At 38.4% G+C, this 118,563-nt stretch overlaps 4 protein-coding genes across 14 annotated transcripts; 3 read left to right on the forward strand and 1 right to left on the reverse strand.

Moving 5' to 3' along the window:
• The first annotated feature begins 469 nt into the window (after positions 1 to 469).
• On the forward strand, positions 470 to 18,760 carry atg10 (ATG10 autophagy related 10 homolog (S. cerevisiae)). Of its 6 annotated transcripts, none has more exons than XM_046860573.1 (8): positions 493 to 573; positions 666 to 692; positions 4,439 to 4,567; positions 4,685 to 4,795; positions 5,542 to 5,665; positions 5,765 to 5,862; positions 9,327 to 9,424; positions 15,784 to 18,760. In XM_046860573.1, the coding sequence occupies exons 1-8, from the start codon at positions 508 to 510 to the stop codon at positions 15,881 to 15,883; spliced, it is 753 nt and encodes a 250-aa protein (XP_046716529.1). In that variant the 5' UTR covers positions 493 to 507; the 3' UTR covers positions 15,884 to 18,760. The 6 variants fall into 6 exon arrangements, with proteins under 6 accessions (XP_046716528.1, XP_046716530.1, XP_046716529.1 ...); XM_046860578.1 differs by having other exon boundaries at positions 547 to 573; positions 666 to 699; XM_046860572.1 differs by lacking the exon at positions 666 to 692 and having other exon boundaries at positions 470 to 573; positions 4,420 to 4,567.
• Positions 18,761 to 18,965: 205 nt separating this feature from the next.
• On the reverse strand, positions 18,966 to 25,570 carry tmem167a (transmembrane protein 167A). Of its 4 annotated transcripts, XM_046860579.1 has the most exons (6): positions 24,850 to 25,570; positions 22,187 to 22,213; positions 20,105 to 20,173; positions 19,467 to 19,576; positions 19,284 to 19,318; positions 18,966 to 19,189 (listed from the first exon to the last, which is right to left on the reverse strand). In XM_046860579.1, exons 1-6 carry the CDS (start codon positions 24,907 to 24,909, stop codon positions 19,119 to 19,121), a joined length of 372 nt encoding a protein of 123 aa, XP_046716535.1. In that variant the 5' UTR covers positions 24,910 to 25,570; the 3' UTR covers positions 18,966 to 19,118. The 4 variants fall into 4 exon arrangements, with proteins under 4 accessions (XP_046716535.1, XP_046716537.1, XP_046716536.1 ...); XM_046860581.1 differs by lacking the exons at positions 22,187 to 22,213; positions 24,850 to 25,570 and adding an exon at positions 20,951 to 21,230; XM_046860580.1 differs by lacking the exons at positions 22,187 to 22,213; positions 24,850 to 25,570 and adding an exon at positions 20,694 to 20,882.
• Positions 20,181 to 33,595, forward strand: xrcc4 (X-ray repair complementing defective repair in Chinese hamster cells 4). 2 transcript variants are annotated; one of them, XM_046860571.1, is made up of 8 exons: positions 20,181 to 20,313; positions 23,113 to 23,272; positions 23,365 to 23,555; positions 24,211 to 24,377; positions 25,636 to 25,785; positions 28,742 to 28,878; positions 29,928 to 30,066; positions 33,326 to 33,595. In XM_046860571.1, exons 2-8 carry the CDS (start codon positions 23,134 to 23,136, stop codon positions 33,426 to 33,428), a joined length of 1,026 nt encoding a protein of 341 aa, XP_046716527.1. In that variant the 5' UTR covers positions 20,181 to 20,313; positions 23,113 to 23,133; the 3' UTR covers positions 33,429 to 33,595. The 2 variants fall into 2 exon arrangements, with proteins under 2 accessions (XP_046716527.1, XP_046716526.1); XM_046860570.1 differs by lacking the exon at positions 20,181 to 20,313 and adding an exon at positions 20,505 to 20,648.
• Positions 33,596 to 68,357: 34,762 nt separating this feature from the next.
• Positions 68,358 to 110,898, forward strand: hapln1b (hyaluronan and proteoglycan link protein 1b). Of its 2 annotated transcripts, none has more exons than XM_046860388.1 (5): positions 68,358 to 68,480; positions 94,212 to 94,333; positions 103,792 to 104,154; positions 105,239 to 105,541; positions 109,823 to 110,898. In XM_046860388.1, the coding sequence occupies exons 2-5, from the start codon at positions 94,234 to 94,236 to the stop codon at positions 110,110 to 110,112; spliced, it is 1,056 nt and encodes a 351-aa protein (XP_046716344.1). In that variant the 5' UTR covers positions 68,358 to 68,480; positions 94,212 to 94,233; the 3' UTR covers positions 110,113 to 110,898. The 2 variants fall into 2 exon arrangements, with proteins under 2 accessions (XP_046716344.1, XP_046716343.1); XM_046860387.1 differs by lacking the exon at positions 68,358 to 68,480 and adding an exon at positions 93,438 to 93,656.
• Positions 110,899 to 118,563: the final 7,665 nt, after the last annotated feature.

Below are 118,563 nucleotides of genomic sequence, written 5' to 3' on the forward strand. Positions count from 1 at the left end.
TGACAATGTCCATTGCTAAAAGTGCTATAAAAATAAAACTAAATAAAAAAAAAAAAAGAATTAAAAGTGCTCCTAATGCCAGTGTCTTCTTCCAGCAAAATAATACCTCCGGTCACACTTCTAGAATTGCAACTTTTAAGTTGATTTGTTTGTGAAAAGATGCTTAAAATTGTGGTGAATAATAAGAGCTTTAAGTGCTGCTGAAATTCTGCCAGCCTCTCAAGTCATCCTCTTTTCTGCTCGCACACTGCAGGGTTCAACAATTTGATCATGGAAGGCTAAACTTTGAAACAACAGACAATAAAAAATAAAAAAGAAGGAGATCCAACAATTAGTAAGGCTTTTTGGATCTTCAATATTTAAGGACTTAGAGTATTATTTAAATGTATTACAGACAATAATAACAATAATATAAAAAGTGGTGTGTTTCGCTTTAAAAAAAAATTGTAAAGTTGATCTAGTAGGGTCAGGGTTCAGCATCGTCATGGGCTATAGGCACTTCCGTTCATGCGCACAAACCTGCAAAATATTGGCAGAAAACACTTGTACATTGACCGAATTCTCCATTGCAAGGTGTCACTGTTTTTTGTTACTTATTTATTTATTTATTATTATTATTTTTTTTAATCTTGACGGTATCGCATTTTTATTTTTCCCAAAAAAAGTATTTTTCGCGAGTTCTGATTAAACAGGTTAGTGGTAAGTAAGTTTCGTGTTTGTCACACATTCATACATAAAGCCTGGGTTAGTTAAATAAAACAAACAAAAACTAAAAAAAGAAACTAAAAATTTGCTCAAAAGAAACAAAGACTAACTTGTTATTTTATTATAATGTGCGAAGCTTGAAGTATTTGTATCACGAAAGTATTTGTACGCTAGAGTACGTTTCAAAATAAAAGTTTTCCATACCACACTGCTCCGTATGATAAACAAAATCTTTGCCATGATTCATCCGCAATGCAAGAAACATGACACAGTGATCCTTAGATATATGACCGAGTGTCAGAATATTGATATAGAATATAAATACTTTTTTTTTTTTTTTTTATAATTACAGATTTTTTTAAATAGATAGTTCAATGTGAGTATTGATCCTTTTAGTACAACACATCTTTAGCTACGGTTAACCATCAAAACCCTATGCTCTGCAAAAGTAAACAATCTGCGTATAATTTCAAATGAACAATTTCATCCACCTTACCATAAACAAAATTTGTTCACGTATGGGAACACTTTGGTGAGGCTCAGTGAACAAGTGTGTGCTCTGGCTTTTCTTTCTTATTTTAACGTTTCATTTTTAATTTAATCACATTTGTTTTGACACTACTATTGCATACTTGCATGGAAATGAAATACAAACTGCTCTATTTCATTAGCCTCTGAGAACAGATATGGGGAAAGTGGAGAAGGTGTATATAGAAAGTGTTTATTTTTGCACAAAAAAATCTCGTGTAAGTGGTATGATATTGTAAATAAATAATAATAATAAAAAAACACCACAGTCCTATTATTTATTTTTTATTTCACTCTTCCATATACCCTTTTATCACAAATCACTCCTGTCACTTTTCTCCCCCCACTCCACTCTGCCTGCACTCTTTTCTTCACTTCCCTAACACACTCTCCATTACTTTGCACTGTTGACACCAGGTACCTAAACTTATCCACCTTAACCACCTCTTCTCCCTGCAACCGCACCACTACACTGCCCTCCCTCTCATTCACACACACATGTACTCTGTCTCACTCCTACTGACTTTCATTCCCTTCTCTCCAACGCGTACCTTCACCTCTCCAGGCTCTTCTCCACCTGCTCCCTACTCTCACCACAAATCACAATATCATTCGCAAACATCATAGTCCATGGAGACTCCTGTCTGACCTCATCCGTCAACCTGTCCATCACTACTGCAAACAGAAAAGGGCTCAGAGCTGATTCTTGATGCAGTCCAACCTCCACCTTGAACCAGTCTGTCATTCCTACTGCACACTTTACTGCTGTTAGACTGTCCTCATACATGTCCTGCACCACCCTCACAAACAATACCACAACTCCTCTCTCAGCACCCTGTTGTATGCTTTCTCGAAATACACAAACACACAGTGCAACTCCCTCTGACCTTCTCTATACTTCTCCATCAACATTTTCAATGCTAATTTGCATATGTAGTTCTCTTCCTCGTTATGAAACCATACTGTTGCTCACATATGGTCACCTCTTCTCTCAGCCTGGCTTGCTGACTGATCAACTTTATTCCTGTGTAGTTACTGCAGGTCTGCACATCTCCCTTATTCTTAAAAAACGGTTCCAGCACACTCCTTCTCCATTCATCAGTCACCCTCTCAGCTTCCAAAAATTTGTTAAACAATCTGGTCAGAAACGCCACTGCCATCTCTCCTAAACATCTCCATGATTCTACCGGTATGTCATCTGGTCCAACTGACTTTTCACTCTTCATCATCTTAATAGCTGCTCTCACTTCATCCTTACTAATCCTATCCTGCTTCACCATCTCCACATCTTCCAACATTCTCTCTCTCATTTTCCTCGTTCATCAGCTGCTCAAAATACTCCCTTTAACTTCTTAATACACTCTCCCCACTAATCAACACATTTCCATCTCCATCATTTTTTTCTTCAACTTGCAGCACATCCCTCCCAACTCGGATCCTCTGTCTGGCCAATCATTATAAATCCTTTTCTCCTTTCTTAGTGTCCAACTTCTTATACAGCTCATCATATGACTTTTCTTTTGCTTTTGCTACATCATTCCTCACCTGCTGCAGCATCTCCTTGTACTCCTGTCTCTGAAATTCCCAATTATGTTTCGCCAACCTCTTTCTCCTTATGCTTTCCTGCACTTTCTCATTCCACCACCAAGTCTCTTTGTCTTTCTTTCTCTTTCCAGATGTCATGCTAAGTACCTTTCTAGCAATTTCTTTTATCACTTCTGCATAGTTGCCCAATCATCCACCACCGAGCCCCTGTCTTACACTACAGCAAGATTGCCCAAACTTTTTTCCTGAGGGCCACATACAGATATATAAAGGACTGGGCCACATACAAATATATAAAGGACTGGGCCACTCACTAGACGTGAGGTATACTGCCTTGATTTTAATGCACTAATATTGGTAAAATTAATCAATGCAGTTATTTGATGTTTGATAATTGAACGTTTGAATCTCTATTAGTAGACTTTTATTTAATTTTTTTTACAAAAAGGTTGGCAGGTCATTCTCTCGGTGACAGCCTCAGATTGGTTCTTAGGATGGAATGTCTCTTTGGTTCCGCCATTTCTGATGACCCTGAGCAAATTTTTTCTTTGATTGCTTGCTTCTCGGAGACGCTGCCTTGTTCAAGACAGTAGCCCCTATGGTACCTTAGTGAATTCATCTAGATATTGTCACTTTATAAACGTAATAGTGTACAGTATTTGACCAAATTCACACACAAAATAAATATCAAACTCATTTAATTAGCAATAATAATAAATTAACAGTATTCTGCACTGTAATTAATAAAAAATATACTGTAGCAGTAAGTAGTTGATAGTGTATTGTACTGTATGCTGTGCAATATGATGAGGATGAAGGTTTCTTTTGTATTGCACAGCAGAGAATGTGTTCCTGACGTTCCTGAACATTCGGTCCAGCTGCGGATTCCTGCAAATTTTAAGATAATCCAAAACTTGCTGTTACTTAGGTTCCAAATGAGAACCGACAAATTTTCAGAGCCATGAGTCATGAACCACAAATTATCAGGGGTAGACTGTATATTTTTAGACTTTGATACAAGCCAAATAAAAATAGATGGTGGGTACTGCACTACAGTCTTCCTACTTCAGTTTCCACCATCTTATTTTTTCCCCAGTCCTCACTGTCCTCCTCTTCTTCACCTTCAAAGCCATCCTACAGACCATCATCCAATGCCGTTTAGCTATACTATCTCCTGTCAACACCCTACAGATTCTGATCTCTTTTAGGTTGCATCTCCTGCAGAGAATATAGTCCACTTGTGTGAACCTTGCTCCACTTTTATGTCACCCTATGATCTTCCTTCTTCTTAAAATAAGTATTTACCACTGCCATTTCTCTCCTTTTAGCAAAATATACTACCATCTGCCCTTCCACATTCCTCTTTTTGAGGCCATACCTACCCATCACCTCCTCATCATCCCCTGTTCCCTTCACCAACATGTCCAATGAAGTCTGCCCCAATCACTAATCTTTCATTACTAGGTACACTCTCCACCTCTTGATCCAAATCACTTCCAGAATATTTTTTTCTCCTCCACCTCCACAACCCACTTGCAGCACCTAACCTAACAATCCAAAAAGCTGCTATAACTTATTGTCTGAATGGTCATTTGTGCAATATGGGGGTGTAGTGCAGTTTTGTATATGATTAAATTCTAGCAAATCATTTTTCTTTCAGATGTCAAGTGGAGAAGTGTCAAACATTTCTAGCTACTGCTTAGATGAGAAGAGTTTCCATCTTTGCTGCAAGCTTTTCCTACAGCACTCGGGTGTAATTAGAGATGGATGGAGTTGGGCAGATGTGAAGGTGTGATAAAATATTTTATTTTGGTAATTTCTGAAAAAGTTTACTTTTTCAATACATTCAAAATGTAAGATACTGTCCAATTTGAATGAACAGCTAAAATCCCTTTCTCTGGCTTAGGGTAGTGAAGAAGGTTACGTGAAAAAGACTGCTATAATACCTGCAAAATTAGGTTCTTTGCTTAATCACAAAGCTGATGATGGGATGAATGCTGTGACGGGAGTAGATGAGGTACACATCTGCAGTGCATTTCTGTGTTATTGTAGCTTTCTGATATTATAGTACATTAATACATTATATAAATGTAAATACATTTTCATCTCAAACCTGACCTGGAATTCACATAGTCAACAGAGCATTCAGAATATTGTCCTGATTGACAGTAAATAATAATAATAATAATAATAATAATATTTTTGAGTTGAGGTACCAGTAAACTTCCAGTAATTACAATAAAAAACAATTGATAATACTCAATATAAATAAAAAGATTACAAGCATTGAAAAAACATCAAATAGCAGTCTAATCACTCACCGACAACTTATGTTCACCAACATATAGTAAGTGCTGTGACAAAGCCATCAACAAAGCTACCCAGACAGGTTAAAAATTATAAAGAATTATTTCTTTAGAAATGTCACTTGGGTAAAAAGGTAAAATTCTCTACAAGCATTCAAGTAGAGAATGCTAAAACATATATTTTTTGTTTTATTGTTTTTTATGTTATTAAATTAACTATTTTTTCACTTATTCATTTGAAATTCATACTATTTTATATGCAGTGGCCTTATTAAGAGGGCAAGGCTGATCATAGGTGCACAATGCCCTGGAGAAATATTTTAAATGTACATATTTAATAAATATAGAATTCATGTATTAAAACCTACAAAGGAAATTGACACTGCCATCCATACTTGCATTTTAATAGCATATAAAAAGAATAAAGATTTTTTTCTATTTCTCTTATTCTGTCTAGTGTGATGATGAGGCAGTTGGGGATTATATAGTACAAAGTCAAGTTTTAGTGCACTATGAATACCATATTTTATACTCCATTGGTCATCAGGTGCCTATTCTCTACTTCAGAGCATCTACATTAGGTATGACACATTTCTTCATGCAGATTTTTATATCTTTTGGAAATTTTGTTTTTAGATGTTTGAAAGCTTGTATTTGCTTTTCCCTCCCTTTCTTAACAGATGGACAGCCCTTGTCCCTTGATGAAGTTTGGAGCAATATTCACCCAAACTACAGACAAAGGCTACTTCAAGGACCTTGGGATACACTGACTCAACAGGTAACATTCATCAGTACACCCACACCATTGTATTAACAGTGTTAAGAACTGGTTCTGCTAGGAATGTGAGTTCATTTTAATCTCTTTATGAAAGTCTAAGCACATAGGAAGTAATCTGTTAGTCAAACACTAATAAAAGCTGGGCACAACACTAAGTTATACATTTTGCTATTTAATTTTTGTGTGTTAACCTGATGTGACGTTACATGACATCATCAAGCCGATCATTTTGATGTATGAAATGGTTGGAATAGTTAGATAATTACAAGGGTTACTACTAATTTCCTAATACTGTAAGTGTGCTTGGGGAAAATTTTCTATGAACTTTTACACTTGACTAGACGCATTGGAATGCTGAGAAAAGTAATCACACTCACTGACAATTTCAAGTTGTTTTTTGTTCCGCGTCTGTCAGTCAAGTGCAGGGTTATGTAGGTGTCAAAAGTATGTCCAATGGAGATAGAAAATTTGAACAGTGTCTCTGCCTGTGTGCTCCTCTAGACAATTTTATATTAGTGTGTATGGCAAATACTCATGAAAAATTCCACACATCTTTAACGTCATTAATTTCTGGGTTTGTGTGCGAGTCCTTGAGGGTCCTAATGTTCATATTATTTTCTATGGGCTGAAATAACAATGCTAATTGGACATATACAGTAAATATTATTATGCCCAGTCTACTATATAATAGCATGTCAGCAGCAACATCTGAGTTGAGGCAACCATGTTTCTTTCCCCATTCGTTCTATATATTACTTTATTTATTTTTTTAAACATACATATGTTTTTATATTTTGTGTTTCTAATAAAATGTTTATGGACCCTAGGGAGTACCCATGTTTCTTACAGTATGCTAAGACACATTGTTCTGTTGCTTTATACCAGGCATAACTTTATGGCCACCAATCAAGCATAACATTATGGCCACCTATCTAATATTGTGTTGGTCCCCCTTTTGCTCCCAAAACAGCCCTGACCCAACAGCATTAACAGCATTAACTTTTTCAACACTTTTTCAGCAGTCTGTTTGATCGGACCATGTGAGCAAGCTTTTGCTTCCCACATGCATCACTGAGGCGTGGCTGCCTCATTGACCTCATGACCCTGTTGCCGGTTCATCACTGTTTATTTTTTAGACGACTTTTAATAAATCCCCTGCAGACCGGGAACACCCCACAAGAGCTGCAGTTTTGAGGAAGCTCTGAACCAGTCGTTTGTCATCACTTTTTACCCCTTGTCAGTCTCACTCAAATCCTTACTCTTGCCCATTTTCCTGCTTCTCACACATATATATATATATATATATATATATATATATATATATATATATATATATATATATATATATATATATATTTATATTAGGGATGCCCCGAAATGAAAATTCTTGGCCGAAACAGAAAACCGAAAACCGAAACAAGGCCGCAAACCGAAACACCGAAAGAAATTATGCCAATTATTATTACGATTGCATTTATGGCTATGATTGTGTACTAACCTTACTAAAATCAAGGCATTTTAATTGCATAAATTAATATCAAAGTTTCAAAATATAAATCAATTACAAATTATGAAAATATTTATTGATAGCACATTGCAACAATGCACAGGATAAAATAAATTAAAATTCAAACTTAAATGTTTAACTTAAATGCACTCATGTGTACATTAAATAATAATGTACAGGCCCTCTGGCCTGCTGAAAGGTTGTACAATTAAATATGTTCTTTCATAAAAACAAAGTGCATTCAGAAAAACTGCTTAAAGATACAACAATATAACACTATCACTGGGAAACTTCCTGCCTTTTAAAAACGTCCGCCACAGACGGAGTGCGCATGCTCGGAGGGGTTTTGCTTTTCCTCTCATATTTAGCATAGCGATCGGGATCTTTGGATTTCAGGTGATAAACCCGACGTGGAGAAAGTCTTTGCAGACGAAATTTCGGCATTACATGTTTTGCAAATCGCTATCCGTGGTTCTTTCTCAGATATACTGAAATACGTCCACACAGCAGACATGATGTTGTAGCACGTGCAGACCGCGGTTTCTGTTTGCGTCATCACAAACGGGCTACGGGGAAATTGCCAAGCAGCTTGGTGAAAAAAGGTCCACTGTTGGAGCAATCATTAGAAAATGGAAGAAGCTAAACATGACTGTCAATCTCCCTCGGACTGAGGCTCCATGCAAGATCTTACCTAGTGGGGTCTCAATGATCCTAAGGAAGGTGAGAAATCAGCCCAGAACTACACGGGAGGAGCTGGTCAATGACCTGAAAAGAGCTGGGACCAACGTTTCCAAGGTTACTGTTGGTAATACACTAAGACGTCATGGTTTGCAATCATGCATGGCACTGAAGGTTCCCCTGCTTAAACCAGCACATGTCCAGGCACGTCTTAAGTTTGCCAGTAAACTATTTGGATGATCCAGAGGAGTCATGGAAAAAGGTCATGTGGTCAGATGAGACCAAAATAGAACTTTTGGGTCATAATTCCACTAAACGTGTTTGGAGGAAGAAGAATGATGAGTACCATCCCAAGAACACAATTTTCTGCACATGGGACAGGGCGACTGCACTGTATTAAGGAGAGGATGACCGGGGCCATGTATTGCGAGATTTTGGGGAACAACCTCATTTTCTCAGTTATAGCATTGAAGCTGGGTCGAGGCTGGGTCTTCCAACATGACAATGACCCGAAGCACACAGCCAGGATAACCAAGGAGTGGCTCTGTGAGAAGCATATCAAGGTTCTGGCATGGCCTAGCCAGTCTCCAGACCTAAACCCATGACTGATCTAGAGAAGATCTGTGTGGAGGAGTGGGCCAAAATCCCTCCTGCAGTTTATGCAAACCTGGTGAAAAAGCTACAGGAGACGTTTGACCTCTGTAATTGCAAACAAATATTAACATTGACATTATACATTGTGATTTCTGGATTTTTTTTTTTAGATTCTGTCTCTCACAGTGGACATGCACCTACGATGACAATTTCAGACCCCTCCATGATTTCTAAGTGGGAGAACTTGCAAAAGAGCAGGGTGTTCAAATACTTATTTTCCTCACTGTATATGCATTCCACATTTACTCCCAATTTGCTGTTATAATTCCCTCCAGTCTTCTGGGAAGATGTTTCACTAGATTTTAGAGTATGCTTATGGAAGTTTGAGTTCATCAACCACAAATTGTTAGCAATCTCAGATACTGTTGTAGGCTAAGGAGGCCTGGGGTGCAGTCAGTGTTCCAATTTATCCCAAAGGTGTTCAATGGGGTTATCACACTCTATAGCAGGCCACTCAAGAGCTTCCTCTCCAAACCATGTAAACCATATCTTCATGGAGCTCATTTTGTGAAATTTTCAGCATCCAGACATCCTATACAAATGTGTGCCTCTAGCTTTGTGGTAACAGTTTGGAGAAGAACCACATATGTATAAACATATTATTAACAATTATGTGTGCTTGCAGGAACACCCTTTTCTAGGTCAGCCTTTCTTTATGCTCCATCCTTGTCACACTGAAGAGTTTATGAAACCACTTTTACAAATGGCAGATGACAAAAAAAGGTAATATTTCACTTCTTAGCAGCACTTCAGTTCTGCCTCTGTGATTATAGGTTAAAGGAAGTTCACTTTTCTGTTGGTCTGCAATGCTGTACATGCAAACTATACACACAACCACATGCACATGCGTGCACACACGTACACTCTATTTTTTTCCAATTGTGGTAGACATTTTGCTTGAAACAGTCTCTGTACACAAACTGTTCAGGTACTGGCTGTTTTAGAGATTCAACTTTCCAGGGTAGGGAAAAGTTATGAAACCATCAAAATAATTACTGTTAAAGTTTGTAATATTATTTCACTTTGTACTTTTTTGACTCTTTAATGCAGGTTTATGCATAAATCATATATCAGTTGCACATTTAGCCTGATAGATTATTTGCTTATTTAGGTGCGGAAAATCAATCAACTCTTATTTTTCCACAGAATAATTCTATACTGCAGAACATTTGTGGAATGACATCACAGGAGATTCACACTATTTTGCATTAGATCTGGGGAATTAGATACAATGAGACCTAGGGAATTTAGAGTCCAAGTTAAACTTATGCTTGCAGTGAATGATATTAATTGGTCTTCATGATGTTTTGGAGCAAACTCAACATTTCATCTCTTCTTCTACTTTTGGCTGCATCCGTCTCCATACCACTCTGTCCTCTACACCTACCTCTTTCAAACCAACTACCTGCATGTTTTCCTTTACCACATCCATTAACCTCCTCCTTGATCTTCCTTTTTTTCCTTCCTGGCAGCTCCATCCTTTAGAATTATTCTATCTATCGATGGTTTGTCCCTCCTCTGCACATGTCCAAACCATCTCAATCTCGCCTCCATTACTTTGTCTCCAAAACGTTCTGCCCATGCACCCTCTAATAAACTAATTTATAATCCTGTCCTTACCTTCGAAAATTGTGTTGAACAATATAGTTAAAAACTCCAATGCCATCATTCATGCTTTTACTGGTTTGTCATCTGGTCTAACCAATTTCACTCTTTATCCACTTAATATCTGCTCTCACTTTATCCTTACTAATCCTATTCACTTCCTGCTTCACTTTTTCCACATCATCCAATCTTCTTTCTCTCCCATTTTCTTCATTTATCAGCTGCTCGAAATACTTCCTCCATCTTCTCAACACACTCTCCTCACTAGTCAACACATTTCCATCTCCATCCTTTATTACCCTAACCTGCAGCACATCCTTCCCAGCTCGGACCCTCTGCCTGGCCAATTGATTCAAATCCTTTTCTCCTTCCTTAGTGTCCAACTTCTCATACAGCTCCTAATATGTCTTTTCCTGTGCATTTGCCACATCCCTCTTCACCTGTTGCCGCATCTTCTTGCACCCCTGTCTTTTTTTTTCTTTCTTTCGGCTTCTCCCATTAGGGGTCGCCACAGCAGACCATCCGCATGTTAGATTTGGCACGTTTTTACGCTGGATGCCCTTCCTAACGCAACCCTCCCCATTTATCCAGGCTTGGGACCGGCACTAAGGCTTGTGCAACCCTAATGTCTGGGGTTGGTTCCCTGACCGGGGATCGAACCCGGACCGCAGCGATGAGAGTGCCGCATCCTAACCTCTGCCGATCCCAATTCTGTTTTGCCAAAGTCTTTTTCCTTATGCTTTCCTGCACTTCCTCATTCCACCACCATGTCTCTTTGTCTTCCTTTCTCTTTCCAGTACCTTAAAGTGCCTTTCTAGCTGTCACTCTTATCACTTCAGCAGTAGTTTATCCACCACCAAACCCCTGTCTGACCTCTTTGTTGAATCTTACACTACAGTCTTCCTCCTTCAGTTTCCACATTCTTATTATTTTTCCAGTCCTCACTCTCCTCCTCTTCTTCTTCACCTACATAGACATCCTACAGACCACCATCCGATGCTGTCTAGCTACACTGTCCCCTGCCAACACCTTACAGTCCCCAATCTCTTTCAGGTTACATCTCCTCCATAAAATGTAGTTAACCTGTGTGCAACTTCCTCCACTCTTATACATCACCCTACAATCCTCCTTCTTAAAATACGTATTCACCACCACCATTTCCATCATTTTCTGCCCTTCCACATTCCTCTCCTTAAGACCATTAGCTATTACCCACTAGCCATTGCCTCGACATTAACTCTGTTCTCTTCACCAACATGTCCATTGAAGTCTGCCAAAATCACCAATCTTCCATTACTAGGTATTCCTAGGTATACTTTAGGTGCACTCCCATTCCTAGGTACCGCTTCATCTAACTCACTTCAAAATATTTCTTCCTCCTCCATCTCACATCCACTTGCGGAGCCTAGGCACTGATGACATTTCCCAACACCCCTTCAATTTCCAGCTTCACGTAAATAACCCTATCAGAAACTCTTTTTCTTCTTCTTCTTCTTCTTCTTTCGGCTGCTCCCATTAGGGGTCGCCACAGCGGATCACCCGTCTCCATACCACCCTGTCCTCTACATCTGCCTCTTTCACACCAACTACCCGCATGTCTTCCCTCACCACAACCATGAACCTCCTTGGCCTTCCCCTTTTTCTCCTACCTGGTGGCTCCATCCTCAGCATTCTTCTACCAATATAATTCATGTCCCACCCATCTCAATCTCGCCTCCCTCACCTTGTCACCAAAACATCCTACATGCGCTGTCTCTCTAATAAACTAATTTCTAATCTTGTCCATCCTCGTCACTTCCAACGAAAACCTTAACATCTTCAGCTCTGCCACCTCCAGCTTCGCCTCCTGTCTTTTACTCAATGCCACTGTCTCTAATCCATACAACATCGCAGGTCTCACCACAGTCCTATAAACTTTCCCTTTCATTCTTGCAGATACCCTACTATCACAAATCACTCCTGTCACTCTTCTCCACCCACTCCACCCTGCCTGCACTCTTTTCTTTACTTCACTAACACACTCTCCATTACTTTGCACTGTTGACCCTAGGTACCTGAACTCCTCCACCTTTTCCAGCTCTTCTCCCTGCAACCGCATCACTCCACTGCCCTCCCTCTCATTCACACACGTACTCGGTCTTACTCCTACTGACTCTCATTCCCCTTCTCTCCAGCGCATATCTCCACCTCTCCAGGCTCTTCTCAACCTGCTCTCTACTCTCACCACAAATCACAATATCATCTGCAAACATCATAGTCCAGGGAGACTCCTGTCTGACCTCATCCAAAACTCCACTGCCATCTCTCCTAAACATCTCTACGCTTCTACCGGTATATCATCTGGTCCAACTGACTTTCCACTCTTCATCCTTTCAATCGCTGCTCTCACTTCCTCCTTACTAATCCTATCTACATCCTGCTTCACCAACTCCACATCATCCAACCTTCTCTCTCTGATTTTCCTCATTCATCAGCTGCTCAAAATACTCCTCCACCTTCTCAACACACTCTCCTCACTAGTCAACACATTTCCTCTCCATCCTTTACTGCTCCAACTTGCAGTACATCCTTCCCAGCTCGGTCCCTCTGCCTGGCCAATCGGTATAAATCCTTTTCTTCTTCCTTAGTGTCCAACCTCTCATACAGCTCCTCATATGCCTTTTCCTTGGCTTTCGCCACATCCCTTTTACCTGCTGCCGCATCTCCTTGTACTCCTGCCTACTTTTCTCATCACTCTGTCTATCCCACTTCTGTTTTGCCAACCTCTTTCTCCTTATGCTCTCCTGCACTTCCTCATTCCACCACCACATCTCCTTGTCTTGCTTTCTATTTCCAGATGTCACACCAAGTACTTTTCTAGCTGCCTCCTCATCACTCCTGCAGTAGTTGCCCAATCATCCAACACCTCTTCACCACCACCGAGCCCCTGTCTGACCTCTTCCCTGAACCTCACACTACACTCTTCCTCCTTAAGTTTCTATCATCTTATTCTTCTTTCAGTCTTCACTCTCATCCTCTTCTTCTTCACCTCCAAAACCATCCTACAGACCACCATCCGATGCTGTCTAGCTACACTGTCCCCTGCCAACACCTTACAGTCTCCAATCTCCTTCAGGTTGCATCTCCTGAATAGCACATAGTTCACCTGTGTGCACCTTCCTCCACTCTTATACGTCACCCTATGATCCTCCTTCTTTTTAAATTAAGTGTTCACCACTGCCATTTCCATCCTTTTAGCAAAATCTACCACCATCTGCTCTTCCACATTCCTCTCCTTAAAACCATACCTACCCATTACCTCCTCATCACCTCTGTTCCCTTCACCTACATGCTCATTAAAGTCTGCCCCAATCACCAATCGTTCTTTCCTAGGTACACCATCCACCACTTCATCTAATTCACTCCAGAATTTTTCTGATGACATTTATCATCATCCCTTCAACTTCCAGCTTCACGATCATCACCCTATCAGAAACTCTCTTCACCTCCACTACACTCTTACTATACTCTTCCTTCAGAATCACCACTACAACATTTCTCTTTCCATCCACACCATGATAAAACAGTTTAAATCCACCTCCAATGTTCCTGGCCTTACTTCCTTTTCACTTGGTCTCCTGAACACACAGCATATCTACCTTTCTCCTCTCCATCATATCAGCTACCTCTCTCCTTTTACCCGTCATAGTACCAACATTTAAAGTACCTACCCGAACCTCCACTCTCCTACACTGCTCCTTTCCCTGCCATCTCTGTAGACATCTTCCTCCTCTCCTTTTTCTCCTTCGGCCAACGGTAGCCCAATTTCCACCGGTACCCTGTCGGCTAACGATACCTGTGGCGGTCGTTGTTAACCCGGGCCTCGACCGATCCGGTATGAAATTCTCCTTTGTGATCCGCATATTTGATTTGGCACATGTTTTTACACTGGATGCCCTTTCTAACGCAACCCTCCCCATTTACCCGGGCTTGGGACCGGCACTAAGAGTGCACTGGCTTGTGCATCCATAATGGCTGGGTTATCAGAAACTCTCTTTACCTACATTATACCCTTACTGTATTCTTCCTTCAGGATTACCCCAATGCTCTTTCTCTTTCCATCCACACCATGATAGAACAGTTTAAACCCACCTCCAATATTCCTGGGATTACTTCCTTTCCACTTGCTCTCCTGAACACCCAACATGTCTACCTTTCTCCACTCCATCATATCAGCTTACATTTAAAGTACTCACCCTAACCGCCACTCTCCTACACTTCCCCTTTCCCTGCTGTCTCTGTAGACGTCTTCCCCCTCTCCTTCTCCTTTGGCCAACAGTAGCCCAATTTCCACTGGTACCCTGTTGGATAACAATACCTTTGTTGGCCGTTGGTAACCGAGGCCTCGACCTATCTGGTACGAAATTTAGGTTTGTGATCCACATATTTGATTTGGCACGTTTTACACTGGATGCTAGGGCTGCACGATTAATCGAAAAATGAATCACGATCTCGATTCATACATACATTCGATCTTCTTTTTAAATGATGGCGATTCACGTGCATATATAGTATTTCCCTGTATTCATATGCTGCATTCACGTGTTCACGTATTTACTTACAACAATCTAAGATGCTAAATCAGTCAAATTTATTCACCAATCAGACCCGATCGTTTCTCTTCTCCCTCGTCCTTATTTGCGGCGTTCTGCTGTCACTCACGTGACGTGTATCAAAGCGGCAGACCCGAATACATTGGTGGATTTAGAGCGGGCTTTGAACCAGGACTAAAGCCCTATTCCGATGGGACTAGGTTTCCAAACGACGCTTGAGTTAGAATTTTTTTCAGACAACGTGTCTGTCATTTCATGTATAGATTTGGACGGGACTAACATCTCTGTGTTTATTACGGAGGTAGGAGTGTCTGTGTTTTACATGTGGGCGTTGCACAAGACCACATGTCCAGGATGTGTGGATTGCGTATGGTCATATGACAAAGCAGAAACTTGAATACCGGCACGCTAAGATTGGTACGGTATGTCACGTTGACCAAAACACACAAGATAACACGTTTTGGAAAAAACATTTTCGGCAATCACAGACATTCGCATGCGGACGGGATTAGATTTCTCAGAGGACCGCCGAGTTTGCTGTTTGAAATGACAGACGTCGGCTGAAAAAAATTCTAACTCAAACGTCGTTTGGAAAACTAGTCCCGTCCGAATAGGGCTTGTGAGAACTGACAGTTCACTTTCTGTCTAATATATTTCACCCTTGACTGGTGCCACTGTAATAAGACAATTTATCTTCATTTTATGTGTCCTTTCAACAATAAAAGCATATGTTCCTATTCTGTGATTGTAGCCATTCCTAAATGGTAGACATGTGCTTTCTTATATCAACTTTATAGTGTTTTTAGAACCCCAAATGTTGCTACATATTATCTTTTTAGTGTATATAGTGTATATTTTTCCATTCCATGTTTTGTATTGTTTCAGAAAAATAAACTACATCACAACATGGCTGAGCGTGGTAGGGCCTGTGGTGGGATTGGACGTGCCTCTTAGTTATCACACAGAATTGCCTGCTCCTGACTGATAACGTCTTACTTGTCTGGTTGAGTTTAAGGATCACTATGCTCCATCTAACCTCGCCATGTCTCACATCATCTATACATTTGGTGAAGAAGCCACCATTTGTTGGTGAAAATACTCATCACCACTGTTTTTTTGTTTTGTTTTTGTTTTTGTATCTATATTTTTACATTTTCTTTTTCTCTTTAACAAGACATTTTGAGAAATTGACACTACACATTCTAGTTTATAATAACTTTTTGAACCTATGAACCGCTCGGTCTGTTATTTTGCCTAAAAAATACCTGGTTTAAACATATCTACTGTAGCTATTTATGAGTCCTGAATGCTTAACTGGAAGTCGATTTCTTTTGGGGCTTTAAAGGAAGAAGCTTTGTCCCTTGTCTTCATTATTATAGGTACTTGTAAGTAAGCCACTCTTTTGACAGAAATAAATATTACAGATTATGTAAGAGAGTTCTTTCCAGATTAAAGTTGGGGGGGCTGTTATCTGTCATCCAGATAACATCACAGTATTAAGAATCAAGCATATGTAAAAACTGTGGATAATTTGTGTAAATTCAGTTATGTCTTGTGGACTATATGCAGACTATGTGAAATAGCTTATTCAAGGCAGCACTAATTAAACAACAAATACAAATAAAAGGTTTTCTGAATACAGTATGTAAATGTAGCTGTACTAATTATTAACATTTTACAGATTCTGCAAGGTGTATATAAATGTGTTATTTCATGAAATGAAAGATGAAATTATTGTGTTCTTTCATTTCACTGTATATGGTTGGAATTACAATAAAAGCCTACTTGACTTGAATATAGAATAAATGTAGGGTTACATTTTTTTATATGAAAATTCTTTTATCATACAAAGAGCTAAGCATAATGATATCACATGAATTAACTTAACATTGTTTACCCAATAAAAAAGTTTTAACTTCTACAGGAAGGTAGAAAAGATGCATGACAATGATTTACCATGTATTGATGTTTTCTTATTACACGCTTTTCATTACTAACTTAATATTTGTGACATGACTGAATTTCAGAACAAACATAGGACAAACAAAATTCAAAGTCTTGGATTTACAGTACATCTGGAAAGTATTCACATCGCTTCACTTTTTTTCCACACTTTAGCTGTTATCCAAAATAAATTAAATTCATTATTTTCCTAAAGATTCTACAAACAGTACCTCAATGTGAAAGAAGTTAGTTTAAAATCTTTGCAAATTTATTAAAAATAAAATATGAAGTAAATCAAAAAGTCTGAATCAAAATTGAGCTCTGGTGCATCCCGTTTCCACTGATCCTGATCCATACAACTTGACTGAAGGCCACCTGTGGTAAATTCAGTTGATTGGACATGCTTTGGAAAGGGCACACACCTGTCTATGTAAGGTCCCACAGATAATAGTGGCAAGCCATAAAGTCCAAGGAATTGTCTGTAGACCTGAAGTCACACCTCAGTAAAAGGCACATGACAGCCCACCAGGTGTTTGCCAAAAGGAACCTGAAGGACTCTCAGATCATGAGAAAGATTGAAATCTTTGAATGCCAAGCATGTCTGGAGTAAACCAGGCACTACTCATTATCTGGACAACACCCATCCCTACAGTGAAGCATAGTGGTTGCAGAATCTTGCTGTGGGGATGTTTTTCAGTGGTAGGAACTGGAAGACTAGTCAGGATTGAGGGAAAGATGAATGCAGGATGAGTTATCTTTAATTAAAACCTGCTACAGAGCACTCTGGACCTCGGATAGAGGCGACAATTAATATTCCAACACAACAACTCTAAGCACACAGCCAAGATAACAAAGGAGTGGCTACGTGACAACTCTGTGACTGTCCTTGTGTGGCCCAGCCAGAGCCCAGACTTAAAACCGATTGAATATCTCTGGAAAGATCTGAAAATGGTTGTGCACCAACGCTCCGCATTCAACCTTATGGAGCTTCAGAAGTTCTGCAAAGAAGAATGGGAACATAATTGGTGTGCCAAGCTTGTAGCATACTCTAAATGACTTGAGGCTGTGATTGGTGCAAAGGTAATTCAACAAAAAGAAGATTGTCATTGTCACACTGTCATTATGGGGTATTGTTTGTAGAATTCTTAGGAAAATAACGAATTTTATCTTTTTTGGAATAAGGCTGTAACATAAAATGTGGAAAAGTTGAAGCTGTGAATACGTTCCAGATGCACTGTATTAGGTCAGACAGCATCCACAGCTTTTTTTGTTTAACAGCAATGTTTAATTCAATTCACTTTCATTTGTATAGCACTTTTACAATGTACATAGTCTCAATGCTGCTTTACACAGATAATGTGGTTATAAACTTGTATAAAAGAATTTGCAAGTTTAATGCCTAAGTTTTTTCTTTGTAAATGTCAGCATTTCAACAACAGTGAGGATTTTTACAAACGGCACACTAGAAATGGAATTTGGAAAACAAACAGTTGAGGGTTCTAAGCAGTTCAGTTTGGGTAAACCTATGCTCATAGTAGACAAGAGGTATTGCTGCTTTTTTTCTGCCAGATTAAATATTTCGAGTTGACGATTTAGGCATATGAAACTAATTTGTCCAATTTCTGCTGAATTTTTTTTTTTTAATCAATAAGGCATTTCTTTGTCACTCAATGTTTGTTTTTTTTTCACACTATTCTTTGTCATTTGCAGACACTGTTGTGTACATATCAGCAACTTTTGAATTACATCTCTAATTGTTGTTGATTTATTTTGCCATGTTCTGTTGTTTTTCATTACTTGTGTGTTAACTACTCCAGTTGGTCGAATTAATTTTGTGCCTCAACCCATTTATCAAAATTGCCATGTTCACCATATTTTAGATGACAGAAAAAATCATAAGTAAAAAAAAAGTAATTACTGTCTTGCTCCATATGCAACTCACTTCATTTGTCAGTGCTTTTACTACTGTGGCTGGGAAGTATATAATGTACAGCCATCCATACTTGCATCAAAAATACACGATTGTGTAGATGAGGTTTAGGTTATAATTGGGTTAGTATGTGATTGATAGTAATTGTATTTCAACAACCACAGTTAACAGGAATACTGCAAAGGGAGAGAGCTCAGTTTCTTCCTAAAATTCCACACATTTTATTAGCAACCATGAACATACATTAATTAATGTTTACTAAAAAGGCCAGCAAAGCAAAAAACAAATGAAATTACATATGTGCAAGTGTGGAGGCTTCTGTTCAAAAGTTTTATTTAGACTGCAGCTACTCTGAAAATAAAATGCTGAAAGCCATGATGATACAGCAACAGGCCACATAAGGACTTTTTCGTTCACCTAAAATATAATAGAAGACAAAATAAAAAAGTTAAATCACAATTTTTAATTATCATAGGAAATGCTTTATATAATACATAAAAATTAATCATACCTATTCTTGCACATTTCCAGAATATCCCAAGAAATCTGTAAAAAAAAAAAAAAAAAGTGATTTTTTTTTTTAGTTATTTAATATATTTAACCAAAAGATGCTGTTTCGTGCTGTTACATTTTCTAATGCTAAAAAATTACATGATTTTTAAATAATACATATATTTTTACTTTAAATACATACCCTGTTTTGTTCTTATCGAGCAGACTTGGTGCTAGGGCTCTTATGTATGCACAGGTGCAAATTAGCAGCAAGATTACAGTGAGTAAACTCTGGAAATTGAATATGGCAGACTGTAAAGAAATTAGAGATGTCATTATACAGCAATAGCATGCTGAACAGAAACAAAAGGCAGGCATCATCCCTACTAGTTTCTACAAATGTGTTAATTTAGCCAAGTTATCTAGTATTTTCTATCATAAGATAACCATCTAAGATTATTAAACCTATTTATAAACATTTTGATTAAAAGTTTTTTTTTATTCAGTTAGCAGATAATTCGGCTTCTTTCTATTATTAAAAAAATAAAAAATAATAAAAACTGGCTAATGAGTGCGCTTTGTTGCAGTGAGCAGCCGCAAGCCACAGGAGAGAGCCAACCCTGAAGAGCCTCTACACCGTCGTATCATACTTTTATTCTAGTTAGCTACATTGGGCTAATTAAATAATTCTTAACAGCTTCAAATGAACCTTAACAAGCACTGTTTTGCCATCAACTACTCTGGTGTGAACGATGGGATAATGTAGCATTTAAAATCGTAAAAGTGCAGTTATTCTCCTGATTAAAACATTAGACAGGGAAAATAAAACGAATGCCTTACCATTTCGATAGCGTCAATCGGCCACCTCACACTTCCTGTGTAGGGAGGAAATGGCGAAACTACAGGTGCCTGTCGGGCGGATGGAAAATTCGCAAAATATGCGAAGAGTAACCAGTTAACTTACAAACATACATTTGCCCTCTACATAATCCAGTTACAATTCTATGATGAGGTAAATTAATTTCACTTGCCAACAAGCCATTTGTCAGGTACGTACTACTTAATTTACAAATCTAAACTTTTATCTAACATTCATATAGGCGAAAATGTAACACGATTCGTTCAGCCCAGCGGAATAATTCCTGATTCAGAAGTAGCGAAGAGTGTTTATTATGTCCGCATTTCCTGAGGATTATACTTTAATTCAACTGCGTCCCAATATGTACTATATATCTATAGCACTACTTGAACATTTGTATCATATGTCAGATACGTGTTAATATGCTGCGTTTGATTCGAGGTCGCAACTTGTAGTTCCCAACCAGGAAAAGCCAAGAAATTGCCTCCTTGACCTGGAATTCCTATTCGCCAATAGGAATTCATGGTAACTATAAGTACCGTTTACGAAATTAAATCTAATTAACAATACCGTGCATACTGCAAGCAACATGAAGTCCATCTCGTCTCAATTTACATGCGTTTATAACAACATTCGTTGTATAAATCGTTATTTCGGCTTGATGCCAAGCTACCCGCTAATGTCCGCTGGCTAGCATGTTATTAAGTAACTGTACGCTGTTTTGCTGTGCTAAAATTTCTGTCCAGACTTTTGCATTAATGTTTGAAGTTCCAATTAATCAAACATGCCCAATGGGCATTCAAGGCTGGAATTGTGCCTTTAAATACCTTTTCATGAGCTTGCTGTTCTTTGACAGAAACAAAAGACAGGCTTTGATAAAAGCTTCCGTGCTATTTCCGCGTTGCAGAGGCAAATTACCTCTGAAGGGAAGAAATTGTATTTTAAAGCTGTTTTACAGGCAAACAAAGCGTTATATAAATCATTAAAAATTATGAAATCAAGAAAGTTAAATCCAAACTTCTTATTGTCGTATTAGCCACTAAAAACATTTTTGGCTTAGACAGAGAGAAACCCAGCCGCACAAGTTGGGGTCTAACCGTCATGGTGACCACAGTGACCCAGAAGCAGAGGTGGCAAAAGTACACACATCCTTCACTCAAGTAGAAGTACAGATACTTATGATTTAAAAGACCCTGGTAAAAGTTGAAGTACTGACTACATTTTTTCCACTCAAGTTAAAGTAAAGAAGTCTGGGCTCTGACATGTACTGAAGTACACAGTAGCCATTGCTACTATCCGTTTTAATGTCACTGGTAACTGGACCTCACATCTTATTAATACAAAATAATTTAAAATTTTTCCAATTATCTAATTAAGGTTTCCAGGCTGAACAACCATATAGAGCACAAGCAAAGAAAAGATGATCACTTGAGCAGGAATATCTCTGTTCAAAATCATGTTACATCATTGACTACCTCTGTCTCATCCACTTTAGCAATTCTTGTTGCCTTCTGCCTTGTTCTTTGTTAGCTTCATAGGCTAGCCTATGTCTGTGGAGCCTGATATCCAGTAAATGATACACTAGTGGTATGACAAGTTGATGGGCTGAAAATGGCACGCAATGAGAAGAAAAAATATTGACCATGTCACCAAATAGATTAAAACTAAAGTAGCGAGCCAGGTTTGAAAATTTAAGTAGAAAGTACAGAGATTTGTGTTAAAAAATGTAAAGTTGTCTGAAAATTAAATACTGAATTGAAGTTTCGATACTAGAAAAATCTCTTAAGTATCTCGGCCCAGGAGATTATGGATGTGTCCAACTGCATGCTTTTCTTCTTCTGTCATGGCACAGTCTCTGTGTACTCTTCCTGTAGATTTGCCATTTAATTATTCTTAACCATTTAAAATGCTATATTATGGCTAACTTTGAGCATAGATTCAGTCTCTTGGAGCTGAATTAGTCCAAACTCACACCAGCAAGACCCACAAATACTGTAATCAAGTTATCAGCTTAGTGGGGAAGAGAGCTGGACTTGCTAGGTTAAATATATGTGCAAACTCACCAGATCTTCTCCAAATGAATGTCCGATCTATTAAAAAAAAAAAATTACATTGATTACATTACAGTGTAGTTTAGAAGCTGCACAGGCCAGGATTGTAAAAATTCTTCAGTGTGTGGTTAAAGCAGCCCCAGGACAGCTATTTCATACTCAATCAGGAAGAGGCTAAAGGGATACAATTTAGGGTTTTGTTATTTCCCCTCTCAGTCTGGAGTTGGAAGGAAGAAACAAAGAAATGAATGAGAAAAGAAACCACCTAAGTTTTAGGGACCCATTGCAACACCCTCTTCCTTTCATTTTGTGGCAGCTGTTTTGCAGTGAGCTGGGCTTTTTTCAACAGCAAAGGAATTGGGCCGATACATAAGATTTACTGTGAAGACTTGGGCTACAGGAGCAGGCTGGCTAGATCAGCGACAGAGGTGTAGGCATGGTTAGTTGCAGTAGCATCTGGAGCATATGTTGGTTCTTGTCCTGCTCCTTGGCTACTGCTCTTGTTTTACAGCACAGCTTGAGAAGAGCTTGATTATAGGTCTGTTGGAGAATGGCAAGGGGCTTAATGACTGATAAGCGGAGAAGGTTCTATGACTTAAATCTCACAAAATTCAAATTAATCAATTTTGGTCTCAAATCCAAATATCATTAATGTATAGCAAAATTGGTGTCGCTATTGCAATACCTTTAGATGGGCACCGTATATTAAATGCCTGACAACACTGCTAATTTAAGAAAGAAAAACCTTTACATAACAACTAATTACTGTAAAATCCAAAGTGTCATGAATTTCAAGTTTCACAGTTATTGAACACTAAATACAAAGACAGCCAGACACCGTAAAAAGAAGCAAAGTAGAAGTGTTATAGTCTGCATGCATTTATGCTTATTACTATTTTGCCTTAAAGTCTGATGGCAAAAAAAAAATTATGTTTTAGATTCAAGCAACTTCATTAGTCATGAAGGTCACTGTACGTGAAATATCCATAGCGTCTACACCTGAGACCACATTCTACCTCAAATTAGAATGGACCAAAAACCTTGGAGCTGGTTTTGTTGTTCTGCTTTGTGATGGTGTGTCTGCCTGGAGTGGTGAAGGTATTTATTTTACATCAGTTATCCGTTGCCTTAATATCATTTATCTCTATATATCAAGCACATGCATCCATAATCTTGTGTGGTGTCATTAGTTTCAGAGGAGGATGTCAGCAGGGAGGCCCAGGAGATGGAGATGCCGAAAGAGAAATATGTTAATGATCTGCACCTGATTTTGACTGGAGAGGGACAGCCAGATCAGCGCTACAGTTTTAATTTGACACCCAGGCATTCTGGAAACTCTACGTTGCAGCTATCTTACGAGAAAGTTCAGAGCGACATGTCAGTGAGTGGGATGCTTTGGTTTGCTTGTATCATGTTCCTTTATCTTTCTTGGGATAGAATTAGTACATTTTAAGTAAAGATGATTGTTTTCTATTTTGTTGTACGGTTTGTTGCTCGGTTTGTTGCATTGACCAATGTAAGGGAGCTTCCCTTTAAACTTATAGGGACTTAAAATTATTTTAAACATAAAGGTCTTGGAGAATAAGGGTGGATGATTTACTGTCTAAATAGTTTTTGTGTTTCACAGGGTCCCTACAAGTTTGTTTTGTCTCCTGTATATGTAATTTCATATTCATGTCAAAGTATTTAAAATAAATCCTGCTAAGGGCCATATGATTATTGCGCCAATGTACATAAAATCATTCATGCAATAATCATCTGACCCTTAGCAGGACTTATTTTTATAAATTATTTTTAGCGGGCCTTGAAATTATCTATTTAAAAAAGATAAATGCATGTGTGAAACCTAGGACAGACTGCTTTCATAGTAATAAAGAGGGTAAGTAGCAGCTACTGCATGTTCAGGTTTGCAGGGTTGCACCTGGAAAAAAAACAAGACTTCTGGATCAATGTCATTTGTACAGATTAATACTGATTTTAATATGCTGCCAACAAATTGTAATGTTTGTTGTAATAATTGTGTTTTTTGTTTTCAGTTTAAGTTTGGCATGGTGGAACTGTTACCTGTGCCAGAGCCCACTAAAGTCATAAAGGAACTCATAAGTTATGGCTTAGATTGCAGTGCTCGCCTGCAAATCAAGATACAAGATGTGCACAAGGAGAACCAGAGACTAAGAAATGAGCAGGAAAATATAACTACAGAGTAAATCATAACTAGTATAATTTTCCTTTTGATATTTGCCTTTATCCTAAAGATATGTTTTGTCAAATGGAAATCTATTATGCTTCTCATGCATATAGTCCCCTATTTTCAAGTGGTCAGTATTGGAACAAATTCCTGTTAGGTGTTTCTTGTTATGTAGCTAGTTTAACCTATCTATGTAATATCTCTGAATATTTACTCTTGGATTGAGCTCTGGAATTTAACTAAGATAACTATTTGTTGTTCCAAAGAATAAACCAAAAATAAAAAACAGTTAGTTGTCTACTGGCGAACAGAAGTCTGTTTTGATACTGATAAAAGAGGGACTATATTGTCTATAATGCATATTGATGAAAGTCAATTCAAAGAAGACATCAAAAGTATAAATAATACATGAGCAATTAGCATTAGCAACTCATAGGGCAATAAGATTCAGAATATGAGAATTTATGAAACAAAGATTAACATTTACCGAAGTGATTATAAGGCTAGTGTATGGAGAAAGAAAGGCTCTGTTCATAATCCAAAACATGCAAACTTATTGGTGGAAGTCATCTCATGGCTTGGACTTGAATGGCTGCTTCTGCAATAGGCACAATAATTAAAAGAAGAAGCAGAATAAATTCAGAAGTCTTAAACATTCTGTTTGTCGATTAACAGAGACTTGCATCCAATCTTATTGGGAAGAAATTCTTAATGCAGCAAGACATTGGCACAAAGCACAAGGCTAACACAGTGAAGGACTTAATATAAAATATAGTGGATAAATTGAAAAAAAAGTATTACAAATGTAGAAAACAACCATTTGGTCATGACACTGATTTAATGCAGTTATTGCAAGCAAGGGCTATGTGATCAAATATAAAGTTTGATGTACTATAAAAACATCTGTTCCTATACTTTTGTGCACCAAAAATTGGGTAGTCAGCCACCAAATGGCTGAACTTCTGATCAATAATCTTTTATACTGATTTTTATTGATTTTTTACTTTAAACCAAATGTCTTCAGTGTATAGAAAAATAAATATATAATTGGCTTTGATGTTTCAATATTTTTTGTTGTATTTAGAAGTAAATGTAAAACATCTTGCTGCCTGCTATAGTTCCACTTGTGACAAATCTTAATTAGGAAATGGTTTCTTTACAGCCTATTAATTACCAACTTTTTATTGACATTTTATTTAGATTTTAATGATATTTAAAAATATATATATATTAATGCATTCTAAACTTGAGTGTCTTTGATATCATTCCGTAGAATGGAGAGATATATCGAAGAAAAAGAGACGATGGAGAGAGAGCTGTACAACCGCTTTGTGGTAATTCTTAATGGGAAAAAGGCTAAGATACGCACTTTACATGAGATGATTAAACAGCTGCAGAATAATATAAAAGACAAAAACCACAGGTAAGAAATCCTAATGGATGACATACTCTATCCTTGAAGAACAATTTCACAGAATTAATTTTGAATTAATTCTGAATTCTTAGTACTTAATTTTGAATAAAAGAGCTACTGAAATATAATCATAGAATAACACGATTATATAATTATTGGCAGTCAAAATATTGTATAAAACGAATGATATGCACATGTAATATACAGTGGTGTGAAAGTGTTTGCCCCCCTTCCTGATTTCTTATTTTTTTGCATGTTTGCCACACTTTAATGTTTCAGATTATCAAACTGATTGCAGAATTGTTCTAATTCAGCCACAATGGAGGGTTTTCGAGCATGAACTGCCCTTTTTAGGTCATGCCACAGCATCTCAAAAGGGTTCAGCTCTGGACTTTGACTAGGCAACTCCACAGTCTTCATTTTGGTTTTCTTCAGCTATCCAGAGGTGGACTTGCTGGTGTGTTTTGGATCATAGTCTCTTTCTTATGGTGGAGTCATGAACATTGACCTTAACTCAGGCAAGTGAGGCTTGCAGTTCTTTGGATGTTGTTGTGGGGTCTTTTGTGAGCTCTTGGATGAGTGGTCGCTGTGCTCTTGCGGTAATTTTGTCAGCCGGCCACTCCTGGAAAGGTTCTCCACTGGTCCATGTTTTTGCCTTTTGTGAATAATGGCTCTCACTGTGGTTTACTGGAGACCCAATGCTTTCGAAATCACTTTTTAACCTTTTCCAGACTGATAGATCTCATTTACTATCTTTCACATTAGTTTCTGAATTTGTTTAGGTCTCGGCATGATGTCTAGCTTTTGAGGATCTTTTGGTCTACTTCACTTTGTCAGGCAGGTCCTATTTGAGATTTTTTAAAACGTGAACAGATGTGGCATTTATCAGCCCTGGGTGTGGCTAGAGAAATTGAACTCAGGTGTGATAAAGTACAGTTTTAACAGGGGGCAAACACTTTTTCACACAGGGCCATGTAGTTTTGGATTTTGTTATCCCTCAAAAATAAAAACCTTAATTTAAAAACTGTCATTTGTGTAATCCTTTACTAATATTTAAATTAGTTTGATGATCTGAAAATTAAAGTGTGACAAACATAAAAAAAAAAAAAAAAAAGAAATCAGTAGAGGGGGACTGTAAGCCGCTACTTTTTTCCCACGTTTTGAACCCTGCTAATTAAACAATGAAGCGGCTAATATATGGATTTTTCCTGGGTTTTTCCCGGTTTCACAAACTTCAAGCCAAAAAACTGAGCAACTTAACATTAGACCAATGAAATTTACGACCTGAAATGAAAAGACGCACTTCACCTGTGTTCTGAGTTGCACGGCATCGGGAGAAAAACTTCCACCGGTGGCGTACGTCTAAGACAAAAAATAAACTCCCCAGAGAAATACAGTGGTACCTTGACCTACGAGTTCAATTTGTTCAGTGGACGAGCTCGTATCTCAATTTGCTCGCACATCAAATCAGTTTTCCATATTGAAAAAACTTAAAATGGCATTAATCCGTTCCAACCCTCAAAATGACACCCTGTTTTTATGCTTAATGTTATTAAATTGGAAAATACATTTCTAAATAACAAATCTTGTATAAAAACATAATAGAAAGTGTATGTAAAGATATTATAAGTTTTTATTCAGTGTATTTTCCTTGGAGATGAGACGACTTGAGCTAACGAAAACGCCGGTGGGGTGTGTGTGGAGGGGGGTAGAGGTGATAAGCGGAGGCAGAGGCGGAGGGAAAACTTGTTTTTTACTATCTCCTGTACACTATGTATCCCTAAACTTTAACATTTTTACTTTTTCTTTTTTGCTTATCTTAATTTTCGTCACAATCTTCGCTTTCTGGCCATCTAGCAGCGCCGTCTTGAGGTCGTACCTTAATTTTTTGCTCGCATAACAAAGCAAAAAAATCGACCGAGTGACCGCTCGTACCTATCGTACATTAATGCACTCGTAGGTCAAAGTACCACTGTACTTGTAAAAAGAAGGAGGAAGACCGTGAACAATGACTTGGTCGGCTACTGTTTAGATACAAGCCGTTGTAGCGCGTGGAGTTTGGGTAAAGGGATAGCTCGGTAACTCCAGTTGCAACAGAAATCATATAAGCACAGACAGGTTTCCAAAACTCGTGCTTTTTTATTTTTCTTGGCAACAGCGTTATGGGTTAGTCAAAGAAACTTAGAAATGAGCATCAGAAAATAATAAGGACATAATTCTCGGTCTCCACACACACAGTAATACCGGAAGAATGCAGTGCCTGGCTATTTTCAAAATACCGCTATGCTCCTAATAGAAGCACAACATATTTAATTTAGTGTCTTCCGTTAAAGCCTGTGTAAAGTTCATTAGTTTCAGTGTAGACACTTAGAGGCTTATATAAGGGTGCGCTTTATAGTCCGGAAATTACGGTACTTGAGAACCTGTTGGAAAATATATTTTCACTAACACATTTTAGCAACACTATATAACATTTTTAAGTTAAAGTATCTACGTGATGTACACTGCTAAGGTATATTTAAAGTGGATGCGAAAAAAGTTTTTTGGTTTGACCAGGTTTTTTTGCCTTCAACTTATAAAGCACACCGATCGATGCTTACCTGCATATAAAATTTATAAAACATTCATAAATCTAATAGGATTGCTTAATGTGGAGCAAAAATACTGATTATTTGTTTTGATAAACCATTTCACATACAATTGTAATATCCATCATGGTGCATGAAAATAGTGTACTTCTAGAACTCGCAGTATAATTTACCATGGTAGAATTCTTTTTAACTTTTTGTTAATGGTTGAAGTTAAAAGTTAATTAAGCCAGAGGTACAGCCACCAGTAGAGGCTGAGCCCGAAACATCAGTGGATAATGGCGGTGGGTATTCTCAAGGACCCGTAACAATCACAACCACAATGTTTGATATATTTACTTTTCCTACTTTTTGTGCTTTTGTGTCCCCCCCCCCAGATGTAAGAAAGATGAAGTCTGTCATGGAGTAAATGAGCATGCAGATGAGAAATCTGAAGAGAGTTACTATGGATACACCACAGATGAGGAAGAGGATGGGAATACAAAAACTAATAACCAGATATCTATCAATCAAGGTTGAGTAGAATTACATTTACATTTTAGAGTTTATTGACCTCAGTACATATAAGAATATCTTGTGAGTACAAATCTATTCATGGCTTACTGCATATTTATATATTTTATGGTTTAAAAGATATTATGCCTGACTTCCACTGGAACTTAAAGAGACACTTTTACACTAGAACCTACCACTGCTCAACAGCATTTTGCAAGTTTCCCTTAACTTTTCTATTGATTACACAAATTTGGCCATATGACCATCACACCCCTTATTCAGTCTTCCACAAACTGTTGCCACAAAGTTAAAAGCACATTTGTATAGATGTCTGTATTTTAGTTATTTATTTTGTTAATGTGTATATGTTCAAGCATGTTCTATCTTGTAGAGTTTTTAACACATTAACACCTTATCAATGGGTGTTATTTATCTGTCAAACTTTCATTGAAATTTCAGGTCAATAGATGTTTGAATTGTTTTCACAGATATTCAGATATCACTTTTTTTCTACTTTTGTAATTGTATTCAATTTATTTAACTGAATCATAATTGTCTTACTACATTTAGCCTTGAAGGTACCTATGTTTTACATAATGTTTTGTAAAAAAGAAATAATAATAATTACATAAATAACAAAGGTTACTTTGCCCATTGACACAGCCCACAGGATTACAGGTTATATAGCAGCACAGTGGAAAAAGAAAAATACAAAAAAGATAAATAGAATTAGAAAAGGAAACTGACTTCCGGGTGTAGACCCCTGACAAAAACAATCAGCAATACTATTCTAATGTGTTATAAAAATAATTAACATATGGTTGCTTCATATTTGGATGTACTACTTGACCTACATGAACCCAGCCATTAGGGTTGCACAAGCCAGTGCGCTGTTAGTGCCGGTCCCAAGCCCGGATAAATTTGGAGGGTTGCGTTAGGAAAGGCATCCAGCATAAATGTGCCAAATCAAATATGAGGATCACGAACTTGGTCTAAAATAACTTTAATTGTGTAACTTTTAATGGTGTGCACAGTAATAAATAATTGTTATAAATTGATTTTTGGAAGAACTGACAAGCAACCCAATTGATGACAGCCTAAATGACATTGCGGATGTGGCACCAAGCCGCAAACGGCGTCAGCGTGCAGTTACACCCTTGGGATCCCAGACAAAAAGACCAGCGCTTGAGCAGAGACAGCCCTTACGGTAAGACCTTCAGAATTTAGGATTAGTGTAAAATACTGTGTGTGTGTATGTATGTATGTGTGTGTGTGTGTGTGTGTGTGTGTATATATATATATATATATATATATATATATATATATATATATATATGTAATGTACGTATATATCAGTTTTCCTTCCTTCCTGTATGTATGTATGTGTGTGTGTGTGTATATATATATATATATATATATATATATATATATATATATATATATATATATGTATGTATGTGTATATATATATATATATATATATATATATATATATATATATATATATATATATATATATATATATAATATATGTAATGTACGTATATATCAGTTTTCCTTCCTGATTTCTTTTTTTTTTTTTTTTGTCACTCTTTAATGTTTCAGATCATCAAACTAATTTAAATATTAGTAAAGGATAACACAAGTGAACACAACATGCAGTTTTTAAATATAAATCCAAAACTGCATAGCCCTATGTGAAAGTGTTTGCCCCCCTGTTAAAACTGTGCTTTATCACACCCGAGTTCAATTTCTCTCGCCACACCCAGGCCTGATTACTGCCACACCTGTTCGCAATCAAGAAATCTCTTAAATAGGACCTGCCTGATAAAGTGAAGTAGACCAAAAAATCCTCAAAAGCTAGAGATCATGCCGAGAGCCAAAGAAATTCAGAAACAAATGAGAAAGAAAGTAATTGAGATCTATCAGTCTGGAAAAGGTTATAAATCCATTTCTAAAGCTTTGGGGCTCCCGCAAACCACAGTGAGAGCCATTATTCACAAATGGCAAAAACATGGAACAGAGAAGAACCTTCCCAAGAGTGGCTGGCCGACCAAAATTACTATTATCTATCAAAATTATTATCTGAGAAGTCATAAAAAAAAAAACCCACAACAACATCCAAAGAACTGCAGGTTTTACTTGCCTCAGTTAAGGTCTGTGTTCATGACTCCACCATAAGAAAGAGACTGGGCAAAAAATTATCTGCATGGCAGAGTTTTGAGCAAAAGGAACATAAAGGCTTGTTTTAGTTTTGCCAGGAAACACCTTTATGATCCCCAAGACTTAGGAAAATACTTTGGACTGATGAGACAAAAGTTGTACTTTTTGGAAGGTGTGCCCCATTACATCTGACCAAAAAAGTAACACCACATTTCAGAAAAAGATCATCATACCAACAGTAAAATATGGTGGTGGTAGTGTGATGGGGCTGTTTTGCTGCTTCAGGACCTGGAAGATTTGCTGTGATAAATAGAACCATGAATTCTGCTGTTTACCAAAAAATCCTGAAGGACAATGTCTGGCCATCTGTTTGTGACCTCAAGCTAAAGTGAACTTGGGTTCTGCAGCAGGACAATGATCCAAAACACACCAGCAAGTCACCTCTGACTGGCTGAAGAAAACCAAAATGAAGACTTTGGGGTGGCCTAGTCAAAGTCCCACAGCGCTATAACAAACTCATTGCAAGTTATCGCAAATGCTTGATTGCAGTTGTTGCTGCTAAGGGTGGCCCAACCAGTTATTAGGTTTAGGGGCAAACACTTTTTCACACAGGGCCATGTAGTTTTGGATTTGGATTTTGTTTGAGTTTTGTTTTGCCATGTAGTTGTTGGATTTTGTTTTGTTTATACAGTGGAACCCGGTTATCTTGCCCTCGGTTACCTCGACAAGCCTATTAAGTCGACGTTTTTGAAGTGGAACCGCCAAATTCTCGCTTTTTCTAAGCATTTTTTATCGGTTATGTCGACTTTTTTATGTCGCCGAACCCTAATATCTCGAGCACAAGGGGGGAAAAATTTGCCATTTAACGTCGGTTATCTCGATGCAGCCGCAGAAGAACTCGCGAAAGTGTCGGAAAAATCAAGCCTTACAGCTGCTACAGGTGTTGTATTGTATACTGGTGAATCTCTGCTGTTAGTTAGTGCACATATGCCTTTTGTTGTTAAATGTTATGCGATGAACGGAGGCGGCCGCTGGCGGCGCGGGCGTGGGATGACCAGCAAAATCATAGAATGAACACCGGCAGGATCGGGGGGAATCCGCGGTGCGCTTTGGGAAGAAAAGCGCAGCCGTTGAGAGAGTGCTGGTGGAAAGGCACGTACCGGGATACACATGAGCGATAACAACGACCGCCGTGAACCAACATATACCAACAATAACGGACAGTGAGAGTGTGGAAGTTTAAATAGGAGCTGGTGATTTTTTTTTTGTTTTTACTTTTAAGTATTTAGTTAAAAAAGTGCACACATTAAAAGTGAATATATGTACTGGAACAAATTTAGTAAATGTTAAGACATTGTACAGTACATGGTACATAGTGTAGGTAGGGACTCCAGCAAGACTAGCTATGGCAGTAAAACTAAAAGAGAGAGCAAAAGGGAGGGATCCCTGAAATATGCCCACCACACCATTGTCAACAAACCTGAGTTCATGTGTGAGAGTGGGGGGCCTCGATAGTTCGCAACTTTTCATTTGGAACCGAGAGAGTACCTCGCGAAAAATCTGATTGAAAAATCTGAAAGTTCGGAGTAACGTTTCAAAACAGAGTTTGCACTAATAAATTACATAAAAAAGGTTTGAAAAACTATTTTATTATTGTATTATTCATTTAAAGTAGTAAATAAAACAATTATGACAAGTAATTAACAATTTTGTTAATACAATTCCCCTTGAAAAAGGAACCATCAAAAGGAGAGTCAAAACCTTGTGATCTTTGTTACTCATGAGGGGTCATAGAGCGTAACCCCAGCGAATATCGAGGTTGCACTGTAGCTCTTTAATAATAATTAAGAAATCTGATTATTTAACAGTCTCTAAAATGTAATTTTTTTATTGTAGCATTAATTACAATCATTAATTCAATTCAATTCAATTCATTTTTATTTGTATAGCGCTTTTAACAATGAACATTGTCTCAAAGCAGCTTTACACAGATAATGTGGTGATTAAACATAAATATGTTCTTTAGTTCAAATATAATTTCATTGCACTTTAGACTGACTTCATCTAAATTTATTAGTTCCCTTTATGTAAACCATGCTAACAATAACAGTAGTTAACAACAATTAGTTAACAATAATTGAAAACATAAAATAGATTTTTAAACCCTTCCAATACTTAATAAAATACAGTATTTGACCTGATTGGTAAATTTTTTTTAAACAGCTTCTTAATAATGCATGTTTCCATGTTTTCATATTAATTATCTTACTAGTATTCTAACTAGTATTGTAATGTAATTATAGGAATGATCTGCTTGAAGAAGCCAAATCAGAAGTGAGTAAAGTTCCATTTCAGCAGCCTATACAAGCCAGTCCAGACCCTGATGACCTATTTGAAGACATCTAAATGCCTGTCATGTTTTTGACACATTTTTCATTTAACTGTAGTAAATATGGTAATTAATGTGTGCTTTAAAGATTGTCTTTACATTTTTAGCCTAAATGCTGTACACTCCCTAGACATTTGTGTTTGTATTTGTCTACAAAAAAACAAAATAAAATTGCTCTTATTTTTGTGTTTTATGTTTATTGAATTCTCAAAACTCCCTTTTGTGTGCTTTCTAAATATTGACTATACATCTTATCTTAATCTCAATATTTAGTATTGTTTAATTACTTTTTAAATATATGACTCGGTCTATGTGATTTATAACTTAAAATGGTGCACCTACATTTATATAGTTCTAAGTATATTGTGCATAAATTCAATGCAAAATATATTTTATCAACTATTTTGTAATTATAACTTTTTTTTTATAATACCTCCATTTTAATAGACTCAAAAGCAAGGGGACTAAATAACAATTCTAAAGATTAAAAGATTAATTCTAAAGATTAAAATAATAATTATGAATATAAGGATGCAGATAATTTGCAATTAAGTTATCTTCCTTGAGATGCTTTGGCTATGCCTTTGCCAAAGCCATCTCCAGTTACTGCTTGCCTTTCTTGCTTCTGTTTTATCTTCAGTAAATAAAGACATGTTCATTTGGATTGAGGTCTCCTCACTGGCCATTCAAAAATATTTACTTGTTTTTAGAAACTTTGGCATCAATAATGATGAGTGGCAGGATAACGCACTTTTCCACAGTTCAGGAATTGATGCAATTTTGTTCAGGAATGTATATTTATTGCCCCTGGAGTTTACATTAGTTGGAAATGATGAGAATTACCCTGACTTGACCAACACTTCGATAGTAAGGTTTTCTGTATACAGTCAACCCCCGATAATTCATGGTTTGGAAATGTGCAGTTTCTCATTTGGAACCGAACTAAAAGCAAGTTGTGGATTATCTCAAAATTCGTGGGAATCTGCAGTTGGACCGAATGTTTAGGTATGTTAGGATAGCATTTTAAATTGCTCAGACAGAGCCCCCAACATGATGGCCAGGTCCCATCCAGGCCTCAGCCTCCAGGTGCGACAAAAAAAATGGATCATGAAAGACAGCCCCGCTACGGCAGCGTGATACACCAAAATGGCTGCATAGACTTTCAGGGTGGACGGAGCCAACCCTTTGGCGAACTGTCTTTGGAGGAATTCCAACATTGAACCAACTGGGCAGTGAACTGGATCTAGAGAGGCCAGAACCTTGGAGTTGGGCCACAGCTCCAGGCGGGGGTGTACTATGGCACCCCTGACCCAGGAGAGGTGATCCTTCCTCTGAGGAATCTTTCAGGGGGGGTGCTTGAGGGAAAAGAGGAACACACAGCCAGAAAGTGTGCCTTACTTTGCTTGCTTTTATTTATTGCATTAGGAAGGGCATCCAGCATAAAACATGCCAAATCAAATATGCGGATCACAAACCAGAATTTCATACCGAATTGTTTGAGGCCCAGGTTACCAACGACTGTCACGGGTATTGTTAGCCAACAGGGTACCGGCGGAAATTGGGCTACTGTTGGCCGAAGGAGGAGAATGAGAGGGGGAAGACATCTACTGAGGAAAAGGAGAAGTGGAAGTTAGTGTTTATACATTAAATGTTGGTACCATAACTGGTAAAGGGAGAGAGTTAGCTGAAGTTATCGAGAGGAGAAATGTAGATATGTTGTGTGTGTGGGAGATCAAGTGTGAAGGGAGTAAGGCCAGGAACTTCGGAGGTGGGTATGAACTGTTCTACCTTGGAGTGGATGGAAAGAGAAATGGTGGAAGAGAAAAAGCACAGTAAGAGTGTAGTGGAGGTGGAGTTTTTCTGATAGGGTGATGAACATAAAGCTGCAAGTTGAATGGGTGATGATAAATGTCCTCAGTGGAGTAAGTTAGATGAATTGGTTGTGAGTGTCCCTAGAAAAATGAAGATTGATATCTGGAAAGAAAAAGGAAGTCAAAGAGAGACGTGGTGGTGGAAGTTCAGTAAAACATAAGGAGAAAGAGCTTTATGAAACAGAATTGGGATCGGCAGAGAGATGAGAAAAGGAGGCAGGAGTAAAAGGAGATGTCGAAGCAGGTAAAGAGGGATGTGGCAAAAGCAAATGAAAAGGAGCTGCATGAGAAGCTGGACACTAAGGAAGAAGAAAAGGATTTGTACCAATTGGCCAGGCAGAGGGACCGAGCTGGGAAGGATGTGCTGAAAGTTAGAGCAATAAAGGATGTAGATAGAAATGTGTTGACTAGTGAGGAGAGTGTGTTGAGTAGCTGGAAGGAGTATTTTGAGCAGCAGATGAATGAGAAAAATAAGATTGAGAAGGTTGGATGATGTGGAGATGGTGAAGCAGGAAATGGATAGGATTAGTAAGAAGGAAGTTAGAGCAGCAATGAAGAGTGGAAAGTCAGTTGGGCCAGATGACATACGAGTAGAAGCATGGAGATGCTTAGGAGAGATGGCAGTGGAGTTTTTAATCAGATTGTTCAACAAAGAGTAGTGGAAGCGAGTCTGAGAGGAGAGCTGACCATCTGTGAGCAACAGTCTGTTTTCATGTCGAGGAAGAGCACTACAGATGCAATTTTTGGTTTGAGAATGTTGATGCATAAGTAAAAAGGTCAGAAGGAGTTGCATTGTGTGTTTGTAGATCTACAGAAAGGATACGACAGGGTGCCAAGAGAAGAGTTGTGGTATTGTATAAGGAAGTCTGGTGTGCCAGAGAAGTATGTGAAGGTGGTGCAGGACATGTAATTGGACAGTGTAACAGCAGTGAAGTGTGTAGTAGGAAAGACAGACTGGTTCAAGGTGGAGGTGGGATTGCATCAAGGATCATCTCTGAGCCCTTTCCTGTTTGCAGTGGTGATGGACAGGTTGATGGATGAGGTCAGACAGGAGGCTCCATGGACTATGATGTGTGCGGATGAGAGTAGGAAGCAGGTTAAGAAGAGCCTGGAGAGGTGGAGGTGGGCAATAGAGAGAAAGGGGATTGAAAGTCAGTAGAAGTAAGACAGAGTATGTGTGTGAATGAGAGGAAAGGCAGTGGAAGGGTGTGGCTGCAGGGAGAAGAGGTGGTGAAGGTGGATGAGTTTAGGTACCTAGGGTCAACTGTGCAAAGTAATGGAGAGTCTGTTAGAGAAGTAAAGAGAAGAGTGCAGGCAGGGTGGAGTGGGTGGAGAAGAATGGCAGGAGTAATTTGTGATAAAGGGGATACTGGCTCTGCAAGAGTAAAGGGGAATGTTTATAGGACTGTGGTGAGACCTGCTATGTTGTATTGGTTTAGAGGCAGTAGCATTGGCAAAAAGGATATTCTATTCTATTCTATTCTAAGACAGGTAGTGGAGCTGGAGGTGGCAGAGCTGAAGATGCTAAGATTTTCATTGGGCGTGACAAAGATGGGCAGGATTAGAAATTTGTTTATTAGAGGGACAAAACATGTAGGACATTTTGGAGACAAAGTGAGAGAGTCTAGATTCAGATGGTTTGAGGTGGGAAGTACAAACACTTTGTTACTGTACTTAACCCATTTAATGCCAAATTTTTCTCAGAGATGACATTTATGAATTTGTGTTGTATTTGTAAGTATATTAAACAATCATTGTCAATAATGTAAAAAAATATTTGAAAAGACCATGAAAAAATGTGTTTTATCTCTGGTCACAATTGTGACCGGTGGTAGAACACAGGGAGTCTAAGTCTATGGTGTATGTAAATACATAAAAAAAACTCCAGAAATTCGTTTAAAGACTGGATTAAATTGTTGAAGTGTTTTATTTGATTGACAAATAGGTAAACATTGTCTGGCTCAGTTTCAAAAATTGGCCACCACCACTTTTTTGATCTTATTGTGCTGTGGTAACGGGACACCTGAAGATCATCTACTCCTCCCATTTGCTGGTTGTATTTGTGTTTTATTTCAGGTTGCTGGAGGTAGTCATATGCCTTTCTTTCCTTATTCCATCTCCTAACTGGTAACTCTGTGTAGACATTTTCCACATTGCTTGCAACAGTGACCACACTGTTATCCCTCCACCTCACCAGTAGCTTTTCTCCTTCAGACAGAACTTCTGTGAAGCCCCTCTGTAACTTTTGGAATTCCTTCATTGGTTTAAATGCCACATCACACAACTGGTTTTGCCACATGGTCCTAGTGCACACATATCCTCGCTTTTCATCTCATGAATCAGGGATAATGTGGTGAAAAGGTTGTCATGCGTGAAGTTGTATCCTTCTGGAACACCAGCTTGATCAGCCAAACCCAACACTACACTGGGCCCATGACCTAACCCAGTCTCTGGAAGAAGAGTATGCACTCCAGCATAAGGCTCCATGTGGTAGAGGTAACTCCCTGAGGACACCAGGCTCCAAACCTTATAGCCGTAGCGGATTGGTTTTCTCTTTATGAACTGCTTGTACCAGTGTCGCCCATAGTAGGGAATCATACTTTCATCAACTGACAGCCATTTACTGAATGGCAGAATTTTGTATGAGTTATTGAGCTCCTGGAAGATTGGCCTCACCTTAAAGAAGGGGTCACTGTTGCACTTTGTGTTGTCCACAACATGGATAGAAGCCATAATTTCATCAAATCTGTTTCGTCTCATAGCATTGGAGATGCTGCTGTTGTGGACATTCCCATTTAGTGACCAGAGCAAATGCCGTCGTGGAACAGTACAATATCCATAGGTGAGGAGCACACCATAGAATACAAGTACCGTATTTATACCTTATTATTTTCTGATGCTCATTTCTAAGTTTCTTTGACTAACCCATAACGCTGTTGCCAATAAAAATAAAAATAATCATGAGTTTTGGAAACCTGTCTGTGCTTATATGATTTCTGTTGCAACTGGAGTTTTTTAGTGAGCTATCCCTTGACCGAGACTCAACGCGTTACAACGGCTTGTATCTAAACAGTAGCCTACCAAGTAAGTCATTGTTCACTGTCTTCCTCGCTCAGTTTTTTGGCTTGAAGTTTGTGAAACTGGGAAAAACCCAGGAAAAATCCATATATTAGCCGCTTCGTTGTAAGCCGCGAGGTTCAAAACGTGGGAAAAAAGTAGCTTATATTAAGAGGTTTGTATATGTTCTGAACAGAGTAGAAATTTCTATAGACATTTCTATAGTAAGATCTTTCAGAGATGGGGGGTACAATGCTAAAAACACATCAAATGGATTCGGATTTGTTGCTTTTAGTCAGGCAAATTGCTTTTTGATGTTTTTTTAAAACTTTCTGAAAGACCTACTCTTGTTGTTCCTTTTAATCAGCTGAGCAGGGGTGCTTTTTGCCAAGGGCACTGGTATGGTGGTAGTAGTAGCATCTAAAGAAGGCAATACAGATAATGAAGCAGCTTCAAGTTATTTTGTATGATTTCTTGTTCGGCTTTTGAGTTTTGGTTGGTCACTGCAGGCAGGTTCAGGGATGTTTTCTGCCAAGGGCGGTATGGTGGCAGTAGTAGCATCTGTAGAGGGCAATACAGATGATGAAGCAGCTTCAAGGTTTTTGTAAGAGTCTTCTTGTTTGAATTGTGAGTTTAGGTTGGTCCTCGCATTCAGGTTAAATTTCCTCAAAATTATCAGATACAAACAGTTCTGCAGTAGAATTAAAAATTCTTGATGGTATGTGAGCTGAGTCACCAGTAAAATCCATGTCAGATGTATCGCAATCACACTCGCTTTCTATTGCATCTAGATAACCCTTTCATGATGATATGTGGAAAAAAAAAAGAGCTATTAAAAAAAAAAACTTAGTATTCTTACCTGTCTTCTCTGAGCTTTGGCGTCATCCTTCCGTTCAGATGGCAGCACCAGGAAATAAATGTGTGTGGTCACATGACCAAACTAACCAATCATGTTAGACCTGCCATAAACTCATAAAGACATCTTACATTTTCATTATATATGAACATATGCTTCATAATATGAGTTAATTTTTTAATTTTACACTAAAATATGCAAGGAAAAATTGTGGTCACAATTGTGACCAGTAGGATTAAATGGTTTATTTTTCTGCTATCATTACTTCACTAATAATTTTACGGACAACTGTTTACAAATATTTGTACTTTCTACTTCTTACAACTTCAAAACAGTCTTGTTACTTTAGTTTTAATCTATGTGGTGAAATGTCAAAGAATTTTCTTCTCACTGCATCGTTTTCAGCACACTCAACCGATTTCCAGTCATTGTGCAGCTTTTTCAATCCACTGGTGTATCATTTCCTGGCTCTCACACACCACATACGTGGACTAGTTTACAAAACAAACAATAAGCAGGCAGTAGGGAACAAGAAGTATGGGGTTAATGTGGATGAGACAGAGGAAGTCAGTGATGTAAACATGACTGAGAACAGAGACATTCCTGATCACCTGATTATCATCTTTTTTTTTCTGCTTGTGTTATGGTGCTAAATGGTGGATGTTCAGCCTGGATATATTCATTAGGTAACAATTATTTTTATTCGTTTTGTATTATTTTATATATATATATATATATATATATATATATATATATATATATATATATATATATGTCCTTTATTTACTCGGATATAAAATAAATAATTAAACTCTACTGAGAAAAATTTTAAACACATTTGTTTTACTGATGCGGCAATTGTTCAAATCGGCACCAAAATCCGCCAAGTTGCACACATTGGGCAATGAACCCTCTTAATTAAGAGTTTTGTGGGATTTATCCTTACTTATCCTAACTTAAGGATAAGTTCCGAAAGGAACTTAAATTAATCAGTCTTTTTTGATCGTACAGATAAGAGCAATACATCATTCAAATCTGTAAAGGATCTAATTTTATTTTTTTACACTCATAAAAATAATAATTTTCCTCATAGACAAAATAAATATATGAATAGAAAGCTCAAAAAGTCTGATTTTAAATAAACCATCGAATATTCTCTGATACTGTAATCTGTATGGAAGATATAAGAGGTACAGTTACTCCGGTATCACCTATTAACCGTCCATGTGGAAACATAGCAAAAGTTCTTTTTGGTGTCCTAATGATTTATGTAGTTTAAAACACCATAATTACTTTTACACTTTTTCCATTTACAAGAATATTTTGTCTTATGCTCTATGTTAAGTTTGGTTTCACTAATAATAATCATACATTTGCATAAAGCATCCATATTTCTCCATGCCCATGTTGATAAGAGTATTAAAAATGTAAAGTATTTATTTATGGTACATTTAGAACAGATTAAAAATGTGCGATTAAGTTGCGATTAAATATTTTAATTGACAGCCCTAATATTATTACATGTAGAAGTAATAGCTACTTTTTACTTAAGTACGTATGTATTGGGTATGTCAGAGCCCAAACTTCTTTACTTTATACTTTTTTACTTAAGTTAGTCAGTACTTCAACTTTTACCTGACTATTTTAAAACATGAGTATCTGTACTTTTAATCAAGTGAAGGATGTGTGTACTTTTTCCACCTCTGGTTTGGACATGTGCAGAGGAGGAACATGGGGTATATCGGTTAGAAGAATGCTGGATGTTTATGGATGTGCTGATGGAAGACATGCGAGTAGTTGGTTTGAAATATGCAGATGTAGAGGACAGGGTGGTATGGAGACGGATGCTCATGGTGACCCCTAATTGGAGAAACTGAAAGAAGAAGAAGAAGAAGAAGATGACTTAAAATTTCTGAGTCTGACATGGAAAGCTGCATGGGCTAGCCTCCCTCTTGTCTTGCTGGATGCATAATCCTAATCAGGATGGCTATTTTTTTCCCCATGTTTTTGTACTTCTTTCAACATTTTCTGATTTACCTGATTCTATTATTATTATTATTATTAATATTATTATTATTATTATTTATATAGATCTGGAAAAACATCTATTTTATATACCAGCTCAAAGTAGGAAAACATTTTTATTATTTGGTTTGCAATATACAGAAAGTTTTTTGGATACATAGATTGAATTCAGAATTTCTTGCTGGAATTACCTGGAACAGTTCTCAGCATCACTCGGTTTGCACTTGGTTATAACTAATGTCACCCACCAACATTAGTTCAAAATGATTAATATCTCTCACTCTGTTAGAAAAAGGACTCAATTTAGAAAGCACACTGGTCTGCATTCATATAAAAAAAAAAAAAAAAAAAATTCACACTGTCCATTATGGATGAGGAATTTTGAATATGGTTTTATAGGGGCATAAAGACCGTTCGTGATATCTGAAAAAAAGGAGAGTACTAATGCTGAAATTGCTAAAATATACTTCCTGTAGTCAAGACCTTTCAGTACCTGAAAACAATTATGCATTATCAGATCAGATATGAATGGCACAACATTCCCCTGCATAAACTCCAGCAACTGGTTCCCGGATGTATACAGACTTTTGTGAAAACAAGAGGGAAGGCTAATGAAACATACGCTGTTCCAACATTTCAAATCCTCTTTTTTCCTTAAAATGGCACATTTCCTCAATTTAAACATTTGGTATGTTTATATGAGATTAAAATATGGATTTATGAGATTTGCTAATCATTGGACTCTAATTTTATTTGGATTTTACCCAGCACCTTTTTGGAATTGGAGTTGTACCACATGTTACAATGTCTTTATAAAAACGATTGTTTTTCACCTGTTTGAATAGTTTATTAATTATGTATTATTTTGTAAAGCAGCCACTGTACAAGATTCTTTGAATTAGTTACTTATACATTTAACAATGTAATTGAGTTCATTAATATATAGTATGTCGGGTCCCAGGTGGTCTAGTGGTTAGGATGCGGCGCTCTCAATGCTGCGGCCCGTGTTTGATCCCCGGCCATGGAACCAACCCCAGCCATTAGGGTTGCACAAGCCTTAGTGCCGGTCCCAAGCCCGGATAAATGAGGAGGGTTGCGTTAGGAAGGGCATCCAGTGTAAAAAACATGTGCCAAATCAAACATGCGGATGGTCTGCTGTGGCGACCCCTAATGGGAGAAGCCGAAAGAAAGTTTAATATATAGTACAGTGGAACCCGGTTATCTCGCCCTTGGTTATCTCGACAACCCTATAAAGTCGACGTTTTTGAAGTGGAACCGCCAAATCTCTCGCTTTTTCGAAGCATTTTTTATCGGTTATGTCAACTTCAAGTGTTCAAAGTGTTCCCCAATCAAAAGCCATGGATGAACCAGGACCAGGTCCATCTCCTGCTCAAAGCACGCAATACTGCCTTCAGGTCTGAAGACCGGGGGGCCTACAGCGCCGATCTGAGGAGGGGAATCTGCAAGGCCAAACATGCTTACAAACAGCAGATTGAGGGGCACTTCAATCTGCAGATTGAGGGGCACTTCAATCTTTAACTCTGCTGACCCCCAACGCATGTGGCAAGGAATACAGGCTATCACTGACCGCAGACCACCCAACGCAACACCTGCAACCAGTTCTGCTTCACTCCCCAACAAGCTCAACCTCTTCTGCGCTCGCTTTGAAAAGGGGAACATGGAGCCCTTCCTCAAGACAGAGCCATTACCAGGTAAGCAGTCACTTACACTCTCCACCTCTGAAGTGTGCGCCGCCCTGGGAAGAGTGAATGCAAGGAAAGGCGCTGGCCCTGATGGCATCCCTGGTCGTGTACTCAGAGCATGCGCGGAGCAACTGGCCGAGGTCTTCACAGACATTTTTTTAAACTGTCCTTGACCCAGGCAATCGTCCCCACCTGCTTCAAGTCTGCTACCATCGTGCCGGTGCCAAAGCACTCCACTGCAACAGAACTGGCTGACTTTTGTCCTGTCGCACTCACACCTGTCATTGCTAAGTGCTTTGAAAGACTGGTCCTCACCCACCTTAAAGTCTGTCTGCCACCCAGCCTGGACCCTTACCAATTTGCCTATCCCCCAAACTGAGGACACCATTTCCACTGTACTTCATTCTGCCCTGACTCACTTGGATACCCCTGACACCTATGTCAGGATGCTGTTTGTCGATTTCAGCTCAGCTTTTAATACATTTAGCCCTTCCAAGCTAACCCTGAAGCTGGAACAACTTGGCATCAGCACACAACTCTGCAAATGGACTCTGGACTTCCGTACAAACAGATCACAGTCTGTTCGTCTGAACACTGTCACCTCCTCCAGTCTTACCATCAGCTCTTGTGTTCCTCAGGGATGTGTATTGTCTCCACTGCTATACTCCCTTTTCACCCATGACTGCATACCTGTCCATACCTCAAACAGCATTATAAAGTTTGCAGACGACACCACAGTGGTAGGCCTGATTGAAGGTAAGGACGAGACGGCTTATATACCAATATATGCAAAGTACATATATTGCAAACATGTTCATGTTTGGATTTCAGAGATATAGAAATATATGTCAGATACTTGTACATATATGCAATATATATTTTAAAAATATTACAAACATGGCAATTTTCATATATGTATCATATATTTTCTCAAATATAACCCAGCCATTAGGGACGCACAAGCCAGTGCACTCTTAGTGCTGGTCCCAAGCCCGAATAAATGGGGAGGGTTGCATTAGAAAGGGCATCCAGCGTAAAACTTGTGCCAAATCGAAAATGCGGATCACGAATAAGAATTTAATACCGGATCGGTCGAAGCCTGGGTTACCAACAATCGCCACAGGTATTGTTGGCCAACAGAGTACCAGTGGAAATTGGGCTAATGTTGGCCAAAGGAGGAAAAGGAGAGGAGGAAGACATTTACAGAGACAGCAGGAAAAGAAGTGTAGGAGAGTTGAGGTTTGGGTTGGTAATATAATGTGTTCTGTGTTAAACTGTTCTATAATGGTGTGGATGGAAAGAGAAATGGTATGGGGTGATTCCTAAGGAAGAGTTTAGTAAGAATGTAGTGGAGGTAAAAAGAGTTTCTGATAGGGAGTTGAATGTGAAGCTGGAAGTTGAAGGGGTGATGATAAATGTTATCAGTGCCTATGCTCCACAAGTCGGCTGTGAGATGGAGGAGCAGAAAAAATTCTGGAGTGAATTAGATGAAGTGATAGAAGGTGTACCTTGAAATGAACGATTGGTGATTGGGGCAGACTTTAATGGGCTTGTAGGTGAAGGGAACAGAGGTGATGAGGAGGTGATGGGTGGATGTGAATGTGGAGGGGCAGATGGTTGTGGATTTTGCTGAAAGGATGGAAATGGCAGTGGTGAATACATATTTTAAGAAGAAGGAGGATCACAGGGTGATGTAAAAGAGTGGAGGGAGGTGCACACAGGTGGACTATGTTCTATATAGGAGATGCAACCTGAAGGAGATTGGAGACTAAGCTGTTGTCAGGGGACAGTGTAGCTAGACAGCACTGGATGGTGGTCTGTAGGATGGTTTTGGAGGTGAAGAAGAAGAAGAGGAGGAGAAAGAGGACTAAAAGAAGAATAAGATGGTGGGAACTGAAGGAGGAAGACTGTAGTGTGAGATTCAGGGAAGAGGTCAGGCAGGGGCTCGGTGGCTGTGAAAAGGTGCTGAATGATTGGGCAATTACTTGGTACTTGGTGTGACATCTGAAAATAGAAATGAAGACAAAGAGACATGATGTTGGAATGATGAAGTGCAGAAAGGCATAAGGAGAAAGAGGTTGGCAAAACAGAATTGGGATTGACAGAGTGATAAGAAAAGTAGACAGAAGTACAAGGAGATGAGGCAGCAGGATAAGAGGGACGTGGCAAAAGCGAAGAAAAATGCATATGAGGAGCTGTATGAGAACTTAGACACTAAGGAAAGAGAAAAGGATTTATACAGATTGGCCAGGCAGAGGGACCAAGCTGGCAAGGATCTGCTGCAAGTTAAAGCAATAAAAGATGGAGATGGAAATATGTTGACTAATAAGGAGAATGTGTTTTTAACCATAGTGTGGTTTCTTTAAGAATAAGGGAGATGTGAAACCTGCAGTAACTACGGGGAAATTAAGTTGATCAGTCATGATCGTTTCCCATGAAGTTATGGGAAAGAGTAGTGGAAGCCAGGCTGAGAGAAGAGGTGACCATGTGTGAGCAACAGTATGGTTTCATGCCGAGGAACAGACACCTTATTTGCTTTGAGAATGTTAATGGAGAAGTAAAGAGAAGGTCAGAAGGAGTTGCATTGTGTATTTATGGATTTAGAGAAAGTGGACGACAGAGTGCCGAGAGAGGAGTTGTGGTATTGTATGAGGAAGTCAGGTGTATCAGAAAAGTATGTGAGGGTGGTGCAGGACATGTATGAGGACAGTGTGACAGCAGTGAAGTGTGCAGTAGGAACGACAGACTGGTTCTAGGTGAAGGTTGGACTGCATCAAGGATCGGCTCTGAGCCCTTTCCCGTTTGCAGTGGTAATGGACAGGTTGACAGACGAGGTCAGACAGGAGTCTCCTTGAACTATGATGTTTGCGGATGTTGCAGAGAGAAGAGGTAAAGAAGGTGGAGGAGTTCAGGTACCTGGGGTCAACAGTGCAAAGTAATGGAGAGTGTGGTAGAGAAGTGAAGAAAAGTGTGCAGGCAGGGTAGAGTGGGTGGAGAAGAGTGACAGGAGTGATTTGTGATAAAAGGGTATCTGTAAGATTGAATGAGAAAGTTTATAGGACTGTGGTGAGACCTGCGATGTTGTATGGATTAGAGACAGTGGCATTGAGTAAAAGACACGAGGCGGAGCTGGAGGTAGCAGAGCTGAAGATGTTAAGGTTTTCGTTGAGAGTGATTCAATTTAATTCAGTTCATTTCATTATCATTTGTTTAGCGCTTTTAACAACGAGCATTGTCTCAAAGCAGCTTTACACAGATAATACAAATGAATATTTTCTTTATAAGTGTAAGTTTATCCCTAATGCATGAGCCGGTGCTACTGTGGCAAAAAAAAACCTCCCCGAGATGGCATAAGGAAGAAACCTTGAGAGGAACCAGACTCAAGAGGGAACCCGTCCTCATCTGGGTGGCACCGAATGTCCATTTATTCCAGCTAAATGATGTTGAAGTGTGCAGTGATGGTGATCAGAAGCAAACTGTGGTCCTGTGTCAGTGTAGCAGACTGTTGACATTAAGTACAGTCCAAATCCATCCAGGCATCTATACTAAGCATTAACAGAATATCAAATATACAAAAAAGAAAGTCTGGATGTGGATGGGCTGTCCTCTAGAGGCAAGATAAAGCTTTGTAATTTGTCCTCAAAGCTACTGCACAACTTTACTAACCTAATATTTCTACGAAAACTACAGCCTATAAAAATAAATGTAAAACAGAAAACACCTAAACTATAGATTATATTGAGATATAACTGCTAAAATCAACCAGAAAAAAAGCCCCCAAATTTGACAGGCATATAGATTAGGCTGTATATAACCAAAGAACTGTAGTATTTTGACTGGTACCATTTTAAAGTACCTTACACCATGTTCCTGGCACCTTCAGTCAGTCAGTCAGTGTTAAAAACGAATACCAGTAAATGTGCCCTGATAAACACAAGATTTCCTATTTAATGCTGAACCTGATTATAATGTTTAACTGTATACTGTTAGTATAGTATATATTCATTATACTGCTAGTATACACAGTACAAGATGCAAATGACGCAATTCACTTTGCTATGATTCATCAATGTTAATTGTAACTTACAAAAACCCTTCTGTCTATTTAAAAACATACGTTCAGCAGTTACTTTAGTAGGGGGGCCTCATTTTGCACTTAGCAATGCTCACTAGACATGTAATTAAAACACTGGTCATTTTTAATAGGTTTGTACATGTTAAATTATACTGCTTTTCCACCAGCTCATCAGTTGTAAGCTGGTAGACTAGTTTTTACATTTTGACAGTTGTCAAAATGTAAGAAATAAAACATTTTCTCAAGGCTAAACAGCTGTTGTGCATGTGGAAATGCTCTGAGTGTTCCACTGTTGTTTGTTTAATCTTTTAAGCAAACATTTGATGATCTCCAATCACGATCTTTTAAGATTTTGTTCTGACCACATTTCGTCCTTAAAGATGATGTCTCACCACTACCCTTCTAGATTTGAATAATGCGTTGTTTTTCAGTTGTGAACACATAGGCAAAAAATAAACCGATAATCTTTCTTAAAAGATCATATATAAATATATATATATATATATATATATATATATATATATATATATATATATATATATATATATATATACTGTGGAACCCACTTATCTCGACCTCGGTTAACTCGACAACCCTAGTAAGTCGACGGTTTTGAAGTGGAACCGCCAAATTCTCGCTCTAAGCATTTTTTAGCGGTTATGTCGACTTTTTTATGTCGCCGAACACTGATATCTCGAGCACAAGGGGAGAAAAATTTGCCATTTAACGTCGGTTATCTTGGTGCAGCCGCAGAAGAACTCGCGAAAATGCCGGAAAAATCAAGCCTTACAGATGCTACAGGTGTGGTATTGTATACTGGTGAATCTCTGCTGTTAGTTAGTGCACATATGCCTTTTGTTGTTAAATGTTATGTGATGAACGGGAGGCGAAAGTAGAAGCGAGGCGCTGAACAGCACACGGAAGAACGTGGGATGACCAGCAAAAGCATAGAATTAACACCGGCAGGATCGGGGGAATCCGCGATGCACTTTGGGAAGAAAAGCGCAGCCGTTGAGAGAGTGCCGGTGGGAAGGCACGTACAGGGATACACATGCGCGATAACAACGACCGCCGTGAACCAACATATACCAACAATAACGGAAGGTGAGAGTGTGGAAGTTTAAATAGGAGCTGGTGATGATGATAAACGAGCACCATATGTGCGTGATTGAAGCCGGGAGCTTCAGAGAAAGCGGCCGAGAAAACACCTGCCACACCGAAGGGGGCGTGGCAGGTGGATTCCTGACAGATAAACATGTACTGTATGTATTTTTATAGCATGCCTTCATCAAACAAATCGTGGCAACTCTGTTGTGTAATAAACCCTCCAAAAACACGTGCATGCAAATTCTCATTTATTAACGCACATCATGTACATAAAGAAATTTCAAGCACGTTAATATATTGCCGCCATTTTGATTTTCGTTTATCTCGATCATCGGTTATCTCGATGCTTTTTGGCAACCCCCTAGGACATCGACATAACCACTGTTCCACAGTTCCACTGTGTATATATATATATATATATATATATATATATATATATATATATATATATATATATATATACAGTGAGGAAAATAAGTATTTGAACACCCTGCTATTTTGCAAATTCTCCCACTTAGAAATCATGGAGGGGTCTGAAATTGTCATCGTAGGTGCATGTCAAGTCAAGTCAAGTCAAGTTTATTTGTATAATGCTTTTCACAACAGACATTGTCTCAAAGCAGCTCTTTACAGAAATCAACAGTCAAGGTGAATGGTGTGCATTTATCCCTGATGAGCAAGCCATGGCGACTGTGGCAAGGAAAAACTCCCTTAGATGTAATGAGGAAGAAACCTTGAGAGGAACCAGACTCAAAAGGGGAACCCATCCTCATTTGGGTGACATCAAGAGTTTGATCATAAATATTTCAACAATACAGAACACTGGAGAGTGAGAACTAACATGAGCACTGTTGTTCTTTTAACAGTCTTTGGTATAAAAGTAGGAGCTACTTAGCTCAACATTTGTGATCATCACAGATCCAGCATCAGCTTCTCCATGCCAGAGCCTTTAAACACTTCAGGAGGTCCAATGTCAAACTCCACACATGTAGTGGGATCCAATTGGCACTGGTACGTCTCTAGATGGTTCAGGATGTTGCGAGTTTGGCATCTACTTCTTTAAAGTCTATAATCTTCATTAGGTGGGACGTGACTGGAGCTGGCCAAACCTCAGGAAGCCTCGGGATGGGGAGAGAAAGATATTAACAGCACAAGTTGATAATGTGCATGTGATCAGATGTTCTTGAGCACAAGGTTATGATGTGATGTGTGTTATGTGTAGGCTTTGCTAAAAAGATATGTTTTTAATCTACACTTAAACTGGGTGAGTGTGTCTGAGCCCCGAACACTGTCAGGAAGACTATTCCACAGTTTAGGAGATAAATGTGAAAATGCTCTACCACCTTTAGTGGACTTTGCTATTCTATGAACTACTAGAAGCCCAGAGTTTTGAGATCTCAGGGAGCGTGACGGATTGTAGCGTGTTAAAAGACTGGAGAGCCAATCCATTTAGTGCTTTATAAGTGAGTAGAAGTAGTTTGTAGTCTATTCTTAACCGGAAGCCAATGTAGGGACGATAAGATTGGGGTTATGTGGTCATATTTTCTTGACCTAGTAAGAACTCTTGCTGCCGCATTCTGAACTAGCTGAAGCTTGTTTATTAATGACGCAGGACATCCACCTAGTAACGCATTACGGTAGTCTATTCTGGAGGTCATAAATGCATGGACGAGCTTCTCTGAATCGGATATAGACAACATATTTCTTAGCTTAGAAATATTTCTAAGGTGAAAGAAGGCTGTTTTTGTAACTTGGTTGATATGATATTTAAAAGATAAGCTGATGTCTAAAATAACTCCCAGGTCTTTTACTGCTGAACTAGTGGTTACAGAACATCCGTCTAAATGCAGGTTGACATGCTGGTGCTTCTGTATACTAGTTTTTGGGCCGATGAGCAAAATCTCTGTCTTATCAGAATTTAAAAGTAGAAAGTTATGGGTCATCCAATCTCTTATTTCCTCAACAAACTCAGTTATCCGGGTTAATTGAGCTATATCGCCTGGTTTAGATGAGGTATATAGTTGGGTATCATCAGCATAACAATGGAAGCTAATTCCATGCCTTCTAATAATATTTCCTAAATATTTCCACATCCACTGTGAGAGACATAATCTAAAAAAAAAGAAATTACAATGTATGATTTTTTAACTATTTATTAGTATGATACAGCTGCAAATAAGTATTTGAACACCTGAGAAAGTCAATGTTAATATTTGGTACAGTAGCCTTTGTTTGCAATTACAGAGGTCAAACGTTTCCTGTAGATTTTCACCAGGTTTGCACACACTGCAGGAGGGATTTTGACCCACTCCTCCACACAAATCTTCTCTAGAGCAGTCAGGTTTCTGGCCTGTCGCTGAGAAACACGGAGTTTGAGCTCCCTCCAAAGATTCTCTATTGGGTTTAGGTCTGGAGACTGGCTAGGCCATGCCAGAACCTTGATATGCTTCTTACAGAGCCACTTCTTGGTTATCCTGTCTGTGTGCTTCGGGTCATTGTCATGTTGAAAACCATGACGTCTTAGTGTATTATCTACAGTTACCTTGGAAACGGTGGTCCCAGCTCTTTTCAGGTCATTGACCACCTCCTCCCGTGTAGTTCTGGGCTGATTTCTCACCTTTCTTAGGATTATTGAGACCCCACAAGGTGAGATCTCGCATGGAGCCCCAGTCCGAGGGAGATTGAGTCATGTTTAGCTTTTTCCATTTTCTAATGATTGCTCCAACAGTGGACCTTTTTTCACCAAGCTGCTTGGCAATTTCCCCGTAGCCCTTTCCAGCCTTGTGGAGGTGTACAATTTTGTCTCTAGTGTCTTTGGACAGCTCTTTGATCTTGGCAATGTTAGTAATTGGATTCTTACTGATTGTATGGGGTGGACAGGTGTCTTTATGCAGCTAACAACCTCAAACAGGTGCATCTAATTTAGGATAATAAATGTAGTGGAGGTGGACATTTTAAAGGCAGACTAACAGGTCTTTGAGGGTCAGAATTCTAGCTGATCAAAAGGCCAAGGAGGAGGTTCATGAATGTGGTGAGGGAAGACATGCATCTAGTTGCTGTGAAAGAGGCAGATGTAGAGGACGGGGGGTATGGATACGGATGATCTGCTGTGGTGACCCCTAATGGGAGAAGCCGAAAGAAAAATATATTTTCTAAAATACACATATAAATCACACATATTTCATATATACTGTATGGCAAATAATAACAAAATAAAGTTAATGTTTATATTTTTTTAATTTAATCTTTATTGCACAACAGAATAAATATCAAATTAACATTTTTATTTAGAATGTATTTAATACTATAAAACCAAGTGGCAATCAAGCAAAAAATTTATAAAAACCCGAAGGAGTTTTATTTTGCAAAGCAAGCACAAAGAAGAGCCTTTTGACCTCATGGTTCTCATTTGCTCTGACATGCATTGTGATCTGTAAGGTCATATATAGACAGGTGTGTGGCTTTCCTAATCAAGTCCAATCAGTATAATCAAACACAGCTGGACTCAAATGAAGGTGAAGAACCATCACAAGGATGATCAGAAGAAATGGATAGCACCTGAGTTAAATATATGAGTGTCACAGCAAAGCGTCTGAATACTTAGAACCATGTGATATTTCAGTTTTTCTTTTTTAATAAATCTGCAACAATGTAAAAAAAATTCTGTGTTTCTCCGTCAATACGAAAACCGTAAATGATTTTAGCAAATGGCTGCAATATAACAAAGACTAAAAATTTAAGGGGGTCTTAATACTTTCCATACCCACTGTGTGTGTGTGTGTATGTATGCATATATACCGTATATATATATATATATATATATATATATATATATATATATATATATATATATATATATATATAAAATATACAGTGGAACCCGGTTATGTCGACGTCCTAGGGAGTTGCCAAAAAGCATCGAGATAACCGATGATCGAGATAAACGAAAATCAAAATGGCGGCAATATATTAACGTGCTTGAAATTTCTTTATGTACATGATGTGCGTTAATAGATGAGAATGTGCATGCACGTGTTTTTGGAGGGTTTTTTACACAACAGCGTTGCCGCGATTTTTGTTTGATGAAGGCATGCTATAAAAATACATACAGTACATGTTTATCTGTCAGGAATCCACCTGCCACGCCCCCTTAGGCGTAGCAGGTGCTTTCCTCGGCCGCTTTCTCTGAAGCTCCCGGCTTCAATCGCGGAGCTTCAATATGGTGCTCGTTTATCATCGCTTCAATATGGTGCTCGTTTATCATCATCACCAGCTCCTATTTAAACTTCCACACTCTCACCGTCCGTTATTGTTGGTATATGTTGGTTCACAGCGGTCGTTGTTATCGCTCATGTTTATCCCGGTACGTGCCTTCCCACCGGCACTCTCTCAACGGCTGCGCTTTTCTTCCCAAAGTGCATCGCGGATTCCCCCCCGATCCTGCCGGTGTTAATTCTATGTTTTTGCTGCTCATCCCACGTTCTCCCGTGTGCTATTCAGCGCCTCGCTTCTACTTTCACCTCCCGTTCATCGCATAACATTTAACAACAAAAGGCATATGTGCACTAACTAACAGCAGAGATTCACCAGTATACAATACAACACCTGTAGCATCTGTAAGGCTTGATTTTTCCGCCACTTTTGTGAGTTCTTCTGCGGCTGCACCGAGATAACCGACGTTAAATGGCAAATTCCCCCCCTGTATATATATATATATATATATACAGTTGTGTTCAAAATTATTCAACCCCCACTGAAATTGATTGTTTTGGTCGGTTTGACATTGATTCTGATCATTCAGTCATCCTGCTTACAATTAAATCAAAGAGGCACGTGTAGGTCAGACAAATATAACATAACATTTATAATGAAATAACCACAAATGTCTTTTCTGAGCTCACATCATTATCAGTTTTATTCAACCCCCAAGTGACATTCAATCTTAGTACTTAGTACAACATCCTTTTACAGTTATAACAGCTTTTAAACGTGAAGCATAGCTTGACACAAGTGTCTTGCAGCGATCTACGGGTATCTTCGCCCATTCATCATGGGCAAAAGCCTCCAGTTCAGTCACATTCTTAGGCTTGCGCACTGCAACTGCTTTCTTTAAGTCCCACCAGAGGTTCTCAATCGGATTTAAGTCTGGTGACTGTGATGGCCACTTCAAAATGTTCCAGCCTTTAATCTGCAACCATGCTCTAGTGGACTTGGAGGTATGCTTGGGATCATTGTCCTGTTGAAAGGTCCAACGTCTTCCAAGCCTCAGGTTTGTGACGGACTGCATCACATTGATTTGTGTAAAGCTGCTTTGAGACAATGTCTGTTGTGAAAAGCGCTATACAAATAAACTTGACTTGACTTGACTTGATTGTCATCCAATATCTCCTGGTACTGAAGAGAATTCATGGTACCTTGCACACGCTGAAGCTTCCCAGTACCTGCAGAAGCAAAACAGCCCCAAAGCATGATTGACCCCCCGCCATGCTTCACAGTAGGCAAGGTGTTCTTTTCTTCATAGGCCTTGTTCTTCCTCCTCCAAACATAGCGTTGATCCATGGGCCCAAACAGTTCTAATTTTGTTTCATCAGTCCACAGAACACTATCCCAAAACTTCTGTGGTTTGTCCACATGACTTTTGGCATACTGCAGTCGACTCTTCTTATTCTTTGGGGACAGCAAGGGGGTGCGCCTGGGAGTTCTGGCATGAAGGCCTTCATTACGCAGGGTGCGCCGTATTGTCTGAGCAGAAACTTCAGTACCTGACAAATCTTTTCTCAGTTCCTCAGCAGTCACACGGGGACTTTTCTCCACTCTACGCTTCAGGTAGCGCACAGCAGTCGAAGTCAGCATCTTCTTTCTGCCACGACCAGGTAGCGTTTCAACAGTGCCCTTTTCCTTGAATTTGCGAATGATGCTTCCTATGGTGTCTCTTGGTATGTTTAACATCTTTGCAATCTTCTTATAGCCATTGCCCTTCCTGTGAAGAGTAAAAAAATCTTAGATATTTAAATTCAGCTTATGAGAAATGGGGCAAAAACAAAAATGATAATTTTGTTCAGTGTATATATAGTTGAGGAGCTGTAGGTTGTGGAGCTTTGTGCTCATTCTGTCACAATTTAGAGGGTTAGTAAAAAGTATGTGTATGTGAGGAGCACTGAGGTACTCCAGGCCACTCAAGATCTTCCACTTCCATGCTTGCTTTGGTCATATTGGAACAGGTTTTTGGAAGAAAACAATACTGTATATGGCTGGAGAAGTCATGTATACTTATTTATATAGAAGTCTTACATTTCACAACTTGTTTCTTTGTCTGAAGTTTGTCTTCCATAGTTGTTGTTTTTCATGGTCCTTGGCTTCTTTTTCGGGTTATGATTTGCATGTTCATGATTTGTTTTTATTTGGTGTTTTGAAGGGATGCACCGAAAATTCGGCCACCAAACATTTTCGCCCGAAAATGGCCCAAAACAGACGCAAACAGAAACCTCGGTCTGCACGTGCTAAAACAACATGTCTGCTGTGTGAACATATTTCAGTATATCTGAGAAAGACCCACGGATAGCGATTTGCAAAACATGTAATGCCGAAATTTCGTCTGCAAAGACACGTCGGGTTTAATTTATCACCTGAAATCCAAACATCCCGATCGCTATGCTGAATATGAGAGGAAAAGCAAAACCCCTCCGAGCATGCGCACTACCTCTGTGGCGGATGTTTTTAAAAGGCAGGAAGTTTCCCAGTGATAGTGTTGTATTGTTGTATCTTTAAGCAGTTGCAATTTTTCTGAATGCACTTTGTTTTTATGAAAGAACATATTTAATTGTACAACCTTTCAGCAGGCCAGAGGGCCTGTACATTATTATTTAATGTACACATGAGTGCATTTAAGTTAAACATTTAAGTTTTAATTTTAATTTATTTTATCCTGTGCATTTTTGCAATGTGCTATCAATAAATATTTTCATAATTTGTAATTGATTTATTCTTTGAAACTTTGATATTAATTTATGCAATTGAAATGCCTTGATTTTAGTAAGGTTAGTACACAGTCATAGCCATAAATGCAATCGTAATAATAATTGGCATAATTTCTTTCGGTGTTTCGGTTTTCGGCCTTGTGTTCCTCTTTTTCAGTTTTCAGTTAAGAATTTTGCATCCCTAGTGTTTTGGTTTTGTTTGTATTATCTATTTTATGTTAGTAAAATAAAAACCCTAAAAAAAATAAATAAAAAATATGTACCCTACTTCTAGATTACATACAACTAACAAATATCTTCCAACTACTTCATTTGACACCAATTTATGACTCCAGCACATATTTTCTACATTTCTACAACCTATACTGAACATGGAAATCAAATACCCCATTCATTCTGTCCATACATGCTGAGCCATACTGTTGGTTTTCAAGGTGTGTGCTAATTTTGCTAACTCAAAGCAGCTTCTTTCTTTAGTAAAAGAAGTGGCTATGGAAAACAACATATTTTCATTCTTTAAGGTTGAATAAGCTGAATAAACAGCAGATGCAGCAAAACCCTGAGTTTCTATTAAAATTCCACAAAACAAAAGTTCAACTTTCTTGACAGTAGTCATCTTGTTACTGTGACTACTGACCTACACAGGCTTTAAAACATCCACACTATGCAACATTGACACAATGAGCACAGATACAACATATACAACACCAATTTCAGTTTTTCCAATTTCTCATATTTTCAGGGAAGGGTGGCAAGCTATTTGATCTTTCAAAATGAATGACATGGTGGATCAGGTCATTTAAGTTCAAGTTTACAATAAATATAAAATTTCTCGAGCAATTTTTGAAGGGGACACAAATAATAAAGTCAAGTTGTACTTATAAAGATATGGTTTATGTGCACTGAAAAATTATCTTATGTCCATTTTCCTTTTCTTCATCAATGTATCTAGTCTATGACACTGCAAGGCAAGTTTATTTATACTGTAGCACTTTTTATACACAATGGTAATTCAAAGTGCTTTACATAAAGAAAGTAAAACTATCATAAAAAAATAAGCACAACTATAAAAACAAGGTTTAAAAAGGTTTAAAATGTTATTTAAAATTAATTAAGACACTTAAGAACAGAATAGAAATTGATTATACAAAAAAATACAGTGGGGTCAGTTCGGATGTAGCACAGTGCTCATTTAGTAAATGCACAGCTAAACAATATGCTAATTGTGGCCGTTAATGTTAACATTGACATTATGCCAAGTCATTCCAAATAAAACAATGCATAGGAACGGCTTTGGCGTGTTAGTTGCAGTGCACTATGCAACAAGCTATTGTAAACAAGCTAACGTTAACTAGATAAGTAATATTTTAATTGCTAATAAAGCAGATTCATGGAAAATTACAACTGCTGTTAAGCCAGCCGCATCTTGAAAATACACAGTTAAACCAGCCGCACTTTGTTTAGTGTTGCGCGTCTAATCGTGCACTTGCGGTATGGGTGGTGGGAGCGGTCAAAACACATGTAAAGACGATTCAGAAAAGTGTTTCCGTTATAAAAAGACAAAAAACAAAAAGACATAAAAAAATTTACAAATCTCAGTGCATTTTCAATCATTCAAACACTCATTAAACATTTTTCTTTACAGGTTTGCTCAATCTTTCAAATAATTCCTATTTAGAGAGTGTCCCTGTCTATTATAGTCTTAAATTTCAAGTAATTTTACAGTGGAGTTTTTGAGAAAAGTAAAGGCAATTTCACTCTAAACCTCCGTGCATTTTTATCATGTTCCATATTCAAACACTCATAAAAAAAATGTCTTTATAGGTTTACTTAATCTTCCAAATTATTTTTATTTACAGTGTCCCTGTCTATTACTCTGTTAAATTTCAACTCATTTTACTGTACAGATTTTTAAAAAAGTAAAGGTAAAATCAGTCCGAACCTCAGTGCATTTTCAACCATGTTCCACATTCACTCTTAAGACAGAGACAGACAGAGACAGAGACAATCTAAATAAGAATTATGTGAAAGATTGAGCAAACCTATAAAGAAACCTTTAAAGGAAAATGTTTTATGAGTGTTTGAATGTGGAACAAGATTGAAAATCCACTGAGGTCTGGACTGATTTTGCCTTCACTTTTTTTAAAATCTCCACAGTAAAATGAGTTGAAATTTAATAGAGTAATAGACAGGGACACTCTAAATAAAAATAATTTGAAAGATTGTGCAAACCTATAAAGTATAATGTTTTATGAGTGCTTGAATATGGAACAAGATTGAAAATGCACTGAGGTTTGGACTGATTTTGCCTTCACTTTTTTTTTTCAAACCTCCACAGTAAAATGAGTTGAAATTTAACAGAATAATACACATTGACACTCTTAATAAGAATAATCTAGAAAAATTAGGAAACCTATAAAGGAAGATTTTTATGTGTGTTTGAATATGATAAAAAAAAATGCAGTTATGCTTGGAGTGACTTTGCTTTTACTTTTCTTAAAAACTGTACAGTAAAATGAGTTGAAAATGAACAGAGTAATAGACAGGGACACTGTAAATAATAATAATTTAAAAGATTGAGCAAACCTGTAAAGAAAAATGTTTTATGAGTGTTTGAATATGTAAAATGATTGAAAATGCAGTGAGGCTTGGAGTGATTTTGCCTTTACTTTTCTCAAAAACTCCACAGTAAAATGTGTTGACAGAGAGAGTAATAGACAGGGACACTGTAAATAAGACGTATTTGAAAGATTAAGCAAACTTATAAAGAAAAATGTTTTATTAATGTTTGAATGTGGAACATGATAAGAATCCACTGAGTCTTTTTATAACGCGCATTGCATTCACAAAAAAATAAAAAAATTCACAGCCAGGATCTCATAATTATGACTTAGTATCTCATAATTATGACTTAATATCTCATAATTATGAGATAAGTTGGGGCAGTCTGTGGCAGGGGAGCGTTTTAGCGCATAACACCGGATCTGACGTTACTGCATTTTTTGGTCGGAAGCACCTCATTGCGCAACAATGGAGACGTAGAAGCTATTATATGGTTTAGCTTGATGACTGTATATGTTAGTGTTAAGATGGTTCTCACACTGATTCTCTAAACACAGTCCTATTATCTGTTCAGTGTCTATAGGATCTATATGATGTGAGTATGTGAGGTATACAGGAAGTCTTTATCTGGGCTCACACATCTCCGGTTATTATTGTCTTCTAACCCAAACAGGAACAGTTTTAGCTCAAGTATTTTAGTGTGTGTGTATATACTTGTCTGTTATCTGCAATAAATTAAAGAAAAACATATGCGCCATTCTGTGTGCTGTGTGATTCTTCCCTGATCAGAAAAGGCACCACAGGCATCATCGCATGGAAAACCTCTCCAAGAATGAAGTTTTTTTTGGTTAAATATCTAACATTATATTAGTTTAATTAGCTACTGGACATTTGCTCACTGTCCTGCCCCTCCTGCTAATGAATTTAGTTACGGTAAGTCTTGCTTTAGTTAACAGATACGGGGCAATAACTATTATTATTATTATTATTATTATTATTATTTGTTTATTTATTTATTTATTTAACATTGACTACTAATATATGTTACACGTTCTGACTGTCCACTTGATAAAAGTTTGTTTTATGTGTAACGTGTAACATATATTAGTAGTCAATGTTAAAATATAATAATAATAATAATAATAATAATAATAATAATATAATAGCTTCTACGTCTCCATTGTTGCGCAATGAGGCGCTTCCGAACAAAAAATGCAGTAACGTCAGATCTGGTGTTATGCGCTAAAACGCTCCCCTGCCACAGACTGCCCCAACTTATCTCATAATTATGAGATACTAAGTCATAATTATGAGATCCTGGCTGTGAATTTTTTTTGTGAATGCAATGCGCTTCCGTACGGAAACGCCTTTCCGAAGCGTCTTTACATGTATTTTGACCGCTCCCACCACCCATACCGTTAGTGTACGATTAGACGCGCAACACTAAACAAAGTGCGGCTGGCTTAACCGTGTATTTTCAAGATGCGGCAGGTTTAACCGCAGTAAAACTACATCGGTAATCAGCATTTTTGCCGCAACCAATTTATGAATGAGTCTGCATCAACTACATTAAAGAGAATCGCTTTATTTAAAGTGAATAAAATACCCTAGTTAATGGAGTTTAACATTAATTGAGCCGCAGCCACACACCTGACTCGTGTGTGTAGAGAAGGTGAGATGAACTAGGAAACAGGCAGTGGGTCCAAACCACTGTGAGGAAGGGGAGGGGGGAACTCAACATTTTTTTTTTCCTGCTTACACAATTACTTAGGTATACATACATATATTTTTCACAATAGAGAGTGCGATATTTTTTAAATATATTTTTGTGGTGGACAAATAAGTGAAGATGCCGACCCCATAACATCACAAGTTCCAGAGCACTTTATATGAAGTGGAATCTAAAGGGCTCTGGAACCATCTCTTGATGGTTTGTGATGTTTGTTGGGTCGGCATCTTCACCTTGAAGGGCAATAGTATTCATGAAGTGGAGCTGGTGCAACCTCAGGGTGCCTCGGGATGGGTAGAGAAACAGAAGCAGTGGAGACGAACTGGCGTAGCAGCTGTTCATAATATTAACACGTTAATATTAAATTAACATTTAGGGTGTTTTCACACCTAGTTCGTTTGAGCTCTCCAAACACTCTCGGAGCGGTTCAGTGTATATATGTGAACAAACCAAGTGACCTCAGACCCCTGAAAAGGACCCAGTACGGTTCGTTTGTGGTTCGATTTGTTTGTGACATGTGAAAGCAATGAGGTCCCGGTCCGCTTTGCGTTTCGTTCGCCAAATGTCCCTGGAGGCTTGCCAAAAGTATTTCTTCTGTTTACTCAAAAACTGAAGGAAAGGGGCTACAACAGAACAGCACTACAATGTCGCGTAAAAGTGAAAAAACTACGACAGAAGTACATGAGCACACGTGATAAAATGAGTCTGCTGAAATCACGGAGTCCTGTCCGTTCTACGGCGATTTGAATGAAATTTTGGGTGCAAGCCCTTGTACTTGTCCAGCAGATGTTGTCGAAGGTGGAAGTGTGGACTGAATGAAGAGGAAGAAGGTAAGGATCATTTTGGTATTCGTGTAAATGCTTATAATTAATAAACATTATGAGGTTATTGAACAGACAATATTCGTGGAACATATGATTGCACCTATAATTAGTTAGCTACACTAATGGTACTGTATACTTATGTATGCTAAATAATGGGCATAATATTACCATTACCAAATCTTGGTGAATGTTTGGTCAACATTTAACAAATTACATGATGTACTAAGAAGTTCTATCGTTTTTTTGCAAAAAAACAAAAAACAAAAATATATTTGAAAACTGTTAATTCATTACATTTAAAATAATAACCAGTAGTTAAAACCATAAAGTGTTATTACTTCCTGAGCTAATAAAAGTGTACAGTAGACATGAACATTATGGTATTACATTAGGTTGGCCAGGTAAGCCAATAGTGCGATGCGTTACACTTCTGATCAGTGTGATCACTGTTTATTGTTTTATGTCTTTTAGATTTTGACAGAGGTAGCAGTGTTACTGAGAGCAGCAGTGCCAGTGAAAACAACCATCACAGCGATGACATGACTGCAGCAGACACTCCAACACATACACGTCTGCCATTGGTTGAAAACCGACAAACCCGACGATCCAGCATTAAGGACACTGTCACAGCGGTGTTAAGTAGCATGATTGACCAACAAAACAGTACTTTGAGTTTTTTGCCACTGGAGAGGAGGAACGTCACCTCAGAGAGCTTGAACTAGAGCGGGAACGCTTTAGACTGCAAATAGAGTTGGAAGACAGAGGTCGACAGACCCAGATGGAGCATGACCAAGCTATGCTACGTATGATTGCCCAAGTGATTAGTGCATCTACACATGCTGCACCTAGTCAAACACCTTTCCCTGCTTCAATCTACACACCAGAACATTCAACCAAACTTCACAAACTCACACCTGCAAACCACTCAAATCAAGCATTAGCAGTGTATAACCAAGAAGATTCAACTGATGCTGCTGCCGAAGTGCCACTTTCATCAGTTTTACATGAGATCAACAAATTCAACTGAAGAATCACTGGGTGGTTGTTGTTCATTATGCAGAGCATGTTAGTTTTTCAAAACGTTTTTAAATAATATATGTTATTGTTGCGGCTGCTCCATTTACACATAAACTAGTACATTTTTTAAAGAGGGGAGTAGCACAGTGATGTTGAGCATATTGTTTTTGCATTAATGTTATTGTTGCTGCTGAAACATAGTGTGTGTGTGTGTGTATATATACACACACATTACAAATGTTGTATCATTTGCACTTCTCAAACTAGTAAATTATTTGTTAGAGGGCATATTGTTATGTTACTTCTTACAAGCATACTATCTGAATTCTTTTGAAAAAACAATAATCACTAAAACGGAATAATGAAATGTTATGATCAAAGAAACATTTCACATCTTATCTGACAAAAGAGAAATTTTAACTGGCTGTATCTATCATATTACCAAATTCAAAATTTGACTGAAATGAGCTGTTAAAGCTCGGCAAATGTCTTGACCAGTGGCATGATCAAGGATTGGCAGCTCCTCCTCACATATTTCCCTGTCCACTTCATCTTTCCCTGTCCACAATGCATATAGGGACAGAAACACCTTGAAATTCTTCAGTCCATGGTGGAAAAAATCTGCCTGATTGGCCTTTTTGGAAGATGGAGGAATTTCCAAAGACCCTTGCATAATGCACCTTTCCAGGCCACCCAACATTTATGTCCCAAAACATCAATTTGTGTTCCACAACACCTTGCAGAATTATTGAGTTGTAGCATTTTTGGTTGTAGTAGTCAGACTTGTTAACATGTATGATAGGCACATGTGGCTCCACCCATCTATAGCCCCACATGTTGGGGAAAGCCCCACCTGTCTCTGAAGCCATTTACTACATTTCTCAGGTTGTTTCCTGTAGGAACTTTGATAAAATTTGGTTTCAGGATTAAGACAATGGCTGAAACTACTTGCTGTGTCACAACACATGCCGTTGAGAGGCCGATACCAAACAAGTGTGCGATATTCAACATTTGTAGCAAGCCTCTAAATTGTAATTGCAACTCTTTGTTCCACAGTGAGAGGAACTCTGTAGCACCTTCGCTGGTATGGCCTAAGTACTAGAGATGAGCCGGATACTCGGCTGAAACGAGTATCCGGTACGGATAAAGCCGAGTGCTGAGTACGAGTATTATACGAGTAATACGAGTGAATATTTGTGCTCGGATTGATCATCACTGGGTATCTGATTGTGTCAGCGTCACTGTGCTACTTTATGTTGGTCCATACAAAACCTATATATATATATATATATATATATATATATATATATATATATATATATATATACACACACACACTATGTTTCAGCAGCAACAATAACATAATGCAAAAACAATATGCTCAACATCACTGTGCTACTCCCCTCTTTAAAAAATGTACTAGTTTATGTGTAAATGGAGCAGCCGCAACAATAACATATTATTCAAAAACGTTTTGAAAAATTAACATGCTCTGCATAATGAACAACAACCACCCAGTGATTCTTCAGTTGAATTTGTTGATCTCATTTAAAACTGATGAAAGTGGCACTTCGGCAGCAGCATCAGTTGAATCTTCTTGGTTATACACTGCTAATGCTTGATTTGTGTGGTTTGCAGGTGTGAGTTGGTGAAGTTTAGTTGAATGTTCAGCGTCACTGTCACAGCGCCCCTCCCCTACACACATACAGATCCCGCCCTGCTCACTCACAGTCACACACACAACAGCTCTCTGTCTCTCCCTCAGTCACTCGGGTTCGCGGCTCTTTTCCGTTAACGTTTAGCTTTATACTTCGGGTTGTAACGTTAATAATACGTACTTACTAACCAGTAGAGTTCTGGTAACGTGGGTTCGTTCAGACGTGGTGCTTGCTTGGTAGAATGCGACTCGCATTTCATCTCTGCCTGTCGGAGATTTTTTTCTTTTTTAAACCTTCAGCTGTCTCTAACCAGTAACCAGACACTAAGTGTCTGACACGTTTTTGCTGTATTTCATAAAAAATAAAAGTAGTAAGCTAGTGTTATAAATATTACAAATTAATTAAGCTACATACACACTAGGGATGAGCGAGTACAGCATTATCTGTATCACTTAACCATATGAAGTATCTGTATCGTGATCAAAACCATTGATCTGAAGCTCAATCCTAATGCTGTCCTGTAAATATTTTTCAAATGGGTTTGGTTCTTTTAAAACCAACTATATATGAAAACACCCTTAGATTATGTCTCTTTTTGGTCCTCTTTAGTATTGAAGTGATCTCAGACCCTTTCGTGTTTACACCTCAACCTCATAAGAACTCAGAACCCAGAATTCTGTGCAGCAATGGATTTTGGGTATTCAAAATGGCACAATGGCTTGCACCCAAAATTTCATTCAAATCGTCGCAGAACGGACAGGAATCCTTGATTTCAGCAGACTCCCCACTTCGACGCATTTTATCACGTGTGCTCATGTACTTCTGTTGTAGTTTTTTCACTTTTACGCGACATTGTAGTGCTGTTCTGTTTTAGCCCCTTTCCTTCAGTTTTTGAGAAAACAGAAGAAATACTTTTATGTTTTTATGTGTTGAGAATAGTTGGCGTTTAATGCCATCCTCTTTCCAAATATCAATAAGTGCACAGCTATCTTCATAAGACCACACGACTCCGCGACCTGCCATGTCGAAAAGTTTTGTGTTTCAGCAGTGACAGAACATGGCTGCAGGTATGGCAAGCCTCCAGGGACATTTGGTGAAACTAAATGCAAAGAGGACTGGAACCTCATTTCTTTCACATGTCACAAACAAATCGAACCACAAACGGACCAACAAACGAACAGTATTTAGACCACCTCCGGAGGTGGTCTGAGTACTGTTCGCTTCTGGGTCCTTTTAAGGGTTCTGAGATCACTTGGTTTGTTCACATATACACACTGAACCGCTCTGAGAGCGTATGGAGGGCTCAAACGAACTAGGTGTGAAAACACCCTAAGTAGCCAGATTGTTTGTTTTGCCTCTTTATCAAGCAAAAACAGCATCTTAAACCGTAAAACTGTAGTTGGGTGAAAGTGGGTTGTGTGGTCAATCACTGGGCCAAACTAGTTTTGTCTATGTGGGTCTATTCGTCCTCCACTCATGAACCACTGCCACAAAAAATTTTTTTTGTAAAAATTCAAAGATCTCATTTGGATTCACCCAGACAACAAATAGCTTATTTTCCAACATGAAAGCTTAAGAGAGGCCTCTTAACAGCCAAATGACCCATCTTATTTAATATATGATGCAATTACAGCCATGTTTAACTTTAGCCTTAAGCATCTAACAGCCTCTGCAATTTGGCATTTATTGATGACGGCTCTAAACAAGTTGAGTAAAAAAAAAAAAATTGAGTGCTTTCTTTTAAAGCAACAATGGTCATGGCAGTATTCACGATACCACACTGCAATGATTTTATTCAATACAATTAAATTTTGCTTTTATGGGTAACAGGATTAACTGGCTACAGTGAAAGATGTAGTACACTGAGGTTGACCTCAATGCCTCTATTGTATGCATGGATTGTATAATCAAGCTCTGCATTAAAATTTGCAGAGCATGCAGCTGAATATTCATTACATGTCAGTATCCTATATAAAGCATATTTTGCTATTGTGAATTTTGGTTAATGGCCATAGTTTTAAGTGTCTGTGGGGTAAATACCACTTTAAAAAGGCTGTGAAAAAGACTTTATTAATTTTCTTGCATATTTGTCACAGATAACCCAAGTAAATAAAAAATGCTGAATAAAAGATGATTACATTTATTATTGGAAAAAAGTTGTCTAAGCTTACCTGGCTCTATGTAAAATAAAAGTGAGTCCCCCCTAAATGCTAAATTATGAATGAGCTGAATTAACCCACATTTTTTTGGAAAGCTGAGTTACCATTCCCTTGTCACACTCAAGACCTGTAAAAATTAACTTTAAACATCAGAATTCTCTCATTACTATTTTAGTAGGCAGTGAATGCAAGTTGCAAACTCAAGATGCCACACAATAAAATTCATAGCATATGTTTTCTCAAATTAACAAACCTTGCAGCCAACATACAGTGCCTCCTTTTCTAGTATTGGTACTTGTCCATCCTGTGCTTCTAAGAAAAACAACCACAGAAGAACTCATTCAGTCTGCCATGAAGCCCACCCCCACCCCTTTTCTATGATTACTCCAGCAGTGCTGCTTGCTCAGATCCTTAAAAAGGACTCTTTGTGCTGCCTTATTGTAAACAGTAGTGGTACACACACACACACACACACACACACACACACACACACACACACACACAGCACATGCTGAGTTTAAACTAGACCAGAGTTGGTGAAAGAACATGAATATACAAATTTAAAATAAATATAGGTGTAGGTGTTTTTCAGAGTGCAAAGCGACTTTAATAGGGAAAAAAATCTTTAAAAACTCAGTATATAGACTTTATAGGAGAATTTACTCCCACCTAATATAAAGTGAATTCATGAATTTTGTATAATATAATATTTAGTAAAATAAAAAAATGTACAGCATTCTTTCACAGGGTACTGTGCAAACTTAAGTATTTGTGGACAAATGCTATAAAGTGAGAATGCTTTCCCACTTCAGGGAGATTTTAGTCATTGGACTTCGAGGATAAACATCCTCTTAATCAACACTCAAAAAACATTATACATATACAATGATTATTGCACAGGTGTGCCTTAGGCTGGCCACAATAAAAGGCCAATCTAAAATTTTATCAAACAGCACAATGTCACAGATGTCACAAGTTTTGAGGGAGGGGGCATTGGCATGCTGACTGCAGGAATGTTCACCAGAGCTGTTGCCCATGAATTGAATGTTCTATACCATAAGCTGTTTCCAAAGGCGTTTCAGAGAATTTGGGAGTACATGCAACTGGCCTCACAACCACAGAATACATGTAACCACACCAGCCCAGGACCTCCATATCCAGCATCTTCACCTACAAGATTGTCTGAGACCAGCCACCTGGACAGCTGCTGCAACAATCGGTTTGGATAACCAAAGAATTTCTGCTTAAACTGTCAGGGAAGCTCATCTGCATGCTCGTCCTCCTCTTCGAGGTCTTGTGTTGCACCTCCACTTGCAGATGGATTCTAAACTTACTCACCAACAGACCTCAATCTGTTAGGTTGGGCAAACAGGTATCCGCAACCCTCATTGTGAACACTGGCATCACACAGGGTTGTGTTTTGAGCCCACTACTCTACTCCCTGTTCACCCACGACTGTGCTCCTCTGCATAACTCCAACATCTTCATCAAGTATGCAGATGACACCACTATGGTCGGCCAGATCAGCAACAATGACGAATCGGACAAATATAGGGAAGAGATCCGAAGCCTGACAGCATGGTGTGCCACCAACAACCTGACCCTCAATGCCACGAAGACTAAAGAGCTCATCGTGGACTTTCGGTAATCTAAAAGCAGGAGACATTTCCCCGTCAACATCAATGAAACCGATGTAGTGCGAGTCTCCAACTTTAAGTTCTTGGGAGTTCACATCTCTGAACATCTGTCCTGGCACCAGAACACTTTAGCTCTGGTTAGGAAGGCACAACAACGCCTGTACTTCTTGAGGAGTCTCAAGAATGCTCATCTGTCCCCAGGGATTTTAACGAGTTTCTACCGCTGCATCCTGACCAACTCCATCACTGATTGGTACGGAGGCTACACTGTGTGTGAACGTAAAGCCCTGCAAAGGGTAATCAAAATCACTTGACGCATCACTGTCACCCAACTATCTGCCATAGAGCACCTCCATCACTGCAGATGTCTGCGCAGAGCTCATCAAGGACTCTTCACATCACAATCACAAACTGTTTAATCTCCTTCCATCAAGAAGAAGATACAGGAACAAATGCACCAGAACCAGCAGGTTCAGGGACAGCTTTTTTCCATCCACCATTACACTATTGAACTCTACACTTCACCATTATATCAGTGTATAAACACACACACACACACACACACATATATATATATATATATATATATATATATATATATATATATATATATATATATATATTGGATTTGTTTATTCAGCTTGCACATTTTTTTAAATGCCATAACCTTTAACCCTTCTACTTCTGCACATATTTTATGTGCTTAGAACCAATAATCTTCTTAACAATGTCCACACATCTCTGCACTGCTATAGCCTTTATATTTATTCACTGTACATACGTTCTATCTATCTATCTATCTATCTATCTATCTATCTATCTATCTATCTATCTATCTATCTATCTATCTATCTATCTATCGATCTATCGATCGATCGATCGATCTATAAAAAAAGAGAATCTCATTTATTATTGATAAATTTCCTGATATATTTCACCACAACAAAGGCAGACCCTAACTCTATGCTTGTTCCACCTCCCTGTTCTACAAATTACACAGGTGGGTAAATTGTGGATTCCGGGTTTCCCACTAAATACCAAACAACATATTGTAATGTGTAGAGTCAGCTTTACCCTTAACACTAAACAGAAACTAAATGCATAGGAAATTGTATTACATTAACATGTCTATCACTATCAATACAAACTTATTTATTTGCAGATCCCATAGAATTAGGAAATATCATGACGCATTAACTGATTATATTATATGAGTTAAGCATTTTTGAACCGTTAAATATGCTCTCAATCGTGTGATTTCAAGATTTATACAATTATCCTTTACTCAGGCATTTAATGAAGTTGGTGTGATATGTCACACGGCCAGTGTAAAATGAGTTGAAGCAGTCCTGGATGATAAAACATCTTAAAATTAGTTAAAGTGCTATAAAATTGTGTACCACTCACATTTTTTTTTTTCAAGAAGTCTCATAATAGGCTAAATGATATTTTAAACACGCTAGCAAAGAAAGGACATACAGGCACACACAGACACTTTATGACAACTTCAAACATTGATACTTTATACACTTTAAACTTTTTTAAACCACCAAACACTGTACACCATAGTGGCTTGTCCTGACAGACGAGCATTTTCGACGTCATGAAGCTGTCATCAGTCTGTCCCTGGAGGTAATCGTAAAAAAAAAAAAAAAAAAAAAAAAAAAAAAGGATGAATGGACTGTCTATTAAAAGCAGTCAAGCAACGACGTGTGCTTCTTTCAGTCGTTACCTAGCATGACGTAGGCGCGAGTAAAAGGAAAACGCTCCAGAAATTATACGGCAGCAGACTCAATTTCTCCTCTTCACGAGGTAAGACATACATGGCTTCTAACTTTCATTCTCTTGTTTATTCACACAGAAGAAACGGATTTGGCTCACTATTAAAGGTAGTAGTGAACTTAATTTCGATAATGATGCATAAGGAATACAAGTGCACTATTTGCTTCGCTGTAAAGAAAAAATGTAAAACTTTTAATGACTACCGTTGCCACAGTCCAAACGAAATAATTCACCAGAGCAATTAAATTAGATCTAGTTATTTATGGAAACTATTACCTGGTCGTTCTTAGATCCTAATAAGACTGTAAAAAACATCTTTATTTAAATTCATTGGAGGCTAAATGTGTTAAGACTTTGGACATAACACTCAGAGAGTGTCATACAATAAGATGATTGACCCCTTTTTAAACTTTCTACGACAATGCGTTTGTGTTTTTATTTTTAACATTTAATATTCAATGTGTGTAGTCATACATACATACATACATACATACATACGTATATATACATATAATATATATGTAATAGTTTAACAGTTTGTCTTTGCCAGGACTTTCTCTTACTATTTAAAATAAAAAACACATGTAATGTTCAATAGAAACATTGAAAAAAAGACTCCCACTGAATTCTTTTTGGAAAAAAAAATTGCCATACAACAAAAATACCATAGCAAGTGACTTTTATAAGGAAATCTAAATGTATATTTAAAAAAAAAAAAATTAATTACATTTAATTAAATTTTTTTTTACTGAAAGATGTATTGATCTGGAAGTCTGTATGCACACAGCATTGAAACAAGTAATTTCTTGCTGGGTGCAGTATTCAGCTATACTGAGAGGTCATTGTGTGAGCCAAGGTGGTACGAGGGTGACGTTGTGGACTTCTAACTGTCTTCCAGGATGGGTGGACTGTGAAATGAACCTACCCCATTTACCACAGAAATAGATTGGAGGTCCCTTTCTTAACAGAACTCTTTGTTTTTTGTAATATTAATTATAAAAAAGATATAAAATAGATTTTTTATTGAAATAACCATACAGTGGTGAACAAAGTACACAAACCATATACTTGAGTTAAAGTAGAGATACAGTAGCTCCAGTTATAATAACAGTGCTCCCTTTAAACTTTCACTTAACTAAACAAATTTGCCTTTAAATGTACATAAGTATCAAAAGTTTTATGATTTATTATGGCTACAATGTCTTATCATTTTTGTCATAAGACTCTTGCTTAATTATTTCAGTTTATGTGAAAAGACTCTTGTTACTTTTAGCACACCAATATATGAATAGACTGATATATATTAGTCATACACTGATTGATATCTATTAAAAATGATCATGACCCCAAAACCTTCTTTTCAGCTACATAAAATAAAATTAAGGATACAGGTGCAAGCTAGATTCAGGAGTTTCTTTCATAATTTATTACTCTGAAAATGTTATGCTTGCTTTTGAAGTATATACCACAAAGTAGCAATCGAAACAAGTTCAAACCAGAGCACGCACTCTATCCTGATTGGTGGCTTGCTATGTGCTTGATCAGTTAAGTTTTTATTCACGCAAAATAAAAAGGAACAACTGATTTTGCAAAAGATAGTTGAGTAAAAATTAAGATATTTGACTTTGAAATGTAGTTATGTAAATGTAGTTTGGGACACAAAAATCTTTTTAAAATGTAAATAGAATATGTATTTATAATATTTGCAAATCATTGCATTCTCTTTTTTTATGAACAATTTGAATTAAAATTAAATGTTTAATATGAAAATATTTACCATATAAAAAAATATAAGGTCATTTTGAATTTGATAGCTGCAACAGGTCTCAAAAAAGATCTGACAGGGCCATGGTAACCACTGTGTGGCATCATGTCTTCTGTCCATATACATGTAGGAACTGAGAAGACCATTTGCTGAAGTTTTGGGAGAGGGATGTTGTCCCATGTGTGTCTAATACAGGATTATAGCTGCTCAACAGTTTTGGGTGACCTTTGTTGTATTTTTTGTTTCATGATTTTTTCAAATGGTGAAAGGTCTAAACTGCTAGCAGGCCAGTTCAGCACCTTCTACTACGAAGTCATGCCATTTTAATAGGTTTAATATGCAGTTAACATTGTCTTGCTCAAATATACAAAACCTTCTCTGAAAAAGACATATGCTGAATGGAAGCATTTTTGCTCTAAAACCTGTATCTAGAATTCAGCTTCGATGGAGCCTTTCCAAATGTGCAAGCTGCCCATTTCACAGGCAGTTTTATACCATCAGAGATTCAGCTTTTTTGAGTGTTGAAAACAAGCCAGGTGGTCCCTCTCCTCTTTAGTCCAAATGACATGGTGCACATGGTTTCCAAAAAGAAATTATTCGCCTGACCGCAGAACAGTTTTTCACTTTGCCTCAGTAGATTTAAAACGAACTTTGGCCCAGTAAGGATGGCACCATTTCTGGATCATGTTCATGCTTGCCTTCTTCTTAGCATGATATAGATTTTAAATGCAGTGGTTTGCAAAATCCTTCAGTGGTTTTCTTTATTTTTATTATTTTCTACATTGTAAATTATTACAGAAATTATTACAGAATACAGACTGTAAGAACTGCAACAATGAGAGAACATGTATGTAATATATTTTTTATTCTTTGAAGTAGCCAACTTTTTCTTAGATGACAGCTTTGCCCACTCTTGGCATTCCCTCAGTCTGCCTTATAAAGTAGTAATTTTTTGAAGTTTCCAGAGGTCTTGAATACTTGTTGGCTGCTTTTGTTCATTGTCAGCTTATCCCAAAACATCTCAACTGGATTTAAATCAGGTGATTGTGAAGGCCAGGTCATCTGATACAGTACTCTATCACACTCCCTTTTAAACAAATAGCCCTAACATTACCTAGAGGTGTGTTTGGGGTCTTTGTCCAGTTGGACATTAAATGATGTTCCCACTAAGTGCAAACCAGATGGGATAGCAAGTTGTTGATTAAATCAACAGTTTCACCAGCAAAGCATCCCACACCATCACACCGCCGCCACTATGCTTTGCAGTGAGAATGTTGGAGCAAAAAAGATTGCAAAGACAAAAGCTGGGTCCTCTGGTACCAATAATGTCTAAAAAATAATCCATCTCAAAAAAGACTTTAACCAGAAACATGGATGAGAAAATGCAGAATAGTTTTTTGGAGTAAAACCACAATTAACCAGAGAGCATACTCATGTCATGACACATGATTCTGCATATGTGCTTAAATTAGTGCTAAAGAATAATATGTTTCAGCCAGGCGAATCCATGTACAGCGTAACCTGGCACAAGGGCACATGTACTTAATTAAAATACGGTATCCCTAGTTTCTGCTCACGTATGTGTCTGCTGAATATGCACTGTTTCTTGATACTCTGCTGTATTTTACATCTTCACCTGACCCACGAAGGTGGCCACCATACCGACTGGTTCCTGTCCCTTAAGTCTCTGACACTTCTACCCAAACAGACATATGGCTCCCTGATACCAACTTATTTTTGAATATTGTTAATGACAGTATTGTATCCCGAAAAGTGAGATATGTGCAGGGAAAAAAGGTCTGATGATGCAGAGAGTGGGCCAGTTTTTTAGAACCAGGAAACACCCAGGATGTATATTTTTTATTTTCACTGCGTGCCTATTTCAGCCGAACAACCGATTTCCTGTTATTGCGCGTCTTTTTCAATCCGCTGGTGTATAAATTCCTGACTCTTACTCTTTACGAAGCTAAGAAGCAGCCGGCAGAAGGCAGTAAGAAGTTTGGGGTTAATGTGGATGAGACAGAGGGAGTCACATTCCTGATCATCATCATCTTTTCTCTGCTTGTGTTCTATATGTGGATGTTCAGCCTGGATACATTCATTAGGTAACAACATTTTTAATTAGTTTTGTTTAAATAAATAAATAAATAAATATATATATATATATATATATATATATATATATATATATATATATATACACAGTGGAACCCGCTTATCTCGACCTCGGTTAACTCGACAACCCTATTAAGTTGACGTTTTTGAAGTGGAAACGCCAAATTCTCGCTTTGTCTTAGCATTTTCTTAGCATAATCGGTTACGTCGATTCTTTTATGTCGCCGAACCCTGATATCTCGAGCACAAGGGGGGGAAAATTTGCCATTTAATGTCGGTTATCTCGATGCAGCCGCAGAAGAACTCGAGGAAGTGTACAGCTGCTACAGGTGTTGTATTGTATACTGGTGAATCTCTGCTGTTAGTTAGTGCACATATGCCTTTTGTTGTTAAATGTTATGCGATGAACGGGAGGCGAAAGCCGCGCTTGGCGGCACGGAACGTGAGATGAGCAGCAAAAGCATAGAATGAACACCGGCAGGATCGGGGGGAATCTGCGATGCGCTTTGGGAAGAAAAGAGCAGCTGTTGAGAGAGTGCTGGTGGGAAGGCACGTACCGGGATACACATGAGCGATAACAACGACCGCCGTGAACCAACATATACCAACAATAATGGACAGTGTGAGTGTGAAAGTTTAAATAGGAGCTGGTGATTATGCTAAACGAGCACCATATGTGCGCGATTGAAGCCGGGAAAGTTTGGCGGCAAACTCCTGTCAGGCGGCACGTTAATATATTGCCGCCATTTTGATTTTCGTTTATCTCGATCATCGGTTATCTCGATGCTTTTTGGCGACCCCCTAGGACATCGACATAACCGGGTTCCACTGTGTGTATATATATATATATATATATATATATATATATATATATATATATATATATATATATATATATGAGCGACGTTCGTATCCCGATATATTGTTCGTAACCAGGGGCAAAAATTTTGATAAACTGCGATTCGTAACCTGTATTATACGTATGCCGGGGCGTTCGTAACCCGAGGTTCCACTGTAGTTTAAAAATCATATATAGTGATTTCTGGATTTTTTTTTTTTTAGATTATGTCTCTTACAGTGGACATGCACTATATATATATCTTTATATCCTCTAATATTCTTATTTGGATATAGTTTTTATTCTTTATTTATTTGCCTTCTTTTTTTTTGTTTTCATTTTTTATTTTTATTCTCCTTTTTCACCCCATTTTATTCCCTAATGCCGGACCGTCGTAAAAAGCATTTCACTGCATGTCGTACCCTGTATGTATGTGTATGTGACAAATGAAATTTGATTTGATTTGATTTGATTTGTTCTAGTCCCAGTGTTGATTCATGGGACTATGGGTCATGATTACAGGCCACCTCACCTGTATGTGAGGATCTTACTGGTCAGGCCAGTGGAGATTCAGCTGGGAATTTTTTCTGAGTTGTATTATGTTTATTCCTTCTGCACGTTCCCCTTAAGTAATTACTTGGTTCTGATGGACCACGCTGGCCAAGAACAATTCATTCTTTTACTATGACCGGGTCAACATGACCTGGTCAAAATAAACTTCCAGAACAATGTACCCATAGTTGCTGTGTTCTGTGTTTTGCCTCTTAAATTTAGAGTGTGCAGTCTGTTTATTATATAACGTTTCAGCATTAACTTAACAAATTATTTTACATTCACCCCTTTAAGGCTTTACAAGCTCACACATGAACTTTCAACAAGGCCCACACATCAGTACAAACGTTAAAATCAGGTTGATGCCACTTCAAAAAGTGCACATCAGGGTACAAAGAAACCGAGAAATTCTTGAAAGCACATGCAAATGTGAAAAATCAACACTTTTGTTTTTGCCCCCATTTTTCATAAGCTGAACTCAAAGATCTAAGACTTTTTCTATTTACACAAAAGGCCTATTTCTCTTAAATATTGTTCACAAATCTGTCTATATCACTGTTAGTGAGAACTACTCCTTTGCCGAGATAATCCATCCACCTCACAGGTGTGACAAATTAAGATGCTGATTAGACATCATGATTATTGCACAGGTGTGCCTGAGGCTGGCTACAATAAAAGACCACTCTAAAATTAGCATGTCCATCAATTTCTGCTTTCTCATGTGGCTGCTGACTTTTCACTGTTTCTGGAGACTTTGGTGTCAAATACACCTGCTCCTGATCCACGAATGTGTCCATCATACCATCTCGTGCGTATCCCTCAAGTTTCCAATGCTTCTACTCAAACAGATATTTGTCACCCCCGTTCTACCTCTCCCTGGAACTGTGATGTTGTCAACCATGATAGTGACAACCTTGCTTCATGTGTTTGTGTGTGGACATGACTATGGGCCTACATCACCTGTTGATGATCAGTAGAAGATTTTCTCTGTTTGTGTCAAGTTGTTTTGTGTAAGTTAATAAACTTTCCAGAACCTTGTGTCATGAGTTGTGCATTATTTTCTTGCACTTTTACTGGGTCATACTGGTACTTTCCATTCTGTTCTTTTTACTGCTACTGGGGGTTTGTCTTTGGGACTTTTTCTAATCCAATCAATTCTGTGTACTTCACCTGGGGCTTTGGGTTTTTTCTCATCAGTGCTCTAATAATTTATCCTACTGGCTTAAAAGCCTCAACATCAACTCCACCAGTTTGTCCTAGAGCTTCCCTACATTCACCAGGAAGAGCTCAATTAAGGGGGTAGGAGTGGATAAAGGCAAATGAAGGAGCGAACTGGTACAGGGTGGTTTCAAGTATGCGGAGGTCAAGGAAATGGGGATCCATAAGATCCGAGCCACTATGCACGTGGACTATACAAGACTGGGGATGAGGCTTTAGTAAGTGAAGGATTGCGTCAGGATACACAGAGCAGACTAGGCTTCTCTGCTGGAGTTGTGGGGATGCATAGGCATAGAGGGGTGGCGGCTGCACTTTATCCTGGTGGGGAAATATATATACATAGGATGTCATTGGCAACGCAGCAGGAAGCGGGGTAAATAAGAACAAATAAAAAACGAGAGGGAGGTTTCCTTTTCTCAAATAGGTTGGCAATACCTAATGGGAGAATATCAACCACAACCTTGTAATGGGGAAATGAGGAAGTAAGCGGAAACTCGATGTTGATGATGTCATGCAGACACACGTGCGACCATGCAGAGCATCTGGACAGAGGCCGGAGCAATCTAAAGATGTTTTCAGATTTTCCAAAGCAGAATAATTGATTGATAATAGAACCGGGTGGTCTGAGACCTACCCCATACATTTCAACAAACAAAGTGGACTGTGGCATGTTTTTTTTTTTTTTTTTGAAGAGTACACAGCAGAGTGCTTAAGACCGCGTGTGGATGGTCCCATGAAAGTGATGGCAACCACTTCCACAGTCCAGTGTCAATGGAGGTCCATAGTAAAATAAACAAACCCTCAAATGTCAGAGCCAGAAAAAATCTGGATTACATCCTCAGTCAACAGAAACGAATGTGGGGGTAAGGGGTAGGTTCCGCAAGGAGCAGGGAGTATCAATAACCAAATGTGGAGACAACTAGGCGAAGCTGGTATTGGCATGGTAGACGTGTTTGTGAATGGAGTGCAGCAAGGTGTCCTTTGATCCCAGAATAGAAGCATGACGAAGCAAGGCACGTGTGGGGCGACTATCCTCACACTGGATGGTCCAGGACTGAAGTTCACGGTATACTTGATCTCCAGGTTGACGGCTAGTCGGGTGTGCCCATAGTAGGAATCTTGTGGAGGACGGCAAAGCAGACCGGACACAGGAAGTTGTTGAACACATCAGCTGGACCTCGGTGACTAAAACGGGCATATACTGCCAGAGAGCACCCTTTGGGTCAGCTTTGGAAGAGTCGAGCCTCCATATCTGCACACAAAACTCCACATCTGCACGCAAAGTTTCGTATTCACTGGAGACATCAGTGTCATTCACAGGGGCAGAGTCAGGCAAAAGTAAGGAGTGCTTAGTCTCTATATTGTCCCCTAGTCCCTGAGATCAGAGAAGTTATGAAGTTGTGAAGTAGAGAAAGGCAGCAGCAAAGAAGCAAAAACTTGCGTGGTATCGCAACACTAGTACTAGTAGTAGTATTAATGCCAAGACGTGTTAAGAATGCCAATTTGTGGAGAAGAATCAAGACCACCACTCAGTGGGTGATCTACCCGTGTTATAGACTTGTTTCTTTTTCAGCTTTTTCATTTTATTCAAAATATCTGTTAAGGCACCACGATCGCCAGTATGAAGTGGAACCAACTTACAACATTCCCAAAAAATGTATTTAAAAAAGCCATCATGCGGGGCCATTATGGAGTGGAGTATAAATCTATTTTGGACCGCAATTAAAGTTGTGGTGTGTTGTTGCTATTTGATCAAGTCTATGACTGACTGTGACTGTATAGTAAATAAAACGTTGCTGATTGTGCCATATTTAGTTTATCCAGTGGGAGTTGCGCCTTATCTGAGCCCATGGGAGCAGTGCAGTTGCTTCAGAGGTGTCCACACAACGATTGTGTACGATTATGATTACGATTGTCTACACAATCGTACATACTTCACACATCCATGTCTTCAGCACCAGTCATATTACATCACTTTATTACTTTTTACATGCCGTTTTTGCACATCTTTTTTTTGGATTGCTGATATTGCTCTTTTGCACAATATTTTTACATTTTTTTACTTACAACATACACTTTACGTCTTTAACACACTGCAGTGAGCAAATTTACAACAGGTTTACTGGTGGTGCTATTTTGTGTTTTGTGTATTTGTCTTACACTGTCTTGTGTTGTCTTGCACTGTCCTGTATTGTATTGCAGTGTTTGTGTTGTCTTTGCACTGTTTGCACCAGGTTGCACATGATGCACTTTATGTGGTGAGTCCTTAGCCCTGTGTTTTCTGTGATTGTTGTTGTATGTAGCACCAGGGTTCAGGAGGAAAGTTTTTTAATTTCACTGTGTAATGCATCAGCTATATAAGGTCTTGACTTGACTCTTGCAGGTAATATTATCACAGAGGATGTAGAGGGTACAGTTGTCGCAGTTCTGTTGAGGAAAAAGAAAAACGAGATACTTATGGCATTATGTGTCATGTCACATTGAGTGAATGTTACCAAGGAAGTTGTTACCGGTGGGCAAAGACAATAGGGAAAATGCTGCTCCTTAGGCACCTTGACCAGGGGATTGCTCTCTAATATAGTAGGGATAAAATTGTGTGTGAGCTAAAGAAGCTGGAAGTGATATTGAAGTGTAGCTCTTTAACGTACGTGTGGGTCATGGCACCAAACAGACAAATAGCAGGACAATAGCACTCAGTAAAGTTTGTTGTACATGGGGAAGATTACTATTTCTGTCATGACACACTATACATGGATTGCTTCGTGCACTGTAGTGCAACCATTTATGGTACAGGTTACCCATGTAGTGTGGGCCACTAGGATCTTCTGATTCTAACCTGGGAACCATGAATTTATCCAAAGGGGATTTTAGCATGTTTTCCCTCGTCCCAACTTGTAGGCTGTGGCCAATGCTTTAATTTCTGCTACCTGAACAGAGCAAGGCTGAGGCAGTGATACAGCGGAAACAGTATATCAACAAATAGAATGAGATCTGCATTAGGCAAAGGTTGATTTTTTCACATTTGCATGTGCTTTCAAGAATTTCTCGGTTTCTTTGGTACAATTGTGGGGAGTTCTGTCAAAATGTGGTCACCATTCTTTCAGCAGGATTGACAGTTTTGCAACGCTCTATCATCAGTTTGGGTACTAACAAGATTACATCATATCCTGTTCGCCACGAATTGTTAATAACAAAGGGTTGGCTAGTTAGTAATGCACGTAGACCATGTGTGGTATACAGCGTAACTGGATGCCCCATGGTAATTACAGATGTTTTTTGGTAGGGTTGCTTTCCCATTTCATATTGTTGTGTTAACACAACGTGAATCCTGCTGGTGCTGCTCTTTCGTTGGACTACGAAACCGAGACACTACAAGACATATGGCACTGCACTGTCCATTTGGTAACAGTTTTAAACTTTTTCTGGTAGTTGTGCAAAAGCTGCTACTCCTTGTGCCCCGATAACTATTTCTGTAGTTTTCATATCATACTTGTGTCCTTCCATTTGTTCTTCCCATAAGAGGGTGTATACTTCATCAGATCCTTACGGATCATACTTGATAGTGCAGTGCAAAAGTCCCTCAGTTTCTTTGCAGTCTGGGTGCATGTGTGCAAGCCATGGTTTCCATTGGGTGTATGTGTTCCATAACTCTGATGCATGGGCTTGAGCATACTCTAGCCAATACATTTTGTCAAGCATTCTATACTTCACATCCTTTTCATTAATCACCATGCACCTCCTTGCATTGTGGGCTGTCTACCTTGGGTTTGTGACTGGGGTATGGGGTGTTTCACGTGGGTATCCTTTTGCTTCTATTTGTCCTCTTGCCATTTCTCCCAGTTGGGCCTTATACAATTCTTTTACTAAGGCTTTACTTGCCTCTTTGTTTTGCTTTTTCTTTTTCCACTACTGGTTCACAAAATGGATTACCCCTTCCAGTTGTCATTGTACTTAATCAGGAAGTGTCTTTTTTAGCACCATTTGGAACCATCTTTTACTTGTGGCAGACTCATCCCAGGGTGCACCCGTTTCATCTCTCTAATGCATCTTGCAAGATCTGGATGAACTAAGCCACATTTTTATTTTTTCCTAGTTACATAGGTTCTAGTTTTTCTGGATCCAGCTTTGTGGGGTATTGTTTTCTTAGTGTGCTCCAGATGTCAGTTTGAAATGGGCCATCTGGGGTCCTCTGCGGCCTGTAATTTTTGCTTCTTTGATTGATATAATTTGATAAATTTGTTTTTGCTTTGCCCATGGTTTGGGCTAGAATAGCCTTTATGTCTCCATGTGCCAGCTGGTGTCCCATCGTCTTTTCTTAAAACTGTGTAATGAATCTTTGTGGTCCTTTACACATATCTGGCGCCTATTCATCAGCCCTATTACATCCATAAATGACCAAGGTATGTATTGCACCTCTTTTCCTTTTACTGTTGAGGAAGCTGTTGTATAATCTGTTGCTGTGTGTGCCTTTTTTCTGTGCTCCATGTCTTCCTTTTTATTATTTTGTTCATCACTACTTTATTCACTTCAGATACTTGGATTTGTTTGGTTGCCACCACTCTTCTATCCCTCTTTCAAGAGTTGTAGCACAACTATAATGTGTCGGGGTCCTTAATGTACTTTTGTCCCTTAATACTCATTCCTCCAGTGATGTTATTCTTACTTTTCTTTCCATTTTTACTAGTTTGCTGTTTACTTCTCCTTGGCTATATGCTCTTTCACTCTCTTGCAGACGTGACTCTGGTCTTGACTCATTCCTTGATTCTGCTCTTTCTCTTATCTTCTTCTTGTCTGTCTTCGAACAGTTTAAGCCCTGTTGGTTCCTCCCCATTCGGATATGGTTTTGTTTACTTTTTACTAGTTCTTGGGGCGTGCTGGTCTAAGGGTAATGCTCGGAGTGTGTTCTTGGTCTTCTGCTTGTTTTGTTTGGAGCAATGGTCCGGGACACAAATCCCTTCGCATTCTTGATGGTTCGGCTCTTTTGTTCATCATCATCAAGCCTGTAACATCCATTTAGAACTCCATGCACTTTTATTTCTCCCGTAGTCCAGTTATTACCATCAATCTCAAGTTCTGGGTAGAGTCCTGCTGTTTTTGGAAGGCATGCTTCATTGTAAGACGGTGGCCAATTGTCCCCATCATACAGCCCTGAGCGTGGCGCTGTTCCTTCCTCTTTCTGTTTTTCTGCATGCTGTCTTTTTCCTTCATTTTTCCCTTTAACACCTTCTACATTTTTTGTCTTCTTCTTTTCTTCCCAGTCATCTAACTTTTTCTTCATTGTCCCACAAAGTACAACATTAAATTTTCCATCTTTTGGCCAAATGCCTTGCTTTCGGTCTCCTCCGATTCAAAAAGGGGAAACAAAAAAACAAAAAAACAAGGGCATTAATACATTGGTTATACATTCTTTCATTGAAAAACTGTGATCTAAAATCGATGCTTAAGGCTTAGACCTTCAGAATGATTTATAGTTAATAATGGTTACACTTGTCCCTTTTTATTTAATCTATTGTTAAACATTAACACAGCTGAACATTGGGGTATCACCTAGTTGGGCACGGTGCTGAAGACTAAAAGGTAGCTAGTAGTACTGGTCTCTCTGCCACCTGTGAGATACTGCAGCCTGTGGTGGAGGAGTAGTTTCACCAGCTTCGCCAGAAGCCCACTTCTGACAACCATATGTCAGAAATTATTTCATTTACCCAACATCAGCTGGGACTTCCAGAATCAATGCTGTAAAATATCCTTTCAAAACATTTGTTAGATTTTTATCATGCCCAAACAAAACCTAATTCTTGGAGAGGTTTTCCATGCGATCTACGATGCCCGTGGTGCCTTTTCTGATCAGGGAAGAATCACACAGAATGGCGCAAATGCTCTACATTGGCTGGCTCATCAGCAGAGAGTCCCACCGTCCAGTAAGTTGAATAAGCGCTTTCTGACACCAGTGTCGCAAACTCCAGATCGGGGTCTCCACTTTTTTCCTGACCTGCACATTGAGGTGTCCATGTCCTGGGCGAAGCCTCAGTGTTCACACTGTAACCTAGCAACAGTGACCTGTATGGCATCACACACCACTGTCAGGTCAGCTCTCGGGGGAATGTAAGCATCAATTAAAATGGCAGATGAGAATTCCTTCTGTAAATTATATGAGCGCATACTCACAGCTAAAAGTTCAATATCCGGGATTACACCATCTCTTATTCACATACACAGTATTCCCACCACTTTTCTTAGTACGACTGTATGTGGTAAACCTATCTGCCTGGATAAGTTTAAAGCCGCGTATGAAGGCGCTATGAACCCAAAGTCCGTATGAAATCACGTCTTTGTAAAGCACATTAATCTGCTCTCCTGGTATTTCTTCTGGGTTTGAATCAGGACCCACAGTTAAAAATATAAATGTAATGTCTAAAAACTCTATTCTGCTCTCTGTTGTTCTGGTTCTGTGTTCCTTCGTATGGATACAGCACTGTTTACATGCTGTGTGGTATCGGTGCATACCAATTCATGATTCATAATGTTTCAGATCATCAAATTAATTTAAATATTAGTAAAAGGTAACACAAGTGAACACAACATGCAGTTTTTAAATAAAAGGTCTTTATTATTAAGGGAAAAGAAAATCTAAAACTACATGGCCCTGTGTGAAAAAGTGTTTGCCCCCTAAAGCTAATAACTGGTTGGGCCACCCTTAGCAGCAACAACTGCAATCAAGCGTTTGCAATAACTTGCAATGAGTCTGTTACAGAACTGTGGAGGAATTTTGGATCTATGCAGAAGTGTTAATTCCACCTCATTGGAGGGTTTTTCGAGCATGAACCGCCTTTTTAAGGTCATGCCAAAGCATCTCAATAGGATTCAGGTCAGGACTGACTAGGCCACACCACAATCTTCATTTAGTTTTTCTTCAGCCGTTCAGAGGTGGACTTGCTGGTGTGTTTTGAATCATTGTCCTGCTGCAGAACCCAAGTTTGCTTCAGTAATGGGACACACACCATTCAAAAAGGTTCCTTTTGTCTTGTCTGTCCACAGACAATTTTTCCGAAAGTCTTTGGGATCATCAAAATGTTTTCTGGCAAAACTGAGGCAAACCTTTATGTTCCTTTTGCTCAGCAGAGGTTTCGTCTTGGAACCATGCAGACCATTTTTGCTCAGTCTCTTTCTTATTGTGGAGTCATGAACACTGACATTTACTGAGGAAAGGGTGGGGGTTAAACACTTTTTCACAAAGAGCCATGTAGTTTTGGATTTTTGTTCACTTGTGTTATCTTCAGCTAATATCTAAATTAGTTTGATGATCTGAAACAAATGTGACAAATGCAAAAAAAAAAAAAAAAAAAAAAAAAAATCAGGAAGGGGTAAAACATTTTTTAACACCACGGTATATTAGCATCAAAGATCATCTGCAAAAGATTCCACAAGCTACAACAACTAAAAGAAATCACATATATTATACATTAGGTATTTAATGAATGCAGTGAGAGACTGTTTAGGTTAGGCAAGTGTTGATTGATGCTTGTTATATAGTTGATTGCTAGGTTTATGGGATTGTAAATGGCACCAAAACCAACAACTAAATAATAATTTAATGACAAACAAATTCATTATACTTAAAGCTTAAGTCAGGGACATCTGCATTAGATTGGGCTGAAATAAATGGGCAGAAATATTACTACTGAACAACCAAAAACTCTCTCTCTTTAAAGACATTAAAAAGATTTAAAATAACAAGGAAATGCAGAGCTGAAATGGTCTCTGATCTAGTTTAATTTAAACTCATCAGGCATTATATGAGAGACTTAAATATATATATATATATATATATATATATATATATATATATATATATATATATATATATATATATAAATAATATACACAATGTATGATTTTTTAACTATTTATTTGTATGATACAGCTGCAAATAAGTATTTGAACACCTGTCTATCAGCTAGAATTCTGACCCTCAAAGACCTGTTAGTCTGCCTTTAAAATGTCCACCTCCACTACATTTATTATCCTAAATTAGATGCACATGTTTGAGGTCGTTAGCTGCATAAAGACACCTGTCCACTCCATACAATCAGTAAGAATCCAACTACTAACATGGCCAAGACCAAAGAGCTGTCCAAAGACACTAGAGACAAAATTGTACACCTCCACAAGGCTGGAAAGGGCTACGGGGAAATTGCCAAGCAGCTTGGTGAAAAAAGGTCCACTGTTGGAGCAATCATTAGAAAATGGAACAAGCTAAGCATGACTGTCAATCTCCCTCGGACTGGGGCTCCATGCAAAATCTCACCTCGTGGGGTCTCAATGATCCTAAGGAAGGTTCAGAAATCAGTTCAGAACTACACGGAAGGAGCTGGTCAATGACCTGAAAAGAGCTGGGACCATCGTTTCCAAGGTTACTGTTGGTAATACACTGAGACGTCATGGTTTGAAATCATGCATGGCACGGAAGGTTCCCCTGCTTAAACCAGCACATGTCCAGGCACGTCTTAAGTTTGCCAATGACCATTTGGATGATCCAGAGGAGTCATGGGAGAAAGTTATGTGGTCAGATAAGACCAAAATAGAACTTTTGGGTCATAATTACACTAAACGTGTTTGGAGGAAGAAGAATGATGAGTACCATCCCAAGAACACCATCCCTACTGTGAAGCATGGGGGTGGTAGCATTATGCTTTGGTTGTGTTTTTCTGCACATGGGACAGGGCGACTGCACTGTATTAAGGAGAGGATGACCGGGGCCATGTATTGCGAGATTTTGGGGAACAACCTCCTTCCCTCAGTTAGAGCATTGAAGATGGGTCGAGGCTGGGTCTTCCATGACAATGACCCGAAGCACACAGCCAGGATAACCAAGGAGTGGCTCTGTAAGAAGCATATCAAGGTTCTGGCGTGGCCCAGCCAGTCTCCAGACCTAAACCCAATAAAGAATCTTTGGAGGGAGCTTAAACTCCGTGTTTCTCAGCGACAGGCCAGAAACCTGACTGATCTAGAGAAGATCTGTGTGGAGGAGTGGGCCAAAATCCCTCCTGCAGTGAAAAACTACAGGAAACGTTTGACCTCTGTAATTGCAAACAAAGGCTACTGTACCAAATGTTAACATAGACTTTCTCAGGTGTTCAAATACTTATTTGCAGCTGTATCATACAAATACATAATTAAAAAATCATACATTGTGATTTCTGGAATTTTTTTTTTTTAGATTATGTCTCTCACAGTGGACATGCACCTACGATGACAATTTCAAACCCCTCCATGATTTCTAAGTGGGAGAACTTGCAAAATAGTAGGGTGTTCAAATACTTATTTTCCTTACTGTATATTATATATATATATATAGTATATATATATACATACACACACTGTATATATGTAACCCTCTTTGTCAGTGTGCTCCCCAAAACAAATCAAATCAAATTTTATTTGTCTCATACACATACATACAGAGTACGACATGCAGTGAAATGCTTTTTACGTCTGTCCGGCATAGAATTAAGGATAAAATAAAGAAAGAAAGGTAGATAAATAAAAAGTATAAACTACAGCGAGGAAAATAAGTATTTAAACACCCTTATATTTTGCAAGTTCTCCCACTTAGAAATCATGGAGGGGTCTAAAATTGTCATCGTAGGTGCATGTCCACTGTGAGAGACATAATCTAAAAAATAAATTAATTCAGAAATCACAATGTATGATTTTTTTTAACTATTTATTTGTATGATACAGCTGCAAATAAGTATGATTTCTAAGTGGAAGAACTTGCAAAATAGCAGGGTGTTCAAATACTTATTTTCCTCACTGTATATGATGGTTGGAAATATATGTCTATACAAGGATGCATATGGCAGATATTGACAGTACAAATTAAAGTGATTAGTGATTGTCCTTAAAGTGTCCATGTGCAGTATGGTGTGGTTATAAAGTGGCAATGTGCTGTGCAAGTCCAGAGTTAAAGTGTCATAATAACTGGTGCAGAAATTCTCTATACTTTTCCATCAAGATTCTCAAAGCAAATAATGCATCTGTACTGCCCTTCCTCAGCATAAAACCATACTGTTGCTCACAGATGGTCACCTCTTCTCTCAGCCTGGCTTCCACTACTCTTTCCCATAACTTCATGGTGTGACTGATCAAGTTAATTCCCCTGTAGTTACTTAGCTTCCATTTAACTAAACATGAATCACTGTTTCCCACAGACCATTATTACTGACACACCACCTGCTAAACACTGGAGCACTCTGGACAGGTAAACACACACTGCAGAATAAAAAATGGAGGATCGGGGAGAAAACAGCGAAGGGTTCAGGCCAAAGAAAACAGCAGAAAGTTTCCAAACTTTCGGATCATTTTAAACTAAACTAAAGGGACAGGGCAGTTACCATTTTTTAAGTCATTTTTAATTGATTTTTACATTTTTATTTAAATACAGTGTGTTAAAAAAAGTCCCTCCACAGTGGCTTTGTAGAGCAAGTAGTGGAGCTTCTTAAAGCTGCCGATAAATACACAGATTTAATTCATGGTAAATTTCAAGCAGCTTTTCCGGGAACAAGAATACCACATGATACTGTGCGAGGTTTAATAAATAAATAAGAGTAAAAATAATTATGAATTTCAATAAACGAATAGTTTCCCATAACTTACTCTACACAGCCACTGCAGGGGAACTTTTTAAATGCAACTGTATTTGTATTTTGATGTAATATGGCTATTAAATACACTAAATGGGTTTAGTTTTTACAGATATTCCTTTATGCAATTTTATCAATGAAAATAATGTACACTCTAAAATAGAAAAATTCAATTCATTTTTATTTGTATAGCGCTTTTAACAATGAACTCAAAGTAGCTTTACACAGATAATGTGCTGATTAAAAGTAAATATGTTCTTTGTAAGTAAGTTTGTCCCTGATGAGCAACTGTGGCAAGGAAAAACTCCCCGAGATGGCATAAGGAAGAAACCTTGAGAGGAACCAGACTCAAGAGGGAACCCATCCTCATCTGGGTTGCACCGAATGTCCATTTGAAGCAGATATACAATGTTGCGGGGTACAGTGATGATGATCAGAAGCGAACTGTATCCTGAGTCAGTGTAGCAGACTGTTGATATTACCTACAGTCCAATCCATCCTCAAAGCGCCCGTTCTTACTCCGGAATTTCATGGAACCACCCAAGGTGTTGATGAGAAACCGTCCCAAGCTGCAGACTGTTGATATTACCTACAGTCCAATCCATCCTCAAAGCGCCCGTTCTTACTCCGGAATTTCATGGAACCACCCAAGGTTTTGATGAGAAACCGTCCCAAGCTGCACAGAGTGGCCTCCAGTCGAAGAGAACACTATCCAGAGGCAGGCCTGGACAAAGGGTTAGGGTTAGGGTTAGGGTTAGGGTTAGAGAGAGAGAGAGAGGAGGGTGACAGGAAGAGAAGGATATGGATTATTAAGTGTCCTTATTGTTGTATGACAGTTAATGTCACTGTGCAGTTTGGACTCTGGCAAGACTCGCTATGGCAGCATAACTAAAAGGGAGAACCAGAAGGTAACACAGACATGAGGGATCTCTGGGATAAGAGACGACCCACCACACCACCGTCAACAAACCTGAGTGAACGTGTGAATGTGAGGGGACAACAGCAAACAAATATCCCAGTTCACCAAACACTCTATATCCATGTTCCCTCCAGATCTGAGCCTTTATCTAAGAAAAAAATCTACTAATCAAAGGCTTGACTAAATAAATACGTTTTCAACCTCGACTTGAACACTGAGACTGTGCCTGAGTCCCGAACACTGGTTGGAAGGCTGTTCCATAACTGTGGGGCTTTATAAGAGAAAGATCTGCCCCCTGCTGTAGTCTTCATTATTTGAGGAACCAACAGATAGCCAGCACCTTTTGATCTAAGTAGGCGTGGAGGATCATACAGAAGTTCACACAGATACTGCGGTGCGAGACTGTTAAGTGCTTTATCAAGTCAAGTCAAGTCAAGAGGCTTTTATTGTCATTTCTACTATACACAGTGGTACACAGTACACAGTAAAAACGAGACACGTTTCTCCAGAACCCTGGTGCTACACTAAACAACAACAAACAAAACAACATAGAGCTACAACACAAGTTACATAAAGTGCATCGAGTGCAACCTGGTGCAAACAGTGCAGACAGACGACACAAGACAAGACACAAAACCCTAAATAGCGCCGACCAGTAAACCTACTGTATACTTGATTATACAGTACTGTACAAGAAGACTGTAAAAACTATACAAACTAAAAACTATAAAACTATACGTCAGTAGTAGTATTTTATAATCAATGCGAGATTTAATTGGGAGCCAGTGTAGACTGATTAAAACAGGGGTGATGTGGTCATATTTCCTAGATCTAGTAAAGACTCTTGCTGCTGCATTCTGAACTAACTGAAGCTTATTTATGCACTTATTTGCACACCGAGACAGGCAAGCATTACAGTAGTCTAATCTAGAAGTAACAAAAGCATGAACTAGTTTTTCTGCATCCTGTAACGACATCATATTTCTAATTTTAGCAATATTTCTAAGGTGAAAGAAGGCGATCTTGGTGATATTATTCACGTGAGACTCAAAGGAAAGACTCGGGTCAATAACAGAGGTGGGAAGTAACGAAGTACAAATACTTCGTAAGTGTACTTAAGTAGATTTTTCTGGTATCAGTACTTTACTCCTCTATTTATTTTTTAGACAACTTTTTACTTTTACTCATTACATTTTTACACAAATATCTGTACTTTTTATTACTTCTTACATTTTCAAAACAGGCTCGTTACTTTAGTTTTAATAAATTGATTTGGTGAAATATCAAATTTTTCTCTTCACTGCGTGCCGATTTCAGCCGAACAACCGATTTCCTGTTTCCTGTTGTCTTTTTCAATCCGCTGGTGTATAAAGTCCTGACTCTCACTCTTTACGAAGATAAGAATCAGCAGGCAGAAGGCAGTGAGAAGTTTGGGGTTAATGTGGATGAGACAGAGGGAGTCAGTGATGTAAACATGACTGAGAACAGACACATTCATGATCATCATCTTTTCTCTGCTTGTGTTCTATATGTGGATCTTCAGTCTGGATACATTCATTAGGTAACAACATTTTTAATTAGTTTTGTATTATATATATTTGGCTGTCAAAATTATTGTAAACGGCACTAGATGTTATTAACGCGTCATCAATTCAGCGCGCATTTCTGTTTTTACCATTTTTATATATAAAAAAAAAATGTAAATACATAAATAAATAACTAAATATAAAAGAGGCGAAATTAAAACCTCCAGCAAAACATACACTTATTCACGACGTCCCTTCTTTACTTAGATATAAAATAAATAAATAAACTCCACCGAAAAATATTTGTAATCAGTAAACTTTTGTTTTATTCATGTGCCAAGTCTCAAATCAAACACCAAATCCGCCATGATTCATGATCATTGATCGTAGAGATAAAAATAATACATCATTCAAATCTGTAAAAAGTCTATGATATATATATATATATATATATATATATATATATATATATATATATATATATATATATATATATATAAAAGCTTCTTGACTTGACTTGAAGCGGTGCACTTTCTCCGTTATCACCTCATTAATTGTCCGTGTGGAAACATAGCAAAGGGTCTTAATGATGTCCATGTGTCTCTGCACTGTTATAGACTTTATATTTAATCACTGTGCATATGCTTACATATATATCACATGCTATACATATGATACATATTTATCTGCACTATTTGCACGATTGCTACTTTTTGCACTTCTGGTAGATGCCAAACTGCTTGCTTGCTGAAACAGAAACACCATCCAGAGATGCTATGTAATCGGAAAGTTTACTTCCAGCTGCATGTGGCCCTAGTAAAAGTACTTCCGTCTTATCTGAGTTGAGCAGAAGAAAGTTATCAAGCATCCACTGTCTAATGTCCTTTACACACTTATCAACATTGTAAAGCTGATCTCTCTCATCTGGCTTTGCTGAAATATACAGCTGTGTGTCATCAGCATAGCAATGGAAGCGAATCCCATGTTTATGAATAATTTCACCAAGAGGCAGCATATATAAAGAGAAAAGCAGAGGGCCTAAGACAGATCCTTGAGGAACACCAAACTTTACCTCATAGAGTGTGGAGAACTTACCATTTACATCAACAAACTGATAGCGATCAGTCAAATAAGACCTGAGCCAAGAGAGAGTCGTTCCCTTTATTCCAACAACATTCTCAAGTCTAGCAAGTTGTATAGTGTGATCAATGGTGTCAAAAGCTGCACTAAGGTCGAGCAAAACAAGTAAGGAGACAAAACCCTGATCCGAGGCCAACAGGTCATTTACCACCTTAACTAGTGCCGTCTCTGTGCTATGATGAAGCTGAAATCCTGAATGATACATTTCAAAAATGTTATTCATAAGTAGGTGTGAGCATAAGTGCTATGCTACAACATTTTCTAAAATTTTGGATATAAAGGAGAGATTTGATATTGGTCTGTAGTTGGACAACTGACATGGGTCAAGGTCAGGTTTCTTAATAAGGGAGTGGATAACCGCCAGTTTGAAGGATTTTGGTACATAACCAATGCTAATGGAAGAGTTTATTATTTTTAAAACAGGTTTAATTACCTCTGGAGTTATCTGTATAAAGAAGCTTGTAGGCAAGGGATCGAGAATGCGGGTTGATGATTTTGATGAGGAAATTAATTAAATTAAGTCATTCCCATGAATAGGAGTGAAGCTTTGTGGTTGATTGTCTGCTATAATTACGCTGCTGTCTAAAGGGTACTTGTAAAATAATTTGGATTTATATTAACCGTCTGGATTTCTTGCCTGATATTCTTAATTTTATTATTAAAAAAGTTCATAAAATCATTACTACCTAATGATGGTGTGCATGTGAGTGCAGTGCTTTTATTTCCTGTTATTTTTGCTACCGTGCTGAATAAAAATCTAGGATTATGCTTGTTATTTTCTATGAGGGTGGAGAAATATGCTGATCTAGCAGCACTAAGAGATTTTCTATAATTTAGGAGGCTCTCCTTCCATGCTATTTGAAATACTGTTAATTTTGTTTGACGCCATTTACGTTCTAATTTTCGAGTGGTCTGTTTTAAGGTGCGCGGATGATTATTATACCACTGTGCTAATTTTTTCTCCCTGATCATTTTGGTTTTAAGGGGAGCTACATCATCTAGAGTGTAACGTAACGTTGATTCTAGGTGTTTAGTGGCCCAGTCAAGCTCTGCACTGTCAGACGGAGATCTATCTAATATCGTAATTTCTGGAAGATTATTGATAAAACGCGCTTCTGTAGCTGACGTGAAAGTATGCTTAACAAGGTAACGTGGTGAGGTAGTAATGCAATGACTGAGGCAGATTTTAAAAGAGATGAGATAATGGTCTGAAATAGCTTCAGACTGTGGAATTATGACTTTTTTTATTATGAGTTTTTTATTTTTAATCCAAATGTTAACAACAAATTGAGAGTGTGTCCACCATTATGAGTGGGTCCTATAACATTCTGATTAATTCCAACTGACTCTAGAATGGACACAACTGCTGCTCTTAAGGAGTCTTCCTGATTATCAAAATGAATATTAAAGTCACCAATAATTAATGCTTTGTCTAAAGAGTAGCTAAATTTGTGATGAAATCTGCAAATTCTATGAGAAAATCAGAGTAGGGCCCTGGGGGTCTATAAATAATAATTAGTGGAATTGACTGACTGGACCTGCTTTCGGACACTGAATAATTTATGTTGGTGTAAAGAACTTCATATGTTTTACATTTGTGTTTAGTCTTTTGTGTGACGTTTAGATTATTATAGATAGCTGCGACTCCGCCTCCTCTGCCATTTAGACGTGGTTGGTGTATGTAACTATACCCAGGAGGACTCGCTTCATTTAATGTCACATATTCATTCGGTTTAATCCATGTTTCTGTCAAACACATTATATTAATCTCCTGGTCGGTAATAATTTCGTTAATAGTAAGCGCTTTTGACGTGAGAGATCGAATATTCAACAATCCTATTTTTAGATCAGAGGTGCTGGCTGTGCGTTTAGTCCTATTTAATTTAATGTTAATCAGGTTACTAAAACAGACTTTCTGATAATTCCTATATTTTGGTTTTGCTCGGGGGACAGACACAGTCTCAATATGGTGGATCCTGAGTGACGACTCTGTGCAGCTAGCAGACGGTCGGTTTAGCCTGTCTGTCTGCTCCCTGGCCTTGGCTCTAGACAGTCACTTGTTAACTAGTGCTGTTCTGAGACTATGACCTGTACTACAAGAAATGAGAGCAGCACCTATGGGATGGATACCGTCCCGCCCTAACAGGCCAGCCTTGCCCTAAAAATGCTCCAATTATTAATGAAGCCCACATTGTTTTTGGCGCACCACTTGGACATCCAGCAGTTCAGCGACCATAACCTGCTGTAGGCTATATCGCCACATCGCATTGGGATGGGGCCAGAGCATGTTACTGCATCGGACATTGCCATCGCTAATTTACACACCTCTATAATATTACTCTTAGTAACCTCTGATTGTCGAAGGCGTATATCATTAGCTCCTGTGTGAAAAACTATCTTAGAGAACCTATGCTTTTCTAAGAATCTAAGCTGACCTGCTATGTCCGGCGCCCTGGCTCCCGGTATAAACATAACCTGTGCTGCTGGTGCCCCTAAAGGTCTAGCTAATTTTACGTGCCCCAGAATGGAGTCTCCTAAAACCAGAGCTCTTTCAGGTTTCTCAGCGGGTGCTTCACTGAGGAGAGCGAACCTGTTGGACACGTGAAGCGGAGAGGAATAGTGCTCCCGTGGGCAAGCCTTAGCGTTAGCTTTGGCTTTGCGAGTATGCCGTCACCCATTCGCCCCGCTGCGAGGGCTCTAATGCCGGAGTCGGGGGAATATTAACTTCACCTAGGGCATCCAGACTTTCCTCTGCAGAACCTGGACTGCTCTCACACTCACTACTTCTCTCTAGACTCTGGATGCGCTCCTCTAATGCTAAGATCTGCTCCATCAAAGAGCAAACTAGCTTACACTTCTCACAGATAAAATTATCGCTAACAGTGGAGAAAGACCGACTAAACATGTCACACTTCACACACAGAATGAACTGGATGTTCACCATAGTAGAGAAATTACGTACCTTAATGTGATTACTGTAGTGTGTGTTCATAGTTCTGTTGAATGTCCTCCGCTCACTGCTTTCAAACCCTCAAACAGGGAAAAAAGCGCAAAAAAGCAAAAAAATAGACGAGACAGAGCCAATGGAAAGTGAAGGATGCAGGAAATCAAAACGATATTTTGATATTTTAAAGCGATGAAAGCGAGAAAAAACAAACTGTAAAAAATTTAAAACGCCGATACAAACAAAATTCCCAGCAAACAGTTCAACAACAGAAAACACTGCGTGTGTGTCACACACACAAAAATAGCTAGGCCACTCCAGGATCTTGAAATGCTTCTTACGGAGCCACTCCTTAGTTGCCCTGGCTGTGTGTTTGGGGTCATTGTCATGCTGGAAGCCCCAGCCATGACCCATCTTCAATCTTCAATATTACCAAGGGAAGGAGGATGTTGCCCAAAATCTCACGATAAATGGCCCCATCCATCCTTCCTCAATTTGATGCAGTTGTCCTGTCCCCTTTGCAGAAAAGCACCCCCATGCTTCATGGTTGGGTTGGTGTTCTTGACTTCAGACAGGCCTGGACATGTGCTGGCTTGAGCAGGGGGACCTAGCACGTGCTGCAGGATTTTAATTCATGACTGTGTAGTGGGTTACTAATGGTAACGTTGAGGACTGTGGTCCCAGCTCTCTTCAGGTCATTGACCAGGTCCTCCCGTGTAGTTCTAGGCTGATCCCTCACCTTTTTTTAGGATCACTGATACTCCATGAGGCGAGATCTTGCATGGAGCCCCAGTCCAAGGGAGATTGCCAGTCATCTTGAATTTCTTTCTAATAATTGCACTAACAGTTGTTGCCTTCTTACCAAGCTGTTTGCCTATTGTCCTGTAGCCCATCCCAGCCTTGTGCAGGTCTACCACTTTGTCCCTATTGTCCTTAGACAGCTCTTTTTCTTGCCCATAGTGGAGAGGTTGGAGTCTGATTGATTGTGTAGACAGGTGTCTTTTATGCAGGTAACGAGTTCAAACAGGTGCAATTAATACAGGTGGTTAGTACAGTAGAGGAGGGCTTCTTAAAGACAAACTAACAGGTCTGTGAGAGAGAGAATTCTTGCTGGTTGGTAGGTGATCAAATACTTATTTGCCCCACTGTATGTTTTTTTTTTCTTGCTTCAGGAAAAAAAATTTCTATTTTAGACTGGATATTTCTAAAATGTCTCTACTGTAGAAAAGGGCTTGTTTGTTCTTACAACCCTTATCACTGTCTGATTCCTGTATATGTATGTGTAATGACTATTTGCAGCCTGGACTAGGGGTGAATGGGTGGGGGCTGCTCTGCAGAGAGAGAGAACAATTATGTTCTGCTGACTGCAGACTCCGCAAGTGCGTCAGCACTCTGAAATGAATGGAGAGAAAAAGGAGCAATCAGTGTTACTGCAGAGAGCAGGCAAGAGAGAGTTCAAAGCCCTATCCTTCTAGTTCAGATGAATATGTGACAATTTCTGCACATGCATCTTGTTATTAGCTAGGACTGTATACTGTGCAAGATGGTAAGTATGCTACTGTCTTTAGGATTTGCTGTGTTGATGAAGGTCGGTGCTGTACTAGGGCCACTGTGTCCAAAACATGTGTCTGTTAAAGTTTGCTAGTGTGCTACTTTGTTTTGATGTGTATTGCTTGCTTTCTTATAATACACTCAGTGTTCTGCATGGTTGCAGCATGACTCAAAACAATGTAATTTTGAATTTCAGTTTTGAATTCAAAAGACGCCTAAGATGAAGTCACAAGATTTGGTGCTTTATATTTGCTGCTATCCTATTTATGATTTGCATGAAATAAGGGAACAGGGTTGCAGTGACAGAGAGACTTTTCTCTGCACTATAAGAATTATGTTGGTTCACTAGGGAATTACTGCAGATAGAAATAAAGTGGTAGTTAATTACGGTTTAGGCGAAATGCAGTTTTATTTCTAAAGGAACATGAGTCCTTCTTAGATAATTAGAGCACCAAAATGACATGTTTCAGACTGTTTCACATAATAGTACTATGTTAAAACTGGAAATGCTGAAATGACTCTGCTGCTCTGATTTATTTATTTTTTGTAGTGAAGTACTGCAATATAGCAAGATGAACACTCTGCTTCTCCTCACCTTCCTCTCCATGTGCCATGCAGAGAACTTTGACCAGGCTTTCAACTTGGCACCTTACAGGACCATTTACCTCTCAGGTAGGTCAGATGATACATTTTATGTATTTTAAATTCACATCCCCAAAGCCAACTATTTTTAACTAATATACATAATATTTATAAAATCTTTTTTGAATGACTGTCTGAAGTTTGCTTTTATATCACATTGCCTCTCAAGTGTTAGCCAGGTGAAATGGAAGAATACCGAAAGCTTTGTAATGCTTGGCTTCAAAGTCTATCTTGGCACCCATATCAGTGGATTTCTCCCTTCCAAACATCCCAACTGAACATCTTTGGGATAAACTGTAACTGCATGCCAGGCAACATCATATCCGACATCTGCAGCTAACCTCTCTAATGCTCTTGTGGCTGAATGATCAACCCTGGCATCTTTGGTGGCAAGCTACGTAATTTTAAGATGAGCAAAAATATCATGAGATTATAATATAAAAGTACATTTGGTTGCTTTTCTTTTATGCAGAAATGACATCTGGCTGGCAACCCACTGGCATAGCCAGACTGTTGCATTTTCTGATGCTATTCCAAGCTTGTAAAACAAATCTTTTCTGTTTTTGCTTGCTGTTTATCTATTTAGTCTTCAGGATAAGAAACGTGTGCTCAGTTCTGGTCAGAATGATATTTGAGTTCATGCGTTTTATTCTTACTGCTGATAAGTGGTTTGGATCTTATGTTATGGCATCAATATACTTCTGCCCTTCTGTGAAGAATTGCTTGATTCTTTCATCACTGTCCTGTAGAGATTATTTGTGACCTGACCAAGACATTGTTCTGTTTTTTATAGAGTTCTGTCATAGAAAAGGTCATAGAAAAGAAATAGCTGTGTTTCAGAAGGGGCAAATTAGTGGTCTGTGCCAGGATTGTGACAGAATACATTTCCTTGCAGCTGCTGCACTTCCATGTATAAGGTGGATAAAGCAATTGAAAATGTGTCAGGGTAAGAAGGAAAACACATGAAGCATTGCAAATTGCACTGTACATGCCTCTGGAGAGAGTGTTATGATCTGGGGGTACTTCAACTGGTCAAGCCAATATGCAGCAATAAAATGTCAGCTAAGTACTTGATGTACTGATTGACCAGGTTATCCCATTAAGGAATGTTATGCATAAGCATATTTCAGGATGACAATACCAAGATTCATTAGGCTCATATTGTGAGAGAGTCGTTAATTTAGCATCAGGTTAGAGCTCTGAACTTGCTCAACTGAATTTATCAATACAAGAGAACGGCCATAAATGTATTGACTCCAGATGGGAAAAAATATGTTGTGTAAGGTTGTCAAAATGATGCCATTAAATGCATGTCATAAAGTTGGAAAGAAATAAACATACTGGGAAAAAAGACTTCTCTAGGCTCTATTTTAAAGGCTATTCTTTGAAAAACTGTAAAGCAAGCAACAATATTTTCCTTGATGTTTGTTAAATATACATGAAAAATACCCACAGGCATCCTCCTGAACCAACACAGCTCCAGCTCCCATAGCACTTGCATCAACTTCAAGCTTAAAGGGTTTAGAAAAATCTGGAGCTGCAAGTACAAGCGATTCACATAACATAGCCTTCACACTGTCAAAAGCATGTTGACAATCAGAAGTCCCAACAAAGGGTTTGGAACCACTAAGTAATGATGTAAGGGAAGAAACGATAGTAGCCTGCCATGCCAAAAATCTTCGTAACTCACAAAAAGGCACAGGAAAGTTTAAAATGGCAGTTACTTTAGATTGGACCTGCCCTACTGGCTTGCCAAGGTAAGTAACAGTTGCTTGGGCAAACTCACATTTTGCCTAGTTTATTGTCACTGATGCTTGTTTTAGTCATTTAAAAACATCAACACATCTATATCATTGGGCCAGTCCATAGTATAAATTACAAGGCCATCTACACTGAACAAAATTATAAATGCAACACTTTTGTTTTTGCCCCCATTTTTCATGAGCTGAACGCCGAGATCTAAGACTTTTTCTATGTACACAAGAGGCCTATTTCTCTTAAATAATGTTGACAAATCTGTCTAAATCCGTGTTAGTGAGCACTTCTCCTTTGCTGAGATAATCCATTCACCCCACAGGTGTGGCAAATGAAGATGCTGATTAGACAGCATGATTATTGCACAGTTGTGCCTTAGGCTTGCCACAATAAAAGGAACTCTAATATGTGCAGTTTTATCACACAGCACAATTCCGCAAGTTGTGAGAGAGTGTCATGCTGACTGAAAGAATGTTTACCTGAGCTGTTGCTCGTGGATTGAATGTTCATTGCTCAACCATAAGCCGTCTCCAAAGGCGTTGCAGAGAATTTAGCAGTACATCCAACCGGTCTCACAACCGCAGACCATGTGTAACAACACCAGCCCAGGACCTCCACATCCAGCATCTTCACCTTCAAGATTGTCTGAGACCAGCCACCCAGACAGCTGCTGCAACATTCAGTTTGCATAATCAAAGGATTTCTCCTCAAACTGCCACAAACAGTCTCAGGAAGGCTCATCTGCATGCTCGTCATCCTCGTCTCAACCTGACTGCAGTTCATTCTAACCGATTCGAGTGGACAAATGCTTACATTAGATGCCATCTGGAACTTTGGAGATGTGTTTTCTTCACCGATGAATCCCGGTTTTCACTGACAGGGCAGATGGCAGACAGCTTGTATGGCATTGTGTGGGTAAGCGGTTTGCTGATGTCAATGGTGTGGATCGAGTGGCCCATGGTGGTGGGGTTATGGTATGGGCAGGCATATGGACAACGAACACAGGTGCATTTTACTGATGCCATTTTGAATGCACATGGACATCGGCGCAACCGGTGTCCTCGTGTACAACCGCAAAACCATCAGATAACTCAGAAATAACCCAAACAACACAATAAATGATGACCTGCGGCAGAAGCTATGCGACCTCGGCGTGATTCGAGAACCAGGCCTCAAGACCTCGGCGGCACCTGCGGCGGATGGATGGAGGAGAGGGAATCGAAGGCGCTGCGTGAGGAAGCGGAAGCGTGGAAAGCGAGCAGGTGCTAATGCTAGGTTAAAAGCTAACCCAAGCCGGCCTGCTCTACTATCTCTACTGCTGGCTAATGTCTGCTCCCTGGACAATAAATTAGATTACATTAGACTCCAACAAGCTACTCGGCGTGAGTACAAACACTGCTACGTTTTCGTGTTTACTGAGACGTGGCTGAGCGACAGAGTTCCGGACGCCGCCATTCAGCTGGACAGATTTCGTGCCGACAGATATGCAGCTCTGTGCGGTAAGACTCGTGGCGGCGGCCTGTGTGTTTACATCAACACGGAATGGTGTAAGAACTCTGTCCTTGTTTCTACCTACTGCTCATCGCTGCTGGAGTTTATTGTTGTGAGATGTAGACCTTTTTATTTACCCCGGGAATTCACCACCGCTTGTGCTCAGAGTGTAAATACCATCTAGTGCTAATGCTGAGGAAGCGCTCAGTGTACTCTACGGGGCCATTAGCAAACCTCAAATCACACACCCTGACGAATTGTTTATAGTCGCCGGAGATTTTAATCACGCAAATCTCAGGACTGTGCTTTCCAAATTTTATCAGAATGTGGACTTTGCAACCAGAGGAGAAAACACGCTGGATGTTTGTTTACACAAAAATTATGGGGCGCATACCGGGCGAAGCCCCTCCCCCACCTCAGGTACTCAGACCACATCTCTGTTATGCTGATCCCAGCATAACAGAGGTGCTGTCAGAGGGGAAAGTACTGAGGAGTGTGTCCATTTCTTCTAGGAAGTCTCCAAGGGGACCTGGAGAGCGGTAGATAACAATGATAAAAAGGTTGATTTGGAGAGGTAACTGAAACGGCATGGAATTCAAAAGAAGACATGGTTAGATGAAACAAAGGGAGAGGTGTGAAACACCATCTTCATGATAAAAGAAGACCCGTACCACCCCCTTTACCAGTTTCTCTTGGTGAGTGAGAGAAAGCATAGGCAGAAGACAGAGCAGCTGGTGTAGCAGTGTTTTGTGGGGATATCCAGGTCTCAGTAAGTGCCAGAAAGTCAAGGTGTAGTGGGAAGCCAAGCCTGTAATAAAGTCAGCTTTTTTTTACAGCAGACTGACAATTCCAGAGCCCACCTACCACCACTGTTTAAGATTGAGACAACAGGGGAGGGTAGATGAGGTTACTGGCAATGTGACATCTGTTCTGTGGATGGGAACGCCTGTGTCTGTAAGAGATGACTACAGAGATAGGTTTGAGGTACATGACTGATCTCCCAATTTGACATGAATGTGTTTTAAAAAGAAAAAAAGTACAAATAAGAAATTCTAAATAAACACTAAGCGTTACTGGCTTAAGGGGGGCTACACCTTCAATATAAGTGAGAAAGCCCTGCCCACAATTCACACCTCAAGTGAGACTGAAACTACCCTTGATTAATCACCTGACCCAACTAATAAGCACAGAACGACAATAAAATCAACTGAATTAAATAGATATACAAAGTTAGAATCCTACCTTACCAGATGAGAGTAGATTCAAGATAGAGCTAAAGCACTATCTGCTGGGGACTTTACCTTAAAAGCTTTTAGAGGACCTTTAACTGAATGACAAAAAACAAGGTCTGCAGGACTAATCCCAAAAGATTCTTTAACAGCTTCTCTTACTGCAAACAGCACAAGAGGCACAGCACGAGAAGCACTCCTTCATCCCAGTCTTTCTCAGTATAGACTGTAAGGATTGGTGAAATCTATAATGCACCCTGAGATACAGAGTGATAACACTTGAGTTATGTTTAGCATTTTCATAACCCGTATAAATAGCTTGGATAAGCATGTAGTTAGTCCCTTGATCTATCTGGACCCAAAAGTGGTGAAAATTTTAACCACAACTGGAGTAGTAATTCTACGCAAAGGAAATTGCTTTTTTAAACAGAGTAGCAGCACACATTAATGTCAGTAAATACTGATTACCAGACATTCTAGGCAGAGAACCAACACAATCAACAAGAACATGTTCAAATTGCTCCCCAAGTGAGGTCAAGAGGCTTTTATTGTCATTTCTACTATACACAGTGGTACACAGTACACAGTAAAAACGAGACAATGTTCCTCTGGAACCCTGGTGCTACACTAAAATACAACATAGAGTTACAACACAACACAAGCTACATAAAGTGCATCAAGTGCAACCTAGTGCAATCAAACAGTGCAGACAAAAAAACCAGTACAGACAGACAGTACAGACAGACAACACAAGACACAAAACCCAAGATAGCACCAACCAGTAAACCTACTGTATACTTTGATTATACAGTACTGTGCAAGGAGAACGGTAAAAACTATACCTGGGAGTGAATATAAACAGACACAATGTAGTGCAAAAAACAGCAGCAGTCAAGAGGTGCAAAAACAGCATGTAAACAGTGTAATACAGTGAAAGGTGCAAAAAACAGCAGGTAAAATGTGTAGTACAGTCAAGTATAAATAATAATAAATAAATGATGGTGGAATGGATTGAGATGAGTAATGAGTGTGTGTTAAGGATATTGTGATTTGTGGTGAGAGTAGTGAGCAGGTTATACGAGCCTGGAGAGGTGGAGGTATGCGCTGGAGAGAGGGGGATTACAGTCAGTAGGAGTAAGACAGAGTACATATGTTTGAATGAGAGGGAAGACAGTGGAGTGGTGCGGTTGCAGGGAAAAGAGGTGGAGAAGGTGGAAGAGTTCAGATACCTGGGGTTTACAGTGCAAAGTAATGGAGAGTGTGTTAGGGAAGTAAAGAAAAGAGTGCAGGCAGGGTAGAGTGGGTGAAGAAGAGTGACAGGAGTGATTTGTGAGGGACATGAGTTATATTGGTAGAAAAATGCTGAGGATGGAGCCACCAGGAAGGAGAATGGATGTGGTGAGGAAAGACATGCAGGTAATTGGTGTGAAAGAGGCAGATGTAGAGGATAGGGTGGTATGGGGGGCTTTTCTCAGCCTGCTCAGGAAGTAGAGATGCTGCTGAGCTTTCTTGGTGATGGAATTGGTGTTGAGAGACCAGGTGAGGTTGTCCGCCAGATGAACACCAAGGAATTTGGTGCTCTTGACGATCTCCACTGAGCGAGATTGGTCGCTCTGTGCTCTCCTGAAGTCCATAACCATCTCTTTGGTTTTGTCGACGTTCAGAGACAGGTTGTTTGTCCACACCAGGCAGTTAACCATTGCACCTCCTCTCTGTATTGCTGATTAGACCCACCACGGTCATGTCATCGGCAAACTTGACGATGTGGTTCTAGCTGTGCATTGCTACACAGTCGTAAGTCAGCAGAGTGAACAGCAGTGGGCTGAGCACACAGCCCTGATGGGCCCCAATGCTCAGTGTGGTGGTGCTGGAGATGCTGTTCCCGACTGACTGACTGAAGTCTCCAAGTCAGGAAGTCCAGGATCCAGTTGCAGAGGGAGGTGTTCAGGCCCAGTTCTCAATCAGGTGCTGAGGGATGATTGTGTTGAATGCAGAGGGAGGCGTCAAGGTCACAAGCAGGTGATGTTGTCTTGTAGTTCATGATCGACTGGATGCCCTGCCACATGCACTGGTTGTCTCCGCTGTAATGGAAGTGGTCGTGGATTTTCTCTGCGTGTGCGCGCTTCGCCTCTCTGATGGCATGGGACAGTTTGGCCCTTGCTGTTCTTAAGGCTGTCTTGTCCCCCTGTTCTGAAGGCAGAGTCTCTTTGTTTTAGCAGCATATGCACATTGCAGTCATCCACGGCTTCTGGTTGGAGCATGTAGTGATGGTCTTGGAGATTGTAACATCATCAACGCACTTGCTGATGTAGCTGGTCACTGTTGATGTATACTCCTCCAAGTTGATGGAATCGCCGTTGGTTGCAGCCTCTCTAAACATGTCCCAGTCAGTGCACTCAAAACAGTCTTAAAGAGTAGAAGTAGCTCCTTCTGGCCAGGTTTTCACCTGTTTCACCCCAAGTACTGGTATAGGGTAAAGTTGAGCAGGGGGAAATAACTTGATTTGGCTTCCCAGTATACTGACAAACATGACAAGACCGACAAAAATGCACATCTTTTCTGAGCACAGACCTAACGAAATGTTAAAGAATACATATTTTAAAGAATATGTTTTTGTGTAATATGATAAGTGTCCTGGCCAGTGATGGTAATAGGCTCCCTAAAGTACACCTTGCCTATAAATGGTAGGTACCCCAATCTGAAAGACACTGTCAAATGGTGAATCAGTGTGAGACCATTTCCGCATTAAAATATTGTTCTCTACAAAAATAAGCTACCTGACTTTTTGCCAACTCCTCATGGCTAGACTCAGTTGCAAAATACTTTCCCAGGATAATGTACCCTACAAAATACATGTGTTCCACATAAGGATTGGTCTGAAAAAGATAAAACGCCAGCTAATATGAATGACTGGGTGGCACCAGCATCACAAAGAATTTTCACAGGTACTGGCATTTGCTCTTTCCCAACTAAAGAACATGTGCCATCTGTTACAAATAGCTGATTACATAAATCAAGAGATTCTCCAATATCCTGTCAGACTAAGGTTTTTTTACTAGGGCAATTATTTGGCCAGGCTTATGACAGTATAAACAACCACTGGAGATAGCAAGGGAATTTGACCGATTGGACCGAGTTGTCTTTAACCGCTGATCAGTGGTTACCAAAGGTTCTACCTTGGTCTGCTTAAACACATTCTTATGAGTCAACACCAACTCGTCTGCAAATACAGCAGCTTCCGAAACAGAGGAAACCTTCCTCTCATTTAGGTAGACTACAACATAATCAGGCTGACAATTCTAAAATTTCTCTATCAACAAAAGCTCCCTCAAGGAGTCAAACCCATTAGCTTTACTGGAAGGACACCACTTGTCCAACAAAGTTTCTTTCTCTCTAGCTGCTTTAACAACCTCATACTGTAAGCGATTCTCCAAGGACAATGAAGAGTACACTTCCTGAGCTTTTTCAATGAGCTTACACTGGAGAATAAAGGCCACACATCTTTAAGCCAATTTAAGGCTACAGTTATATGATAAAAATAAAAAAAACACAGTAATAAGTGTCTACTTCACTTTCTTGGAAAGGGGGAACAAACACAATGATTTTATCAACATCAAACACAGGTGTGGATGGGACAGAGCGAGTCGGCAGAGGCATAGGGACAGTCCTTACAGGAGATGCAGGCAGAAAGGACAGTGGCACAGGAGAGGAAGACGGGTTAGCCGAGTGGGATGCGGACAGTGGAGATCATCACTTCTAACTCCACTTGCCTTAATTGGACTTCCCAATCTACATTGAGTTCCATCTTATTCACAGCTATCCTAAACTCCATCTCTGCTTTATGTGCCGCTGGTTTTTCTTGAGTCTCCAATTAGAGACATGCAATGCTCACTTTGGCACCTACAGACAAAGAATGAGAGTCAAAGCGAGGCAGAGTAGCTCTGGCTTTAACCACTGGTTGAACAGCAACAGAGTTTTCCCCACCACTAGCCACAGTAGTATTAAAAGCTTTAAAACACCTAACTCACAGAACTTAGTAAGAACCTTACTCCTAATCTCAGCAAACTCCTACAAACTGGTACAGTATAGTGAGCAGCTATTTCTAACAGGTCATCCTTTTAACAAAACATCCAGATTCAGAGAAGCAACAATCACCTCAAGATCAAAACTTGCCATCAAATGTAATAACCAACCATCCTATTCCTATCCAAACAGATCCCAGATGAGCCCACATTTGTTGCATTCCCACATTGGCTAAGCCTCGGGAAGTGTAGGAACAATAACAACTCACTGTTGAGGGTTGTTTGGACAAAAAGACCTTCTTAAGCTCTATTCTGATGGGACTTGTTTTACAGGGGGTCAGAGAAATTTCTGTTTCACAGACGTACTTTGTGATTTTAATCCCGTCCGAATCTGCCATGTCTGTCTTTTTCTCACACAACCTCTGTAAAAATTTCAGCGCAAATTACCTACTGTTTTTCAGCAAACTCTGTGGTCCTCTGAGAAATCTAATCCCGTCCAAATGCGAATGTCTGTGATTGCCGAAAATGTTTTTTCAAAAACGCGTTTTCTTTTGTGTTTTGGTCAACGTGAACTACTGTACTAACCCTAGCCTGCCGGTATTCAATTTTCTGCTCGGTCATATGACCATACGCAATCCACACATCATGAACATGTGGTCCTGTGCAACGCCCACATGTAAAACACAGAGATTCCTACCTCCGTAATAAACACAGAGATGTTAGTCCCGTCCGAATCCATACATGAAATGACAGACGTCGGCTGAAATTTTTTTAAACTCAAACATCGTTTGGAAAACTAGTCCTGTCCGAAAAGGGCTTTATTCAATGTTTTTTCTTTATTTTTATTATTTTTAACATTGTATATTAAAAAGTTAAATTTAATTACTTATTAAAATTCAGTACATTCTTGCAAAGAACTTGTTTAATTAAAAAAAATTATAATAATTTAAGGACATGAACATGATTTTTTGTACTTCCAATTGTTTTTCAGAAAATGGACCTGGACTGTTTGTTATGAAAGAACGAGCCAAAGTGGTGTCCCACCGGGGGGGCAATGCTACACTGCCATGCACGTTTCAAAGGAACCCTGCATTTGTCCCCAATCCCAAAATGAGGATAAAATGGACTAAATTAACATTAGATTATTTGAAGGAAATTGATGTTTTTGTAGCTATTGGTTTCAATAAGAAGAGCTATGGTAGCTTCCATGGCCGTGTGCATCTACAAGGTGCCAGTGAGAATGATGCGTCACTGGTGATTAGTGAAATAACACTGGAGGACTATGGAAGATACAAATGTGAGGTAATTGACGGTCTGGAGGATGCCACAGGAGTGGTGTCCCTCAATTTACAAGGTAATAGTATCACAAACATTTATTCAGTGTGTTACAGCATAATTTTGAACTTCACATTTCACAATCAACTAACAGGCTAAAAATTAAGTGTAAACAATTTGATGGTGAAAACTATTTTCTTATTAAACACAAAATACACTATTATTTTAAGTCAGGCTTACATTTTATGGCATGTACTGTTTTACTGCTATTATATAATGGCAAAATTACAACATTCTTGAATTAATGAGTTGTAAAATAGACAAGACTACACATTTAAAGGACAATAAAAAAAATTATAAATCAGAGGATAATGTTTGTTCCTTTAATTCAAATTTACAGTACCCTCCACTTATACTGGCACCCTCCTGAAATATTAGCAAAAAACTGTCATTATTTAATGATTAGATTTTTTGTTCAAATTCACAAAAATACAGTGTTCTCATGGTATTCAAACAATTGCAAACACAACACTGTTTAAAGCAACAATTGAAAATAAATTTGCTAATTATGTTTCATAATTATTGGCACCTCCATAGTAAAATATATTTAAAGAATACTTCCATTTATTTTACATTTGTCATCACACATTTGAACAAAATGTTCAACCGTGACTCACACATGTCAAATTCCATTAGACTTTTATTACAATGGATGAGGAATTACTACCCTAATTCCAAAAATGTTGTAATGCTGTAGAAAATGTAAATAAAAACAGAATACAATAATTTGCAGATAGAGCATTTTAAGGAAATAATAAGCTAAGTTTTAGAAGACATGGCAAAGGGAGGTAGCACAACATTATGACAAAAAAGGTGTCAATAATTGTGCCAGGCATAAACTGAATTTTATTTTCAATACAGCCATGTTGTGCTTGAAATTTTTTTATATACATGAGAGCAGAGTAATTTTGTGATTTTTTTTTAACTAATAAATGTTAAGTTAAAGACAAATTTTTGTTCATATTTGCCTAGGTTGCCATTAGGGGAGAGCACTGAATATTAAGGTGATAGTAATAACTTATATATAATAATCAGATGAAATGCTTTGATGAAAGACACCAAGCCACCTGGCAAAATAAATGACTGAGATAATATTTCCACAGGTGTAGTTTTCCCGTATTTTCCACCTTTTGGTCGCTATAACCTCAACTTTCAAGAAGCTGAGAAAGCCTGTCAAAACCAGGATGCTATTGTGGCCTCTTTTGATCAGTTGTATCAAGCTTGGACAGAAGGCCTAGACTGGTGCAATGCTGGTTGGCTGAGTGACGGGTCAGTGCAGTATCCTATCACCAAACCTCGAGAACCATGTGGAGGGAAGAACACGGTCCCTGGCATAAGGAATTATGGAATGCAAGACAAGCAAAAGAACAGATATGATGTGTTCTGTTTCACATCAAAGTACAAAGGTTTGTATAAATGTTGGTGTGTTTGTGAAACATCATAAAAAAGGTAAAAAAGGGAGCTATTTTTATTAAAACACACATTGCATAATTTAATGATTATATATATATATATATATATATATATATATATATATATATATATAAAGGGAACTGAAAATATGTCAGATGTAGGTTCTTCAAAGTAGGCATCAAGAGAATGCCAAGAGTGTGCAAAGCAGTAATCTAAGCAAAAGGTGGCTACTTTGAAGAACCTACAATATGACATATTTTCAGTTGTTTCACACTTTTTTGTTATGTATATAATTCCACATGTGTTAATTTATAGTTTTGATGCCTTCAGTGTGACTCTACAATTTTCATAGTCATGAAAATAAAGAAAACTCTTTGAATGAGCAGGTGTGTCCAAACTTTTGGTCTGTACTGTATATATATATATATATATATATATATATATATATATATATATATATATATATATATATATATTACAGTGGAACCCGTTATGTCGATGTCCTAGGGGTCGCCAAAAGCATCGAGGTAACCGATGATCGAGATAAACGAAAATCAAAATGGCGGCAATATATTAACGTGCTTGAAATTTCTTTATGTACATGATGCGCATTAATAAATGAGAATGTGCATGCATGTGTTTTTTAAGGGTTTTTTTACACAACAGCATTGCCGCGATTTGTTTGATGAAGGCATGCTATAAAAATACATACAGTACATGTTTATCTGTCAGAATCCACCTGCCACGCCCCTTCGCCCCTTCAGCGTGTCAGGTGCTTTCTCGCCGCTTTGAAGCTCCGCTCAATAGCGCATATGGTGCTCGTTTATCATCATCACCAGCTCCTATTTAAACTTCCACACTCTCACTGTCCGTTATTGTTGGTATATGTTGGTCCACGGTGGTCGTTGTTATCGCGCATGCGTATCCCGGTACGTGCCTTCCCACCGGCACTCTCTCAACGGCTGCTCTTTTCTTCCCAAAGCGCATCGCGGATTCCCCCGATCCTGCCGGTGTTCATTCTATGATTTTGCTGGTCATCACACGTTCTCCCGTGTGCTGTTCAGCGCCGCGCTTCTACTTTCGCCTCCCGTTCATCGCATAACATTTAACAAAAAAAGGCATATGTGCACTAACTAACAGCAGAGATTCACCAGTATACAATACAACACCTGTAGCAGGTGTAAGCCTTGATTTTTCTGCCACTTCCGCGAGTTCTTCTGCACCGAGATAACCGATGTTAAATGGCAAATTTTTCCCCCCTTGTGCTCGAGATATTAGGGTTCGGCGACATAAAAAAAGTCGACATAACCGATAAAAAATGCTTAGAAAAAGCGAGAATTTGGCGGTTCCACTTCAAAAACGTCGACTTAATAGGGTTGTCGAGATAACCGAGGGCGAGATAACCGGGTTCCATTGTATATCTATATCTATATCTATATCTATATATATATATATATATATATATATATATATATATATACACCGTAATTTCCGGACTATTAAGAGCACCCAAATATAAGCCGCACCCACTGAATTTTACATATATTTTTATTTTGAACATGAATAAGCCGCACCTGTCTATAAGCAGCAGGTGTCTACACTAAAACTAATGAACTTTACACAGGCTTTAACAAAAGACAGTGTCTGTTACACGGTGTAACGGGTGAAATATGTTGTGGCTCCTTTGAGAGCAGAGCGGCATTTTTCCGGTATTACTGCATGTGTGCAAGACCGAGGAATATGTGCTTATTATTTTCTGATGCTCATTTCTAAGTTTCTTTGACTAACCCGTAACGCTGTTGCCAAGAAAAATAAAAAAGCACGAGTTTTGGAAATCTGTTTGTGCTTATATAATTTCTGTTGCAACTGGAGTTAGCGAGCTATCCCATGACCCAGAGTCAATGCGTTACAACGGCTTGTATCTAAACAGTAGCCTACCAAGAAAGTCATTGTTCACTGTCTTCCTCCTTCCTTTTACAACAATTTCCCTGTTTATCTTTTGGCATCATCGTGCGTTTAAAAATCACCATCAGTGAATCTTTTCTCCCAATGTCATGCAGCTCAGAACACAGGTGAAGTGCATTTTTTTATGCCCGGTTGTTTTCAGAGTTACGAATGATTCGCGTTTTCCGTTGACAGTCCAAGCAGGTCAAACGTCAGAGGAACCTCATCCATATTTATGATGTGGTGCGGGTCGATTCAGTGGGAGTGCACCCAATTTAATATAAAGAGTTTCATTGGTTCACCTGAACCCGTTCGCCAATCATTGGTCTAATGTTAGGGGGGGTCAGTTTTTTGGCTCGAAGTTTGTGAAACTGGGAAAAACCCAGCAAAAATCCATATATTAGCCGCTTCGTTGTTTAAGCCACGTGGGAAAAAAGTAGCGGCTTATAGTCCGGAAAATACAGTATAATTATATATATATACAGTGAGGAAAATAAGTATTTGAACACCCTGCTATTTTGCAAGTTCTCCCACTTAGAAATGGTCTGAAATGGTCATCGTAGGTGCATGTCCACTGTGAGAGACAATCTTAAAAAAAAAATCCAGAAATCGCAATGTATGATTTTTTAACTATTTATTTGTATGATACAGCTGCAAATAAGTATTTGAACACCTGAGAAAGTCAATGTTTAAAATTTGGTACAGTAACCTTTGTTTGCAATTACAGAGGTCAAACGTTTCCTGTAGTTTTTCACCAGGTTTGCACACACTGCAGGAGGGATTTTGGCCCACTCCTCCACACAGATCTTCTCTAGATCAGTCAGGTTTCTGGCCTGTCACTGAGAAACACGGAGTTTGAGCTCCCTCCTAAGATTCTCTATTGGGTTTAGGTCTGGAGACTGGCTAGGCCACACCAGAACCTTGATATTCTTTTTACAGAGCCACTCCTTGGTTATCCTGGCTGTGTGCTTCGGGTCATTGTCATGTTGGAAGACCCAGCCTCGACCCATCTTCAATGCTCTAATTGAGGGAAGGAGGTTGTTCCTCAAAATCTCGCAATACATGGCCCCATTTTGGTCTCATCTGACCCCATGCCTGAACATGTGCTCGCAATACATGGCCCCATTTTGGTCTCATCTGACCACATGCCTGGACATGTGCTGGTTTAAGCAGGGGAACCTTTCATGCCATGCATGATTTCAAACCATGACGTCTTAGCGTATTACCAACAATAACCTTGGAAACGGTGGTCCCAGCTCTTTTCAGGTCATTGACCAGCTCCTCCTGTGTAGTTCTGGGCTGATTTCTCACCTTCCTTAGGATCATTGAGACCCCACGAGGTGAGATCTTGCATGGAGCCCCAGTCCGAGGGAGATTGACAGTCATGTTTAGCTTCTTCCATTTTCTAATGAATTCTCCAACAGTGGACCTTTTTTCACCAAGCTGCTTGGCAATTTCCCCGTAGCCTTTTCCAGCCTTGTGGAGGTGTACAATTTTGTCTCTAGTGTCTTTGGACAGCTCTTTTGTCTTGCCCATTTTAGTAGTTGGATTCTTACTGATTGTATGGGGTGGACAGGTGTCTTTATGCAGCTAACGACCTCAAACAGGTGCATCTAATTTAGGATAATAAATGTAGTGGAGGTGGACATTTTAAAGGCAGACTAACGGGTCTTTGAGGGTCAGAATTCTAGCTGATAGACAGGTGTTCAAATACTTATTTGCAGATGTATCATACAAATAAATAGTTAAAAAATCATACATTGTGATTTCTGGATTTTTTTTATAGATTATGTCTCTCACAGTGGACATGCACCTACGATGACAATTTCAGACCCCTTCATTATTTCTAAGTGGAAGAACGTGCAAAATAGCAGGGTGTTCAAATACTTATTTTCCTCACTATATATATATATATATATATATATATATATATATATATATATATATATATATATATATATATATATATATATATATATATATATATATATATATATATATATATATATATATATATATATATATATATATATATATATATGTATTTACACCTATATGTATATATACACATACACATTTTTATATATTTATATTTTATACTTACCTATACCATATTTGTACTGACATTTTATGTTGTCAGTCTTTACAACTGGAGTAGGCAACATCACTGTAATTCAAAACCAAACTTCCAAAAGTCCAGTATTAAAGCAGATGCTAAACTCTACACTTCTAATAGAAAACTTAATAAAAAAAACTATAACGTCAAATAGAATGGAGAGAATCTTAGAACCTTAATGTTGCACTTGTTTAAATTTTTTTGGACTTTGTAGGGCGTTTCTACTACCTTACCCCGTCTTCCAAGATGACATATGATGAAGCAGTGCTGGCCTGTCAAAAGGATGGTGCTCAGATTGCTAAGGTGGGCCAAATGTATGCAGCATGGAAGCTGCTAGGCTATGATCGCTGTGATGGTGGTTGGCTGGCCGACGGAAGTGTGCGCTACCCCATCTCCCGTCCACGTCGTCGCTGTAGCCCCACAGAGGCTGCTGTGCGCTTTTCCGGTTTTCCAGACAAGAAGCACAAACTCTACGGGGTCTATTGTTTCAAAGGGTACAACTGAGATGATAAAATATTGAAGTACAAAAGGGAAGTGAAGAGAAGGAGTCAGCATGAGAACAAACCTGTGAAACCTTTTCAAATACTGTATTAGAAATAAGAAAATAATTAAGAACAAACTGTGTATTAGGTGTTTTTAAAGGTTTTGTGTAAACAATAGCAAAAAAAAAAGAAAAGATAAAGAAGAAGCATGTTTGTGACATAAAAACACCAATACCATAAAATGTTTCTAAAAATGTTGCGGAAAGCTTAAATGGTTAATTACTTATAGATTATAAAGCTACTTACATTTTAGGTAAGACAAGATTTCTGCAGAATAATCTGATGAAGCAAGGGTGAATAACTAATTATATATACACAAAATTTACTAAGCATCTATATAGCATGTCATTAGTAATATGGCAGTAAACCTTCAAGAATTAGAGTGATATTTATGAGCACATTGATATTCAGTAGTATTGTACTCATGGAAAACTGAAATGGTGGATAAAATAAACTTTCTTCTATAAAGAGAAATCTAAAACAAGCAATCAGTCTAGTATTTAGCCATTATTTAAACAGATCTCTCTCTTTACTTTCTCTATCTCTCATACAGTCATCATCCTAGGGTGCTAAAATGTATTATGCTCTTGGGGTATATGCTTTTTTTGTTTTTTATTGTATTTTGTTTAAAAAAAGACATTTAACGTGTGGACCAAACTTTATTTTGTCATACTGTCAGAGTGAAAATCAAAACACTCACAGTGTTCTATAATTGGTTTTACAGAAATATTATAATAATCTAAAATGGTATCTTTGTTGTGTATCTTTTTGAAATGTCAAATTTATACAATTGACACAGACTACTGATATCCAGAATTTCAAAGACAATTTGAATACAAAAAACCCTGAACCAAACAAAAAACAAACAATAAAAACAACACTGATCTTAACATTATTTATTGTATGTGCCAAGGAGGGGGCATAATTTTCCCTTTTTTAAACAGATTTTAAACAGCCTATGCTATGGATCTTATTTTTTGTAGCATGTTTTAGAGCTTTAGGCTAATCTAACTAGCTTCATGTTTAGAACAGTTTGTATTTGTAGTGTTTAAAGACAAATGATAAAACAGCAAACTTGCCTTACTTCTGTGATCAAAGTAAAATTTAGCAAAAACAAATTTGTGTGTGTAAAAGAACACATTCCTTGAGTTGCACAATTGGATGCATTTGGATGCAAACAAGAGGACATCACTGTTGATTTTATAATGGAAGAAAAGAGCACACAAATTGTTACATGTAACGTAAAAGAATAACACAACGAAGGACATGGTCAGCATGCTAATAAAAACCTTTTCTTTGAGTATGCTGTTAAATATTTAAATTGTAGAAAATAATATTGACTAAAAATTCAGAAAGTGAAACACTGTGGCAAGTTAAACCATGTAAAAATGATCGTTGCTTTACGAAGAAGGTTTATGATTTTTTAGCTACCAAAAGTAGTTTCAATGTTAAATAAAATGTGCTCTTGAGAATATAAAAACAAAATTGAAATAAATAAAATGTCTTGACTGAAGTTTCTTAAGTTTTAGTTCTCAGGCACCTTGGGTCCTACAGGACTTATTTGCATTACATAACATATAATAAATAGAAATAAATAAATACAATTTTGACCTGCATTTATGAGACATAAAATATTGCATAGACTTTCTGCTGTATGAAATAAGATTTGACCCAGAAACAAAAGGAAAACATAAAACAATAAACCATGGAATTATGTTTTTCAAACACTTAATAAGGTGCTAATGCAAAATCATTTTAACAACATCGATTTTATTAATGCTTGATTAATGTAACGTGCATTTCTTTCATTTTTATATAAAATATATATAAATATGAGGCAAAAACCTTCAATGCAACACATTTATTCACAATGCCTTTACTGTAGTTACTTTTCTTTACTTATATATAAAATACATGCACGCATGCACACACACAAATATATATATATATATATATATATATATATATATATATATATATATATATAAATATAAATACATTTGTATCACTATATATTTGTTTTACTGATGCAGCAAGTTTTAAATCAAGCATCAAAATCTGCAACGATGATTATGGAAACAGCAAAATTCCGTTTGGTGTCCTGATGATTTATGTCATTTAAAACACCATAATTATTTTTTATTATTTTTTTAATTATTTTTTAAATATCCTTTACAAGAATATTTTGTCTTGATGGTCAATGTTGAGTATGGTTTCACTAATAATAAAAATATTATAATAAATAAATAAATAAATAAATAAATAAATATATATATATATATATATATATATATATATATATATATATATACACACACACACACACACACACACACACACACACACACACACACAATTAAGCGCACCCAAATATAAGCCGCACCCACTGAATTTTACAAAGATTTTTATCTTGAACATAAATACGCCGCACCTGTCAATATGCCTACATTTTAAACTTTACACAGGCTTTACCGAAAGACAGTGCCTGTTACACGGCTTGTATATAAACAGTAGTCTACCAAGAAAGTCATTGTTCACTGTCTTCCTCCTTCCTTTCACAACAATTTCTCTCAGGAGTTTTTCTTTTGGCATCGTTGTGTGTTTAAATATCACCATTGGTGGAAGCTTTTCTCCCGATGCCGTGCAGCTCAGAACACAGGTAAAGTGCATTTTTTTTCATGCCCGGTTGTTTTCAGCGTGACGAATGATTCGCATTACTATGGCAAGCCAAAAGGGTCAGAATTACGCCTTCGATTAAACGAGTTAACATTCAAAACGGCATTAAATACGGTGTTTTAAACAGTATTGGCGCCGTAAAATACGCCGTTGTGATCACAAACGCCGTAAAAAGCGCGTGAAAAATATGTAAATGACGCCGTATTTGACGCCGTTTAGTGTACAAGAAAAGTGCCGCTTTTTACGCCGTTCATATTGTCATGTGACGGCATAAAAAACGCTGATTTGGTTGCACAGAGTGTGCGTCTTTTATGGCGTTTGTCTTATAGTATAATAAGTTACCACCCATTGATTTCCACAGCCTGTAATATTGAACTGTTCTCATCCAATCAATGATGAACAGAACCAGACCGGACCAATTCAGCACAGATCATTTGTGATAATTCAATTCGTAGCAGTTCTTTTCCATTAAATAAGCAGAAAAATCTAGTTCACTTGAAAATGAACAGAAGAAACTTAATTTTACGCTGTAAGCGAACATTAAATGATTGCACTCGCCAGCTAACAGAGGATACTGGACCCAATGTGCTTCAGTCAACTTTAGTGAGGTAAGGATTGTTTTCATTCTTTCTCAGTGTCTCACTTTCAAATCGATGCTTATTTTGGCATTATGAAAATACTACAGTATTTATAGTAAACTAGTAAACTATAGTAAATTGTAGTGTACTATATATAGTATTTACAACACTTTGTTAATGAATGCATACTGTAGTATTATAGTGAACTAAACTGTGAACTGTAAAACTTTAGCATTTAGTTGTTACTACAGTAAACTGTATTGTAGTATAATATGTCCGATAGGTGTGGAAAACTTAGCACAGTTTCTTTAAAATTGATATTAGTATAGTTGCTATATTACCACAACAACTATAGAATTACTACAACAAATTAATTGAAGTACTTTACTATAGTATGGTTCAAAAACACTATGAATTACTAAAGTATTTTTTTCATATCAGTTGAATGAGTCTGTTGGCAGTGCGATTTTTCTCTGCATCTGAAAAAAATAAAGTGCTTTAGCTTATTACCTACCATTTCACGTTATTATGTTTCAGACTGGAAACAATCCAGAGAAGCCTTAAATGGGTAAGAGGGAGGCTGATCAGTGTGCCAGCAGCGGATGAATTACTCCATGATATATATCGCAGAAGTTAAGACAAGTAGACAGCATCAACAACAAGGTAAGTAAAACTTTTAAATGCTTTGCATCATGTAATATGAAAGTGTTTAGACGTTAACAGAATGCCTTTAAATATACGTTAAATTATTAAAAATCTATCTACTGGTATCTGTACAGTCCCTGACTTTTAATGAATCAATTGGTGTTAGAAATAGCTCATATGAAAAGCTAAAACCCTCCCAAATGATGTTTAATGCACTAAAATAAATTAGTTTCACTGAAAAAAGATTTATTGTTTAATCAAGACAGTAAGGTCAAATTTTGGCAAGACAAAAGTTTTGTCGCCTATACAGAAATTAAATAAATTTACTGTAAATACAAAAATGTCAGCAAATTAGATAGTGGTGCTGTGAGATGCAAATTTAATATCTTGTATGACTTTCATGAGCTTGAAGGACTGCATCCATGCAGTCTGGCAAAGATTCATACAATTTATTGAAGAAGTCATCAGGAATAGCAAAGAAAGCAGTCTTGCATGCCTCCCAGAGTTCATCAATATTCTTGGTTTCATCTTCCATGCTTCCTCTTTCATCCTACCCCACATATGCTCAATGAGGTTCATGTCTGGTGACTGGGCTGGCCAATCCTGGAGCATCTTGATCTTCTTCGCCTTGAGGAACTTTGATGTGGAGATGGAAGTATGCGATGACGTACCATCCTGCTGCAGAATTTGGCATCTTTTATGGTTGGGAATATAAGAGGTAGCTAAGATTTCTTGGTATTTTAGACTATTGATGTAGCCTTCCACCCTGCAGATCTCTCACACACCCCCATACTTGGTGTAACCCCAGACCATGATTTTTCCTCCACCAAACGTCACTGTTTTCTGGGTGAATCCCAGATCCATGCGGGCTCCAGTAGGTCTCCTGCAATATTTGCGGCGACTGTGGTGTAATTCAACAGACGATTCATCTAAAAAAAATCCACCTTCTGCCACTTTTCCAGCGTCCATCCTTTTAGCAGGCTGTGGGCCTTGGCAAATGCCATACGGTTTTTCAATTGTCTTTTGTTTAGTGCTGGCTTCTGGGCACTGATTTGACCATGGAGGCCATTTCAAAACAGAATCCGACAAACTGTTCTGGTTGACACAGGGACTTCAGGTGACCAGGTCTCGTGGAGCTCTCCTGCAGTGGAAAATGGTCCTGTCGAGCAGTTGTCTTGCGGGGTCTGCCTGACCTGGGCTTGTCCAAAACATCTCCAGTCTCTTCAAATCTTTTTTTTATCCTCTGTACTTGACGCTGAAACACATTAAAGGTGTCTGCCACATCAGCAGTGGATCTGGTCCTCAGACTCTTGATAATCAAAACTTTAGTCTCAGGCATTTAATCTTAGGCATGTTTGCAGAGGTCTAGTTGCAGTTGATGGGAAGGTCTAGTGTACAGGGGTTCTTTTTATACCAGCTGAGACCTAATTGATCCATTATTAGTCACAAGTGAAGCTCATATGACAAGGCAACAACACTTATGTCTTTGCAAAAATTTACTCAATGGGCTTTACCAAGCTGTGAATATTAGAATACTTTTTGACAGTTTCGTTTTGCACTGAAACATTATTACAGAAGCTGTTGGGATTAAAATGAGCCATTTCTTGTAAAATAAATCTTGATTAGAAATATATTTCAGCGGCACTTTAGGTCAATTTGTACACAAGCGACAAGACTTTTGTCAGGGACTGTAGTTATATATTGTTTTGTGTAAGTAGTCATGGATAATCAATAGACTTGGTTAGTTTTTTTAGTAAAACTTTGCAGTAAAAGATCACTGATCCACATAGTGGACATGCATGCTTATTACATTAGCTATTCTGATAAGAGCATTAAACATTTTATTCCCTCAATATTGTTTCTACATAACCCACTCTTTGTGACTTATAAAACTTGACAGGGTTACAGTTGTTATTATTATCATTGTTATTATTGTTGCAGCCAGTTCCAGTTGTTTTTTTTTTAATTAATGCAGTCCCTGGTTAACAAACCCATGACCTTTACATTGCTATAGTGCCATGCCCTAGTATTTGAGCTACAAGAGCAATGATCAGCATCATCCTGATGATAAACAATAGTTATGTTTGTATTTTTATTTGTTTCAGGATGTTCAATTTGAATCGCTCTGTGACATATTCTGATGTAACTGATGATGCCGTTGATGACATGATCAAAGATATTGTGGCTAGGATTGATCAGCTTGGATCTGAGGCTGTTAGGGCACAGTTACGGGCAGGTGGAGTACAGGTACAGAGAGACAGAGTGAGAAAGAGTTTAATTCGAACCAACCCCGGGGCAGCTGCTCAAATGGCACAAAGAAGACCACAAAGAAGACCACAGAGGCGATAGTACAGCGTTGCTGGACCAAACTCCCTTGGGCACACTGATGGCAACCACAAATTGATAAGGTAGATAAGGTGAAAAATGATTTAAAAAAAGGTTTTCTGTTTTTTGTGTAATTTTGATGATTAGAAATTACAGCTCATGAAATTCAAGAATCAGTATCTTTAAATATTAGATTCAAATTTCAATTAATGACCATCCCTACAGTATAAATGCCGGGTATCTCTTGTTCTTTAAAACCACACCAATGGGGAAGACTGCTGACATGGCAATGATCCAGAAGATGAACAGTGACCCCCTCCACAAAGAGTGAAAGTCAGTGAAGGTCATTATTGAATGTTGTGGCTGTTCAGAGTGCTTTATCAAAGCATATTAAATGTAAAGTTGACTGGAAGGAAGAAAATTAGTAGGAAAAGGTGCACATGCAACATGGATGACCACAAGCTTAAGAACACTGCTAAGCAAAGCCAATTTAAACACTTGGGAGATCTTCACAAGGAGTAGAATGAAGCCAGTGTCAGCGCATCAAGAGTCACCATTCTCAGACGTTGTCATGAAAAGGGCTACCAAGTGACTTCTGAACAGAGGTAAAAGTTGAAGTACTGATTATACCTATTTACTTAAGTGAAAGTAAAGAAGTCTTGGCTCTGACATGTATTAAGTAAAAAGTAGTTATTACTTCTACCTGTTTTAGCTGTTACCTGGACCTCACATCATATTAATATTTGATAGATAGATAGATAGATAGATAGATAGATAGATAGATAGATAGATAGATAGATAGATAGATAGATATCTATCTATCTATCTATGCATATGTACAGTGATTGAATATAAAGTCTATAACAGTGCAGAGACGTGTGGGTATCATTAAGAGCCTTTGCTATGTTGCCACACGGACAATTAAAGAGGTGATACCGGAAAAATTGCACCTCGTCAAGTCAAGAAGCTTTTATATATAATATAATATATATATATATATATATATATATATATATATATATATATATATATATATATATATATATATATATATAAATAAATAAATCATAGACATTTTACAGATTTGAATGATGTATTATTTTTATCTCTACGATCAATAAAGAATTTAAGTTCGTTTCGCCATTATGAGGGAAAAGCCCACAAAACGCCACCCAGAGGGTAAATTGTGTAAAACATGGCGGATTTGGTGTTTGATTTGAGACTTGGCGCAGAAATAAAACAAAAGTTTACTGATTAAAAATATTTTTTTGGTGGAGTTTATTTATTTATTTTATATCTAAGTAAAGAAGGGACGTCGTGAATAAGTGTATGTTTTGCTGAAGGTTTTAATTTCGCCTCTTTTATATTTAGTTATTTATTTATGTATTTAAATTTTTTTTTTAACATAAAAATGGTAAAAACAGAAATGCGTGCTGAATTGATGGCGCGTTAATAACATTTAGTGCCGTTTACAATAATTTGAATTTTGACAGCCAAATAATATATATATTAATACAAAACTAATTAAAAATGTTGTTACCTAATGAATGTGTCCAGACTGAAGATCCACATATAGAACACAAGCAGAGAAAAGATGATGATGATCATGAATGTGTCTGTTCTCAGTCATGTTCTCATCACTGACTCCCTCTGTCTCATCCACGTTAACCCCAAACTTCTTACTGCCTTCTGCCTGCTCATTCTTATCTTCGTAAAGAGTAAGAGTCAGGACTTTATACACCAGCGGATTGAAAAAGACGTGCAGTAACAGGAAATCGGTTGTTTGGCTGAAATCGGCGCAGTGAAAAAAAAAATATATATATTTCACCAAGTCAGTGGATTAAAACTAAAGTAACGAGCCGGTTTCGAAAATGTAAGAAGTAAAAAGTACAGATATTTGTGTAAAAATGTAATGAGTAAAAGTAAAAAGTCTGAAAAATAAATAGTGGAGTAAAGTACTGATACCAGAAAAATCTACTTAAGTACAGTAACGAAGTATTTGTACTCCGTTACTTCCCACCTCTGCTTCTGAACCAGAGATAATGTTAGATCATCTTACCTGAGCTGTAGAGAAAAAGAACTGTTCTGTTGCTCAGTGGCCCAATGTCTTCTTTTCAGATGAAAGTAAATTTTGCATTTCATTTGGAAATCAAGGTTCCAGAGTCTAGAAGAAGTGAGGAGAGGCACAC

This window comes from Silurus meridionalis, chromosome 11 (assembly GCF_014805685.1).
Source record: "Silurus meridionalis isolate SWU-2019-XX chromosome 11, ASM1480568v1, whole genome shotgun sequence".
NCBI lineage: Eukaryota > Metazoa > Chordata > Actinopteri > Siluriformes > Siluridae > Silurus > Silurus meridionalis.

What these genes read in the sequence shown, in the direction of transcription:
- atg10 (XM_046860572.1), top strand. Translation starts at nt 485, where the DNA reads ATGGGCTATAGGCACTTCCGTTCATGCGCACAAACCTGCAAAATATTG. An exon ending in GGGATACACTGACTCAACAG is followed by an intron (nt 5,863 to 9,326) that starts GTAACATTCATC and finishes GTGTGCTTGCAG; the next exon opens with GAACACCCTTTTCTAGGTCA. An exon ending in ATGGCAGATGACAAAAAAAG is followed by an intron (nt 9,425 to 15,783) that starts GTAATATTTCAC and finishes GTATTGTTTCAG; the next exon opens with AAAAATAAACTACATCACAA.
- xrcc4 (XM_046860570.1), top strand. An exon ending in ATAAAAGACAAAAACCACAG is followed by an intron (nt 25,786 to 28,741) that starts GTAAGAAATCCT and finishes CCCCCCCCCCAG; the next exon opens with ATGTAAGAAAGATGAAGTCT. An exon ending in CCAGATATCTATCAATCAAG is followed by an intron (nt 28,879 to 29,927) that starts GTTGAGTAGAAT and finishes GATTTTTGGAAG; the next exon opens with AACTGACAAGCAACCCAATT.
- tmem167a (XM_046860579.1), bottom strand. Translation starts at nt 24,909, where the DNA reads ATGTTTTGGATTATGAACAGAGCCTTTCTTTCTCCATACACTAGCCTT. An exon ending in CTAGCCTTATAATCACTTCG is followed by an intron (nt 22,214 to 24,849) that starts GTAAATGTTAAT and finishes TTTTTTTAATAG; the next exon opens with ATCGGACATTCATTTGGAGA. An exon ending in CTGGAAATGTGCAAGAATAG is followed by an intron (nt 19,190 to 19,283) that starts GTATGATTAATT and finishes ATTATATTTTAG; the next exon opens with GTGAACGAAAAAGTCCTTAT.
- hapln1b (XM_046860388.1), top strand. Translation starts at nt 94,234, where the DNA reads ATGAACACTCTGCTTCTCCTCACCTTCCTCTCCATGTGCCATGCAGAG. An exon ending in CAGGACCATTTACCTCTCAG is followed by an intron (nt 94,334 to 103,791) that starts GTAGGTCAGATG and finishes ATTGTTTTTCAG; the next exon opens with AAAATGGACCTGGACTGTTT. An exon ending in TTTCACATCAAAGTACAAAG is followed by an intron (nt 105,542 to 109,822) that starts GTTTGTATAAAT and finishes TGGACTTTGTAG; the next exon opens with GGCGTTTCTACTACCTTACC.